The sequence below is a fragment of the Uloborus diversus genome, chromosome 2, assembly GCF_026930045.1.
Source record: "Uloborus diversus isolate 005 chromosome 2, Udiv.v.3.1, whole genome shotgun sequence".
Classification (NCBI taxonomy): domain Eukaryota; kingdom Metazoa; phylum Arthropoda; class Arachnida; order Araneae; family Uloboridae; genus Uloborus; species Uloborus diversus.
Window position 1 is genome coordinate 112286922 of NC_072732.1, and position 121998 is coordinate 112408919.

General features: G+C 34.4%; 1 long non-coding RNA gene and 2 other non-coding genes across 3 annotated transcripts; 2 read left to right on the plus strand and 1 right to left on the minus strand.

Moving 5' to 3' along the window:
• Positions 1-37138: 37138 nt before the first annotated feature.
• On the minus strand, positions 37139-93357 carry LOC129217251 (uncharacterized). The gene is made up of 3 exons (XR_008580205.1): positions 93308-93357; positions 43439-43560; positions 37139-37957 (listed from the first exon to the last, which is right to left on the minus strand). It is a non-coding gene; the product is annotated as an uncharacterized LOC129217251 (long non-coding RNA).
• Trnae-uuc (transfer RNA glutamic acid (anticodon UUC)) lies at positions 79406-79478 on the plus strand. Its single transcript has one exon. It is a non-coding gene; the product is annotated as a tRNA-Glu (tRNA).
• On the plus strand, positions 79481-79552 carry Trnaq-uug (transfer RNA glutamine (anticodon UUG)). Its single transcript has one exon. It is a non-coding gene; the product is annotated as a tRNA-Gln (tRNA).
• Positions 93358-121998: the final 28641 nt, after the last annotated feature.

Consider the following 121998-nt stretch of genomic DNA (forward strand, 5'->3'; position numbering starts at 1 on the left):
ACGAAAAACGAAGGACTGATGAGAAAAAAAATGGCAGGAAAATGTGAGGCTCAATTCAAAAAATTTTGTTTAATTACTTTCAACATTCCAATTTAAAAAAAAAATGATTATTTGTTTGAGTTCTTAATGAAAGTATGAAAAACTATGAAGTCTGATCACAAAGATCTGTGAAATGTAAAACCTCAATTAACTAATAGATTTCTTTTAACTTCTTGAAAATCTTCCTTACTTTGAGCAATCACGAACAACTGATTTAGCGTTAAACGTTAACTTTTTTTCCCCACAAAGCAATTAAATTTATATCTTGTTGACTTTATTCAAGTTTTTAACCTTTACTGGTTTTTATTACTTTCCTTAAATGCTTCATTTCTTTCACTTCTACTCTTCAATCATGTACAAGCTATAGAGTAAGTGCAAATGGGTTTCTCACAAAATAAGAAATCTGTACGACGCTAAAAAATAATAATAATAATAGTAATGATAATAATAATACGCAATTTTTTAAATGTTTCCAAATCATATTCAACAAATTAGAGCGATTAATCAAGCAAATTTCTGGACAAAAAAGCTCAGAAGGGAAAAAAAAGGAACGCTTCTCATTAGATGTCTGTATTTTGCAGCAAAAATAATACTTTTGCTTTCAGACGCTTTTCTGATCACAATGAAGCTAATTAGTACTATAGGAATATTTTTAGGAGCTAGAAGCCTTCGTCTGGCTGAGACAGAATAATAAAAATGCAAAGCAATAATTGAATTGTCTGTAACGAAGCAATCAAGTGAAAAAGCTACGGAAAAGTAAGTTTTAGACGGCACTAGAGAATACTGTCGCTTAAGTTGCTAATAAAACAATAAAATACCATCGCACGATTTGGAAGAATAGTGTTTAAGCAGACGCGACTGTTTCTTTAAAAGATAAACTATATTGATCTCGTATGATTTTCACCCCTACGAAAACATTTCATAACAGAGATTATATGGAGGAGGAGGGGGTGCCATCTTTTCGTTTAAGAAACCAGCTGTATAATTATTTCAAAATCACGTCTGTACTTTAATTGTTCAAAATATGATTTCAAAATAATTTCAGAGTGTTATTTTCTTTTTGATGAACATAAAATTAAAGTCCTAATAGATGAATTTTGAAATGCAGACAATAATGTCTATAAAATATTGCGTGTCAGGGGAGTCATCAGTTTTGCAACAAATTACTTACTTTAAATAAATACTTTTGTAAATAAAAAGGGAAACAAGAAATAACAACGTCCAATAGCACAAATTGCAGGTAACTGTAGACACGTGTTTCGGCGTTAGAAGGGACGACTTTTTCAATGCAAAAGAAATGAACTTATGCATGAAAAGACTTTTCATTGAAAAAGGGCGTTCCTTGTGACGTCGAAACACGTGTTTGCAGTTAGCTGCAGTTTGAGCTATTTGATGTTATTTCTTAAATTACTTACTTATTTCTTCCGAAATGTATTCTTAACTTAAAGACCTAATGTTTAAAACATAGACCATTACGTTGTTCCCATCCAATCTTTCAGCCCTTTCTTCGAAACCAAGGTGATAATATCAGTTTAATGTGATAAGGAATCATATCTAACATAATAATTAATGCATTGAAACAGTAATCATCTTGTTGGCAAAGGTACGGCCAATCTAAGGTTTGGATAAAGCAAGGACACATAGGACAAGAACGCAGGGTACTAAAGTTTGAGGGGTATCAAATCTGTAGCTAGCGTTTTAAGAAATTGGACCAATTTCATCTCACACTATAGCAAGTTGTATGCATTAAAACTAGAAAAATAAAAAAAAAATTAAATTTTAAACTCTTCATAAGTTTTAAACCTACTCCAGGTTTAATACTATGTGTACATTACTATTAAATTTAAAAGTTATGTAACATTTTTTTTAAACATTTATATCCCATTGCTACCAAGCAAAAATTTGGCGATATCTTACATCATAACGTACGTTTGTCTTATACACTCTGACCTCGATATAAGGTCACCCCTCGGGACTTCACGAAACTGACCTTATAAGAGGGGTGACCTTATAACCGATTGAGATATATTTTATAACATGTGTGTAAGGAATAAACATGTAAGAAATAATTATATATATATATATATACATTAATTCTTTTTTAAATTTTAAAACGTTTAAAACTATCAGTAATTAGGTTATAATAGTTTCATAGATTTGAACCAATTAAAACCTTTGTAATCTGGGTACCAAGATTTTGCAATTTTAGTCGGTCTCTGACTATCCCCACTTTTTGCTTCGTCTTGAAAACACAAAATCAATTACTCGTCGGAAAAGCAAAGCGTGTTCTTCCATTTGTCAAAACTGACAAACTAAATAGTACTGAAGCTGCCTAGCTACTGATCCTGATATTAGACGCCAACTGTCAAAATTAAATCCAACATGTTAAAATTGTGCAAGTTTAAACAACTTCACTATAATGTAGTTTTATCACTCTTTTCCGCGCCAAAATATATTTTAAGCTAACTAATGAGCTAAACTTAATTATTGTACATTGACACTCAATTAAACTCATGATAATGTTTATTTTAATTTGTTTAAGAATTCTTTATTTTTGCAAGTTAGTTCTGGAGTAGATGGGGCAATTATGAACAGTTTCCATATCCTCTCCGTAATATTAATCTTTGTGAAAATATTGTAAGTGTTAAAAAGTGTGTAAATGTTTAAAAATATTATTTTTTTACAATTAGTTTCTAAATTTATTGTTAATTGTTATTATTAAATATTTAGTTATTTATTTTTAGTATAATTTGATATCTTAAAAATGTGTTTGTTACTAAATAGTTGGTCAAGAGTTTAGTGTTCAATAATACTTACATTAGATAAAAATGCAAAATCTTTTCATTTAATTAAAAATTTAAGTTTAAATTATTTTAAAATTCATTCTCATATTCTGCATGAAGCTCAAACGCAATTCCCCCCCCCCCCATAGCAATAATCTTTACACAATAAAATATTCTTCGCGTTGTTCAGTCTTGAAAGTTTTTTTTCTTGTCTATCCAGTGATCAAAACGTGCTACGAAACTTTAAATTTTTACAGAGAGCCGAGTTACATAGTTGGGAAAAAATATTTTCATGATGACGTACTTTCTGTACAATAATCTGACACAATATAGGCTACAAAACCTTTAAAGTAATTTGTATTCAGTCGACTCCCGCTACATCGTGATTCGACTTACGCGAAATGGTATAACGGAAGTTTTTCACGAGTATCGAATTTTAGAGCGAATTTTAGTTGAGTACGAATTCCTCGCGAGTAGCATGAAAATGTTTGGGAAGGAATCGTGGTGTTAAGCGCCGGCTTCGTTACCGACAGATAAATAATGGTTTCGTGAATGTTCATCCTTTTAGCATTACTGACTAAGCAAGTTTCCACACACCGCAGTAGTCTAAACATCGCTTTGTTAGTGTGTATAAATAAGCACTCCACATATTTCATATAATTTTTTTAATTCTAAATGATGAAATATTGTGGCACCTAGGTACACTGTTTCTTCTAAAGTCGGATGTAAAGATGGAAAGAAAAAGAAAATTTGTGACAATTTAAGAAAAGGTTAAGATTCTTGATATGCATGAACAACTAAAAAGTTGATTAAAGGTATAGTACAGTGCAATTAGACATAAACCTCAACATCCAAAATAAAAGTTTCCCGCCACTCCAAATTGTTGTATACTGTCCACATATTGTTTGGTAAAAAGTTACACCGTTTTCAGCGTCGGGTTTTTGGGGGAGGGGGGAGAAGTTGATAAATTAGTAGTTTTTATCAGTTTTTTTGATGATATTTATGTTTCTATTTTTCACCCACCGTAACTCTGGAACGTTTCACTTAACAAAATAGTGATTAGGACCATTTTGTTCATAATTTAGTGTAGATTATTTTGTATATTGCACTTTTTGCGCTAAACACCATAGCTTTCTCAATATTCCCGAAAAACTGATAAAAACTACTAATTTTGTAACTTTTTACCCCCCCCCCCTCCCTCCAAAACCCGACGCTGAAAACGGTGTAACTTTTTACCAAACAATATGTGGACTGTATGGAACAATTCGGAGTTGGAGGGAAACTTTTACTTTGGATGTTGAGGTTACACCTTTTTTGGTCTATTTGCGTCATACTATTCGTGTTGAGGACACATTGGCAATTTTATAAATTTTTTATATTCCATTTAGTATGTAAGGCATCAAAGAAGGTGAGTGAGATCCATTTTTTCGTTAATATCTTGTTAATATCTTTAAATAGCGTTAAAAAAAACTTCAAATAAATATTTTTCAATTTTCATTTAATGATGATCATCTTTACTAATAATAAAGCTGAAAGTCTCTCTGTCTGTCAGGATCTCTGTGACGCGCATAGCCTCTAGACCGTTCAGCCGATTTTCATGAAATTTGGCACAAAGTTAGTTTGTAGCATGGGGATGTGCACCTCGAAGCGATTTTTCGAAAATTCGCTGTGGTTCTTTTTCTATTCCAATTTTAAGAACGAAACTATCATAAGATGGACGAGTAAATTGCAAAATTATCATAACGTGGAACCGTAACATGGGCACAAGCCGATTGGCGAGAAAATTCACCATACATTATTTGTAAATATACAGGCGAACCAAGAGACCTTTTAATTTTTCTATTACGAGCAAAGCCGTGCGGGTACCACTAGTATATCATAAATATACAAATATTTCCTGCTTTAAACTGCTTTGAATAGTTCTGAGAGATTCTCTAAAAACCTTAACATTTTCCAAACACAATTTTTTTCAAATAAAAATGCTGAAAAAAAATCTGAAAAAATGTATACTTACTCTTTGTTAAGAACTTATTAAGAGAAAAATTGAGGAAACAATCAATTTTCACTCAATGTCACAATGGCCTGCCTCTTCCGTGGAGAAATATCCAATTCTAACAAAAAGATAAAAAGTGACCGGATTGAGAAAAAACAGCAAAAATGTGTAGAAATTTATAACACTTAAACAAAAAACGATATTTATGACGAAAAAACGTGAGGTTTTAGCGCCTATTCAACTGGTAGGCTAAACAGCTATTACAAAGATTGAACAACCTAAAAAATTCAAAAAATTAAAAATTCCCAACTTGATTCCATTAAATCGCACAGGGGTGTATATTACAAAATCCCGTCAAGAACGACTTTTGTCCACTTCGACCGTAAGAGCGCCGCACTGTGCAGAGGGGCTGCGGTATTGGAGGAAAAATGACAAACACCAACTCCGGGAATTTTAGAGCATTCAACTTCGAGTCCGACTCCTTTACCCCAAAATCAGCCCGACTCCGTGCTGATTCTTTACTTACTACATCCTCATACTTTTTTTCTTTGGAATTTAAGTGCTCGTATACATGATTTCTACAATATTTTTATTGTTCTGCTTTTATTAATAGCACTTTCCTTTGTATCTGTTTGTTTACAAGATTAATTTACTTCTATTTTTTTTTTTTTTTTTGGTAATTAGGGTAACGGCATCAGTAACAAGCATGCTTAAGACTTCGCTCTCAGGTCAACTCATTTTTTGAGCTGAGTATTTAGACTTTTAAACTATTTTTCGCTCATGCGACTACATTTCATCTATTGTCCTTTTTCACGTCAAGGCACTTCCACACGCCTTTTCGAATGCAGAGTTCCATTTTACGCGGAGGTGATCGGTTGTCTGTTGTCATTTTAGTTATTCTTACATTTTAAAAACTGCTGCCTTTACAACAAAATGGTATGCTCCGAATATACACTGCTTGACAATTGCTAAGGAACAATTACGTTTTTTCGGAATAGTTAAGAATAGATAAAAATTAAAGAAACAGAACGAAATATATAGTTAGTAGGGAGGATGTGTCTTTATTATAAGTACAAAATAATACAGATATTACTGCATCAATGAAGTAAAAACTTAAAAATAAAAAAATAATTCTACTTACGACCAAACGGCACGACCTTGAGGGTCACGGATTTTGACAAAATTCTAGCTATAGGTCCATTTCCACTAGGTATGAGTGCAGGTAAAGCGATTTGACTGCATAGGCCCTGGTTTGGCTGCAACGAGGGCCCAAAGTTGCTATTTTGGCCCTAGAAATGCAATGGCGTTTCCATTGGAATTTCAGACTTCGACACTATGTTCGATCTCCCATCACCTTTGGCATCTTTTGTTATTAAATTGAGTATAAGGGAGAACATGTTTTTTTTTTTTTTTTTTTTTTTTTTTTTTTTTTTTTTTTTTTTTTTTTTTTATGGGCACTATCTAAGTTATTTGAAAAGTCGAAACGATCTTGCATTTTTTTGTGTGTGTGTGTGTGCCATGTGCAATAAATCAGAGCTTTTTCTCCTCTCCATTTTTGCTTATCAATGTGGGGTATCTTTGATAGCAGATGATAAATATCCAGTTAAAGTAAATGTTTTTATTAGCAAACGATAAATACTTTTTCCTAGCACACGATTAATATAAAACGAAAATAATTAGTTTCATTTGCAAACGATAAATATCCTGTAACTATGTTACATTGTCATTCAAGGAATTGAAATTAAAAGTAGTAACCAATTTAAATTTGAGAACCGCTTATTAAAAATTAAGATCCAACATAATTAATTTGAAGGTAAGCATGCAAATGGCTCATACTGCAGTACAGTAGCAGAAAATGGATAAAAATGGTAATTTTAAAGGAAACTCTGTTGCATCATGGGTCCAAATCATCAACTTCTGACCCCCATTATGACCAAACTAGGGCCTATGCTGTCAAACCGCTTTACCTGTGCTAATACCTAGTGGGAATTGACCTATATCTAGAATTTTGTCCAAATCCGTGACCCTCAAGTTCGTGCCGTTTGGTAGTTAGATGATTTTCATACAACCACAAAAAAAAACGTCTAGGTCAGAATGATGGAAACATGAGTACCTTAATATGATGTATGATTACCAGGGACACCGATGCACAATTCACATCTGTTTTCCATACTCCCCACTAATTATTGAGGAGTGCTTGGGGGGTGTTTTCTCACTCCTCTCTCAATGCGGATTTGAGTTCTTGTACTGTTCTGGGAGGGACGGTTCTTCGCGCAACACGTCTGCCAAGAGCCTCCCAGGCAAGTTCAATTGGATTTAAGTCGGGAAAGTAAGCAGGCCACTGCATACGGAGAATGTTTTTACTTTTTCATGTGTCTGACAATTCAATGCTCCAGTGTGGCCGTGTATAGTCGCCCGTAAAGAGAAAGTCTGGACCTACAGCCCACTAAAAAGACGAACATGGGCCAGCATAACATATCTGCAATACATTTGCGTCGTATCGCTTTCTTATTCAAAAACGTGAAGCGGTGTTCTGCCATTGTGCATGATGCCTGCCCACACCATGACGCCTGGGCCGTACTGATCACGTTCGAAGACAATTTTTTGTGCATAACGTGTTCCACGCTCTCTTCACAGTAGTTGGTGACCATAATCACTTGTCACACTGAAACGAGAGTCGTCAGAGAACATCACTCTAGACCAATTTTGATGATCCCACCAAATGTTCTTTACACCAGCGTAATATCTCTCGACGATGGCGTGGTTGAACTTGGATACAACGTACGGGCTTTCTTGCATACAAACCGACATTATTTATTCGCCGTGAGATGGTTCTTGCAGAAACATGCGTACCGGTAGCGGTTGTTAGATTTGCAGCTATCTGTCCAAGAGTGAAATTTCTATTCCTTTTTGCCACGAGGACTACATAGCGATCCTCTGAAGGTGTGGTGTTCCTACCACGACCCCGGGCATGCTTTTGCGAAAGATTTCCACCTTCAGCGGCCGTCTTTAATCGGGAGATGGCACTTTTTTATACATCCATTGCAGCAGTCACAGTGGTGACACTTTGACCTGCTTCCAGTCGTCCAACCGCTCGTCCACGATCATAGATACTCAAATGATGTCTTGCTGACAATTTACTTTTAAGTATTTCAAGAACCAAACAGAATTTCAGAGAAAAACCTTTTTTAACATCCAGCACTATTTTTGTTAAAACCAAACAGCGTGAATTTTCGTACGAATCTTGAGTGTGTATGCACTGTCTTTTATACAGATAACGAGTCTTGGCTACCACGCCATCTGAACTTCAATTTATTTCCATTGGCCAGGTGGTTGAGGTACAAATTTGCATAAATCACTTGTTCCTTAGCAATTGTCAAGCAGTGTACTTTCTGCCGAAAACAGCGAAATAGAGTCATCGAATACCACGTGACGAGGAAGGAGTCAAGTGCCTTCTCGTGGAAAACGGACAATAGCGTTTAGCTGCTTCTGGATTCTCTGAAACCGTTAACTCTATGTTTATTTGCTCAATTTCGAAAAGAGGCCCGCCCCCAGTAACAGACACCGACAATTTTGACCATACCCAGTAACAGATAGGATGAGGAAAGGGTGAGTAATAAACAGAATTCCCCTTTTCTCTTCAAAAGGTGCAAAAGTTCTTTATTTTTTGAACTAAAGCCTTATTAAATTCAAATGAACATGAAACACCGGCTGACCACGTGAGGGCAGTTCATACCTTCCACCACTGCCTAGTAAATATCAACTGGCTCATAAAATTCACTCTCATAACACTAGATGGTTGCACCGTATTCATGGATCGCAGCTACAATCAGTTTTACCCAACTAAAATTCTTATTATTTAAACCCAAACTTAGACTGTCTGTTAAATGGACTCTTGTCTGTCACTGGTGCCGTTACCCTACTTTTTGATTTTGTGTGTTAACTAAAGTCTTAGACTAGAGCAGTGGTTCTCAAAGTGGTTCCGCAAGCAATGGCATAGTTACGCACTTTGAGGGAAAATGACCTACTCCGACTCTTTAAATTTTAAACCTTTGACTCCGGACTCCGACTTCTTTGCCCCAATAACCAGTCCGACTCCAACGCCCTGCTTCCCCAGACCCTTACTTTTTTTTTTTAAAGAATTTTCCAGGGGGGGGGGGGCAAGACTGGGGAATAACTCAATGCATTTAAGAGGGGGAAAATCAACAAAATAGTGCATCACTACGTTGCTTTCAAACTACGGGGGAAGGGGGAGGGTTTGAACAAATTGCGTTTTAGAACTCTCTTCTTTCATCTCAAAATTAAAAGAAATGAAATGGGATTTTTTTTTTAAATAGCTGTGGTTAAAATATAGAATTAAAACAAACACACACAGAACTAACATTTTTTTTAATTTTTTTATGGGGAAGTACAGTCATTAGTTTAACTGTCAACGAATTATTTGTTTATTATTGCATTTAGAATTATTTTTGAGCTTTCAATTTGAAAAGTTTAAAGCAAGTAGTAAAATTTACGCAAAACAAAATGTATATTTTAAAAAAATAAAACTCAAAATCTCAAAGTTATTATCGCTATCAAAAAGTTTAATTAAACAAGAAATTAATTTCCTAGAACTGCGTAGTGTAAAAAACATAGCTTTTAAAACGTTTTTAGTGTATTTCCAACTTTGCATAAGTAGAGAGTATAATATAGTTTAAAGAATTCAAACGACAATAACCTTTTACAATTTCTTCTCTTTTTTTTCTTTGAAGCTAAATACATTTGTCAAAAATGAAAAAAATAAAATAAAATTCAAATAAGAATATTTTTAAGCCGATTTTATTTCTTATCCTTAATTATACTCTCCTTTTATAGCTTCATTAAAATAAGATTTGCATTTATATTTTTTCAGTACTTTAGAAAAGTTTCAAGATTCTGCCTAATAATAGTATTTATTTTGAAAAAAGTTGATTTGAAATCAAATTTTATTCTTTGAATATAACTTTATTCCGTTTTTTTTTTCTTACTAAGTCAATAAAAGTAAAAAATTCTTTTAAATAACTCCCTTCCCAGGAACACTAAAACCGAAATTCTAGCAATAGTTTACATTTTTTTAAACGTTTCTTTTGAAGATTTTATTGGTTTTGGCAACGGCCATTTTCAAATGAATATTTTTCCAAAACATATTTCCACTCATTCATATTTTTATGAGAACTTAAAAAGAAACTCACGATCATTTTCGATATAGATGTTCTAAGCAAAAAAAAAAATGGGGATTTTTCGAGGTTACGATTTGCTGTGCTGCTTTAAGAATTGTGATATAAGCACGAACAAGTTTAAGACTTCATTCTCATGCTTACATTCTTTGAAATTTAAATACTCGCGTGTATGCTCTGCATGACATTTTTACTGTTCTCTCTTTTTTAATAGCACCTTTTGTACCTGATATTTTACTTCTAACCTCCTCCTCCTCTTTTTTTTTTTTTTTTTTTTGGTTAATTTACTTTTTGATACTTTGTTAAGTTGAGTCTGTCTAGAGCAGGTTTCTCAAAATGGGTGCCGCGCCTCCCTAGGGGTGCCGTTGAAAGAGACGAGGAGTGCCGCGAAGTGTCCTTGGTATCAATATATATTTAAAATAGGTTTGCAAAACAAGGTCATTTTCCCCAATAAAGTCCTCGTTGATGTAGCATAGTAAAGATTTGCTAGATCGTGACTCCATCGTCATCAGAAACATTAACTGATGATAAAGTGTCATCAACGAGCAGTTTCTAATTACGAGCAACAGAAACAGACAGAGATCTGGAAACAAAAGTTATCACTGAAGGGTGATGTCAAAACTACCTGACCTTATTTTACAGTACGTTCGTTTCTACATGTATCACTGTAGGATTACTAGTATGAAAAAAGTTATTTATTGTTCTTGAAGCCTAATTTAAGGTCCTTACAGGGCTGAACCTTCTTTCTTCTTTACAACTGCTGAAAAACATAGTTAAAACTTAAATTTTCCCATGTTTAATTTTTTGCTTAGTTTTTATGAATCATCTGGTGACCAGCATGCAATAGCTGGCTCCAATTCAATCATAAATGAACGAGATACTAGGTTATGAATCTCAGGGTGATCTTATTTGGTGCACTTACCTTATATAATAGAAATGGACTGGGGTGAGTGAGAAAGTTCTTATTCTTCAAAGGGTGCCGCGAGTCGAAAAAGTTTGAGAATCCCTGGTCTACAGGTATGGATATTTCCCTTTTTAGTTATTTGTAAGTAAAAAAATACCTTTCTAATAAACATTTCAATAATATGGTGATGATCAGAAATAGTATAAGGAAAACAGAAATTTGAGCGGAGAAAAATTATTTCATAGGTAATTTAGCGAAATCCATGTATAAAATGTTTTTTTATGCTTTGAAATCATTGTGGAATGCAGAATACTTGAAAATACAAGATATAAATAGTTTGCTTTGACTAATTTTAAAAATGTCATTGTAAAAACTGGCAAAATTATAAGGACAACGAATATTTTTGCCCTGAAACACGTTAATATTAATAACTCCCTTCTTCTCAATCGCTTTTACTAGTATTGAAGTCACGGAATTTGCAAAACGTTCTTGGAATTTTTTGTCCTGACTTTTTCGATGACGAATTCTTACTTGTTTCGATGTTAAATACCATTTTTATACTTCGTGTGTCAGGGGGCTCCATTTGAATTTAGATCGAGCCTTCGGGACGGTCAGTCAAGCAATTTCACGAAATTAGCTTCAAACGATGATGCTGATGATTGAGAAAACATGTAATTAGTCATTATCCTCCTGGAACATATAGTCTCTACCGATAATTAAATGGGCTTCTGGCTCCAGATTTTGTCCAATACATGAACATAGCTCTCAGAATTTATCTGCCTGTATAAAAAACTTGCAAAGTAATTTCCTTCCGTTGTGAAATCTCCCTAGAAAAGGGGTTCCCAAACTGGGTGCCGCGAAGTGTCCGTGGTAACTCTAACGTGTGTATTGTGCATTCATGAGGAGAAGGCACCTCGGCACGCCTTTTTGTCCTTTGTGTTCTTTCCTTTTGTTTCCCGCTTGTCGTCTGGGGAATCTTTACTTATTAAACTAAAAATTTCAGAACTATATAAATATTGTACATACAAAAAAAAAAAAAAAAAAAGAACCGTAAGGTTTTGTAAAACGAATGAAACATTTCTATTAAGGATGGGCCTTCTGAATTTTGTACGATATCCTTTTATACACTAACGTCTTAGATTCTGAATTGCAAGTGCGCTCATAAAAAAGAGTGGGGGGGGGGGGGGCATGAAAATTTCACTGGCACACATAACTGTGGCATTGAAATTCTTAAGGGTTGCGTTCTATTCGAAAATTTAGTAATCTCTCTCCTTCTCTCTCTCTTTTTCTTGAGGGGGGGGGAGGGGAAACTCCACAGCTCTTAGGGGTTGGATCCTTTGGTACATCTATATGGATTGTACAAAATTTCAGGTCATATAGAGTGGATATACAGTCAGTAGATCTAAAGTAGCAGTCATAATTTTTAAACAATGCTGAAAACATTATTCGAACATAAGCTCCCCCCCCCCCGCAAACTTAGTTGAACCAAAGGCGGGGAATGGGAAATTGTTCAAGAAAGGATTTACATGCGATAAATAAAAGTAAATGAGAAAACAATAAAAAAAATCAATCTGAAATATATCAATGCAATTGATTATTAAAATCAAGATTATTTCTCTAAATATTGCATGAATGTTAATGTTTAGAAATATGTGCTAATTTGCGGTGCATTATAAAAAGTGACTTTGACTTTAATGCTGTTTTAAAATTATAGGTTCATCGGTAGGGCCTGGTTTTTAAACAAGTGAAATTTCATATTTTGGAAATTCTTTAAGAATAATATTTTGTTCCTCATACTTATTGCCATTTTACTTTTGGTGTGTAAGGAAGAAGCTCGATTTTTAATCATGTCAAAGGGGGTGTGTTATGAGTTCTTTCGGTTTAAAACAGAAAATGAATGAAAGCAGCGATTGTTTTCTAACAATAAATTATTACTGACCCAGGCAACGCTGGGTATTTTTGCTAGTTGTTATATAAATGAAACGTTTAAAACATAAGTACAAGCAGTCAAAAAGAGCGGGAAAAAACAAATCAAGAATTGATTAAATGATTCAGGAAATATTGGATAGCAAACTATGGATCATAAAATATGCCTTGCAAATATTTATGGACTTAATTATTATAAAGTAAGATAGAATTGAAGGTATGAAATTCCATTAAGCGTCATTACTTTTGAGGGTTGGTTCAATGAGACTACATTTGAATCCGCAAAATAATTACCAAAAACCATTAAATATAGATTTTGGATTTGTAATTTTAATTTTGCTGGTTGTCTGAAATATAAAACAGGATTTTTTCTTTAGCTTCTTTAAAGAAACAAATACAATAACTTTCAAATTTAGAGTAAACTGTACTTGAAAATCAGAAAAAAGAATTAATTACTATTAAGAGAACTAAGAATATAAGAAACTTCAAATTTTAAAAAAGTTTTTTTCTTTCAGACTGAAATTCTGCTCATTTTAACGTTCCAAGTTTTAAAATTGAACAAAAATTATTAATTTATTCAAAGCAAAATTTTGCTTTCTTGTCTTATCTATTTTTTTCTGATTTTACATAATGAAGCTTGCGGCTTTTTAAAAACAAGTGCAGTTAAATTGCTTTTACCTTCTCTTACCATATAAGGCTGAATTAATTATTCGTCACGACATTTTTCCCCCTTAACTCCGGATAAGAGTATATTCAAAATTTACATATTAGTATTTGATGTGTGTGCATTAATGTTTTTATCTTCTTTCAAAAATGCTCTTTGGATCTTTTTCGCAGTAATATTTCAATTTAATTTATCAAAAAAAGTGCATCAAAAGGAATAATGAGTTAATTAAATAATGCATTAAAAATAAATAGATCGCAAATTTCGATGATATAGTCAATAATGATAATATTTAATGTGATGTATTTTTAATAAACTTTCTAACCAGTGAATATATTAAAATGCAGCTCGTAAAGGACTCCAATCTTGGGGAAAATTTTCATCATGTCTATTTTAAGATAATATTTGCTAAAGGACATGAAAACGTTTTTTTAAAAACAATTATGAGGAAGGTATTTGCATTCATTACTACTCATTATTTTATAATTCATTCCATTTTATCTTGATTTTAAGAGAGCAATTTACGAAGTCCAGAATAATTTTTGAAGCATTCTGTGCTAGTCTAATAACGTTTTTGTGTTCCTGTGAAGTTAATAGCAAGCTAGATATGCTTTGAATATTCTAGGCATCACAATTATAGGTTATTGTGTGGCAAACACACATAAACTTTTTCGAATAACTAGCCAGCAAATAAAATCGTATACTTTGGTAATTTTAAACAAATCGGTTCACTAAATTTCTATGAAATACATGGTGTTTGAATAATCCTTATCATATTAGCATTAAAATAGAATTACTTATACAAATTTAAATCATAACGAATAGAATACTTGAATTGGTGTGTTTCATGCATGCTATTGGTTACGGCTGCTGCCCTTCAAACAGAGAATTGAGACTCTGTATCCGATGTGGTTCATGGAAAGGAACATGACATCTCTCTCGCGTCATATGACAATGCAAAGGCCCAAATTAAAAGGTTGGTGCGTCACCCATTTATTTTTTAATAGAAAGGCCATGGACAGGGCCGATCTTAGCAGGTGTGCAGCGTGTGCACCGCACAAGGGCGGCCAAAGCAAGGGGCGGCCGCAGGTAGCATCATATAGTTCTTTTAATCAAGCAAAATTCCTCAATAATTTCTTCCAAGATAACTTAAAATAAGTCAAATAAATATGCTGAATTTTAAATGTTCAATTATCAAAGTAAGTGTCGATTTCTCGACAGCATAGCATAGTTTAAGAAAAATAGATTGTTAGGGAACATAGTGTTGGTTCACTGTCCATTAATATCTACTCTTTACATACATGCTTCATTTGGTTGCAAAATTTCTGACAGAACCGGTAATCAGGCATGGACACAGGGGAGGGGAGATGAGGGAAATGGCCCCCTTCTGAAGCATGAAAGGGTGCCTTCTAAAAGGAGCACTCAGGGTCCAGGGCGGCCACTAATGTTTACTCCCCAAGCTTTTATAGACCTAAACAATGAAGACATATCTTATGTATTATATTTAAAAAAAGCTATACTGATTAGATACTCTCGCAAGCATTTCAAACAACAAATTCTGTTTTCAACAATCGCGGATGCGTGGAGAGACAGTGGAAAATTGCGACTCCCCTTGTTGGGAATTTCAAATAATATTATCAATAATTCACGTTTTTTTTTTTTTTTAAATATATATATTTGGCATTAATTAAATCCCCATTTTCTTTTATCTTGCAAAGTCACAAATGATAATTTCAATGTATATAACGTATTTCCCGATCTTAGACACGTGCGTGCCTTACGTCATGAAATGACGAAATTCCTTATCTATTTGATTGGCCGCCGTTCTAACATTGGGAAATGCGCATTTCACATGCAAATGACTCTGGCTGACTATATATGTTGCTTCTGTAGTTCAGTTGCTCTCTCTCTCTGTTAAGGCGCCGTATTTTAGTTTCATAGTCAGCCAAGTCGGCTGACTATGAAACTAAATGCTCTCGAATAGTCTCGAGTCATGCTCTCGAATAGGCATTTTATAACTGTAAACTTTATCCGCAAACCTTAAGTATAAATAACTGTAACTTCGATTGCATAAATGATTCTTCATTTGTCATAATGCAAATTTACAAATAATGGTTTTGCCTGTTTTACAAATCTATCTATGCTTCGAGAGAACTTATTTTTGCAATATCATATTTCATATGTAGATATCTCGCCTGGGATACCACTGGATCATATCACCAAGGAGAAAATAAAGACATAATTTCAAATACAGGTATTGATTTCTGAAAAGGACTCCAGTTACACTCTGCAACTAAAAATGTACTAATTAAATTAGTCATCGTTGCGATAACTTCATTGACAAAACCTCATCGCACAATAGGGTTACGGGCATCCAGCGCCCTCCTTGCGTTTTCTATTTGGAGTTGATGAATGAAACTGGCACTTCCTGGTGATTTATAAAATTTCTCTACGGCGGGCCCTGAAAATTCAAAATGGAAATCAGAAAACTGAATCGGGATAACTACGCCATGTGGACCGAAGATATGAAGGCAGTCCTGATGTCTAAGAACTGTTGGAGACTAATTTCTGGAAGCGAAGTAGAGCCAGCAAAAGATTCTGCCTTACTTCAAGATTTCCGTAAAAGAAGCGATAAGGCGTACAGCCTGATTTATTTAAACGTAAGTTCGGAGTACAAACCATTAATCAGTGATGTAGAAATACCGAAAGAAGCTTGGAAGAAATTAGAAATTCATTTTAGACCTGATTCAAGAGCGAGAGTATTCGGCCTCACAGACGAGTTTTTTTCATGCCGAATTGACGAAGGTGAAGAAATCGATATTTACGTTTCAACATTGAGAAAAATAATGAAACAACTTCAAGATGCCGGTAAACCAGTTTCGAGTTACTATGAAGCTTTTCAACTTGTCCGATACTTACCTGCTGAATTCGAAGGAAGAGTTCAATCTATATACCGATGGGAAGACGCTGATTTCACATTCGACAAAATTCTCAAGGAACTTTTAGCCGAAGAATCTTGGTTGCAACAAGTTCAAAGAGACCGCAGTGAATATTCAAGTTCTGCATTAGCCGCCTCCGTAGGACTTTAAATAGTACGAAAGTCAAACGGTGCAAGTACTGCCATAAAATTGGGCACACAGAGTCAAAGTGTTTTAAAAAGAAGAGGTCAAAAGAAAACAACTTCATATGTTTTGCATCAGTAGCTGAAGAGGATCTAAAATTGTGCTGGACCCTGGATTCGGCAGCCTCAAATCACTTTTGCAGCTACAAGAGACTGTTTCGAGATTTCCAGCCCGTGAAACAATATAGTATGGCTACCGCTCTTCAAGGATCCATCTGCAAAATCGAGGGAAAAGGAACAGTGGTCATGATCCTGAAAAACAAAGGTAACACCGAAAGAGTGACTTTGAATAATGTTTTGTATTCTCCCAAATTGCGCAGAAATTTAATTTCAGCTTCATTAATTAACCGTGCTGGTAATTCTTTTTATTGTAGAGGTGGTAAATTTATTGTGAAATCTAAATGTAATAGTCGAATCGTTCATACAGCTAAATTGAAAGAGGGTTTTTATATTGTTAATCCCACGTATCCTCGTTTTGATGCTATAACTAATTATGCACAGAATTCCAAAAATGATAAAAGTAATGAACATGTGACTAAAATTTCAACTTTAAAATACGGTGCTAGCAAATCTAAAGCTTCTGTAACGAAAATTAAAAATAAGACTTTTCCGAAAAATAAAGCAGATTTAAATTCCGACACCAGTAACTTCAACGAGAGTTCAAAATGTAGCCAATCTGGTGAAATTAAAAATACTAATGTTTCTAAAAGTATTTTTACGGATGTTAAATTTAATGAAATTCATGATGAAGCGCAGAGTCTTAATACCATTCCTACACCCGTTCCGGAATTAGGAAAATCGAGTTCTGCAAGTTCGAGCCAGATTCTAGGTCCCGCTAAAATTGTTTGGGTTAGAAAAGCCGTTTTTGGTCCAGATAAATCCCGCACGGACATTTATTATTCTATCGAGGGTTCAAATGCTAGGTCACGCTCACACAATGATGTGGAAAAATTCTGCATTTCACATAATATTGAGTATACAAAAGAAAATTTTAGTTTTTGCGGTAAAAATGACTTTTCTGGAATTGTTGATCAAATTGCGGCAGAATCTTCTCAATTATGACTACAACCTCAGATTCCTAAGAACTTTAATGAAGCACTAAAGACTCCAGAAGCTAATAAATGGCTTGAGTCTATGTCTCAAGAGATGGAAATTATTAAAAAAAGAAATGTTTGAAAGTTAGTGCCGAAACCGGTCAATTCAAAAATAATTGGATGTCGTTGGGTTTTCACTGCAAAACAAAATGATAAAGGAGAGGCAATTAGATATAAAAGTCGCCTCTGTGCCCAGGGAAATCGGCAAACCAGAGGGGTTGATTTTGATCAGGTTTTTAATCCAGTAATTAGTTTTTCATTAATCCGAATGTTCTTTTCAATTTTTGTGTGTAAAATGAAATGGTTGCATAATCAGTTTGACGTAAAATGCGAATATTTAAACGCTCCTTTAAAAGAAACCATTTATATATCGCAACCACAAGGGTTTAAGGATCCTCAAAAACCTGAATATGTTTGCAAATTAAATAGGGCACTATACGGATTACACCAATCAGGAAGGGAATGGTTTACTGAAATTCAGTGTGCTACTAAATTTGGGTTTTCATAAATTATCTTGGGCGAATTGTGTATATACATTTGAAAATAATACTGCGTTAATACTTTATGTTGATGACATTGTTGTGTTTTGTAAAAATGAACAATATTTAAATTCTGTCACTTCAAAACTCCAATCTAAATTTGATATAAAAATGCTAGGAAAAACTCGCAAACTTCTAGGAGTTGAATTTGAAGAAAGCAACGGCAATTTATTCATTCACCAACAGACATACATCAACAAAGTATGATACTTATAAGAATTTCAATTTCCCAATTGGTTTCATTGCCTATAGGAGTTGGCACAGTTCCATCAAAAACCCAATGTCCTGATTCAAAAGAAGAGATTGAAATGTTTTCTAAATTTCCCTATCGTAACATTTTGGGCTGTATTGCTTTTGTTGCAAGTAGAACACGGCCGGATTTAAGTTACGCCGTAAATATCATGTCTCTCAATTTCAATCGAATCCAGGACTTATACATTGGAATGTTCTACTTAAATTACTCGGGTATTTAAGCTATACATGCTCGTTAAAACTGTTTATCGAATGTTTCCGATTTGAAAATTGAATGTTTCAGCGACGCTGACTTCGCTGCAAATCGCGATGACAGAATTTCAATCGGTGGTATGATTCTTTTTATCGACAAATCTCCCATAATTTGGAAAACATTCAAGCAAAAATGCGTCAGTTTATCCACTATGGAAGCGGAGTATGTGTCGTTAACAAAGGCAGCGAAAGAGCTTATCTGGATTGTTCGCATTTTGAATGAAATTGTAAATTTAAAGTTAATCAACTTGAAACCTAAATTCAAATTACTCTGTGACAATCAAGCTGCAATTAACTTTTCAAATTCTTCGATAGAGAACAGTAGAACTAAGCATATTGATATGAAATTGCATTTCTTGAGAAATTTAATTGATGAAAATTTGTTTGATTTAAATTACGTTAATACGAAACAAAATTTTGCGGACCTTTTCACAAAACCTTTAAATAAAGTAAAATTAAATTCTTTTTTGAAAACCTCTTTGGTTTAAAAAAAAAAAATTTCGAAGTCCAACAGCACTTGAGTGTTTTTTGGCTACAATTTTACTACAAACAAAGCTATTCTAGGACAAATGTAATTACTTCGTCTTTGAAAATGAAATTCGGTATATTTGTACTTGTTCATATGTATTTTTGAATAGTATCTTTCATTTTCTTGTATGCCTATCGGACATGACTTTTTAGAGCAAAAAGGACTTTTGAAGCTTCAACCTATTTCTGATGTCATGCCATAGACTTCACATTTTTTTAAAAGTTTAATTGCATTTGTGGAAAAAAATTTTTGTTTGTAATATTTAAATACATTGTGCTTTGAAAGAGGCGGGCCCTGTTGAGAATTCCAAATAATATTATCAATAATTCACGTTTATTTTGATATATTTGGCATTAATTAAATCCCCATTTTCTTTTATCTTGCAAAGTCACAAATGCTAATTTCAATGTACTGTCTGACCACGGATTGTATGGAAAGACAAACATCCGTTTTACAGCTGGAAATGGACGAATCTATTATTTTTTACCGACGTCAGCTTTTACAGAAGCAAAGTTTCATTCAAATGAGCGGAATATGCGCATAAAATTTTTAATTTCCCCCTTATTCGCATAGATTCGTCTTATCTGGACATTTGAAAATTCCATGAAATCCCTGGTTGGACAGTATATAACGTATTTCTCGATCTTAGACACGTGCGTGCCTTACGTCATGAAATGACGAAATTCCTTATCCATTTGATTGGCCGCCGTTCTAACATCGGGAAATGCGCGTTTCACATGCAAATGACTCAGGCTGTCTATATATGTTGCTTCTGTAGCTCAGTTGCTCTCTCTCTCTGTTAAGGCGCCGTATTTTAGTTTCATAGTCAGCCAAGTCGGCTGCTAGCCGTCATGCTCTTGAATAGGCATTTTATAACTGTAAACTTTATCTGCAAAACTTAAGTTTAAATAACTGTAATTTCGATTGCATAAAGATTCTTCATTTGTCATAATGACAATTTACAAATAATGGTTTTGCCTGTTTTACAAATCTATCTATGCTTCGAGAGAACTTATTTTTGCAATATCATATTTCATATGTAAATATCTCGCTTAGGATACCACACTGTATCATATCACCAAGGAGGAAATAAAGACATAATTTCAAATACAGGTATTGATTTCTGAAAAGGACTCCAGTTACACTCTGCAACTAAAAATGTACTAATTAAATTAGTCATCGGTGCGATAACTTCATTGACAAAACCTCATCGCACAATACCCCTGAGAGTCAAACATATATGAATGACGAACTAAAATTTATAATTTTCCCCCTTTACAGTATTTTTTCGAATTAAAATCACGAATGAACTGCCCGGTTACAGATCAGGGCTCTTGCCCCGGGTGTAAATTTAAACGTGGCTCCAAAACGAAGATCCAAAAGAATGCCATGACCTCCTTGACGAGACTAAAGAAGGCTTAAAATTGCGTTTTTAGGACTTTAATTTTGGAAAATTTTGCTGTTTGAACCACCGATCTTAAGGACCTAATTAAATCTCTAATTTACCCCTTCCACCTTAATTTAATCAAACATAGCCTGAAAATGTTGACTTTAAAATCCAAAATGTGTTTTCAGAGGACAGCCTTTCTTAATGTTATTAAAATTTGCCTAATGACATTTTTCGTATTTCTTTTTCGAAATTTTTGAGATGGAGGGCCCCAAAATCCATAGCCAAACATTACTACTAAAGATAGTCTCAATTAGCATCTTTAGAGAGGCCCCTAATCCCACCCCCTCAGTTTGAAATTGACTTCAGTTTTTAAAAAAAGTTCGTGAGGGCACACTGAACCCCGCCCGCTCTTTGTCCCATCGTTATCAAACAATAAGTAAAATACGATTTTCTAAAAAACTCTGGACAAAAACTTCCTGGCTTATGTAACTTTTTACGGCGCTAGGGCATATACCCATCAATCGTCGAAGTGAGATGGACAAAAGTCTATAGTTGTGTTTTTCAGATATTAATATCGAAAAATATCCGAAAGATCCGCCGAAGCTTCCCATTGTTAAAGTCAATAAAGTTAGCATAAAATTGTGCTTTTAGAAATATCCACTTGGGAGCTCCAAAACCCTTCCTTTTCTCAAAAATAGCCTAAAATGAATTTTAGCTCCGAAAAATATTTCGGTTCGGAATATTTTCACGTTTTTCCTATCGTTTTCAAATATAGTCAAAAATGAGTTTTTGGAACAGTGCCAAAAAATTACCGGAGGAAAACCGCCAGATCCCCTACCGTCACCAAAGACAGCCTAAATTTGCGTTTTAAACTTCAATTTCGAAAACTTTCTATAGGAGATGATTGAATCTCCCTCCCTCTAGCAACGTCAACAAAGGTAACCCAAAACTGCTTGTTTAAAACTTCAGTTTCGGAAAATTTTCGGGAAGAGCGCCGATCTTTCCTAAGCTACGGTCACAAAAAATAGCTTCGAATTGATTTCAATTTTGAAAGAATTTTAGAGAACTCCAACATTACTTTTCCCCTGAAATCTCAAAAAAGTTCCTAAAATTGCGATATTTGACGTCAATTTCCAAAATTTCTCCATGCACCTTGAATGTACCCAACTCTTTTCTCCTTGCAACCAAACACAACCAAAGATTACTAAAACTATTTTTCGTACGCCAATTTCGATAATTTTCTGTGAGCAATCCCCCCTTCCCTGAAACCTCCTCCTCCGTCCTTTCTCTGATGTCACCGAAAACAGACTATAAAATGTGTTTTTACGGCTAGTAAATTTTGGTATCTATTACTTTCTTCAAAGATATAAATTGTACCTAAGGAGTTTCTTACTATAAAACTTTTCTTCCTTTTTAGAAGTTCATCTTTCTTGTTTTTTTTTTTTTTTTAATTAGATCTTGATATAGAAATTTGAAGAAATATTTATATGGACGTCAAAGATTAGACAAAATATGCAAAGTACTCTTGAGGGGTGGCACATTAGATCTTTGCACACGGGCGGCCGACACCCTAGGATCGGCCCTGGCCATGGATAACATTGGTCTTGCAAAGGGTCCGATTAAGATATTAGGGGGATTAGGCCAAACGCTTTTTCGGGGTCCTCCTATAGTCAATTGTGCCATGCGCAGAGATAACTTCCTCAGCTATTTGGAAGTAGCGTTTCGAATCAAGATCTTCTTTACGGGAGTCAGTTACTTGCTGCAGTGCAGCCAAATTGGCAAGGCATGAAAAGATGCGATCCGGACTGAGTTCTGTCCCTAAGCAATTTTTGCATGCAGCATAGGTCCTACTTCTGGCAGTCCCTATCTTCATTCCCTTAAAGTGTCGAGTCTTCAGTCTTGCTAATGTTTTGGTGGTTTCCCTCTTGGCACTCAACTCGCAGATTGAGCAACTTGAGCTAGATGGCGATAGGGTGTTATGGATATTGTGAGTCTGCCTAGTGAGACCTTTCTGAATTGCTTGGAGAGCAGCTTCGGAGTCGCTGGAAATGATTCCTCCTGATTTTTTTTTTCTTTTGTTCTAGCTTATGATTAGTCCAGTAAAATTAGCCAAAAAAGAGCCGTACTTGGAAAAAACTAAAATCCAAGCTTTTTCTTCACAAAAAGCTTTCTTACGTCTTCCTCAACGACATCTCAAAAGTCCCGACTTTTTGCTGTAAGCTTCCCCCATTTTGGGGGGGGGGGGTAAAGGGGGAAATTTCAACTTTGCTATCTAGGAACGTGAGGTATCATTTCTAAAGTATTTTTTCACGCCGAGTCGAATAAGATAAGAATTAAGTTTTTAAAATAAGTATTTTAGCAGTTCTAAATGATTTTATACGTGAAATGCCAAAATACTTCACTGTTCAGGAATTTTTCCAGCATCATTAAACGCAGAGCGATCTATTTTTCTTCAGTGGCATTTAAGAAAAGAAAGTCACTGAACTGTCTACTTACTCACCCAAGTCAAATTTCTAGGTTTTCTTCCCTTAGTATTATGTATCAAAAGAGGGGCGCGGGTGGAGGAGGGCCGAGAGAAGCCCAAATAAAAGTTGTGGATGAAAAGTTGAAGAATGAAACATCTGCGTTAGGGATGGTTGAATTATGTGCATGCGTAATGTTCTTGCTTGACCTTGAGGAATAGGGGATGTTACTAATCTGCACCCCAGTCATTATCATCAACTCTATTCGACGTCCTGTTTTTTTCCTTCAGTCAGTTGCATTGTTTTCTCGCATTTAAACTCTTCTTTTTCGTCGGAAATGGATGTTTCATGTGTAATTTGGGAAAAAAGTTTGGTAAATTCAAAAACTTATTGTTAAACGTGAGTTAGACAGCATTATAGCAGCTAGTAAAGCGAGAAAAGATGGAAAAGTTTCATTATTTGAGCACAGAGCTTCGATTAAACTTCACGAGAACTGTAGGAGGGCCTACATTTGTAGCACAAGTGTTGCTGCATCTAAAAGAAAACGTGATGTGTCGGAGGCTTCTTCGTCAGTTTCTCCTATAAAAACAAGAAAACTATCAGAACAGTTTGATTTTAAAAACCGTTGTTTCTTGTGTGGTGACGCAGCTGTACTACAAAAAGAGAAGAGCCAAAAATTAAAAAGCAAATAAAATTAGTTGCTTCTCTTGAATTTAAAGATACAGTTATGAACATTATATCCAAACAAGGAATGATGAATTGGCCAAAACTGTTAAGAAACGCATTATCAATGCAATTGATTTGATTGCAGTTGACCCCCGATATCATAGTGCTTGTTTCACTAAATTTGCAAGCAAATCACCAGCAGGTGAAGCATTAGGTCGCCCTATCGACAAAGGTATAAATGATGCATTGGAAAAAATTTATACATACATTGAACATAATGATGACTGTCAGTTCACCATTTCTGAGCTGAATGAGGTAATCGATGAATTAAACATAACTAAGCCTCATCCAAAAACAATCAAGTCTAAACTAGCTGAACGGTATGGTGACAAGCTTGTGATTACCAACACAGGGTCAACAATCTTCTGTTTTAGAGATATAACTTATGACGCTCTAACCAAATCATGGTATGAAGGTAGAGAATCTGATCCAGAAGGGAAAGATTAAGAGTTGTAAAAAAAGCAGCGGAGATTATTCGTCAAGATGTCCGCTCAGCTGTATGTGGCGTGGCTACTTATCCTCTCAGAACTGAATTATTTTCTGATGTCGACAAGTCTTTAAAAAAGAAGTGCACTGCTATTTGCCATTCTACCATGTCTGCAGTTCGTCCTCGGTCATTCATCTCGCTTTTACTCCAAGGAATATCCGTGTACTTGCATAGATATTTTGCTTCCAGATGTCTGATAGACATTTGATCACACTTGGTTCTGTGCTTCCTATAGAGAAGCATTATTATATCAAGCATCTAATGTACTTTATCACGAGTCGACAATTTCTCCTCAGGACGAAGGTTGTTTTAGTCAATACGTCGGGGACAATGCAGACCATAATGTAGAAACAATCGATGGATTGAATACATTTCATTCAATGGGAATTCAGAGTTGTTGCTCCCTATGAAAATGTTGGGAACTCTCAAATAAATTTACCAAGGTGAGTGATGCCAAGGATTTCGGAGCTAGCGAAAAATACGCAGACACCAATCAAAGTTTATGAAAATCGTGGTGTTCTATGGGCTCGAAAAAATTACTGTGGGAAACCTTTATTGTAACCTGAAAACTATCTCCAGTTTACGAAATTCAGATGTTTTGTGGATTTGCGCCAAATATAAGGAACTACAGCGAATTTCTGGGTGGAATGGATTTATGGAGTTGATAACGCAACATAAAATTTTTTATAAATCACACGTTATGTTTCTACCATTCATAAATCATCCCGCAAGTGACTATTATATACCATTTGCGCTACATTATTGTACGTTCTCAAAGGTTGCTCAAAATGTGACCACTACACTTTCATAATAACATTTGACCAACCTCTGTTTATCAAAGCAAGAAAAATTGTTGCTTCTTTTGATGAAAGTTTCGAAATCTCAAAACTAATTGTGAGACTTTGAGGTTTTCATTTGTGTATGTCTTTCCTTGGATCAATTATCTTCATTATGGCAGGAAGTGGTATCAAAGACGCATTAACTGCCATTTACGCTTCACATTCAATTGACAAAATATTAACCGGTTATGACTATTCTCGAGCTGTTAGAGCTCACACACTTTTGTTAACAGCTTTGTCCAAATTAATTTTAAAGGAAGTTGATTTGAACAATAAGGAAACATAATTTATGAATACATATGTAGAAGACCTTCATGAACTAAGATCTACATTTTCAGAGGTTGAAGAACTGACAATCCTCAGAGATGTAAAGCACAAATTTCAAACTAAATGTTCACACTTAAAAATGAAACGACCAACTTCAAAATTATGGATCCAGTATTTAGACATGATAATAATTCTTAAAAAATTTATAAGAGCAGAAAGAATGGAAGATTGGAATGCCTATTTGACGGCAATTAAGCGAATGATTCCTTATTTTCAAGCATCAGGCCATTTTTTGTACGCGAAAAGTTTTTTTTTTTTTTTTTTTGGCGAAACTTCAACTGACATGGTGATAGAACAGTCACTCATGAAATCATCGAAGGTGCCAGGGGGGTTTGTGCATGGCAGGAGCACAAAAGAGAGTGTTCTAACAAGGTTTGTTGTTGAGTTGCTAATTGCAAGCAACGTTTCCGAAGCCTTGAGAGCTTTTGTGAAATTGCTTTTGATAGAGGAGCACAAAACGTAGATGCACGAGACTCTCGCGGGAAGAGAGACCTAGAGGACGTTAGGAAATTATCTGAATGGTTCAACTCCCACAATCCGTTTTTTAGAGTAGAAATTATTATTTCAATTTCAACAGGAGTTACCGAAGATTCAAAAATAATAAACTGCTTCGATGCTTTAAAAATTGGTGCAACCATAATGGAAAAAAAATCGGGGAAAATTTTCATAATTTGAAATATTCTCGTACTAGCAGAGTTCTTTCTCTCCAAGCTGTAAATAGCCACATAATAATCCAAAATGTTACTGTGCCTATTGATCTATTGTTGTTGTTCCAACGAATTTGTGTATTGTAAAGAACTGATGATGAGCTTTGTGAATGCTTGAATTTTGAGATAGCTCCATATTCCTTGGCTCTTTTTGATGAAATCGGGATGAGAAAAACGAAGATGTCTTCTTTGTTTAATATTTTTAACACCTTGGATACAGAACCTGATTTTGAAAACGCACGTTATATTGTTGATGGAATGTTTCTTCTAGTGATGTACCAGATCGTTAAAAAAGTAGATCCGCGGATCCGGATCATTCGTGTCAAGATCCGCGGATACGGATACGGATCTCATTTTTTTAAATTTTTTTTGCCCAATTCAACTATCCAAGTGTAAAATTTATTACGGAAGGTATTCTCGTCCCTATACACTGTTAAAAAAAACTGAAAATTCAGGTGGTTTTCTGACTGATTTTAACAGAATATTTCTGTAATGCTTCAAAACGTATTTTTTCCTTACAATAACAGAAACATCGAAGAAGTAACGAAAACAGAATTTTTCTATCTCTAGTGTTGCCGCTGTGCTGTACTTCGCTCTGATTAGCCTTCAAGTCATGATAAACATCACTTTTGATAGTGCTTATAATTCGCACTGTTACATTTTGCTAATTAAAAGCATATTTAGAATAACAACTCCGATGCTGTAGACAAAATAGATAGCTTGCTATTTCATGTCTGGAGATTAATAGTACTCGTATGTCAAAATTGTTTATACGCCTTTGAGCTTTGTAGGTTTGGAAAAATGTCGGCGCCATTTTTAGACTGGCAGATGTGTTTTGATCGTCTTGGTGATTTGATGTGGGTTTTACTGAGTCAGTATTAGAATATCCTTGTGGTTTTAATATTTTGCTCACTACTTTGAACAATTCTATTCGTTAGTCATATTGTGTGTTCTCAGCGGTGAGAATAGTTTTAGGATCTCGTGTTATCCATTTCAAATAAAGGCTATTTATTGGATTACTTGTATCCAGATGCAATGGAGATACTTAAATTTAGCACCGCTGGTCACATGTAAGTATTGTTGAATATCTTTGTACATGTTAATGTACAAATGTATTTTTCTTGTTAATATGCATTTGATAGAATTCCGCGATTTTAGCTTATTTAGAATTTATAGAACTATTATAAAGTTATTTTTTATTGCTCTAACGCATTGCATTCTTGAAAGTCATTAACGCTAAATGCCGTATCTACCGGAGAGGTGTGTGCGAGCAAGATAGGAAAAATCACTTAGTTTTTTGTGGGGGTTTTTTTCGCTTCACAGTTTGGAATACTGAAAGTCACTATTTTAAATCTCTAAATAAAGGTATATTAATGATCTTTGAAAATACAATGAAAGTTTTGGCAACAATAAGTACTTAATTCAATTTGTTAGGCTCTTATCCAACAACTTATTTGAGATTATTGCAAGTTTCTTGGAAAAACAGGTCAGGTAAAACGAACTGATTGATATGCTTAAGTATGATGACTATGTACTAAAAATCTATGTTGCGATTCCAATGAGTGAAAAATTGGGATATCGTTGAGGGGGGGGGGGGAGGCATGCAGCATCTGAATCAAAAATTCTTCACGTGCATGTCAATGATTCTGTTTTTAAATACAATAGATATGCGGTACTCTCTATCAGGTATATTATTAAATGATAACGTCAACCTGTTTTTAATAGTATTTTATTTGACATATTCTGCAAATAAAAATACCATATTTTTTATGTATGTTTTTCCATGCCACCCCAGACACTGTACGAGGAAGGGAATATCGAACAGTATCAGCAGGGATAATTGGTGTCATATTCAAATCCATCAATTTTTCTGCTAGTACTATTTGATGAATTTGATTCATCTGAAGTTGATATAAAAAGTTTTGTCACGGATGCTCGGAGTAGAAATTATGTTAGGTAAGTTCTCTGTCCAGTTGTTAATTTAAAAAATCTTTGAGTAACAAATGCAAATAAACAAAAGTAATAATTTTAGAACAGTTAACTATATCTGTATTATATATCATTTTGAAGAACTAAATTTTTGATGAAATGAAAAGTCAATACTTGACATAACTTTTTAAATATTTTTTTCTTTTGAAAATAAAATCTTTTTACTTAAATACGGGAAAGTGAGAAATGGAAAAAATATCACAATGAAAAAGTAAGGAACGTAAATTCTGTTAAAACACAGAAAGATCGTAAATGAACGGAAAAATAAGAAATGGAATTTTCGTTCAGTCACGGGAAATTTATAAACGGAAAACTGCAACTACGGAGAAATAAGAAATGGAACTTCTGTTAAATCACGGAAAATCATTGAACGTAAACGTAATATTTACGGCAACTTTGCTGCCGGTACTTTCTCCGTTATTTTCGAGAAATTTTTTTAACAGTGTAATAACACTGTTTCTTCAAAAAATGTCATCTACGGCGAAAATATAATAAAGACTATGATTTTCTCTTTGAAGAAATCTCCGTTAAAATTGAGGGAGAGTTGGAAGGAACGGGTCAGCGCAGATGTAGGATACAGGAACAAGAATGTAAAGCTGCTACTGGATAGGTTAGAAATAATTTTTCGCATTTTATTTCAGCATAAAAAAGCAGCGCTGACCCATTCCACCCAAATTACTCCGACCGACGGAATAACAGAGCCGGGAGCACCTTTACAAACTGTAAATAGAGAATTTGCTTTCACTTTTTTTTGAAGGTTGCCGGGAAAAATCAAAATGAAGAAAAACGGAAACCCCAAATCAATTACAAAAACTAATATTAAACTAAAAATTAAAAAAAAAAAACATGTCTCAGAGGGCCGTTGGCTTCTGAAATGATACCTTATAATTTAAATAGGGAATAAAACCTAATTTAAACGGAATTTCAGAGTCTTTTATTCAAACATTTAAGAATTTTTAGAATAGAAAAGATAAGTTTAAGATCCGTCAAAAAAGTAACGGATACGGATACAGATTTTTATTTTTCCTCGGATATCTACGGATACGGATATCCGGAACATCACTAGTTTCTTCTTCATCGAGTAATATGGCACCAAAATGATACGTTTCAGTTAATATGTGAGAAATACATAAAATATGCGGTAAAAAGTTTTGGTCAAAACACTGTTGTCGTGTTTGATAGCCATGTTGACTCGCATAAAAATGTCAAAGCCATAGAAAAACTTCGAGGATGCTACAAAGCAGCTTCAACAGATATTCTTTTTGATGAAACAATGACTGCAACCTTGAATCAAGATAAATTTCTCAATAATGCAAACAATAAAAATAGGTTAATTTCTTTTCTCACGAAGTATTTTGAAACAACAAATATACCTGTGAAGCAAACCGAAGGTGATGCTGATCTCATTGTAGAAACAGCTCTCACTATTACACAAACAAATCGTAATACGTACAGTTATTGTGGGTGAGGATATTGATCTCCTCGTAATTCTAACTGCTGGAACTCCTCCCAAAAAGGAGATATTTTTCCTCAAGCCAGGAAAAGGCAAAATGGAACAGAAACTTTACTCTTCAAGCTGTTTAGGAGGCACATTGAGAAAGCCCATTTTATTCCGTCATGATATATTCCAGACAGGAAAATCTACAGCCATGAATTTGCTTGGAAAACGTCCAAAATTGCAAGATGCTGTGCAAGTATTTTATGAAAATAACGTTCCGCATACACAACTAGCAGAAAATGGCATAAAATGCTTTCTAGGACTTTATGATGCGCCTTCATTAAATAACTATCGGTATTTTTGCTTTACTAAATCAGTTACAAAAATAAAAGCAGTATATTTAAATTCACTACCCCCTACTTCGAGTGCAGCTCAACAACATTCATTTCGTATTTATTATCATGTACAGACATGGCTTAGAAACGACATGAACCCTGAGGAATGAGGTTGGATTCTGAAAGATAATATACTAACTCCAGATCGAACAATCCAATGCCACCATCCAGATTCAATTTTAAAAATTATTTTTTGCACATGCAACAAAACTTGTGTAATGCGTGCGGATGTCAAAAGTTGGGACTTCGTTGCTCTCAAGCCTGTGGACACTGACTTGGAAATCGTGCCTCAATGCCGTTCCAATGCAAAGAATCTCTGAAAAAGATCATACACCAGAGACAGAACTAAACGAAGACAAGGATCTGCAAGATATTGAACATTCTTTCTATGATTAGCAACAAACGTAAAGGTACATAGTTACATTTTCTAATTAAAAATCATTACGCTGTGAAATTAATTTTGTACTTAAGGTGATGTTTTTATAAAGTCATAATGATTCTTTCGTAATGTGCAATTTTAGTACTTTTCTTATTTCAATAATAGATTACCTTTGCAATAAAACATGTTGATCATAATATGTTTCAAAATTTTGATCGTTTTAATCATTATAATGTTTGAACTATGTACTAGGTTGAAGTTTTATTCGATGTAGCATAAGAAAATCCATTTTAAACGATGTGCCATTTATTTACATACTTTACTTCAAATCCTCCCCCCGAAGAAAAGAGGGATGCGTGCAACAAAAAACTAATCTTTTTTAAGCTATCATTTAACAAGACAGAACAAACCTTTGAGTGAAAAAAAAATCTAAGCTATTGATGTTTTTAAAGAAAAATTCGACAGTTACAATTAAACAAGTTTTTCCTAATCTGTTTAAAAAAAAAAAAAAAAACTCTTTAAATATTAGTAATGTTGATTCGGTTATGGTTTTATTCGACTCAGCGTAAAAAAAAAAATGCGCTACAAATTATGCCTCTCTTTCCTAGATAGCAAAGTTGAAATTTCGTCCCCTTCACCCCCCCCCTCTAAAAAAGGGGAAACTTACAGAAAAAAAATCGGGGACTTTTGAGATGTCGTTGAAGAAGACGTAACAAAGCTTTATGTGAAGAAAAACCTTGGGTTTTAATTTTTTCCAAGTAAAATGCTAATTTTACTGGGCTATGATGTAGATGTTCAATGTCTCTCCCAATGAATCGCAAAAAGCTCACAAGTGTAGTTGGGGGCAATTTTTCCAGAAACAGTTTTGCAATGTTCAGTGGTGCCGTCCTAAAAGATGAATTTGGTTCCAAATCCACCGTATATTAATGTCTCGTCGGAGGATCCGTCCGTGAAAACGCAGACAAACCCGTTCTGTGCATAGAACTCGATTTTTCTGATTCCTTTATTCTTGATGGCAGTAGTTGGGTCTTTTTTGAAGCTGGATCCATGGAGATCGATAACTATTTTGTGTTGTGAAGAAGCATAGATGTTGAGGTGGGTTCTTGTAAGATGGTGAACGTGTCATGTTCAAGGTTGACTTGCTGTCTAATCTCTCTGTCGAACTGTAAGGTTGATGACCTTTTCGGTCATGAGTAATTGTTCAATGAACGGAAAATTCTATAACTCATTCCTTGAAAAGAATAGTGACACAACACAAAAAATACCGAAAATGAGATTTTTAATTCAAAATACTTTCAAAAAATTGATCTTTTATATGGACCAAAGACTCAAATCGTTGATGCAAAGTTGCCGGTCGATGGCAACTTTGATTAAAACCTCATTTGACCCTTGATTAAAATTTCTTGGAACCCTAAAAGGTTAGGAAAAATACTGCGTGAAATGAACAAAAGGAATGGTATTAACCATTTTTAAGGGGCTAGCATTTCAATAATTAGGAATTGTTACGAGTGAAACAACAAAACAGTGGTGGTAAAAAATATTGCATCACCCGCGATATCCTAATATTTTTAGCATTTATAAGTAATTATGAAATATTTAACGGTTCTTGCATCATATAACACGAATTGTTATCGGTACATGATGCAAGCTCTATTGCGTAAGATTTCACCATCCTTCTAACTGTATAAAAAAAACTAGTTGAACGTTCGACGCATTCATTTACGATCAGGACTTATGAGTTGCAGTTTGTCGAAATACGTTCAACTGACACCACAAAGGAAGAGTGTTGCCGTCGCATTGGACAAAGGAGGATTGTCATCACGTTCTATAGGAAAAAGAATAAACTGTTCGCAATCGACTGTTGTTCGACTACTGAATAAGCTGAAGAGCACCGGAAGCACATTAAGAAAGAGTGGCAGTGGTCGTCCACGAATATCCAATGCAACGCAGGACAGGTATTTGATACGACTCTGTCTTTGGAACAGACGATCATCTTCCACAGACCTTAGAACAGCATAGGAAAACGAATCGGGTGTTCACGCATCCACGTCTACTGTACAAAAACGACTGTGTGGTGCGGGTTTGGTGGTGCGTCGACGACGAAAGAAGCCATTGTTGACCAAAAAAATGAAGAAATAGCGCCTAGACTGGGCAAAAGCTCACCAAGGGTGGACTGCCTATCAATGGAAATCAGTTGTGATTTCGGACGAGTCCAAATTCAATCTGCATGTGTCCGACGGACAGCACACAGATGCCGCAAAGGAGAGGAATATCATCCCGACTGCGCATTCAACACACAGTCAAGCATCCCGTATCCCAGATGATTTAGGGATGTATTTCTGATCAAGGAGTTCGTGGGCTTCACTTAGTGCAAGGAACAGTAAACGCTCAGGTGTATATTGCCATTTTGGAGGTGAAATTGTTTCCTACTATCCGGGATTACTTTACTTCAGTTCCAAACGTCATTTTCCAGGATGATTCTGATCCGTGCCATAGGGTAAAACTGGTAAGTAACAATTTAAAAACCTTTATCCTGCCATTAGACTTAAATTGACATGGGGTAAGTTTTTTTTTCCTCTAAACTCACACGCAGGTTCAGAAATGGAAAAATGAGCATGGGGTCAGCAGTTTGCCTTGGCCCGGAAATAACCCCGATCTAAATCCGATTGAAAATTGTTGGAATAGAATGGGTGTAAAAGTGATGAAACATAAACCAACATCACTTGCAAAACTCGGGGAATGAATAATTCGTGTCTGGCACCATAAACTCAGTAAAGAATACATTCAATCACTCATCCGTTCAATGCCCCGTAGATGTCAAGCTGTCATTAAAGCTAGAGGCGGACCAACAAAATATTAGGTTATATTTTATGATGTTCAAACATTTCCATGTTACTTTTGTTTACTTTTGAACGGAAAGAGTGTTACAATTAAAACCTCTACGTATTTTTTCGTCAACCACTTGGCAACGTGGATGCACTTCACATTGTACTTGTTACAGTTTTGGCCATATATTTCCATAAATAAAGTAAACAATTATCGGATTCCTACTGTTAAATGTATATTTCATAAGTTTTGCAGAATTTCACATACATTCATCGTTAATCGGTCGATCAAAACTTCTCACATATCCCATTTTTGTGAAAATGCGAGGGTGATGCATTTTTTTTTACTAGCACTGTAAATTACAAATCGCAACAATTTAAAAAATGGTCTTCTGAAAAAGGATTTTTTTTTTTTTTTTGAGTTGTAAGGATGTATTATTTTCAAACTGCGAACTGAAGTGGTCTTCGTGATGATTTCTGGTCTTGCTCGTAAATTTAACAACGTTAAATTTTCTTCTATTCTTTAGGGACTCTAAACCGCATTCTTCCTGCGACTTCAGATTGTTCGTTTATGAGACTGTACCGATAAGGATTTTTGCTGCTCTTGCTTGCACATTTTCTAATTTCTTTGACGTCGATTCAGATGTATGGGACCAGACAATGGTGACGTATTCCTTGACGGGTCGGATTAAAGTAGTGTAAGTAGTTTTCAGAGTCTTAGAATGATATAACTTGTGTAACTACTAAAACTTTCGTGTTACTACTAATATCACAAGAACTGCTTCTAAAATTACCAATGGAGCACTATTGTTACTACAGTAAAACCTATACCATCGTCTAAGTTGCCCACATTTGTAAGGAACCGAAATAGTCCGACATTACATAATGAAGGAAAACCTTTAACTTGACTACTTCTCTACCTTGCCTACCTGCCAATATTAATTACTAACATACACTAAATATTTCTGGGAGTGTTGTAAAAAAGACCTTTGTAAGTGGACCACAGAAATAAATTTGTTTTTATTTATTTATTTATTTAAAAAACAAAACAAAATAAATGACTTTTCAAAGATATTTTTCATACTATGACGTTAGACCAGTATTTCACTGAATTGAAGGCAAGATGATTTTTCTCATAAATAACGTGTCAAAGTTGTTATTCTGCAGAACTTTTAGATTATTTATTAACAGATCTTTTAGCAGTGCTAAAACAGCATTTTCGCTCCCGAATTTAGCGCTTGATGTAAAACCTAATGTAAATGATATATATATATATATATATATATATATATATATATATATATATATATATATATATATATATATATATATATATATATATATATGAAATTCTCAAATGTTGGACTCTTTTCTTTTTTTTTTCCTTTGGTGAGCTTGAAAATGACTACTTCTTTTAATTCTATGACGAATGAATTTTACTACTAATTAAATAGAAAAGCAATTTTACAATTTCTTTCAATGTTTTGAGACATTTGATGGTAGATTATTTGTTGTTTTTTCTGTTGAAGGTCCATTGTTTCTAAGTGGTTGTTTAATTATAAAACATCCCTAAATTAAACTACGATTTTTAAAAGTATTTTTCTCATGATTTGAACATAAGTTTAAAGATAAAGAACGTATATTAAAGTGTTTTTAGAAAATCATGCAGTTAAGGGTTAAAAAAGAGCTAAAGTGAATCAAGTCGAAATTGACTTGATTCGCTTTAACTCTAAATGCCTCAAATGAGGGTGGCTGGAGTAGCATTGCATGCTACTTAGTTTAGCATGTAACAACATGCGACGTTGGTCCTTCCAATTTTTCAAATACATATAACAAGAGCTGATAAAGGAAATAACATTTTTTCTTGCGTCATAAAGAAGAAAAAATCTTTTGATAGAAAAGATCAAGAAGATAGTAAAGCGGAAAGAAATGTAAAAACTGGAAGAAAAAACTTAAGTTTTTGTAGAAACATTGGTGAAGTTTCAAATTTATAATTAGTTTTGCGTTTAATAACACTGTGTGATAAAATTTCATTTTTGTTTCATAACATCCAGTTAAATAGCTGTTTCGTGTTAAATTTGGTGTGCTAAACGCGAATATATTAACTAAATTCTTGTAACACGTACCAGTTTAAAGTTGTGATGAATTTAATTTCTTTAAATGAATAAAGGCGGAAAAATTCAAATCAAATCCTAACGCGTTTATTTGCCTTTATTTTTGATTTTAATGAAAATATAGCGATACAATTCTATACTTAAACTAGCGCTATTTCTGTTTACAATATATATTTTAAGTATCTAATAGAAAAATAAGCTGCACTTTATAAAAGAAAATAACGAAAAATTCCATTTTTCTTTTGTGAATTAATAAGTATTTTTAAAATAATCATTTCATGTTTCTTTGTAACAAGTTTTGCACTAACTTCTGCATTCTCAGCGTCAAGATTGTACGAAAATTCTAGAAATCGAGCCCCTAGTTCTTTCTCTGTAAGATTTTCTCTGAATTTAGTTTTCTTTGTAAGTTTTCTTATTTGTGAGCCGAAAAAATTGCCGTCTTTTAGTTTAATATCACTAAGTTTGGGAAAAACACTTTTCAAATAGAAATAGAATGCTTATATATTTGACTAAAATGCGCGTTAGTGAAATGTCAAGCTATCTACGTGATATCGTTTGCGACGTGATTGCACTGCGTTAGCAAGCAACGTTTCAAATCGCTTCGTTGAAATTAACGCTCGTCAGCATATAAACGCTTTCGTAGATCGCTTGGTATTCGACTTACACGAGTTTTTTTTACCACTGATGGTTGTAACACAGCGCAATCGCATCATGTGAACAGGGTCTTGGGCTGCTACATACTTCTGATTATTATAATTGGTGTTTAGAATTTCTTCGTACCGTACTATAACCAAGAGTGCTTGAAAATTATAGAGACTATAACTACTAACATGACATGTTAAACACCAATATCATTAGGTAGTTTTGGTTAAAATGAATAAATAGTTTAATGCACATAACATTATTAATGTTATACTGAATTTTTGGAATTTTAAAAAACATCTAAAGAGGTCTAATTTTAAACTTTGACTCGTCAAATATCTCTTTTCTACACGTTGACAGGAAGATTTACACTATCTTTTTATTTCATTTTAAGCCGAACGGGGTTGTTTCCTTCAGTTAAAAGTAGTATTTTTGTCACTAAAATTGATAGAATAAGCAAAAAAAATAATAACGTGGACATAGAAAATACTTTCATTTTGCCAAGAGTTATTTTTTAATTAATTTTTTAAAATGGCCGATTCTTCAAACAAGGTGTGATCTTTATGACGCCACAAATGATGCACTATGGCGCATCTTTCTACCGCATTTCCACGTTATGATAATTAAGAAGCGAATTATAATTGCGCTCTATGCTTGCTATCAACCATATCGTTACCAATACACGTGAGTAAAGATGAGAATTAAATATTTCGGACCGTGAATGGTAACACTGAATGGCATTTCATCATTTGTGATGTCATCGTCAGAAGCGTTAAACGATGAAAGAGCACCAATTTAAGTAATTTTTTAAAAATATTAAACTTAAAGAAATTATTTAATAAATGGTCAGATTCTATGTTTTTAAGCATGCTCTTTCAGAAAAAAAAATACTTTTAAAATTTTGGAAACGAACCATTGGTCAACATGCGTCACTTGACACAACTTTTATTTTCGGACAGATCACGCAACGCAGCTTTTTTAAACAAATTTGTTTTATAAATTTGTTAAAAATTGTAGTTAGAAAACATGCATTCTCACAACAAATTCCTTCACATTATATTTATTTCATAAAATGAACAGGTGAAAAATTATTTACACACAGGAAAGATCTTTACTGAAAGCATATTTTAAAAAAATCTTTATTTTTCCGATAATTTGTATCATCATTCGTACATACTTATAGCTCTGTTTGCTGAAAAAAGTCCATTAACCCCACATTCTTTGCTTTAAAATACGAAACTGCCACTGAGAATCTGACAAGAGTTGTAAAATGTGTGATAGTACGTAAATATCCACGAATTGAGTTTGAAATATTTCTGAATAAATTAACATTACAGAACATACGTTGCCAGTCTACTTACGAGACTGAGCTGCAAGTAAGGTTCAAAGGAATTATGTGACTTTTCCTTCTGGTAAACCAAAAGTTAGGTTCTAAATCACAAAAAACAATCATGAACAACATTGACAACAACAGTTTAATGTAATCCTCAATGTTAGACTCTCAGACTGTGTTTCTTTCATTTTTAATGAAAAAAATTATTTTCCTGGTCCTCCGAGAAATTCGGATCCCTCAGGTTCAGAATAATATGCAGCGGGTCTCTTCTTAGCAGGTGAGAAATGAAATTTCCCGCCCAAAAAGTCCCTTACGAAATTCTGTCGTCCTCTCTGTCCGTTGTTTCGAAGACTTGGTCGAATGAATAACTTTGGTGATCCTACATTCAGCATTTCAGGCCACTTCTTAAATACAGAAGAGTCTACTAGGGGCTGAGGGGCCCGCTTGTGTTGATCGAATTTGCTACTCCCTTCGTCTGATTCTTCTAATAAACTGTTACCATTTGCTGACAATAAGTTTGCCTTCCTTCCAATAGATAATCCTGGCGGCCTCTCGTATAATAGTCCGTCACGAAATTCAGGGTAATCTTCTGACCCTATCTCAAAAGCAAAACCTAAAAAGAAAACAAAATGTAAGGATAGAGCTACTTATGACATCTCCCCTCCCCCCCCGCCCCCCTTTTTTACCTGATTTCTTTGCTTAGTATTTAGTCAGTTAAGCTCAGAATGTGAAATCGTTTATACATCAACAGGAAGTCAAAGCTTCCGGCCCTATTCTCGAATACCTAGGATTTATTTAGTGTCGATATAGCTTTCGATCCTGTCGCATATAAACAACATTTACTTTGTTAGAGATCATGTAAATATTTAGAGATTTCCAACTGGCTATCCCGTAAAAACGTCACCCATATTCCGTTCAATTTGTTTTGAGTCAACTTATTGCTACACTATTTTATGAAACACACTGCACTTAGGCAATCCACTTCATGCTTTTTCTTTCTAAATGAGCTAATGTTGACAACTCTATTCTACAACTGGTTTATGCTACATACTTTTATTTAAAAAAAAAACTCTTGCTAGCGTATTTTGTTTCGGTTAAAAAAACTATAATTATAAAAATAATAAAATAACTGATTCAGTATGAGGTATAGCTGTGGCGGACCTAGCATGGGTGACACCAGGGCCGCTAATTTGTGGTGTCACCTCCCCTCCCCTACACACGCAAAAGAAAAAAAATGTATGTAAAAATGAAAACATGAAATTCATGCAATTTAGAAACTACATTTGTGTTGTACCGAAATTTTAAGTCGGCTAATGTACAAAAACACACGGGGGACACCAGATAACAGTGGGAGGTTTAAATGTTCCCCCCCTCCCGGATTTTCTAATGTGTGGTCTTAAAATGCATTTTAGCTGTATATTTTTCAAAAACTTGCCATTTCAGTTTGGGTGTCACTCCCCAAACGGGTGACACCCGGGGCGGACCGCCGCCCCGTACCCCCTGCCACTGTGTATACTGCCGTGTGCGGGTAAACGGCAGTATCTGCAGAAATGAGTTTTCGAGATATTTAAAGAAACGTGTGGTGAATTCAATACTAACAATAGGAAAATGTTGAAAAAGACGTTTTTTTCGCGCCTTTTTTTTCAGCGGAAACCAAATAAGTGAGCTTGTACAGTAAAGATAACATACAATAGATAACAAAAATGCAAAAAAATGAAAAATGAAAAATTTGCAGTTATTGCCCTTTACCCGCACACGGCTGTACAGTATTTACAAATAACTGAACAGTTTCAAGATATTTATAACTCCTAATGGGTGCAAAAGGTTACAAAAAATTAAATCTTTCGAACTTTAACTACATTTCGAATTTTTGAAGGTTGAAAAATGCTCACGTGTGTTGAACGGAAAAAGTCATGGCCAACATGGCTAACCAATCAGGAGTCTCAAAACGATTGCATGGTCTCTAGAAGTGTAGAGGTTGTTTATATGCGATTGGGGGCATTTCCTGACCACTCAGGGTTTAATTTATGATCGTCTAGGGTCGTTATTTGATGCATTTATTTAATTAATTTATTTATTTATTCGAGATAATGCATTTTTTAAATGTTTGTACAAGACAAATTTATAAATAATAAATTAGGGGAAATAAATGAACCCATAAAAGTCTTACATGCAATATACCAGACAGCCCGGTTATCACATCCTGAGACTAGCAGTTTCGTTTTTATTAGAACTCCTCAGTTAGGAATAGGGAATAATCGAGCCGGAGGTATATGTCATCTCATTGAAACTGAGAGTGCCAACAAATTGGCAGATAAAGTGAATTTATGTCACCAGAGAGTGAAGTTCAGCAGAATACAGGATTTTTTTTTTATAAGTAAAACCTTCAACACTACTACTCTATCTACACTTTACTATCTACTAATATCTTTCAATTTTGTTCATTAACCTTTTTCTTCATATTTCTTAACATTTTAGTGCTTTTAAAGTGTTTGCAGTTAATAAATATTAAAGTCATCTAAAAGAACTAAAATTGTCCATTCGTGATCTTTTTCTGATCACATTTACAACAAGAAATGAACATGATCCTATAAAAGGCAACGTTTGATTTTCTTCCCTTAAAAGAATTTTAATATTTACAACTACTAATCGAAAAAAAGCCAACGCTACTTTTAGATAAACTTCAAAAAAAAAAAAAAAAAAAAACGAGCTGATGACGTGTGCCTCACATGACTTCCTTTTCCTCCAATTTAATGTCATTTTCCCATTATTGGTAATTTTAATGTGATTCAATTGTTTACTCTCTAAATATCACCAACAGTGACCAATTGAAACCAGATTTAAAAAAAAAAAAAAGTTTATCACCAAGTTGGTGACAAAACTTGGCGACCAAAAGACTGGCGATATATCGCCAAGTGTCGGCCGAATTGTATCACCACTTGGGTTTACCTCAAAATTAACAATGATTTCCCCCCAAAAAAGGACAAAAGACCCCTTTAAAAACACCTGAATGCAACCAAAAGGTGCACAACTAGATACCACTAGGAGTCTAAGTACCAAATTTAAACTTTCTAGGACAAACCGTTCTTGAGTTATGCGACATACATACGCACATCCGCACATACATATGCATACGTACATACAGACGTCACGAGAAAACTCATTGCAACTTACTCGGGAAACGTCAAAATGGATATTTCGCTTGTCTATACGTTCTTAGGCACTAATCCACGTGTGGTCGAGTCGAAAGAAAATCTCAACATTCATTAGGGGGTGAGCAAAATGGAAACTAAGGTCGATTTTTGAATGAAAATTTTTTCGCGAATACAATACTTCCTTTTTTGTAAAAGGAAGTAAAAAAAGATGTGGTCAAGAAAACTCTGTACCTAAGAGCCAGAGTGACGCAAGTACAAAAATTTCGATTTTCTGTTTAATAGTGCATTGTATGTAGAAGCCTATTCCACATCGAGTCATGTGAACGTAATTCTTAAAAAATAATCCTTTTCAATTTTTACCAGGGTTAAAAGAGCTCTTGTTCCATCCTTTGCATGGCCTAGAAAAAAGTTTTTCCTCTCCCCTGTAAAACTATCTTAATGTGACAAACGTCCTTCTGGCTACGTACAGAAAAGAGATTGGCACAGCAGGAGTTGGTCCCCAAGGGCTGCTACGCCACTGCGTTTGGTTTAGAAGAGAAACAAAGTAACACACAAAATTGAATTTTAAGAGGGGGAGGATTATTTTTGCATGTACAGTGAAATCCCGTTACAACGAATACCAATAGAACGAAATTTCTATTACAACAAAATAAATTTTCAGTCGAAATGTAATTGCTGTTACATTGCTCGAATTCCGTCACAACGAAATTCTCGTTACAGTGATCAAAATTTCGTGGCCCCTTGGAGTTCTTTGTAGCTTGGATTTCACTGTAAATGCGTATCTGGGAACCCATCTTTGAAGTAATAAGTTCAGCAAATAGTTTTAAAAAATGCTTAATTTTATAAACAAAGCAGCCTATTGCAAATGAGTAAATATAGTCCAGTCATAATGCAGTAAAGTTTTCTGGGCAATATTTCATATTCCATTCAAATTTCGTTTAGAAAAAAAAATGGGTGACCAATTTTACCCCAGAAATGCAATTCCCCAGAAATCGGGAATTACCCGCAGTCACTCTACTTTTTGTAATTCTTTGATATCAAATTATTTGACACTGTCTTTAGTGAAAGTTGGGATGACATAGTATTGAAAGACTAAAGTGAGCGTACTAATGCGAGTACGAAGCTTCGCCACGGGATTTTCTCCGACAGATATATGCAATCACATAAACATTTTGATGCATAGAATACTTAAAATCTAACTTTTTTTATGAAGTATGTCTCAGAAGGTCATACTGGCAAGCTCCATTGCAATGACTCACTCTAATGTAGCGTCCACTCAATTAGACTAACTTTGAACATGTGTCAGGTCATTCTTTCATTCCCAAATTCATTATACATTGACCTCTTACTTATACGCGATCAAAGATTACAACGAAATGTAGTGAGATTCGCGCATAAGTGAAAACCCCCCAAAATAAGCTTAAATACAGTAAGTTATCAACAGTTATAGTAATACTAATAGTACACTACTGATACTAATGAATAAATACGCACATAATTTCCATTTATGCATTGTAATTTAATAAAAATGTAAAATTTGAAGTTGCACGTTTTGTCAATTTTTATACACTGTACAGTATGTAAGCGAATTCCACAAAACCTAAAAACTGTCGCGTGATCAGTGTCATAGTCTGTGAGGATACAAAAGATCCTCGATAGGCTATGTCAATGCTTTCCGCTTCACCACGACTTTTAGGAAGGTCAACCTTTTTGCATGTAACCCGTTTTGCCCTCTCGATGTCAATCACAAGACTAACTGCACCCCCAATCGCACACTTGCGCGAAAAAAACGCGTTCTTGGAAACATTTTGAACAATGGAATAAAGGTGTGAAAGCATTCCAAGAGACATCAAGAAGGGTACAAATCTTCCAATAAGCAAAGCGTGAAGAGGCGATTTAACTAAAACTTGAAAAAATTTTATAGCGCATAAGTGAAAGGTGCATTTTAGGTTTCGCGTTTAAATGAACAAGAGTTAACATTGCTTTCCTATATCGCTGGCCGGGCCCGTGAGAAAAACGCGCATAAGTGAAAAACGCGTATAACAGAGGTCGCGTATAAGCGAGAGATCACTGTACCATATTGATTGACATAAATCAACAATTTATGTCGTTATTTATTACATACTTTTGTGTTATTAAATGACCTAAGTTATTGTTTTCTTTTTTATCCCTTTCTTGCTTTCAATTTAGTTTTTTTTCCCCCACTTTCTTTTCCTTGATGTCGAGAAGTTTGAGTCCATTAAATTGCCTTCTACCGACTATGGTTTTCGAATTTTAAAAGTCGCATATCTATTTTTTCTATTGCAAGCTATCAAGGACGGATACAAGGGAGAGGCCATTGCTCCCTCCTTGAGCTGAGGTACAGGAACTTTTTTCGGGTATATTTACGATGTTAAAGTTCTAAAAACGCAATTTTGCGTAATCTTCGATTTCGTAAGGGGAAAAGGATCGCTTTTCCGAAATTTGAGTTTTGAAAACGAAATCGTAGTCCATCTCTTATTACTCTGGTCTAGAGATAGGGACTTTCTACAGAATTATTTTCTAAATTGAATTTCAAAACCTCAATTTTAGAGTCTTAGATGATATTAGAGATAAGCCCGAGTGTTCTCTGTAAATTTTTTCGAAAGAAACACAACTGTAGGACACCTTTGATTACGTAAGAGTAAGCGATGGGGTTTAGTACAATCCTCCGAAAATTTTTAGAAATTGAAGTTCCAAAGAGTAAAAAATAATCGCACCCTATTTGAAAATTTTCTTGTTCCGTCCTTGTAAGCTATTTTTAGTTACTATTAGGTTCACATGAGAGCTTTTGTGCCAGGGAAAAGTAGCACTTTCACTCAATTTCCCAAGTATAAATTGCTTCTTAAAAATTAACAGTCAGATTTGAATCATACAACCTGTCTTTCTCAAGAGCAAACTAAAATGCTATTGTAACGTACCTGGGTGGACTTGATCTCGTAGTTCTCGGATGTTGGCATCAATGCTGAAGAAAACAGCAAATAATACTGCCAAGATTCTATTACAGTGACCCATCTTGATATTTATTCCTATTATACAATACCTGAAAAGAAAAAAAAAACTTTTTTTCAACAAATCAAAAGTATGTGTGAAATATTATCGACATAAATCGATTAATGAAACCTTAAAAAATATTATGTACTATTAGCTTTAACGCAATTGTTCAAAACAACGCTGGGCTTGTTCAACGTGGGATGTGAATGAAGCGGTAACTTGGGCAAAGTTAACTATTTATGTGATTCAGAATTAAAGAATGGGCAATTAGCTCTACTTATCTGTACCTTAGAGCCGGAACAACGTTAGTCACATAATCGCCACTTTAATGGTGTGAGGAAAAACAGTTGCTTGCTGCATGAAAGGATGGGACGCGAGCTCTTTTAACACTGGTAAAAAATTACAAGGTTTTTTTTTTCATTACGTTCATATGGCTCGATGCGGAATATGATTCTTCATACAATGCACTAATAAATAGAAAATTGCAATTTTCGGACTTACGCTAGTCTGGCTCTGAGTTACAGTTATTTTGCGTAACTATTTTTGAAATTTATATAGCATCACCATTTTGCAAACAATTGAAACAAAACGTTTTTAATTAAAAAAAAATACAGTAGAGCTCCAACTATCCGAATATTGATCAACCGAAACCTCGGTTAACCAAAAACTTTCGCGTTGGTGAGTTTGTATTGGCTTGCCATGTAAACTTGCCTACTAGCGGTCTTCTTTAACTGCCCTTTTTACTCAGTTTGAACCATGCTAATCAGTCTTTTCATTATTTCTAACATGTGTGATACAAAATGGATAAAATTATAACTTTGATATTACTATTGCTTCATTTCATACTGCTCCTTATGAAAAAAACGTCGTACACAAGTCAAGTACTACAACTTTTTCTTCATAAATTACTGGTTATTCAAAAAATCAACTATCCGAACACCATCAGTCTTCAATTGTCTAGCATTATAGGTGGTCTACAGCAGTACATGAAACAGAATATTTTTTAAATAATGTAATGAATTTAAAAATAAGAAACACGGTAATTGTATGAAAAAGCCGAACTTTCCAGAACTTAATAAATTCTCCAAAATCTAAAAATGCTGGCATAATCAATCACAAGTTCATTGATTAGTTTTTAGTTGGTACTTTGATTGTAACCAAATGACCAACCACATTGTGCATTTATATTTGGTTTGACTGGTTGCGCAAGAAATGCCTCTGGGACTTCTAATAAATCAACAGTTTAAAGTGGATCCCTGCACCTATCAACAGCTCAGTGTGGATTCTGACACTTTATTTGGCTAAACTGGCTAAACACGAAGTACACCAATGAATTTGAATAGCTAACAGCTCAGTATGACTTCCGACACTTATATTTGTCGAATCAGGCTTCACTCAAAGTACCCCTAAGAATCTAGGGCGCCAACAGCTTAGTGGGAGTTCCATTACTTATGTTTGGCTAAACAGGCTACACTCGAAGTACCCCTAAGAATCTAGGGTACCAATAGTTCAGTGGGAGTTCCAGTAGATTTATATTTGGCTAAAACCTTAGACGTATCGCTAAGTGGTAAGGTGATGTGGAGAAAAGTATTTATATTTGGCTAAACAGGCTGCGCACAAAATACCCCTAAGAATCTGGGGCACCAACAGCTCAGTGGGGCTTCCGGTTCCAACAATTATTTTTGGCTAATCAGGATGCGAAAATGTGCACTTTTGAATCTCTGGGACACCAACGTCTTTAAAATGCCTGCACCTCCTAAAACGCTGCACCTCTGCTTCGTATATATAAGCTTAGTGCTCTACCGCCAAAACTATTGTGCAGCTATTGCAATTAGAAAACTAAGGAGGTGAAACTACTGGAATAAATTTATCTCTTAGCAAACTGCAACATTACTTGTTTACCCTGTAATGTTCACATCAAAGCATAAATTAATAATCTAAGATTTAAAAAAAAAATTTTTTTTTCAGATGTCACTTTCCAAGCGGTGAGAATTTAAATATAGTAATAGTTTCGTACACTCTTTGCGTTTTTATTAGCATTTCGGTACAATACCATCTTTTAAAAATACTTTTCATTCAGCAAAAAACTTTGCAGTTCTCATTAAGAAGCTCAAACAGTTGAAATTTTTCAGGAAAAAGGCAGTTGGAATCATTTAATACCGTAGCAGGGAGCTTTTAGAAGTCAAAACATCAGTTTTGCGAAAACTGAGAAAGAAAAGAAAAGTGCTTTTATTCCAGTTTTATTTTATACGTTTATTGTTAGATTAAATTTTTTTAGTATTTTCACAAGATTTTTGCTTTTTTGTAAAAGGAATACGACAGATATTTTTGTGTAAAAAATATTCAACTTCGCCTAAACTCTTACGTTTTTTTTTTTTTTTCGAAAAAAAAAAATTTTGTTAAAGGTCAAAAACTAAAGCAGAAGTGTTTAAAAAAATAATTAATGCTATTTCCGGATTTTTTTTATTTATTTATTTTTTTAAGTTAAAACTAAATTAAAATTCTTTTAGAACAAATAGTTTTTGATCTATTTTTTGTACATTGGAGCAGAGAAAATGCGAAATTATGACGTTCACACAAGAAATTAGAGCCACTTTCTATGACAAACACGAAACGAAAGCTAAAAATTAAATTATTTAAAATCCTAATATTTTAAAGTTTTTCGTCCTCTTCCAATCTTTTCCGTAATTTATTTACATATTTGATTTAATTCTAATTTTTGCTTAAATTTATAACATGTTACTATATATATATATATATATATATATATATATATATATATATATATATATATATATATATATATATATATATATATATATATATATATATATATGTGTGTGTGTGTGTTATTTAAAGTATCACTCATAGGTAGCACAATGGCAAGTATACTAAACAATAACAAGAAACTCAAAGGAATATTAACAATGTAAATTGAAAACCATGTAAATATGAGAAGTTGAACAATATGAACAACAGAATTGGCAGTAACTGCTACGTTATCAGAGCTGGAGCAGTTAGCATAATATATTAATTTGCAGGTTTTCTATGGAGGTCGGTAACGTACAAGTCAGCGAGTATTTGCATGTTTACCAAATTAAGCAAGAATTTGCTTGCTTATTTAAACAGCGTTGGTTGACATTAAACGAGTATTACAATAATACGACGAGTATTACAATATACAACGAATATTACAATATATACACATCTTTTATTTCAAATAGTTAGATGGCTCTACCCCTGCTCGTAGGCGCTCACCAACCCTCGAAGATTGGAAAATTGCTTCGCATATTGCTCCACATATTTGATAAGCGAAAGTTTAAGGGTAATTTCTTTAAAAGCTAGACATAGTGGATAAGGGCTTGATAGTTTACACCTTTAATTGTTAATTATTTTAACTTTTGTATTATTTATTTGCAAATGTTGATTTGAAAATGTGTTCACTAAAAATTTTTGCCCTTGATATTTCATTTAAATGTATATTTTTTAAAAGATGAGAAGAAAAAATCATTTTTTTAACGAAAATTATAAATTGCTGGTCTCCGGCTAGACGCCTAAATATATTTTAATTTGGATACATATTTTTGTAGCACATGTGAGGCTATAGGTGAAACGTTTCATCAACATGATATTTTGAACTTGCGGATTTTTTTTTTATTCGGCCTAGTACACAGGGCTAGTACACTTTCGCAGGCGCAAGTTGGCACGGGTTGCCGTTGTTCAAATTATGCAAAACTTTTTTTACAGTTTTTTTGACCAAAAAGGAAAAGTATAAGAGGGTGTGCGATTTGAAAAATCGACTTTCGTTTTTCCGGGACACCCTATTGGACACGACTTGACATTAGGTACATACTACCATGAATAACTTTATGGGTCTTAGAAAGAAAAAGTCAAGAAAAAGCTTTTTTTTTTTTCCTGTCTGGATACCCATTAAACGCTATGGGTAACCCCTGAAAATAACTATAGGATTAACTACATACTACGGTATATTACTCAGAAAAACCAAAAACAGCATGGGTTACTCTTTTCTTTAATAGTTACTCGATCTCAAAGGATAATTTTCAGAGAAAAATATAAAATTTCAAGGTCAATAACTTCCGCTATAGTTATAGTCCATATGGTGTAGTTATAGATGTACGTAAGAACAATATGTGGCACCTAATTAATTCTTTTGAAGAAACGGTCTCCAAATTGATATAGTTTTTAAATGTCAAAGTTAAAGGTCAATTACTCTACACACCTGTGTCAACAACTTTGTGTAACAACTGTAATTATACTTCATGTGGTGTAGAGTTTTGATTCAGACAACAACCAACGGGATCTATTTCAGTTGTTTAATTAAACAGTTTCAAAAATCATGGTTTTGAAATGAAAAGTCTACTTTCAGGGTCAGTTACGCTGTACGAGTAAGTAACGACTCAATAACTTTGAAACACAGCTTCAAATTTACTCTGCATGGTGCAGTTTCAGATCCAGGTTAGAAACACATGGGATGCAATCAATTTGCTTATTCACACTCGATTTTATATCTCCGTTTCGAACCTAGGTATTTTGGGTGCAAAATTATCTTCTGAAATTTCTTTACTAATAATAAAGCTGAAAGTCTCTCTGTCTGGATGTCCGGATCTATCTCTGTCTGTCTGGGTCTCTATGACGCGCATAGCGCCTAGACCGTTCGGCCGATTTTCATGAAATTTGGCACAAAGTTAGTTTGTAGCATGGGGGTGTGCACCTCGAAACGATTTTTCGAAAATTAGATGTGGTTCTTTTTCTATTCCAATTTTAAGAACAAAACTATCATAAGATGGACGAGTAAATTATGAAATTTTCATAACGTGGAACCGTAACATGGGCACAAGACAATTGGCGAGATACGAAATTATCATAACGTGGAACCATAACGTGGGTACAAGCCAATTGGCGAGAAAATTCACCATACATTATTTGTAAATATACAGACGTATCAAGAGACCTTTTAATTTTTCTATTACGGGCAAAGCCGTGCGGGCACCACTAGTATGTTATAAAATGTGAAGTATTTAAGCTAGCAAAAATACATTCAGTAAATGGAGGTAGTTTACCAACCCCAAATCATCCATGATCTAAAATATAGACCACAATTAGATATGAGTCGGTAAAAGAAAATGGACTATGACTAAGTAAGTTGATTAGGTGCTATGGGATTGTGATGGGGAACTAAAACTGCATCATTTGGAGTATAATTACTGTATCTCTAAGATTTTCACTCGCGACTAAGAGTAATCCATTTTGAAATTTTTCCTTTTATTTCAAAATTGCCATCAAAATTATTATTTGTGTAATTATTTAATCAATCTTTTGTCCAATTTCAATCCTCTTGTTTAAATATAGAATTGATTTATTTTATTTATAAAGTCAAGAATATATAATAAGATATGCCTAATGCTACATTTTACAAAGCAAAACAATAATAAGCCCGTAGTAACAAGAAGAAAAACAAGTTTCATGAGTATGTAATCTGGGTCTAAAACTACATCATTTGGCGTATAATTACAGCTGTGTCTCAAAGTTTTTGAGTGGTGACTTACAGAGTAGTTAACGACCTTTTATATTGAAATCATCATTTTCGAGTCCGTTTAATTAAGCAAGTGTATTATATCCCCATGGGTTTCTCCCCTAAGCCTAAAACTACACCACGCAGAACATACAGAGGTGTGAAAATTATTAGAATCATTGTGATTTTTTCAGTTTTTCTTGAATAATTTTGTATATACTTGCAATAATTCATGAAGGATAATTTGTTTTGTTATTCTAATCATACTTTTACTCTTTTAGAGTAACTTTGGGGACATTACTTTGTTAAATGTTGGCATTTATAAAATACAGAAATATTTGATCTAAAAGTAATGAAATTGCTCGCATTGCATAAAGCATGTGTTTGATTAACAATCGAATTTTTTTAAAAAGTTAAAAACTTTCAGCTTGCTGTGCTTTTACTTTTATAGGGCTAAAAAACTTTTATAGGGTCTGGTGGGGGAAAGTGGTCAATGGGGTAAAGTGGTCATACGTCAAAGAAATGGCTATAGCTTGGAAATAAATGTTCGAATAAATGTGAAAATTTTATCTTAGAGTAGGGGGGTTAGAAACTACATTTTGAATACAAAATTTTACAACTGGAAAAATGTTATGTGGTTAAAAAAAATATTTTGGGTGAATATGAAAGATTTTAAAATCTAAACACCTCTTTTAACTTCCTCGGGAAATTTTGTTTGTTAGAATTATAAACAGATGAACTGCACAGGAAGCTTCCTACATGTCTCAAGAACTCTTACTCGTTAGCAGTTAGCTCAATGTCTTTTTGATGATTTTGTAGAGCAATTTAAGTAAGATGGGGTAAAGTGGTCATAATATTAGGCTTAACCTTTAGCCAACGGCGGTACATATGCTGTACCGTCAAAAAGTGCTCTCTTCCTACGGCTGTGGTACAACGTCTGTACCAGTCCTTCCCTTCCCCCTCCAGTTACTTCCGGCAGTTGATAATCCTTTCACACACGCCTACGCAGGGAGAAAATGAATGAAACGCACTACACCCCTTTTGGGGGTCTGTCAATCAGAGGCGTTTGGCATAGTTTTGTTCCCAGTGAAGGAATGTGTGGCGAAGTTTCGAAAGGGAGAAAGTTAAGCAGAAGTAAAATACTTGAAGGAAAGAAAAATTTTTGATAGCCTTTTTCTGTTTAATAACCCAATAGTAAGGCTTCCTATAATTAATAACAGCATATTTTACTGAGTACAAAACACCTATTTAGTTTAAGCAGTGTAGATATTTAGGGAGCAGAGCGCAAGAAACATTCTCCAAAATATTTCTTTTGTTATGGTTTTATAAAAATAATTAAACACTTGAAAAGCATATCTGATTTTGCTAACTTTTCGAAAATGAATATCATGCTGAATAAGAAACAACTCATCAATTTGCGATTTGCCACGTTTCATTTATTTCTTTATTTACATTTCAACTGAAAATTATTTGTAATACCGTTTCAACAAAACATGGAAAACATTCTAAGATCAATAAATTTGAAAGAGAGGTTCAATTAAGAATCTGTGTCGTGAATCTTTTGGTTTGAAAATTGAAAGTTAGACTAAATGCTCATTTTTTTTTTTTTTTTTTTTTATAAAAAGAGTCACTAGCACAGCCAGAATTATCTTCTGGAGGGGGTTTTCTGTTCAAAACGAGCCTTTTCATATGTAAAAGTTATTGCACTAGGGATGGCAAGAATGTTAAAATTAAGGGCTCTGAGGGGTGTTTCCCCCCCCCCTTCGCTACGCCTCAAAATCTATCTAATTGATCACTTATTGAGTGAAAAGCATAAAAAATTAATTTTGATATTTTAGAAAATATAAATGTATTTCCTTGATATTTTGTCTATAGCGAATATTATTTCAGTAGAAAGTCAAAAGGACTAAGGATATGCTGAATGAAACGAAATAAGTATGGTACACCGGGGCACGTTTACGAGGATTTTTTTTCGCTGAATTTTTTAATTTTATGGTTCAACTTAGGAATTCTTAAACGTTATGGCCTTATAAAGCAGTTAATAAAGTATAAATTTGTGCATTCAGTTTTCCCCCTGTTTGTATTTAAGGGGCTTAAAATGTTAATTTTTAAGTCAAAGTCGGTTGCTCCTCTTTCTTCCTTGCGCAAAAAAAAAAGAGGTTAAGTGAAAAGATTTATAAGAGCACCTGATTTATCTTACTCAGTTTTCAATGAGAGTCTAATGTCTGTTTATTTTTTTTCTGTTAATTAATTCTTACATTTGGAACTGTTTATGCCAGTAAAAAATGGAAGAAAGAGGTTGGTTTTCTGTTTACTCATGCGTATTTTTTTTTTTTTACTTATATTCTCTTACTCACAAATAACAACGTACTGGGTAGTGAAAATGTATTATAAAGATAGTACATAAATAGGAAATGTTGAAAAGAGGAAAGACTTGGAATCTAAAACAAATTTGCCCAGATATTTTTCTTGTGCATTGTGAAGGGAGCGGAACATAATCCTTCAACAATTACTAGAGGTATTTCAACCACAATTAGAAGAAAGAGTGAATGGGGATATCAGGGGCTTTGTAGGCTGTCTCTCCATATTATCTCACTCGACAGTGATTGACTTTGAAACGCCAGCTTCATATACAAAAAAGGGTGCCTTGCATGCTCTAAAAGATAGATAAGCGCTAACGTTCTTTATGTAAATGAATACGGTGTTCAAGCATATTCCGCTTGCACCTGCTCAGAAAAGCAAAGCAAGGAATTGTTCGCTATTATTGTGGATTCTTTCTTGGACACACGTATTAGTGTCATCATTTTTCTGAATAGTCAAGCTGAAAAGCAAAGTTGCCTCCCTCGAATCTAAGGTATTCTACATTGTATTTACAATGGCTTTGGTCTCAGTTGAACGCTATTTACCTCCGCATTTTAGCGCATAGATAAGGACATCTGGCATTTATTGAATTCAGTGGTCTACCTCACAAATAGAGTTTGATATTTATTATTTTGTTGTCGTTAGCCTTAGGTTAGATGAGAAGCGTTATTTCAGTGATTTCAATTTTAAAACTGAACCAAATATACTTACAGAAAATCTAAACCTAGAGAACCTCATAAAGAACAAGGAGGGAAAAAAATTATTTTCAAACCATTGAATAAGTGATGACTAGCCAAGTATAGTGTCCCACTATAGTAACCCTGTATTGTGGAGAACTCAGCGGTCGAAGTGGACATCGCCCCCTTTATGCTGTCCTGTTCGGGGGGGAAGGAACTAAGAAAGCTTTGAGCCGTAGGGAGAGGGAAAAGATAATTGTATAGTTGCCGTAGCCTAAAGGTTAAACGAATACTGTTCTTCTAAAGTCCCTTAATATTTAAGTATAAGGCAGATATAAATTAAATATTAATTTCACTTAACACGTATTGTTTTTACAGTAAACGGGGTTAAATTTATGAGTATATGCGTATGCATACGAATATACTCGTGTAGACACGTATATATACGTATTCACTTAAATGCATCAATAACTATGTATATGAGTGTCTGCGAGTATTTTTTATTTATATACAGATATACATTCGGCTATACATGTTTATACTGGCTTAAACTCGTATATATACGAACAGCTATATACTCAGGTAGACACGTATATACGCATTCGTACTCGAGTAGACCCTTACATACAAGCTTATGATATACATGTATACAGGGTGACTTTAAACTCTCGGGCAAATTATTAATAGGTGTTAGAGGGGAGGATAAGAAGCAAGAATCATAGGGAAAATATGGTCACTAACACAACGTTGACGAACTACATGCACGCAAAGCCAGAAACTGATGGATGCGAAAAAAGATCACAAATTTATTTCACAAAGACAATTTTACACAACATTTAAGGTCTTAAGAAAGTTTTAAAGGGATTTATGAAATTTGCGGAATACAGCTGTAATACACCCGTCGCAATCACAACACACGCTCTGTTGCAATAACGAGACTTACAACAATCTTTCATCAGTCGCTGTGCCTTTGTTGCGATGCTCGTATTAGAGCTACTACAGGTTATAACTTTTTAACAATTCCTCTAAATATTTCCTAAAATAAAATGTTGGGTAAAATACTTTTCGTGCAACTTGGCTTTGTGTGCATGTAGCGCGTCAGCAACCATAAGTTTCTCATAATTCTTTGAATCTTATCCTGCCCTTTCACACCCCTTAGATTTTCGATCAAGAGTTTGGATTCACTCTGTAGGCATGCACTTATATAAGCGTTCATACTCGTGTATGCATACATGTACTGGTGTATTCAAGTAAATGTACGTATATGCGTCTTATAATCGCGTTTACGCGTATACATGCGTATATAATCGTGCTTCCATATATATACGAGTATATACGTGAGTAGTCATGTACAGACACGCACTGGATGTATCCACGAGTTAACTCGTGTATATGTGTTCATGTATGTATGTACACTTATATATGCGTATATAGTCTACTATACACGTATATACGCAGGTATGCACGCATATACTCGAGATACAAGTGCATACACTCATATGATGTTCGTTTACACGTGTATATACTCGTATATGCACGTGACACATGTATACACGTCACACGTACATACTCGTGAAGACACGTATACACTCCTGTAGGTTATACCGTAAAAATTCTTATATACTCGTGTATACACGTATATGCTTGAGTAGGCACGTGCATGCATGTATCTGGTGTATACATGTATCTACTCATATATAGGAACGTGTTTACTCATGTTCACAAAACACGTATATACTCGTGTATGCACGCATATACTTGTAACTATAAAAACAACCGAACTGTACAAATATTAGGGTTATTTATAACGGTTTTGCAGCTATTTTTAACTACGACCACTTTACCCCATGCTATGACCACTTTCCCCCACCCCATGGGGTAAAGTGGTCATAAATACATGAAGAAAAGAAAGTGTTATAAAACTACTTAAATCAATTTTTTTTTTCATAAAATTCAATGTGCCGTGTTCTTTAATAACGCAATGTAAAATAACGACAAAAAAAGTTGAAGTTTTTAAAGAAATTATAGCATTTTTTGTTCACCTAATTTGAAAACCTACGATTTTATGACCACTTTACCCCACCAGACCCTATTCTTTCCATGGGTAGGCATCAGTAATTTTTTTATTCTTGATGCAATTTTTTTCGCAGCTTTAATTAGCTTATAAGCTGCAGTTTTCTTTTTTTTTCTTTTGTTAAAGAACTATTGCGTGATCATGAGCAAAAAAAGTGATAGTGTTTCCGGAAAACGAGCTGCAATAAAGTATCACATCCAAGAAAATCACTATAGACAACAAGATATCGCTAAAAACTAAACATTTTGAAAGCATCTGTGTGTAGAATAAAAATATCTTTGAATTTCAAATGTAAATATATAAATTCCAGAGTAGGGAAACGCAGTAGAAAAGTAAATTGATTGCAGAAACGTAAATGAAATTAATTTATATTGCCAAAACTAACAGAAAAATAACTGTTCGTGAACTGAAAATATTTCTATAAGTGTATGGATGAAATGCATGTGATTCTTCTACTCGTAGAAAACTCCTCAGTTGAACTCGGTGCTCGTTATCATCGTAAAGAGAGTTAAAATCAAATTTGCTGTGACAAAAAGATTTGCTTGGGCAAACATTGTGCATAAACTATTTACTAGTAATTGGACCAAGGTGAGAAATATTAATTTTCTTTCAAATGTTTAGTTAAATTCAAGTTATTCAGTTTTTTTTTCTAAAACTAAATTTATTGCATACTCACTAAAGATTCAGAACTGTTTATAAATGCGGCTAAAACTTTCTTTATGGGAATATTTCCCAACAAATTACTTGCACTAAAGTACTTTTTACCTTTTAGGTATAGTTTTCTGATAAATCAATGCTTAAAATACCGAAAGATAGCAGTCAGTATGTCAGGAGAAGTACCAATCAAGTATTTTCCCGAGTCTCATTATAAAAACGGTTAAACACACCACCCAAGTTATGGATTGGAGGCGTAATTTCTGCTAAGGATGCTGGATGTTTAAACATTTTAGAACGTCGAATATCAGCATGAAAAAGTGCTTGAACATAGGTTTTATAATTAAAAGTTTGGTTTCCAATTGGGGACTTCATATTCATGCATGATGGAGTTCTGTGTCTTGAAGTCTTATCTGTGACCAAAATTTTGAATGCAAAACAAAATGTAAAACCACTTCCTCGGCTTGGAAACGTCCAAACATGAATCCAATAGAGAATATATGAACTACTAGCCGCCTGCGGCGACCAGCTTGTTCGCCTTCTTACGCCATTCGCCTTTCTGTGCAAGCAGCCACCTACGGCGGCTATTTGGCTAACTTGTCATTTACCTTTTTACTTCAAGTTTGACGCCTTCGGCGGCTGTTTAAATAAATTTGGCAGCAGTATTAATCAATCTATCTCTATCTTTTTTTTTTTTTTTTTTTTTTGTGCCATTCACATTTTTAAGCCAAGATTGCCGCCTTCGGCGGCTATCTACAGTTACGATCTATCTCTAAATTTTCTTATCATCTCTATTTATTTTAACCTCCCTGTCCATTTCCTAATAAAAATAAAGATCACTCAAAAAACCACTTTTTTATTTAAGTAGAGCAAAAAAAAAAGCTCAAATTCCCCGTAGTGTGCAAAAAGTAGCGTTTGACAAAGATAAAAAAAAAAAAATCTCGCTGTTTTTATTGAATTAAATGCGCACAATTACGAAATGTAACAAGATATAGGTACAGCAAAAGGTCCAGCTTCGGGGGGGGGGGGGAATGGAAAAAGAAATAAATGCAATCCCAAAATAAAACAAAAAAAGGAAAGAAAAAAAGCAAGCGCGGCCGGAAAAACACGTGTGTCATCACGCCGTAAAATGTAGAAGTAAGCTAAATAGTAAAAAAAAAAGATTAACATTGCTTGCGATTAAGATTCCATCGCAAATATCTAATCGAAATCCCAGTAGTGACGTCACAGGCATAAAAGATTGAAGAACGCTTTTTTCGACCGATGCGTGATTAAGACATGAAGTGTTCAGCATTAAAAAAAATTGTTAAAATAAACTATTGCGTATTTTTAAGAACTTTTTTTTTCTGAAGAGGGCGCAATGTTTTTACTATTACCAACTTAAATTTTAGAAATGAGGCTTTGATACTTCTCGCAGGAGGATATTAGAAAAATGTAAAACCCAGAAAAAAATGCAAATTGAAAATTTTTTCAAAAATTCATAAAAAATACAAAAATTGCTCTATCTTCAAAATTTTTTCGTTCATCATATTTGAAATTAAACTTCCTACACTATAATACAAAAAATATTCGTGTGGTGCAATTGGTTCGGGGTCTGTGAGGTAAAAAGTGCAAAAAAACACATAAAACATTAAATAACTTTTTTTCTAATTAAAATATCAAAAATCGAAGCCCGAGGTGCACATCTTCGGCAAAAACAGCACCTGTATACCAAATTTCATCTTTCTAGGCCTTACCGTTTTCCCGGGAAGCGCGCCACACACACACACACACACACAAACATCTTATTTTATAATATGTATAGATTTTTTTCTAATTAAAATATCAAAAATCGAAGCCCGAGGTGCACATCTTCGGCAAAAACAGCACCTGTATACCAAATTTCATCTTTCTAGGCCTTACCGTTTTCCCGGGAAGCGCGCCACACACACACACACACACACAAACATCTTATTTTATAATATGTATAGATATATAGATTGTAAAGAAAAAATTAAAGAAGTAGAACTTCACAAATAAGAATTGTCTCACAGAAGGACTCATTCAAATTTGGCACCATGACGAGGAAATACAAATTAATTGCCAAAAACTCATAAAAAAAATAATGCGAAAACAAATCGTATCTTTGTGAAAAAATAAGAGGATTCCCCATCAATATTAAATGTATCAACATTTTTAAGATCAAGTAATATTTCTTTGATATAACAAGGATTTACTATAAATTTCACAATTATTCTAATAATTTTCACACCTCTGTAATTAGTACGGTTAGCAGAAAGATTCTAATAAACTGAGAAAATTGGAACATGCTCAATCTGATACAGACAAAAAGCTCTTTCGAATGACGTGATCATAAGGGGTGCCGGAATTTTTCGTCCCTTCAATGGGCAATTTATGGAAAATTTCAGCCTAAAAATTAATTTAAAAAAAAAAACTGTTAAGAAATTTTAAAAAAGGGAAAAAAAACAAGGGTGAACAACTACCGGGTAACTCGATGTAATTTTACACAAAATTTCAAGGCTGTTGGTGCTATGGGGTCTTCCGGACATAAAACCACCACAGACAGAATTTCACAATTTCGTTGACGTTACTTTTTTAAAAAAAGAATAGGGATTATAACTAATTTAAAGAAGAGTCAAGTTGTCATCATAGAACTTTTTTTAATTGTTTCAATTGTGCACTTCAAATAGATACTCAAAAAAACTTCGTTAATGAAAAAGTTAAACAGAAAAAAAATGGACATTAAAACTGAAAGATTCTAAATTGCTCTGAAGCACATTTCACTCTTTCCCTTTCCTCCTTTTTTTTTTTTTTTTTGAAATTAAGAATGAAATCAAAAAGTAATTAATAGGTAAATTAAACTAAGCAATAAATAAACAGCCATGCGTTCTACCGAGACGACGAGACATATGAGGAGAGGGCCGGATTTAGCTTTTGAACTGCTCCGTGCTAAGGTGAAAAACTGCGCCCCTATTGACCTTTGTCCCCCCCCCCAAAAAAAATACATGGAGATAGTATTTTTACATTTTTTAACAACTGTGCAAAAAATGGTATGCGGTAACTGAATAATTAAATGTAAATATATATCATAATTTTGACTGAAAATGTTTCGTTTCGAAAAACGATTAACAGAAGTTAGGTAAAGAGGATTTAAAAAAAAATATTTAGAAAAATTTTTTTTGTGAATATTTCAACTATTCAAAAACAGTTAAAACGTTACCAAGTTAATATTCATCATATAGCTTAATCTGATAAAGGACAAAAATCAAGTGAATTGCTTAATATATACAGAAAAAAAAAACTAGCAATATCACTCATAAGAGCAATTATTCTTACGGAAATAGGGAGTTCGGAGATTCTTTCCCGGAAATTTTTTTAATTCGTTCCATAAACGCAATTTTAGCCGATCTTTGGGGTGCAAGGGATTAGGAAACTCCCCCGGAAATGTTTAGAAATTGAAGCATTAAAATGCGGTTGTATGCCATATCATTTATGATTGTCTGAGAAATGGAGTCAGGTACTTTCCCACAAAACTCTTAGAAATTTGAAGTTTCAAAAATGTAATTTTTGACTAGCATAGATGATGTTAGGAAGAGGGGCTCGGAAACTGTTCCCTGGAACTTTTTGTAGTTGAAGTCCTGAACGCAAAATTTTAGACGATTCGAAATTTCAGTTCGAAAAACGAAATTTTTATTGAGAGGGCTATCCCGGAAAAATTCAAAATTGAAGGTCTAAAAACGCGTTTGTGGGCCATCTTTGACAACGTTAGGTAAAGGGATGAGATTTGGGGATCCTCTCCCAGGAAATTTCAGCTCGAAAAACCCAATTTTAGACGGGTTTTGTTTATGCCAGTATGATGGGGCTAGAGGAGCTTCCCTAAGACTTTTTTGAAATTGAAATTATATTTGAAAAAAATTTAGACGTTCTTGAATGACTCCAAGGGCGCATAGAATAGAGAGGAACCCTGGGCCCTCTCAAATTCCTTTTTAAAAATTTAAATAAGGGTAGTTATTGTCATTCGGTTTAAGTTTACACACAAAAAATTTCCATGTTTGTATCTTCAAAAAATAAATAAATGATGATAATAATACTTTAGACGGCACCAGGCAGTGGTACAACCTGACGGGTCAGGGGTCCGCGCCTCTTACTCAAGAGAAGAAAAGAACGTGTATTTGGAAAACGAAGTTACTAAGAAAAAACAAATAATGTTGTGGGGAAAATCTTCCTTATTTCAAAAAGAAATCTTTGAACTAAAAACTTTCAACAGGCACAATTTATTGGGCAGCAAACAACGCTCCCCTCTCGTTCTTTTGTTTCTTTTTCTTTTATTTTTCTTTTTTTTTTTTTTTTTTCTAGTCTGCCTGAAAATAAGTCTTCAAATCGCTGCGCCCTGTAGCTCTCCTCCCCAGCAAGAAATTAAAAAGGTTTAATTATTCGTTGGAGTAACAATGGGATATTGATATCATATAAAAACGTCTAAGGAAATGCGTTTTTAGGAAATCGATTTTGAAACAATTCTCGATGAAAGTCCCTGAACCACCCCTCTTTCCCTAGCGTTACTACCAAAGATAGTCTGAATTCTGAAATCGTGAATTTTAGATTTTAATTTCGAAAATTTTTGGAGAGAGATCCCTAACCGCCCCTTATTGCTTAATGCCTCTTAAGATAAATTGAAATTGCGCTTTTGAATTTCGAAAATCCTTCAAGCGAGGATCCGATTGACTGATTATTATTCGACTGAGTTTAGAATAAACGATCGGGAGGCTTTACGGTGCGCCCTCTTCATCTGTGAATGAAAGGCGCCTTTCTGTTACTCTTTTTTGCATTAAAAAAAAAAAAAAATGTTGTAGAAACATTTTTTATAAAAACAAATGAGCAGTTTTACACATGGATTTTTTTATGGATGTTTTCCCACTATCGCTTTATGAAGCGTTTTTCAACCCTTTTTTAACGCTGCTCCCCCCTTCACTTTGTGGAGAAACTTTGAAAACTGTTTAGTCATCTATGAATTATATAATTTTCATTTTTAGGATTTTGTTTGCTGAATTTTTTTTTCTCTTCCCCCCCCCCCTTCCTAAATTTTATTTTTACAGAAACTCAGTTGCGATACTTGCTTACTTTGATTAGGTAATTTTGCGCCCCTCAAATTTTTTGCTCCATGCCGGGGCACGGACTGACGGAGTGTTAGTCCGGCCCTGATGAGGCAGTGAGAAGCAAAGGGATGTAAGTGGCAAAATTAAAAATCTAGAGGTAATCAGTATAAATGGTAGGTGAACCTCTACTCTGTTTTGGGGTAAGAGATAGTAATAGTAGCCCTGGTAGGTGCTGACAGCATGATTTGGAAAAACTAAAGCCTACCTGGGACCATACCTTTAAACGCGTTTACTCAAGACCTGAAAATATCTACTTACATCTCTTTGCTTCTCACTGCCACCGCCTCCCCCTTCCCCCCCCCCGTGCTATTCTTACGTAAGATTCCATTTCGTTTTCCAAAATAATAAAATAACGAATCCACGAATCTTGTAGGGGAGACTGTTGTACCTTGATTATGGTGTATTTTGCGCCGTGCACTCTAATCAACTAGCGCTTTTACCTAGTGAGGAATCACGGTACTATGTCAGCCATGACAGTCTCTCCACCTGCCAGACAAAGCCCGACTAACTAAAAGTGAGGCCCAAGGCCCACAATAATTTTGAGGCCCCCTAAAGGCTATTATTTTAAAAATGTGTGTGTTTTTTGTTTAGTTGTAATACTATGCATAATTCTTCAAGTAATTTGGGGTCCCTTAGGAAGAGGGGGCCCCAGGACCAGGCCTAGTAGGAATGTGCGGTAATCAGGCCCTGCTGCCAGAGTGAGTTGTAGGTTGAATCTCCAGCTTTTATGTGGACTGTGATTGTTTTGTGATTTGTGCAAACAAAAGTAAATAATCCCAGTGTTACTTAAATGAAATTGGACTTTTAAAGAATAGTGTTACCCAACTGATTGACCATTATATCTATTGCCTATCTCTCGGTAAGTGTATTCAACATTTAGTGTTTACTTTTTACGTAGCTGTTAGGGTAGCCACTTTTGTATAAACATGCACCCTCGTGTACCTTGAAACCAAGCTCCATCTTGTACTTTGAACCACTGGATCAAAGTACAATAAGTTGTAGAGATTTTTTTTTTTTTTTAAATCATGCCTTGTAGTAAAACTGGAATCAAGAGGGATCCCATAGATGCTAAGGCATTGCAAAATACTATTAAAGCAGTAAGAAGTAAAGCTCCTGAGAAAAAAAAATGATTTTTAAAGAGGCCGAAAAAGTATTCAAAGTGAGCTGGTCAACCATTACTAGGAATTAAAGAAAGTTGAATGAAATTGGGTCCAATAAACTTAAATAAAACGTAAGTTATGCAGTTGAGCAAGTACAGGAGGTCTGTCTCAAGGTACACGAGCATCATGTGCCATGGACCAAATTACATAAAATTTGAAAAATATACAAAAATAAAAAAAATATTTTTTTATAATCCGAATTATTTTTTTGACCTGACTTATGCAAAAAGACTTGAAGTTAAGTTTTAATAACTAAAAACCATAAAAATCACACATTCGTTTTTTGAAAACCAAAAAGTTTTAGAAGTGGTCCAAGGTACAATAGTCTCCCATATCACTGGAATCATTATTAAAATCACTATTATTAAATTAAACATTATTGTATCAAGAAGTATTTACTAAAAAGTTGGAATCTAAACTAAATATTTTTTTCAATATTTTTTTTTTTTTTTTTTTTGCATATGATGCGGTACTAATTAAAAATAAAACATGCCATACATGGTACGATTTTTTTATTTTATTTTACACCATTCATTCTTTGCAAAACAAATAAAAACAGCCTATCCTAATAAGTTTTTTGTCTTCCAGACGCAAATGAAAAATGATCCCTGCCAAACCACTTGACTGCGCGATTTCTAATGTAAAATATCGACTTGAAAAATATTACGGGGGGGTTGGACCCCCCCAGGTAAGGGTATGCAGAGATTTTTCCACCCCCCCCCCCCCTCGGGACTCTTATGTAATTAATGAATGGTCCCTTTGCCCTGGAAGCATTTGACGCGGGATGCGGAATATGGTCTAAGCATGGCTCTGAAACTTAGTTTTTTTTCCCTTAGACAGTTGTAAAAAGCGTCATCCAAAAGACACATGTTTGTTTCTCATGATATAGGTATGGTGCCTAGAAAGAGTAGTGTGCCGATCGGCGCTTTTTCCCCCGCGATTCTTGAAGACAAATTGTATGAAAACCTCTAGAGGGCAGTGCGGTCGAGGTGCACGTTCAATTTCGCGGTGTTTACATTAGTAGATGCGGGATTTTGTTACAATTTAGTTCCGCGTTTCTCTTTTTTACCTTTATTTCGTGAATATTTCATGAAACAGCGTTTAAGGCTTTTAATGGAGGCATCAAAAATAAACATTAGAAGAAGTAAAGCTTTATCTTGTTTCGTACTAGGGTGCAAAAGTGGGTACAAAATATGCAAAGATAAAGTTTCGTTTTTTAAAACTCCAGCAGATGAAAAAAAAAACTAAAGAAGTGGAACTCGTTAATTCCCAGGTTAGATAAAGTTTTTGATAAATATAGCTCAATTTGTGCTCTGCATTTCTAAAAATATTTTATTGAAATGCAGTATAAGCATATTATGAATGGAGAGGAAGTTTTGATTCCTCGGGGAAAACCTTTTTTGAAAGATGAGGCAATTCCGACAATTTCCCCAAATCTGCCAACATACTTTACTAAAAAATTACCAAAGCAAAGGTCCATCAGGAATTATGCAGTTAAGAAAAATGTTCCCTGTTTGAAAAAAATATAACTTGATCTTTCCGCAGATGAAACTGAAATAACCACGTATAAATCTATTATAAATGAAATTGTTCATATTAATTTGCCTAACGAATATTGGGTTTATATGAAATTTAAAAAGTCTCCAAATATTGTAGTTTTTGTATATAATGAAAATTATGTTGAAAATAATATTGACGATAAAAAGATCATTATTGAAGTAGAAGAAAATTTACAAATCAATGCTACTATTTTAGTCAAAGGTGTAAAAGTCGATTATCCTGTCCTTAAATCAGAATCGGATGTCAGAAAACTTTTTATTGACGTCGTTGAAGCTAGAGTCGTGTGCAATGGGATGGGTACATCAGAGGAGGTTCCCCATTTGTTGTTAGTTTTTAAGGATATATTTCTTTTTCTATTTCACGTATGAGATAAAAGGTAAAAATACATTAATACTTTTTTTTGACAGTGATAACGTCAGATTCAAAAACTACTTCTATTTCGATAATTATCGACAACAAAACCGTTTGCTGACAGGTTCTAAAGAACGTTATAAAAATAAGCAAACTAGCAGTTCGACGTTTATTAATTAGTATTACCGAAAATTCAACAAATAATTAAGCCAGCTGTTTGCCAATTGCAGTTACTTGAAAATTAGTATGTAGTTATATATGTGATCGGAGCAAGTGATCCTATTATTTTTTTAATGTAAAGAAAGTCTTTGAAAATTAAAAAAAAAAAAAAAAAACAGGTCGGAATCGGTACGTTTTCAAGCAAGTCGGTACGCTTCATGAGAAGCCCTGATAATTTTAATTAGCTTCAAGAATTTAAAAGCAGTTTCATTTTGAAACTAGCGGTACCCGCACGGCTTTGCCCGTAGTAGAAAATTAAAAAGTCATTTGATTAGCCTGTATATTTACAAATAATGGATGATGAATTTCTCGCCAATTGGCTATGTTCATTCGCTCTTCCCATGTTACGGTTCCACGTCATGATAATTTTGTAATTTACTCGTCCATCTTTTGATAATTTTGTTCCGGAAAATGTTCTTAGCAACCCATGCTACAACCTAACTTTATACCAAATTTCATGAAAATCGGCCGAACGGTCTAGGCGCTATGCGCGTCACAGAGATCCAGACAGAAATCCGGACAGAAATCCAGACAGATATCCAAACAGAAATCAAGACAGAAATCCAGACAGAGAGACTTTCAGCTTTATTATTAGTAGAGAAATAATAGACGCGCAGTTATTGAATACTTAGGGTAGGTGGGGGTAAAGCCCTGCGTGGGGTAAAAACCCGCACCGACATTTTAACTTGATCACCTTGGAGTAAGAAATTTACCTCTAGGTGGTGGGTTTGTCCTATGGAAACCTATTGATCAATGAAATTTTGTCCTGACTAGGCACACCAGAGACGAGAAAGGGGGATAAGTATGTTTTTCACTACTTTGATCTAACTTTTCTAATACAGTGGCTCCCAAAAGTGTTCGTACACCTTGAAATTTTGTAGTAAAACCAAAATAACTCGAAACTGAATTTGAATATGAAGTTCAATTTTTTTTCACACCATTCTTATGCCATTCTGAATTAAACCCAGTAGTTTTTTTTTTTTTTTCAAAATATTGCCAGATTTTATTTTTTAAAATTTGTCAAAAAATGAAGAGACGGAGAAAAAAATACGCCACAAAAGTCATCGTATACTCAAATTTTTTCGAATAAATTCATGACTAAAACTATCATATGTCATTTTTTTATTATTTTTGCATTCTTTTGACCCTTTAAAGTCATTTGGCTTTAATTTTTTGTTTATTTATTCATTAATATTGTGCTTATTAGTTTAAAATGACTAGTATTTGAAAAACATCACAAACTCCATTCGAAATTTGAATTGTTTCCTCACAGTAGCGGTAAATTGGTTTGAAATGTCTCTAAATTAGGTAATTTATACCATTCTATAGTGAAGTGCTTGATAAAATGCTTTAAAGACAAGAATCGGATCGAAAACACGGTAAGAAAAGGTCAACTGGCAAAGTTAACAATGCGTGATCGGAGGTTTGCAGTTAAAAAAATTATGAAAAATACACATTTGAGTGCTGAAAAAATTTCTGCAGAATTGAGTGAAACATTTTACGTTTAATTTTCACCTAAAATTGTTCGCCAAGTTCTCTGATTAGCTGGATTAAATGGGATTTCTTCCCGCAGAAATTTTCTTGTTCGTGCGAATAACAGTAAGCTCACGCTTTCCGTCGCAAAATCAATGATAAATAAGCTCAAAACGTTTTGGAACAACGTCTTACTTATAGATGAAAATAAATTCAACATTTTGGGTTAAATTGTTGTATAATTGTAAATAGAAGAAAAAATGAGGAATTTAATCTGAAGAACTTAGTTGGATCAGTTAATCAGGACGGTAAAGGTGTTTTAGTGTGAGGGTGCATTACAGCATCAGGACTTGGAAATTTGGAATTTTTTGATTAAATAATGAATCATGCTGTTCATTTAAATATTTTAAAAAGCAATTTTAAACTATTAGCCCAAAATTTGGTAATTGGAAACAACTTTGTTTTTTATCGAGATAACGATAAGAAGCACACGTTTGCGTTTGGTGCCTCAAAAATTGTCCTTAAGTTTAGAAATACCCCCTTAATCTCCAGATTTGAACTTAATGTAACATATATAGAGATATCTGGGGTCTAGATTACGAAAATACAGCTTTGAAATGAAAATAGAGCTAGAAACAGTAGGACTCAAACTGTGGTTGAACACTTAATCAGAAATTACGCAAAAAAAGAAAGAAAAAACAATGAAATCTATTCCTAGAAGTTTAAAATCTCTTGTTGATACTGCATGATGTTCTACTAAATAATAACTTTGTAAAAAGTTAGATTATTTACTAATTTTTTGACATTTTTTCAAAGTGTACGAAGACTTTTGTGAGATAAAATTTCCGGCAATTTTTGGTTTTTGATTTTTTAAAAATTATGTTTTAATGTTTTATTAAAAATTTTCATGTAGTTTTGTTAAATATAGATCATAGATCTTATAATAAAATACCTATTCCGAAATATTAATTCTAACCAATGGATAATGGCCTATTTCATTGAAAATCGTAGGTGTACGAACACTTTTGGGAGCCACTGTATATTATTTGAACATTGTAAAATGTAGAATTTGAAAAGAAGAATCAATGAATTACATGTTAATGCTGATACATTAAAGCTTCACCTTCGCGTGAAAACAGTTATTCTAATGGCTGCTTAAAAGCAACATGGGGCGTTTTTCAGAAAGTGACAAAATGGGGAAAATCCCCGCAGTTGTTTTGGGGTAAAACCCCGCATCTCCAAAAGGTCAAGGATTCTCTCCACTCGGCTTAAAATTGTCTCTTTTTTGAAAATTATTAGTATCTTTGTTTAGCATGTGTTTTGTACAGCTTATTCATCTTAAAAAATTAATTGTTGGTGAACATTTACTCATGAGGTTTTAATTTGGATAAGATTTTTTAGGTAAAATCTTACATTCATTTCAATTCAAATGTGCTTTCATTAATGTAATAATTTCTTCTTTTTTTTTTTTTTTTTTTTTTTTTGAACGTTTACGTTCGTTTAATTTTTTGTTCTAGTACCATCAGAAGCAAAAAAAATTCAGAACCATGATAAATGTCGAGCTTAATGAAACACGTAACCTAATTGCAGGCATCTCTTCGTTTTGTATGGTAGACATTAAAGTTAGGTTCAAAAATATTGATTGAAAACATCTCTGAAAAATGGAACAAAAGCTTGGAACTTCGAAGAAGAAACAAATTTCCCTATAATTTCGAGTGAAACTGTAGAGAATAACTCGAAGCTTATCCCAGCACAATGTGGCCAAGATAACTTCAATATGACAAGAAGGAGGAGGTTATGTAGAGTTTTTTTTTTTTTTTTTTTTTTTTTTTTTTACATAAAACACCTAGAAGCCTGCAAATGTACTGAGACCCAGGAAGAGTCATTGGAAATGAAGACGTTATAAATAAATTGTCGTATCCTCAGCAGGACACGATTCCCATCCACGACGCAATAACATTTTTAGAAAACTCAACCTAGTGTACTGTTAACTTAAAGCACTGGGTACTAGATATTCAATTAAATTATAGGTTTAGGCATTTAAATTATTTTTTACAATGCGGCTGTCGTTTTTTCCCGGGTAATTAATCCTCTTTTGGTGGAGAAGAAAATATTTTCGTGACAAAGTTAAAAAAAAAGAAAAAAAAAGTTAAACGTGTGAGGTATTTAAGTTCGGTACTGCTGAATAACAATAAACCAATGATTCAAGGACGTTTCTCAAGTGTTTTTATCAAGCAGTCACCCTTTTTATTCACATTCATCTTGAGTGGGGTAAAGATCCGCATTGCGGGGTTTTGCCCCATTTTGTGGGGCAAAACCCCGCAATTTTGTTTTCCCGCTAAATTGTAATTTTCTCAATTATTAATAATCAGACGTAGCTAAAATTTGGAAGGATTATATGTAACAGCCCACGCAATGACTGTAATTTGAAAAAATCGGTAAATATGCCCTTCATTGACCGTGGTGGTATAAAAACTGAAAATCGCGGGGCTTTACCCTCACCTACCCTATAGTCTACTATTTTCATTGAAGATAAATTTGCATTAGGTAATTTTATATGCTTCAATATTTTTTTCTTAAGAAGACACTTCCTTTTTAAATGTTAAGTACCCTTATTTTTTTAGTTCTGATGTAAATTTGCTTTTACTTATGTTTTAATGGATAGTGTAACATTACGTTTCAATTAAAAAATAAACTCCTTCTAAGACTCAATTATTTTTAGCGGGGTGGCCGACCATTGGGTACTGAATTCTTATGCATTTCCAATAGTCGGCCATGGCAGATTGACCACTGGTTCTATACTGTTTTGTTGATCGACCCAGTAGTCAACTGCGTACCTAATATGGATTTTCTAATATTCATCAAATACTAATTGAAATAAAGTATTGACACAGCAGCAATTTAGCTGTTTTGAGAAAAAATTCCCTTTCTAACGTTATTTCTTTTAAAAAAAATGTTTAAACTTTCTGCCTAAACTTTTTTTTGAAAAAAGGGGGTTATTTCGTCATTTTATTGCCTCTATTGTTGATTTTAATTTAGAATTCTTGAAAACTGGTGTTGTAAATTTAGTTCATCGTTGCGTTTAGAATAAATGTTGTATTGCTTTTAACATATGTTATTACCAAATGCGATTTATCGTCTTTCTTATTAAACCATCTTACGTTTACGGTTTGATTTTACTAAGGCTAATTATTTTAAACGTTGGTAACACTTTTTATTACTGCTAAATATTTATTTCCTTGGGTTTTCTTCTTTAGGAAATCAAAATTTATTTCTTGTTTAAAATATTGCTGACTTAGCTACAGAATTGCATTACGTAGCTACTAATTCCATTTCAGTTTATTCATCGTTCACTAATATTCTTGTTGAAGGATGCATGATTATCTTCATCACACCCCAAATGTCTGAATTTTCAATTTACCTACATACAGGCCAGTCACTTGGGCAATCAATGGGGGGGGGCAATTGACCCCTCTGGATTTTCACAACATAATGCAATTATGCATTTTTGCTTGTATTTTGTTGCTTTTTTCCTTTAAAATGAACAGAATTCATATCCTTTGCCCCCGCTCCCCCCCCCCCCCTCGCCAAAAAACTTTGAAAGCACGGACGGGCCTGTAATTCATCTTACTGCAGTTCGTTCACAACGAAGTACCATTGTTTTTTATGATAAATTTTGCTTTAGACGTGACCTTGATTGCTAATCTTTTAAGTAAAAGGATTTTTACTTTTTATTGTTTTGAGGTGAAATTATTTCCAAAACTAAAATTTTAATTTTGTGTTCCATATGTTGAAGTTGAAGTTTCGTTGTAATGAACATAGACTAGTCAAATGTCCATCATATTGATCAATAATTCGCTCTTTATCGGTCATGAATTCTATCCTCTTTCATTCAGTCTTAATGTTAACATAAAGAGTTAACACTGAAACCTTTTCGTGCCAGGGTGGGGGGAGTCTAAATTCTCATGTTTTGAAAGTTTTCAAAATGCCTTCCCTCCCCCCGCCTCGTCCCCCTCAAAAAAAAATCCGACTTACAAGGAGAGGTTACAGTCTCGGAAATTCAGATCGGGATGAGATTTGGCAGATTAGTGGTATCCTTCAAGGGTACTCTCAGGGTAATGTAATAAAGCGCACCAGCCATAAAATTCCGAGAAAACAGCCTTTAAAGATTTACGCGCAACTTATAAACTAGTAGAGATTGTTCGTAAACGAGTGCCCGATGGTCATGTGGGCAGCGCTCTGGGGTTCCATGCGGCGATCCGGGTTCAAATCCACTGCAAGTTTCTTTTTTGTTCATTTATAAAGTAACTGTTACAGCTTTGTGCAATTTGAATTGAAGATAATGAGAAAATTTTTAAACACGTAAAGCACTTAAATAGAGAAAATGGAGATAAATTAAATCGATACAAGTTAAAATTTGAATTACAACGGCTACAAAATTACTGTAGAGCTTAATTTATAGATGATTTTTAACAATATAGTTGTTATTTATGTACATACACCAGAATGATATTTATAATAAAAGCATGGAAAACAAAAACTGTTATGACATCTCGCACAATTTATAAATGAAGATTGCTTACAGGAGCAGCTTTTCTGTGAAAGAGTCGTTGGAAAACATACTTCATTTACATTCAGGAAAATTTCTCTTTTGTCAGAAAGTTTAGAAGTATACCAGGCATATCGAATCATTTTATCAAAAAATTGCGATGACAGTTGATGATGAACAATTGATTGTATTTTTATGCAGTCTTTACAGGTATTTATTTCTCTATTATTTTCAACGAGATACGCGCAATTTTATACACGTTTTATTAAATTCTTTACCTGTCTATAAAAATAGACGTCGCAAGGTTGAACAAGTGGAGTACATTTTGGTGGAATTACTTTAACTGTACAAGTTGGGGATTTTTCATCATCCTGGAAAATATGGTCGTATAGTTCAGGTTTTGTTTGTCCTCCCTAAGAGTCGATAATCAACAGAAATTCTTCTTTTCCCACATATAACTTCAAGCAACGGTTCAAAAACTCGATGTATAGTCCTGTTGTTAGCTTTCCTGATTTCGAAGATGTTATTATGACATTTTTATATTTTTGCGAGTATTCATCAATTGCTTTTTGAATTCGGGGGCCAAAAATACCAGTTGCTTCTTGTAAACAAACAAATACAAGGGGCAGAACTTTTCCAGACAGGGTAAGAGAGTATTGAGCGGTGTATGAATGTGTTACTCTATTCATGTCGTGCCTTTTGAGGAAAATAGTTTTACTTCCCTTTTGAGCCAAAGTCCTGTTGTACACCGACTGATACTGACATCCTGGAAAAAGGAAATGGGAATTAAAATATTTTGTCAAAAGCAGGTGCCGATCCAGAGAGAGGGTCTTGGGGGGGGGGTCCATGACCCATCTTTTAAATGACCAAATATAGAATAAAATTGCATTTTTGGGACATATTTCGAAAAAAAATTGCCCATTTCGCACAAAAATTACCCTTTTACCCCTCCCTTTCCGAAAATGACCTCCTCCTAAACCACAAGCTGGATCCGCCCTTGGTCTGAAGATCGTAAAATAAGTTTTGAATTACTTACCTGTTTGGTCAGTATTGATAACATAATCGTTTTTGAAATTCGGTATCAACTTTAACGTCTGGATTACAAAAGTGTCTGCAGAAGCCAAAGTTTCTTCGATCGTCGCAGTTTCTCTTTTTGATACAAATTTTGTGACTTTTCGTTGACGAATGGCATGCTTCCTTTTGAACTTTTTTACCCAACTGTCAGATGCTTTAAATTCAAAATCTATAAACTGTCGTGCTGCTGCTAAAGCCCACGAATACTCGGAACTTGCAACAGCAAGTTCCGAGTAGTAACTTGTTGATAATTCTCTCGAGCTTCTAGAAAACGATCATATGTCCAAGAGTTGATTACATCGCATTTATCGAATAGATTTCCTCCATTTTTTATTTCTTTCTCCCATTGCGATAAATATTCTTTTTTTTAACCGACTGCATCCTTTCTTTTGTAATGTTTGTAGATTCCATGTGGGGTGAGCCGTTGCTATGTTCACAACTTTAATTTTGTAATCCAAAGGAAGATGCTCTACCTCTCTTCTTTTTTCTTCTCTTCTGGTTCGTATTCAGCTTTGAATTTCGACTTGCTCAAAAGGTTCCTCCTCACAGTTTTCATTTTCATGAGCAAGTTCGTCATCAGTTACAAATATTTTTTCAAGCAGCATATCCATAGTACGTTCATAAATTTCTTTGCCCATTAACATTGCTTCACGAGAAATTGAATTGATGATTCTGATGCAATCAAATGATTTTCAGTAAGCAAGCTCTCGTAATAAACGACCGCATCTTTTAATCTCTGCTTCAACATTTCACTGTGCAATGAATTTTGATCCATTTTGCCAACAGATTTTATTTGTTTCAGGGTTACTTCAATAATTGACCATTTCGGTTCACAATATTTTAAAAACTGAAATCCTTTATCACGGTATAGAATGTTCCAGTCTAATATACAGCACAGAGGATAAATACATTTAATGATGAAAACAAATATGAACATTGCAGACGATAATAGATAGGAAATAAAAAGTTGAATATTCAATGTAAAATACAGCAGACGATAAATTTACAAATAACAGAATCAAGGAGCAAAACCATTGCTCAATAAGTACGGTTACGGTTTTTAAAATTTTACTACCTGCTTATATGCAATAAAACAACATTCTTACTCATCCACAAAGAAACTGATTATGTATTTATTGCAAAAATCATTTACTTCGTCAAAGTTTATAATATCTAAAAATGTGTAATCACTTCTTTGTGAGAATAGTAAATAGAGTTTTAATGTACTATCACACATTAAAAATACATCATATTTTTAAAATTAAGAATTACCTTCAATTCAAGCTGCAAAAAGCGGTAATAGTCACTTTATAGATGAACAAAAAAGAAACTTGCAGTGGATTTGAACCCGGATCGGCCGCATGGAACCCCAGAGCGCTGCCCACATGACCGCCGGCCACTTGTTTACGAATGATCTCTACTAGTTTATAAGTTGCGCGTAAATCTTTTAGCTAATATCTAGCCATAAAAGAATTTTATGGCTAGTGCGCTTTATTACTTTACCCTGAGAGTACCCTTAAGGGATACTACTAATCTGCCAAATCTCATCCCGATCTGAATTTCCGAGACCGTAACCTCTCCTTGTTAACCCAGGTCTGTTTCATCAAATTTCTTCTTTCGCAGCATATGATATCATTTTAGTGAATGACGTAGAACAGGGGTTCTCAAACTTTCACGCTCTGCAGCTCCTTTAAAGACTGACATCAGGTCATCCCCCCTCTCCCTCCCATAGGCGGATTTACGACGGCGCCATGCGGTGCGCCATACCCCCAACAATTTTGGTTGGATTTTCAAAGAAAATTTAAATGAAATATATTTTTATCAGGAGAAAATATATATTTCTTTCAGGAATTTTGTAAAAGAACTTATATTTTTCTACAGCTAAATGCAAGTTAATTTACTTGAAAGCAAACCCAAAATTACAATAATAGGCAACTTATTGTGTGACCTGGTCACTACACATCGCCAGTGCGAGAGAAATTGTGCTACACGAATTAAAAAGAAGTATTTCTCCATTAAAAAAAGGAAGACGATAAATAATTACATAAATCAAATAAAAACATTCCTTTAATTATTTTTCAGTACTGTATTATATAATAATTTTATATTCTGCAATTAGGTATTTATTAGTATAACATCACAATTTTCTGTTTCTTTGAAACAACCATGACTAATAAAGTCAAAAAATATAGCTATTGTGATGTACTTCCTCAAAAACGATATAAAGTCCTTGCAAATCATTCCAGTAAACAGTACAATAAAATCACTCTGAAATCAACTAAAAACCAACATTTCCACTGTAAAATTTCAAAATTTTCTGAAGGGGGCGGGGCAGTGCTATCCCTGAGTTCCGCTACTAAAATTAGTTGCTTTTGTTGCCTTTAATATGAATTATAGTCTCCAAAATAGTTACCAGATACAGAAAATAATTTCTAAAATAGTCACCTATTTAGAAAAAAAAAATAGCATTTATATCATTTTAATACCATGAAGTGGGACAGACCTACGTGGGGTAAATTTTCTCCAAACAACCTTTAAAAAAGAAAACTTCAAAAAATATTTTCCAAATTTTAGCCCAACTCTGAATAAACACAAAGAGAAACCAGCACTGACTCATTCTAGTTCATTTTTCTCACTATCTGACTGTTAACATTAAAGACAACAGTAAAAGTCTGACTGTATAAAAAAAAGCTCGAAAAAAGAAATTAAGAACCAAAAAAAAAAAAAAAAAACTAAAAAAAAAAAGTAGTTGAGAAACAGAAATTGCGATTGCAAAAACTAATCCTTTACGAAAATGGCACTTACAAAAACGATACCGTTACGAAAATTGCGATCTTTTACGATCGCGACGAAACTTTACGAAACTTTTTTTTTTATACAAAAATATAAATTTCACATTTTTTTCTGGTCGTGAATGTTTTATTGCATTTCATTTTCCCACGTTTTAAAACGATTGTTTTCAAAAATTAAACGCGGTAAAACTTTTCCTTTTTTTCCGTGGTAACTAGGGGGTAAACTTAAAAGCGATTTTTTATTATTATTTTTTTTTTTTACAAATTTTTTCTCCTAGGAGAAAAAAGAAACTAGTTTTTTTACGAATTTTAATTACACTTACTAAAATAGTCGCTGTATTTTACAACTGATTGCAAAATACTCGCTTTTGTCATCAAAATAGTCGCCTTTGCCGTCAAAATAGCAGTTTAGTCGCCATTTACAGTGCTGTATCCCCTCCATCCCCTATATTGGAATGGCGTAGCTACAGTTCCTGTCGCCCGGGGCGGTTTCTATATTTGCAACCTTTTCATTAAAATATATCTAATACATTAAAGCATTGAAAATTGTCGCTCAAAATATAAAACTTCATTTAAGGTAGCAAAGGGAAACTACGTGAAATACACCGCCAGCTCAGTCATTTCCAGCCGAGGACTGCAGTTTCGTGCTTATTATCACTCATCAGTCCGGCACAGGAAAGTGACTGATCTGGAGATGGAAAACCAGGTTTTCCATCTCCAACAAGGTCAACCATGGAAAACCATGGTCAACCATGGTTTTCCATCTCCAGATCAGTCACTTTCCTATGCCGGGCTGATGTGTGCTAATAAGCACGAAACTGCAGTCCTCGGCTGGAAATGACTGAGCTGGCTGTGTATTTCACGTATTTCTGCTTTAGCCCTGGCTAATGGGCGGTAATTTACTGAATAAAGGGAAACTAATTTAATCCGTATTCTTCCTACAAAAATAAAGGGGGCGGGGTCAGGCACCTATCTCGGAGAAATACTCTGAATTTGCATCAAAAATTGCAGTTAAAACTAACTTTTGGGGAATGGGGTTCTCTACCGAATCTTCATCAAAACTAAAGTCAGTTTAACCCTTTGGGGACGATAGAGAGTCAGCTTCTATTCCGTGACAAAGTTCCAATAATTTGTTTTCCTTGCATTAATTCAGCACTGGCAAAGAAACAACTTTTAAAGAAATATATTTGATATTTATATACATAAACATATGTTATATTTCACAAATATATTTGATATTACATTTTCGAATATTTTCCGAAATTTAAACGTTAAAAATTCAATTTAAGTGTTGAATCACAATTTAAGGACATTAAGTGAATGAGGAAGGTTCAAGGGCTCACTACGGAAATATTTCAACTTTGAACACTGAAATGACCGTTCAGTCATACCAAAACCTTACATTTCAAAGGTTTTTTTTCTTCCCCCCTTTGACTCCAGTATTAGATTTAAAGTATGATTCCCTTATTTGATTTTTTTTCCGCACAAAAAGTGGTGAATCGCCGCCCCGGGCGGACCACCCTCTCCACACCTCCCTAGCTACGCCACTGCTATATTGTTGCACCCCCAGAATTCACAGCCTAAATCCGCCTATGCTCCCTCCGTACGTGCTTAATACAAGCAATCTAATTGGAAACTGGAGCTGATATGGATACTTGAAAACAAGTAAATAAGGAAAAATCTAGATAGTTTCGCACACAAAATTTAACTCAACTGTTCAAAGCTTTATTTTGAACAGCTCATTACTAGAACATATGAAATCCAAGATGAGAAGAAGTAAATACAGTTTTTTAAGGTAATTTAGGATTCCAGTCAGGTTGGCGTACACATTAGTCACTTTCACAACATTAATAAGAGGGTGGATTTTATTTTATCTGACATACCCTAACGCCCTCCCCCCGCCTTGAGATTCTTTTGCAACCCCCCCCCCCCCCACCCCCCCGGAGGTTGAGAACCGCTGATGTAGAAGATAAATAATAATAAAAAAATTGCATGAGATGCATATTCAAACTGATTGCAGTTTAGAAGATAATATAGATAAATATTATGAAGAAGACATACAGAATACAAAATTATTTCGTAATCACTGGAATAATTATTTTTTTAAGTACACTGCTGTGCTGTAAGATTCGCATTCGAGATTTTGATCAAATTTATTCACTTACACCTCATAAGAGTAACGAAAATGAAACGGCCGACTACTGGCTCATGCATGGCCGAGCCCTGGGTTTCTATGGCCGACTTCTGGAGCATTTTCTCGTATTAACAACAGCTTGATTTTTAAAATTAAAAAAAATTATTCCAGAAACAAGTTAGTGGATCATTATCCGAAAGGTACAGCCTAAAGGTTTACATTGTTTTTGTTGTTGTATTAATAGCTGAAATTTATAGATTAACAAAACTCAATAACTGATCTCTTAAATAGCCGACTACTGGAGCATTTACCCTCCCTACTAGCAAAATTTCTTGCATCAATCTTGACAGATCTTGATATTATACTGACGGCGTCAATATTGACGTGTTTCATACTGCATAAAATTTGCATAAAGATTAAAAAGCAATATTACAATAACAACACGTATGCAACATTGCATCATCTTAAAATATCAATATTGATATTACCTTACAATAACAACATTGTATACATGTTGACGCCGTCAAGATGTATTGATTTCATGCTGTCGCCGTCAAGGTAATTAGTACACAATAGAACAGGTGGACCTTCGTTGATACTTGCGCATGTGCACAGTTCTTTCTACCCAGCGTCCCTCGCATTGCTAGCACATTCTTCCTGCTTCGACCTCAATGGACAGTATTCACCTGACGTCACTGCGGGTAAAAACCCCTCACTGCAGTGCATTGTGGGAACTGTAGCAGACGAAAATCCGGCACTACAGCGTATAATAACACTTCCTTTTGTGTGGCTTATAAACTCTTCTTTCTATTTAAAAATGGCAGGTTTTTTACGTTTTTAACTAAGGAACGTTTGTAAAAGAATGATGAACGATTCATTTGATACTAAATACTCTCTTTATTATCGTATTTTCATGGGTTTAAGCCTCTTTGGTTCCTTATCAGAAACATGGTGAAAACTCGAATTCTCTTTTTATTTTCCGCGTTTCTCGCCATTTTCCATGCATTCGTAAGTCTTTTTAAGCCCTAAACATGTTCATTATGCGCATGAAGTCCAGTAATCCTTAAATAAAACGAGTTTCTTTAGCACTACTGACACTACGTAATTGGTCAAAATACCCGCAGACGGACAGCTGATGGGAGCGTTGCCAAACCGTGAATAAGGTCCATCGGTTCAGAGGTGCTGCACGTGGCGTTGCATTCTTTTAAGCTTCGTTAAGTTGGTTGCTTAGTTATTAGTGTGGGATAGTATTGTTTTAGGAATAACTTATGAATGACTCATAACTGCATTTGTTTATTAACATAGTACTAAACAAGTCATATCGCAGACGATGTGCGATCAATGTTAGAAATGGCCGAAAATAACTTTTTTCGTCCCTAGACTTTGAAAAAAAGGACATGAAGCCCAGAATTTCGTATTATCACTTCAATCTCATGAGTAAGATTAATTTTATTCAATGGTTATTTATGTCATTCTTTAAGATAAATTCATGTTTTGTCCATGGGATATTTTCAATGCTGACATCCATTTGCAAATGTACTTTATCGTATTTATTTACTTATTTAATATTTTGCTTTCTTTACTCTTAAATGTGTCATAAAAACTTCCGCAATTATTCCTAACTAGGCATTTTATGTCTTTATAATACAATTAGAAGCATGAATTTAAAAAATAAGTAAAGTATTACGCAAAACGAAGAAACTTTCATTTTTTAAATTAAATTGCGAGTACTATTAATACCTTTATATGAATTTCCGATCAGATGTCAGCTTTAAGAAAATATTCTTAGGCTAGAAAACTATCTTGAAGAATAACAGAAATAATTAAAGAATGAAATTTAATTCTAGAGTTTAAAGTGAAAATAATACAAATAAATAAATAGATAAAACACCTTGCAAACGTGCTGATTTCATACTGTCATGTCAATGTATCCTGACATTTTCCTGTCATATCAATACGTATGCAATATTGCAAAAGCAAGATCATCTTGCCTAGACCTTGATTTCATGCTGTCATGACAACATCTTGATATTATCCTGTCATATCAATACGTATGCAATATTACAAAAGCAGCCTACCTTGATATTTTCCTGATATTATGCTGCATACATCTTGTCAGTCAATATTGTGGCAGCCTGCTGACAGCATAAATGGAGTTACATAACAACATTGAGGCAGCATTAATGCAAGATGATTTTTCTTGCATGTCAACCTTTATGCAATACTGAGGCAAGATATTTTGCTTACTGGGCTATTACATATCGCCGAAACAAAACATTTTGTTCATAAAACTGTTCTGAAAGACGACGCCGAGAAAACGCGTTATCATGAACAAAACAAAAGAATGTCTTCAATTTGTGAGACGACTGGTCTTTTTCAAAGTTAAAAAAAATAAATAACATAGTTTTAACACGCTCTCAGTTGTTTATCTTTCGTCTGGGCAGGGAAATCAATGAAATGATTTTTCAAAACTTTTTTGCTCATAAAAAAACCCATTTTTTTTAAAAAAAATCCATAACTAAAACATAAACAGCGCGTAGCTCATTATAGCTTCATAATAAATTGTGTAAGTAGTAACATACAGACAGCTTTGAACTTATTTATTTATTTTGAGAAAACTCCCATTTTGTTCTACAAAATAAACGCTGCAAAATAAGTTTACATTCTTAAAAATAAAGTTCTGTGTTTCTTACCTTAAAATCTGTAATCTGAAGCAAAAATGATTGTAATTCATTAATATTTCAAGTACGAAATACAGGAAGTGGTAATAAATTTTAAGTTCAGACGCATCATTATTTTCGCCTTTTTGCAATAAGCTTGCTTAACTATGTTTTAACATCAATTTAAATGAGTTTCGGAGTTTCGTAAAATTAAAAATCAAACTAAATGAAACTTGAATCTTAAAAGTATGCAGAATTTATGTTTTGCAATATTATTCAACAAAAATGTTGTGAAACAATTGTCATTCTGCAAGAGCTAACATGGATTTTAGATTTATTTATTTATTTTTTTATTTATATTTATTTTTATTTATTTATTTATTTATTATTATTATTATTATTATTGTTATTATTTTGAAGAAGAAGAAGAAAAACCTAGGAATTATAATTACAACATTTGTATAATGTTATTGTTAATATACTGCAGTAGTAAGTAATTACTCTGAGTGCAATATTGCGTGCGTCGCGATTTAATTTTTTTAACTACTACTATGCAATTTATGATCTCTTTCAACTTTAATTGTACTTTTACAAATTTAATTGCATTTTTAAGAGGGCACTGATCCATTAAATACATTAATCTTCATATCGGATTAACCCTTGACTTCCTCCATGGTTTCAATTTTCGATAATTCGTGAATTAGTTTTTTCACAATGAGAAGAAAAGCATTAAATTTCCAAAATCAATTTTTTTTTTTTTTAATTTTGTCTAAAGTCGAAATTATAAATAAGAAGCCGAAGTATTGACAAACTTCAAACCCATTGGATTGGAGTGCGTCAAAAAAAAAAAAAAAAAAAAAATCCGCTCTCCTTCTGGAATCGAAAAAAAAAAGAAAGAAAGGGGGGAAAAATGTAAATATAAAATTTGCAGAGATGCCAAGAACATTATAAATTTAAAATTTCAATGAAAAAGAATTGACATTAATTCATTGGTTCAAAAAATATTCTAAAGTGACAGAAGGTTTTAAGTTAATTCCGTAAACAGAGAACCACCGTTCACTTTCTTTCATAATATAAATAACGATTTATAAATTGCCAAACATAACTGATTCATTCATTATAAATTACTGAGTTATTCATCGGAATTTCATTATGCACATCTCAAGTTTTTGAGACTAAAACGAATGTTTTGAGTTTTGAATAAAATTGGATTTGAAATTTTAACTCATTACAGCGAGGGCGAAATTCAGTATCCTCTCTGATTCCCCAGCAGATGGCGCCAGAAGTGATCTTGTTAATCATTGCTCAAGAGCTAAATGCCAGAGAAGTTCCAAAAAATAACGGTGAACTAAAAACGTGTACAAAAACTTTATGCAAATGCTATTTTATTTTTAGAGGCATAATAAATGTTTTGAAAACTGTTATATAATACGTAAACAGAAAATAATATTTTACTCCTCAACCACTGTGTCCCATGTGGTCTAGTGGTTAGGATTCACTGGCTTTCACCCAGGCGGCCCGGGTTCGATTCCCGGCATGGGAAGGGGTTCCATGGTGTAATGGTTAGCACTCTGGACTTTGAATCCAGCGATCCGAGTTCAAATCTCGGTGGAACCTGCTTTTTCATTCTGAAAAAAAAAACTTTTTTTTTTTTTAGAACCAAACTTTACAAGGAATTACACCATTTTTGATTTTGATGAAATTACCAGGGTGCCCCCAAAGGACAAGGACGCACCTCCGCCCCACAATGAGAAAAATACCCAGCAAAAAACACACGCCATAGAAAAATTTCAATTCTCTGCGCCCTAACCCCCCCTCCCTCCCCCTTGCATAAAAAGGAACGATTTAGGTTATAGGTTAATTTTCGGGGTTAAATCATGTTTCAGGAATTGCCTTTCGTCTTTTCAAAATTAAAAACGTCGATAAAGGACCTATGGTAGGAGGCCTTTTTTTTCTGTTGCAGTTAGTTATGGATGTTAGAATTACAGAAAAAAAGAAAAAAAAAAAAAAAAAAAAAACAGGCCGATATTAGTAGTCTTTTACGACGAAAACAAAATCTTCATCTTAAGGAAAATGTGACTTTTCACTTCCCCAAAAAGGTCTGTGGGACAGGTAATAAAAATTTGAAAACAGCATTGTTATTCCAAGACGTAGAGGAGATGCAACGCTTCAAAAATTACAAATACACTGAAAACATTTATTTATATTCTAGCTGGGTCACCTGGCTTTGCACGGTCTAAATCGAAAATAAAAGTTTTGCCAAGTGATACGTGTTCAACAAATCCCTCTTGGACAAATAAAAAAAAATGAAGAAATCTGTAAAATTTCCCAACAGATCGCGGAAAAATAACCAAAAAGGATAATTTTTACGTCCCCCGATTACAGGAAAGGCCAGAAAATTAAAGTCGGGGTTTTATTCGTTCACATTCGAGGAAAAAAACTATGGCATTAGATCTTTCTTCTCAATGATTTTCTTCACGCTATTAATTTTAATGAAAGATTTGTTCAACAATGACCGTGATCAACAGTGGATTTATAATTGAAGGATTACCTGCATTTTAGCATGAAATTAGTAAATAAAGTACGTCACTAATTACTTTAAGGAATAATTCACGATCTAATTAGGGTAGACAGACCAGTGACTGAACACTTAAGCACAATTTCACTTTTGAAAAATCCTAGTATTTTTTAAAATTATAATACAGTCGATTCCGGGGACATGCAGGGAAAGGTTTTATTGTGACAAGGCTGAACTGGATCCTGTAACTTATCTGTTTTACTGGTGAGACTAATTTCAGGAGAATGAAGAAACGAAAAAGTGATCAAGAGTTAACGCTACCTACTAGAATTTAGAGTTAATCCACTGGAGTTAGGGATAAAATTTCAACAACCAAAATACAGTAAAACCTGTCTACAACGATACTGTTGGGACCTAAAAAAATATTGTTACAAATAGGTTTTCGTTATAGGCAGATTGATTATTTATGCCGACGTTTTGCTGGGACCAAGGAAAATATCGTTACAGACCGGTTTATTGTTATAGACAGTATTCTGCCGTGTGCAGGTAAACGGCACTATCTGCAGAAATGAGTTTTCGAGATATTTGAAGAAATGTGTGGTGTATTCAATACTAACAATAGGGAAATGTTGGAATAAGATGTCTTTTTCGCGCCTTTTTTCAACGGAAACCAAATAATCGAGCTTGTACAGTAAAGATAACGTACAATAGATGACAAAAATGCAAAAAAAAAAAATGGAAAATAAAAAATTTGCAGTTATTGCCCTTTACCTGCACACGGCAGTATTGTTATACACAGGTTTCGCCGTATCACCGAACAGGCAGTTGCTTTGTTTAAATGTAGAAGCAATTTTCACAAAAATCTATTTTCTTTCCTCTGTTTTTCTTTCTGACGTTCAATTTTTCTCGCATAACTCGATCAGCCACAAGTTAAGCAATGCATCTGTATTACACAGCAACGTAGTCAGAATTTTATTCCACGATGAGGGAGGGAGGGTAGTAACAAGAAAGATATTTTTTATAGGAGGTATATTGAGGTGGTTCGAAAAAATAGAATTTTTTTTTTTTTTTTTTCGGAATCGCGTTACCTCTCAAAAGTTGTAACTTGGTATCCTCAAATGGGGAAAATTAAAAAATATATACATTAAAAATTGAAATTTTCAGAAAATAATGAAATTAGTTTTTCTGTATTTTTCATAACGCAACAGCTATAAATTGTATCTTGCGTAGTATGAACCTAAAAAATATTTTATAGCTTTTACATAAGATCTTTAGTTCGTTCATACGCCTTAAATTGGGCTTCAAATTTTGGGAGATTTTAGCTCAATTTTTAGGCGTATGAGGAAACTTTAAATCTTAAGTAAAAGCTATTAAATATTTTTTTAGGTTAAAACTACGCTATATGCTGACAATTTTTGGTTGTTGCCGTATTATAATATAAAAAAAACTAATTTTATTATTTTCTGAAAAATTTAATTTTTAGCATATTTTTTTCAAACTTTCAGCCTTATGCGCGAACTGAAGATGTTTTCAGCTTAGATTCTTCCCCTCCCCCCCCCCCCCAATTGAAGATACCAAACTACAACTTTTGAGAGGTAACGCGATTCCGAAATAAAAAAAAAAAATCAATTTTTCGAACCCCCCTGTTGATTTTATACGCATGCGTGTTAAGATTGACAATATATCTTAAAACCAAGGGTTCTGGTAGGAGGACTTAACGTCCCCCTTCTCGCCCTCACTGTGCCCTTGGTAGCACATAAATTCAACTGAATTAACAAATTAGCGCTTTAAATGTGTCAAACTGCCATACATTATAAAATTCTTCCCGGAATATTTACTCAATCCCCATTTATATCTGAAACCTTTTACAAATTTACCATACTTTGCAATTCTCTCTATTCTTCTATAGCCCCGAGAGAGAAATAATTCAAAAACTTCTACTGCAGTTACCAAAAAAAAAAAAAAACTTAGATATTAATGGTTAATGTTCTAAGCGGTAATTATAACAAGTGCCTTTTAGCATTTAAATAGCAAGTTAAAAATTACTATTCGAAGTTTCTCCATGAAAATTTATACAGTGCATTCAGCCTCGGGAAAACATTTTTCTCCATTTATTTCTTGCAATAAATCTGGCTAAAGGTTGTTTCTGAGATTCCAAATAATTCTTTGAGATTATTGCATTAGTCAATAAACTGGTAGTTAGTTTAAATTCAGTGAAACAAGATTTTTAACCACTCGCTTAAGCTATTTACGTTTTTAAATAGTTGTAGCTACATACATAATGGGGTTCTTTCCTTCAGACAAAAGTATTACTTTTAGTCACTGAAATTGATAGAATAAGCAAAATAAAATAAAATAAAATAACACGGAGAGAGAAAATACTTCCACTTACTCAACAGATATTTTTTAATTATTTTTTTTAATTGACCGATTTTCCAAACAAGGTGTATTCTTTATGACGTCAAAAATCTCCACTGACGCTTTGAATGCTTACTCTTGCTGTATAGCTCGTTTCCACGTTATAATAATCAAGAAGCGAATCAAATATTTCGCTCTACGCTTGCTATAAACCATGTCGTTGCCAGTACAAATGAGTAAAGATGCGAATTAAATATTGCGCTCCGTGCTAAAGGCATCGATGAATGGCATATCATCATTTGTGATTTCATATGCAGAAGCGTAAACAATGAAATTGCACCGGTTAAAATAATTGTTAAAAAATATTAAACTTTGTCAAACTATTTAAAAAAATGGTTAAAGCCAATAGTTTTAAGCATGCTCTCTCAGAAAAAAAATACTTTTAAAATTTCGGAAAGGACCCACCCCATTCCGAAATAATATTTATTGCAGCTCATTTCTCTACTTTTTTACTCAACCATACATTCAAGATGCATGGAATCCTTCTAAAATAATTTCAAACAATAATTCGATTTGTTATACTTGACCACCGATGAGGTGGAAAAAAGAACTTCCGGTTACCAGGCGGAAAGGGACGCATCTATTAGCTCGAAGGGGTACCAGTTTGACGTATCAGATGTGTGTTAGTCTCTGAATTAAGCAGAGTCCCATCGAAATGAGTGAAACGCGCGAATTATTTTTTTTCCTTTTTCCCTCATTTAAACAGAATCGTCTTAAATGGCTGTTTGCCAATTCCACGGCAAACGGGATCAGGCAATATATCAATAAATTTTTTTAAATATTTAAATGCGGATAGTCGTCAGACTCCGCGCAGGGGCTGATTTAGGAATTTCCGAACAGAATGGCCTGACGCACGGCCCCTTGTACAATAGAGGAAAGTGCTGTAGAGTATGCAATCGCGCACCTTTTTTGTTATTTTATGCGATACAAGGGTACACTGAGGGTGTAAATACCTTAGCAAAGTAGGGGAATGTGGGGCAAAGTGAAATGGTTAAATATTTACTCCGCTTTTTGTGCCACTTACCTAGTAATAATTAAAACTATTCAGTAACATATGTAGTCTATTCCAGTCAAGAAAAAATTACCTCTGAAAATCAAAAGATATAATAATACGGGTAATTTTCAAAAATTGATACTCAAATTGCAATATTTTGTTGTAAGTCAAAAATTATTTTCCTCAATAAAAGGTTAAAATGTCTTTCCTCTATAAAATTAGAATAAACGATTAACATTTATGAAAGAATATGACCCCAATTATTTATGAAAATACAATTATATTATACGGAAAATGTTTTCGAAAAACAAGAAAATTATTTGATTTTTTACAATACATATTAATTTTTCGTTTTATTGAGAAATACATGTTATGTGTATATGAGATTTTAAATGTAACCCCACAAAAATTTATTAATTTTATTTCTTTTGGAGCATTTGAAATTTGTTTCTACTTCTGTTTGCGCCGTTGATTGAGAACACTAACAATTGACGCATGCGCGATGACTTTAAAAACTCGTATCCAGCCAGTATCCAGCTCAATCACGAAAGCAGAGGGGGGGGGGGCAGCCGTAGGGGAGCCCTGATGGAAGGTCATTGTGACCTCCTCAAAATTTTCTCATTCGGAAAATTTTGTTTGACAATATGGCAAAAATATCATCATTCGGAAAGTTTTGTTTGACGATATGATAAAAATGTCATTCGGCAAAAAGTGGAGTTCCGATGGGCGAATTATCATCATTCGGGGAAATTTGGAGTTCCATTCGGCTCATTGAGAGTTTCCACCCTGATAACATTTGAAGTTCGGGGCGCACCTGAGAAGGCCCGTCATTTGGGCAGTTAGGAGACTAGTTTTTAGCGTCCCCCGCCCCCTTTTTATTCCAAGATTTTGGAAGCAATGAAATTCTAAAAGGAGTACGGTATTAACCCAACTAAACACCAACTTTCCCTTTTCAATGAGCTCCCAAATCAGATGTAGCCACTTTCAAACTCAGGGACAAGTTACTCATCTGAACTCTTCTTTAAATTTAGAAATTGAATCATCCGTCAATTTAAAGTTGTTTTTTAATTCTAAATATTTTTATTTTCGAAGGGGAAGAGGAAGCTACCCTACTTTGCCCCCCTCTGGATCTGGATACGCCCATGCGTAGAGCTGGCTATCGTCATCCCTGTCGAACGAATATTGCAAAGCGCTAACTCCTTCATTTTAAGCAATCTTTAACAGCAGGGAACACCCATTTGCGGCCATTTTTGCATAGGCAACCTTAGTTTATCACGTTCAAAAAAAAAAAAAAAAAAAAATAGCTTTAATTTGATATATAAATGATGACTATACTTTATGAGTGCATCAATGTGACCAATAGTATCCGTTTACATGTGACTGCGAATAGGTAGCGGCCAGTTGCGCAATGGCAACCATAACTTTTCAAGTTCATTAGGTATATTTCTTTGAAGTAGGTTATAGTTTATTTTAATAACAAATGCGTCATTTTTACTCCCAAAATGTCAAACAATATTAATTTGATAAAAAAAAATACTTGTGGGCACTTCTTGCTAGGCAACCTAGCCAAAACACATTGCCCCTTTCATAATGTAATATAAAAATTTGATTTTGACTTTATACTCGATGAGTGCAGTAATTCTGCAGCCGGATCTCTTACTATTTAGTACAGTAAAAATAGGTGTTAGACCGAAACATCCAAAAAAAAAAAAAAATTAAACCAGTTGCAAATTGTTTATTACCCTCCCAATAAGAATAGGCAAAAAAAGTCCCACCCAATTGCGCGTCGGGTTTCGGAATATGGGGCATCTAAAAATTGATATTTTGGGTATTTTTTGGAAATTTTTCAAGTGAATTTCAAGTGTGAATATTATGTGATACTAAATTTAAAAGCATTAAATTAAAGGTATTTACCCCCCCCCCCCCCAAGAGGGATGACACAACCCACCAATGCTACAGAGCCCCACTCTCTCTGTAAAACAAAGCAGTACTCCCAAATCCCCTCCATACATTTCAAGTGGAAATATTGCAATTTCATGCAAATAAAAAATTGGAAATCAATCAAGTGTGTCCATCCTTAAGAGCAATGACGCACCTCCTCCCTAAGCTACAGCACCCCCCCCCCAAATAAAATAATATCCCATTTCCCTACCCCCCCCCCCCTCCATTTCAAGTCGAAGTATTAGTTAATGCAAATTTAAAATGCATTAAATCAGGACTGCTCATCCCACAAGAAGTTTCTCACCTGACGAAACGAAATAATATATTTAAAGATTCCCCCCCCCTCCCCTCTGGTGGCACGTTAGATTAAATAGTCAGAAAAATTACGCTGAACTGTTTTTCCCCTCACTGTTTTTTGCTTTTTTGCAGTATTTTAAATCAAAATTTTTAGTTTACGTTATATATACAATCATGCCTCAAATACGTCATCAGATTTAGATTAACCGTCCGTCAGAACTGGAGTTTTCAAATGATTTCTCCTAAGCTTGTAACAAAAAGTCTTCGTTATAAGATCTTTTTTGGTATCTAGGTCCTCGGCAAAATCGTTATTGTGGAAGCTGTGACTAACACAATGCATATAATTGAGCACTTCAGTCCACTTTCAGACTTTTCAAACATTCACTATATCCAATGAAACATCCAGAGCACACACAAGATATGAGGAACAGAAAGCCTTCTTTTTCGCAAACCTAACGCGTTCCCCGGAAATAGCACCCATTCTTTCATGTAGCAACAGTATGAGCGGATGCTTTTACCACCAAAATTTTGACGCCCAGTTTCCTTACCTGGGATTTATTTGACGCGAAATCGCTCTAGGAATTTAATTTTGCCAAGAATACTCTAAGCCAAAAAAGTGCTTGTGGGATCTTTTACATGCCGCATAATCATACGACATGGACACTATCAATTTTCTGCATCTTGAAAATCAACCGACTGGAGTCACGTCCGAACCTGCGCCTGTGGGCGTAAGAAACCAGAGTCTATAACCACTGCACCACTCTGTCGGCTAAAAATAAAACTCATCTAATTACAATGCTACCCTCTAATCCTTACATCTCTTTTTAGAAAATTTATTTTCGGGCTCACGAAATATGAAGCATTTAATTTTAACTTACGGTTCACGCAACTTTTTTTTCTTCTGTTCATCCCAGACATTTTGCAGAAAAAGTTAAAAAAAAAAAAAAATCCGAAAATACATAGCATTTGCATAACAGCGCACGGGAGCCGAGCTCCTGCACTTTTCAAATTTGTACGCAAATTTCAATATTTCAGGCGAAATCCAAGCTTTTTACGAGTGAAAAAAAGGGGATCATGGTCGTATTTAATTGGTAAGTTTATAAGGCTCAAATCCCCTCCGCAAATTTTCAAAACTGTTTCAAAATATGCTTTTCATTATACTTTTTGTTGCTTTAAAACTTATTTTTACTGTTTCATTCTTTCTGTACTTATTTTCTTCAATTTCATTTAAAAAATGAAATTATTAGAATTGATGAATTGTACAAACTCGGCAACAGTTTTATCTGTTAGTATTGGTTTTTACTATTGTTGTTGCGAACATATTTTCTTACAAAACAATGTAGCGTTTCCTTCAGGTTTTGAATGCCTGACGCTAACAAAAATTTAAAAGTGCCAAACTCTATATTTTACATATTTTCTAAGCGTCAAAAATATGAATGCAAGAAGTATTATTTCGAATGTACACATGAGTACACGCATCTATTTTTTTTCTTTCAAATACATCAATTATTTAACATGGGTGACGTTATGTACAGGATGCGGGGGGAAAAACCCGGACAAGCAATTTTCCATGTAACTTCATTAAAAATAAAGAAATTAACAAAACACGAAAAATAATAATATGGGAAGACCTTTAGCAATTAATAAATTAATTGGTTTCAAACTAGCCGCCTTTTAAAGTAATACAGAGGTGCAACTGCTCATTGAAATTTTTATTCAAGGGCCACAAGTCCTTTAATCAATCCTATTTCGTATAAAGCAATTGGTTTAGAGAGTCTAAACTTTTGTATGGTTTAAGGTAGAGCTTTGACTCTAAAATAGGCCATACAGTGTAATAAATGGGATTGAGGTCTATCGAGTAGAGCGTCCACTCTGCAAAGGATATCATGTCAAAAACAATGCACCTTATACCACTCTTGTCCTTTTGGCCATATGAATTGGTGTGGAGTTTAATTAAAATGTCCAGCCTACATTGCTGAAGTGCTCTTAGGCTCCCAGAAGTACAGCAACTTCTGAAGTGTCCTCCTGGTACACTTTTTGATTCATTTTATGGCACTCATCCTCAAAAAAGCAGAGATTTTTTTGTTGCTTGTGCTGATTCCATCACAAACCAAGCCTGACTTCGGATTTTGGCGATGTTCAACATTTTCTAAGGTGAAAGATATCTATCTCTTCCAGTGCGGACTTGCGGCCCGTCTCAAACGTTTCTGGCATCCTTGGAGTCCTTGGAGATACCAACTGAATTTACCTCAAAGGTTATAACTTCAATTCATGTTACTAAATGATAGCAGTGCATAGGAAAGAGAAACAATTTTAGCTCGTGTAAAATCAGATATTTTTGTTGCAAAAACTTCTTTTCTGGCTTAAGGGAAGCATGCACATCAATTCATTAAAATCTGACTTAATATATGTTTTAAATTTTGGTTGTCAAAAGTTTTGCTTAGTTGAAAGGTGCTACTTTATGTGGGAAGAAGTATATTTTTGTTCCTTTTTGGATTTTTGAAGTAATGACGGATGGCATTTAGTGGTGCTTTAGTTTTGCTTCTCCCCAGTAATTGGCACATGTACCAATAGTAGTCACTAATGTGTTGTGCTTAATTTCTGATACTTTTGCATCAACAATATTATATAGGTTGTACTATTGATTTGAATCCTACAGATTCTACCGTTAACTATATTTTAAAGAGAAACAAAACAAAAAAAAAAAAAAAAACAATATGTGCGGACATCAGAGTAACATTACGACTGCAGAGAATCGTTTCATTTTTTTATGGTCCCTTAGAATCAACAGGTAATGTTCTTTTTTATGTGGAAACAGGCTATAATTCGTGAAATCAAAACTACATACCAACTGATGGAACAGCATTAATCTCAATATTTTTTTTTCCATGTAATTCTCCAATTTTATTCTTATTTCTCTAAAACACTTTTTCAAATTCAAGATGTGTGATTTACCATTAACTTATGTAAAATTACTTTCTTTAAATTAACATCAATTATATTTTTGATGATGATATAAATTGAATGTAATCTAAAACTAAAAAATAAAGTTATTTTCCAGTTCTATTAATATGTGCCAATCACTGGATCACAAGGTGTCATACACTGGGGTATCAGGTGCCAATTACTGGTGATTTCAGTAACTTTTTATACATATATTTTTATAAAAATATCTATTCAAAATTTTTTACCTTTAGTTAACTAAATAAATGCATAGATGTGCATTCTTTGATTAAAAAAAAATTTTTTTTGCAAGCAAATATTTGTTTTCTAAGTAATGAAAACAGAGGTAAGTGGAAGGACAAACTCTTAAAGTGACAATTACTGGGGTCGTTACCCTACTAAGAGTAAATTAAAATCAAACGGCATTAAAGAAATGTCTTTAAATAATATTAACAACACAACTACGTTCGCTTTATATTTGTCTTAATGAGCCCTTATTATGCAGGCTTTCCAAAATAATTAAAAAAAAATTTTGAAACGAAATTTTTTGGTACAATGTGATTCAGGATTTTTAAAATTAGGTCTACGGAGCAGAAAAAGACTGTCGATCGTCCTTAATTCAATTAACTTTGCATTCGCACACTTTAGACGACGCATTTATTTAGGATATAATTCGCTCACTTGAAAGGCGCAAATGTACTTCTTTACGCTATCACGTTGTTACATAATGTACTTTCACTGAATAATATCTTGTATGGCTCAAATATACGAAAAGAATGACACGAGATATTTTTATGCATTTCAAGCTTATTTTCAACACTTATATTTGAACTCGTTTTTGAAACAAGTGTAGTTAAGAAAAAACTAGTACACCGAAGTACTCATTTCAAAATACTTCATTTTTAAAAGTGTAAAACAATCTGCTCTTCATTTCTTTCTTCGTACTTTGGCCGATCGTCCATAGCCACTTCGCGAATTGACCGGCCAAAGCCCGAAGTGAAGAAAATTTCGGGCTTTGGCCGGTAAGTTTTCAGCAATGTGGACCAGTTCGCGAATTGGCTGGCCAATTCGCGAACTGGCCGATTTCGGACTTTGGCCGTAACATATACAACCTAGTGGGATATTTTACTTTTGTAATCAAGATAAATATGCAGTTTCGAACACTTTATGCTTGATTTCAAGTTTTAAGCATTCCACATTTCAACATGAAGTCCATGATTTTGATGAAACTACTTACAATTTCAGAAAAACAATTAAATTTTGTAAATAAAATGTTTAAAACAATTCTAGATTTTTTCTTCAAATTTTCTAACGAAGGAACCTTTAATTAACTACGAAATAAAATTTAACTTTAATTGTAAAATAATTACAGAAGAGTACATAAAACGAAATCTTGTTTCAAGGACACACCTGCTTTTATTTTATTTATTTATTTATTTAAGTAGTAGTGCCAGTACTTAATTGAAGCGTCAAGAAAGCTACGACTAGTAAGAACACAAAATTAAAAGAAATACTTCAGGATTTTAAACAAAATTCAATAGAAAAGGAAAGGAAGCACCACTGCGTCATCCAAAAACTGTTTCAATGAGCGAGAATTACAGGAATAGACTTCACACTAGCATTTACACACAAAGTATAAAAAGTTCAATAAACAATATGAAATCAGACTCAATGACAAACTGAAAATTTTTTCTCAAAATATGAAAAACTTCCTAAAATTATGATCATTTTTGTCTTAATTTAGTGGAATGCAGTCCAGAACATTGAGGTCGTGGTGACCTGATCAGTAGAGCGTCGGACTCGTAACCGAAGGGTTCGATCCCAACTGGTTGAAAATCCTCCGCGTTCGTTAATGGTACCTGGGGAACGTTAAATGTGTCGTGTTCACTAAGTCCTTCAAGTGAATCTGTCTTCAAGATCCCATCTAACCAGTTAAACCAGACAGCAGGGGCGGCATTTCAGCATTTCGCTAAGGGGTCGAGTTTCTTGAACATGAATTTCATCAGTACGGTATAAAATACATATTGGTTAACAGGAAGTGATAATAAAATGGCAATGTTGAGAATAACTAGGTTTGTTAAGAACTATTAAAATTTCTGTGACCGAAGCTTTAAATTTATTTTGTAATAAGTTATTTCACAAAATATCTCGGTACTAGCTTTAGTACAGTTATTTTTAGTACAGTTTTAATCTGATATTTTTGGAATTAGGAAGAACAGAAAATTTTGTAACTATACTTAATCAATATCCAGTGTTTTGCTTTATTGTCAGCATGCTAAAGATGGAGATGTTGCTTGCCTCATTGCGCTTCGAAAGTAATTCTCTAACCTCCTGAGACACAAAAGTCATCTTTCTAATGACAGACCTGATTGAAATAGTCGAAAAGCAATGGAAGCAAGAAAAATATGTTGAAAAACAAATTTCTTTCAGATTCCTCTCTTTAAAATAACGAAGAAAGCTTTTTTAATTGGGCTAGTATTTTTTTTTTTTTTTTTTTTTTTTTGCGTCATTAAAAAGTATAGTCGCAATTCACAAAACAATGCCTTTTTTCGCTTTCCATAACCAACCTACATAATATTGAACTAAGACCAATGATAAATACATCTCATCAAATCCTGTCTCTATTTCTTGAGAAACTGAATCGATCATTTTATTCAAAATATTGATTTAATATTTTGGCTACAACTTCATGTGGGTTTTGTCACCTTTTCTATATTGGCATATAGTAAAAACTGTAATGGAAAGCTGTGTCAAAGCACTTGGTTCAAGTATGCATTAGTGCGAAAATCACTAAGAATTTCAATTGTCAATCATAAAGATTATCGGATTGAAATTTTTATGATAATAGAGTGTAGCATTGTTCAAAAAACGCTCCGTAGTATAAATAAAGTAAACAAAAATTCAAACAAAGTCATACTTATTGAAATGACACCATATTTTCTATCGTTTTAAAAGGTCTATTTCCACTAATTCTTCCAGGGGGCTTTTATAGATTTACTCTTGAATACCATCTTGTGTCACTCCGAGAGTGTCAAGTAATAGCTTAAAGATATATTTGTTGATGTGAAAGTATTTTCGGTTGTGGGATGATTTCCAAAATATCATATTTTTACAAAAAGTTTCTATAAAAGCATATAATACATCGAGTTGCTAAAATGTGTTTCTAGTGCAAGGAATCAATGAAAACTTAAAAGCTAAACATTAAGTTATAATATGAGCATAAGAATTTATGTAAAACGACATGGACTTTACGCATAAAAATTGCGCAGTCTCAACACTGTGTGGGCATCTCATACAAGATGCACCATCATAACATAGAGTACACAATTTTGAAATATTTAACCTGCATGAAAAGATTACTTCTTTTGTTGTGGCAAACAATTATCCTCCATCAGTTTTTTCTATTCTGAAAATGCAGGCAAATGATTTTCTAAGTTACATAAATTGAATTTACTCATTTTTTTCTTATTCTTTGTGAAAAATTTGAGGGTACAACCGACCCCTCTTGCCCCCTATTTGCCGCTCCTGACAGGCAGTGGTAGGCTAGGGGGACACTAGAGTGTGAAGTGTGAAGTCCAGAACATTGACTTGACTTCGAAAAATGTAGTATAATGCATGGCTTCATTATATTAATTCGTGTTTTTCAACCTGCCATCATATTCGATAAAAAATTACTAGGCAAGTTTTTCGTAAGCCATGCAAGAAAACCAACACTGACACGCTATAAATTCCTCCAGTTGTACATTACATTTAAATAATAATTTTTGTAAGTTTCATAACAATTTTTGGACAGATCCAGTGGCGGCTGTACCATGCCACAATTGCAGCGAGCCCCCACGACCTTTGAGGCACCGAAGGGAAATGAGAAATACAGTTTATAATCTTGTTACATATTTCTATGATATACAAAAGGGCTCCCAAATCTCTAAATCCGCCACTGAGTATATCAAACATCAAATCAAAAATTGGTGAAATAATGTGTGCTTGCAAAGTTTTCGTAAGCTTACGATAAAATTTTAGAAGTCGTACTTTTTATTTACAAGCCCCATGCTGCATTAATGGAAACGTCTATGCTTAGATTTAGTTTGTTAAGAAACATCAAATCTATAAATTTTTTTAAGTAACGCATTTTACAATAACCCTTTCGAAAAAATTTCATCATTTTGAAGTTCAAATTTTAACACAATATAATGAAATATTATATACATATTAAAATTAACTTATGATTTTCTAGACATGCATTTTTAAAGATAAGCTTTACCTTGATATCTGCTTTCCCTGTATATCTGGCAAAGCGCTTTAGAAAGCGAAAACTCCGTTCGCGAAATTCCAAACACGGATCTTATACTCCTCGTCGGACTTCTGTGACGTAGAAATTCTAGGGCGTGGCAAAGGGATCATTTATCCAATAAAATCCAGGTGAATCCCTAAGATGAGAGCGGTTCGATATCCTTCAAAATGCTCCACCTTGTTACCTGTGATGGCAGTCGAAAAGACATAACTAGCGCCCATGCCCACGCGATTTTTTTCTCTTTTTTAATTGAAGGCTAAAGCAAAGGGATTACCACTGCACTTTGTTTCGGACGAAAAACTTTTTTTTTACAAGTTTTGAACTCTATATATAAGTTAAACTTTTTAGCTAACAAAAATTTCACTGATGTTTAATCCTATTAATCCATCATGCTCGTTATGGGATTTACGGGCAAAGAATGGTTTTTCGCTTTCAGGAGCCCGCAAAAACTGGGCCTATATGAATTGTTGTTGTAAAAACCAAGACTGAAGTTTTTTGAGAAAAGTTTTCTGTAGAGACTGAAGATTGTTTTTTAAAGTATCTATAAGCATATTTGCAAAAAAAAAAAAAAAAGAGTTGACCTCAGCCGTTTATGAAGTTTAAGAAAATTCCTAACTTCCTTGGGTTTCCGAAAAACTCTAAATCGCTCTGAGCTCTCTGAAATTTAAGTTGAATAAATTGAGATTAAAAGAGGAATTAGAATTTTCGATCAAACGGAAGAGGACCGTCATGAGTAACGTTGCGAATGCTAGTTGCTACTTATGCATTAAATTAGCGATGAAATTATAATTCAGGTAAAATATTTTTCCCCCCTAAAGAGGCAAAAAAAAAAAAAAAAAAATTAATAATAATAATCTATTTCACACACACACAAAAAAAAAAAGATTTTAGGGGAATGGGGTTGTTTCCTTCAGTCAAAAGTACAGTGGAACCTGTGTAAGTTGACCCTTGCAGTGCAGTACTTTGGTGGTCAACTTATAAATCCCGGGGGATTGGCTCCTTGCAATCCCGAAATCCCGCGGAACTGAGATTGACGCGGGATTGGAAACCGTACAAGTCACCTCAAGTGTCTGGGTTCACTTGTCCATCGTCGGACTTAGTGTTCCATCGTTCTTTTATGCACTGTTGAAGGGGTTTGGTTTTATAACCTCGAAACAGCTGTTTGCAGAGTTTTTTTTAACTCTTTTTAATTGCTTTAATTTGTACATGTATACACGTTATCATACTTTTACTCATTTCATTGTACAAAAGTTTTCGACTGCTTCTTTTACATAATTCTGCTGTGTTGATGATAACAGAAAAATCACATCAATTTTTCACTTTCAAACTTTTTTTTCCAGTGACTGGCAGCAAGAAAAAGTCACAGAGAACAAAATAACAAAAACGAACACAATACACAGAACAAGGAACAATACAGGAACAATGAAGTGAAATATTTAGCTGCCGATACGCTGTCTTGCTTCCCGGTCGCGCAGGCTACGTCTGGAGAGCTGGGTGCAAGTGTGCAGGTGGCGAATGTCCATTTCTTGGTTTGAATTACAAAGAGGACAATTGGGACTCTCGACAATCTTCAAACGGTGAAGATGCTTTGATAAACAGTCATGGCCAACTAAAAGTCGAAGCGTGGCTACTGAATCTTGGTGATAATGGGACATAATCACGGTTTATAAACCAAACTTTGTGGTTGCTTCTATCTTTTAGGTCTTGCCCAAAAACATTCCTTTATTTTTTCCTGATATATAATTTTATTGCATTGAATGAGACTTGCTCATTTGATAGTTGAACAAGAGCAGAACCCCTCTTTGCTAGAGCATCAGCAGGCTCGTTTCCCCTAATCCCACAGTGTGCTGGGGGATCTACACTTTTATATTCCGCTTCAGCAGATCGTTAATGAAACTGCGACAATCAGAAATTTCCTGTGACTTGCAGCTCTTTATCGATGCTATATCGCCTCAATAGCCACTTGAGAATCCGATAGGACGACACATCCCTTAAGTTTAAAATCACGGTATCTCAATTAATGTAGAGCCAGGTATATAGCTTTTACCTCTCCATCGAATGCAGAGGCATATTTACCAACAGGAATATAAAAAGAAAAGAGCCCATTGTAGACGCTCGCACTTGCATTTATGTGGTCTGTTACTCTTGACCCATCGAGGGGCACGGCAGTGCCCCAGCCAAGTCGAGCGCGAAGCAAACACTGCCGTACCATCTTTACTGGAACCATTTCGTCGCATTTTCAGGCCCCTATTTGAGAACCTTCTGATGAGACCAGAACGCCGAAATTTTCGCCATCCAGTAAGCTATAATCACACACTACAAATCCGAAATTTCAAGTCTGTAGGTCATTTAGTTCTGAAGTTAAGTGAAAGCAAAGTTTCGCATTTATGACACTCACTCACTCATGATCATCAAAATAGAACTAGTACTTGCCATAAACTCAGAGAGGTGAAATTTGGTACAGAGTTAAGGTTTGATGACTACATAAAGGGAAAACTATAAAAACTAGGCTAACCGCCTTTACAAAAAATATTCAACTTGGTGGGCCGCTTCATTTGATGTCAAAAACCGAAAGTCTGAAGTATCTAATGAAGAACCCTCAGCTGGTCTCAGCTGTATTAGATACGGTAATGCCCCCTTCTACTCTTGGTACATCAAAAAATCGACTGTCATTGCGGAAGTCCAGCGTAGTGGGACACATCTTCTAATTTAATCTAGCCTAACTTTAGTCTACTCGAACATCACACAAATTAAATGTTTCTACAAAAAGAAGTGAAATCCCACCAAAAACATTCTGTAAAAAACTAGCCAAGTCTCGATGGAGCTGTTTGTTTATCTCTAAAAAGTAATGAAATCTAAACAAAGTCATGACAAGTCGAAGGTTCCTTACTGCGATTTCTTTATTGTTATAGTTAATGTTGTGTGACTTAGCCGTTAAAGAGTATACACAAGGGTACAAAAACAGGTGCTCCATGACACGATTGCACCAATCTGTCGCCAGAACCGCTACCCATTGACGATGGAAAATTGCCACTTGGAAAACGTGTAAACAAAATTGACTTGTACCCACTAACGTATAAAGAATGTTTAACGGCCAAGTCACACAACATTAACTATAACAATAAAGAAATCGCAGTATGGAACCTTCGACTTGTCATGACTTTGTTTAGATTTCATTACTTTTTAGAGATAAACAAACAGCTCCATCGAGACTTGGCTAGTTTTTTACAGAATGTTTTTGGTGGGATCGGTATATACATGTAACCATTCACTTTCGGGGTATTTAGTTTAGATCATCTCCAGAGCAATGACCCAGAGAACTACTTGATCAGTCTCCCTCTTTAAAACAGGGTGTATCAAATTCAAATGATAATGCATTGGATCATATTCAGATGGGTTTGTTGGTAAAGGGAGCGACACCGTTGTCTAGAATTGATGTCATACGTTCGTTTTGTCTCAAGCGCAAACTGCACAAACCCCTTTTGCGTTTTGAGAGATCTCGGGTGCAACTCCGGTTTCGATTCGTTTCCAAGTGGTATTCTTTGCATTTTTTCAAATAAAAGTAGTTTTCTTCTCTATGTATGATTTTATTGATGTGAAATTAGTAAATAAAAACAATGCATCTAGTGGTGCTGATTTTACGGCTCCTGTTATTAGGCGGAGTGCTTGGTTATGTATAGTTTCAACTCTGTTCAGCACCTCACAGCAATAGCTCATTAAAGGGAGAACAAAGTCATATAGGTAATTTCAAGCGTATTACGACTACAGCCCTATTTGCAGTTCCCCAGGCGCTTCAATACGTTTAGACGTCTGCATACCTTTTCAACAGTCTTCTCAACGTGCGATTTCCAATTAAGCTTGCTGTCAAAAGTTACACCTAAATAATCATATTCATCAGTATGGGATAGAATATCCTGTTTAAATTTTATTTCAGGTTTTATTTTCTTGTGTGCAAGCGAAAACGTCTGAACAGTTGACTTTGAAGCATTTAAAAGCATGTTATTATTGTAGCACCAATTGGACAATGCCTCCATAGATCGATTAAAGTACCTCCTCCATGTTCTTGACTCTACTGCGTTTTTTAGTTTCAGTTCATATGACCAAATCAACAGCAAAAAGAAGGCATTTTATACCTGGAATACATTTAATCGACTGGATCAAATCATTGATGTAAATGTTGAACAAAATACAAAACTCAAAATTGCTCCCTGAGGCAATCCAGTATGAAGTAATTTGCATTTAGAAAAGTTAGTTCCACATCTTACCCTATACAAACGTTGGTTAATAGAGGTGAATAACCAATTAAACACATTCGAATGGATGTTCAAATTTTTTAACTTAAGAAATAGCTTTTCCTTCCAAACCAAACCATATGCAGATCTAAAATCAACAAAAACTGCAGTTAAATAGTTACTTCAATCTAGTGCATCTTTTACATCTTGACTCAATAGAGACACCTGCTGATTCGTATTAGATCTATGTACTCTAAAACCTGCTTGTTCATCAGCAAGTAATCTCTTACTTTCAAGGTACCAATTTAGTCTATTAAAAACCATTCTCACTTCACTTTCAAACTGTCTTTTCTTTTTTCTATTACTTTTTTCCTTTCTCTTCTCCTTTCTTTTCTGAGAAGATGCAAGGGCCTTGATCTACGGGCTCGGCCCCATAGCCCCTGTACACCCGCCCATATGCTCTGGCCCTTGGTAATCTACTCACTTGAGCTCTCACCATAAAATCAGGGCTTGTTTCTTCTATTTTCGCTGGTGGGTGCGTGTAGTGCAGAGAAAGAGCAATAAATGAATTCGTATGGGAGTACGCAATACAGTAGTTACTAAAAACTAAAATTTGAAAAAACCCCGACTGAGTCGCAAATGTAGAAACAAGAAGGAAAGTTGAAAATCCTTTTAAAAGCCATGTACATTATTAAAAATCAATTACAAGTATTTTATTTGTTATCAAATAGAAACTGGCAACAAATTAAAATTTTAAATCATTGCGTTTAATTTCCTTGTCGGCCAACGATGAATTCGGTCACCGATCGCGTGAATAAAGGCTTACTTTAGCCGTATTAAAAATCTGCTTTAAAAAAAAACGTTATAATTCGAATTCTATACAAATGGAAGTTCCAAACTCATTCTAACTGACGCAAAAAAATTACTCTTTATTTTGGTACTAAATTTTTAGCTATGTTTTCACTGCAAAAATCGCGAAAAGCTTTTGTCGGATGTTTTTTCATCCATAAGCTCATTATTTTATGCATTGAAAAAGGCGTTCCTTGTAACGCCGAAACACGTTGTCTGTAGTAATCTGCAATTTGTGCTTTTTAACGTTGTTATTTCTTACTTTATGCTTTTAGAGGTTTTTAATTAATTTCTTCGTTAATTAATGTCATCCGAAGACGCAACCTATCTAAGAACACTCTTTATCACAACTCTCCTTCGAACTTTTTTTTTTATACATCAAACTTATAACCCCCTTCCATTGTGCGTCGAGGGTTAAAAACGCGTCTGATATGTGGTATTTGTTTTGAAAATGTGGGGCGTGCAAAAAGATTGAAGTATGTATCACTGGTTTAGTATTTAAAACTTTGCTGATATATTTTAACGAATTTTTGAGTTTTATAAGTATTTATCATCGTTTTATGCTTTACTGATTAAATAAACAAGAAGTTCCGTCTAGAACTAGACGAGCCTACTTTCCCGTATACCCATACTACTTTCTAGTACCTGATCAATATTCTCAAAAATAGCTAAAATCGCAAATTTTTTCAAACATATTTTTTTTAATATTTTAAGCTGATTTCTAGGAATAAAATATTCCTTACTTTTCTTCAAAAAAAAACGAACAAATAAACTAGCAACACCTTTTAAACAAAGCAGCTAATACACTTCTTTCCATTAAAAAAATTTTTTAACAGCTTTCAAAACGAAAAAATAATAATAATAAGTTCATTAAAATAAATACATCGTATAAAAAAAAATCGTTTCTTTTTCCCCTGTTGCCAAAAATAATTTTTTAAACGAATTAATGCACTTACCAAAATAAAAAAAAAAACAATAAAATGTCAACTTAAAGAAATAATTTTTATTGTCAAAAAAAAAAAAAAAAAATCGTCTGCGCATATTTTTCGAGTTTATTAACCGAAAACTAAATTCGGAACTCCAGCGCTCGAATACGCTACCTTGCGGTGATTTATAAAACTGCGTCTGCACCTAAAACATTGCCACGTTGCGCATCACGTGTGTCTGTTGACGTAAACACAGGCAGTTTGTTCTGAGTATTTATTAACGCAATCGATGTGTCTTAGTTTGCTTTCAGCTACAGAAATTAATTCGTCCCTTAGTAGTATTCTCGAGCTTCTCAAAATAATGTTAGTTTTTCTTATTTCTTTCAAAAAAGTATTAAATGGTGGAAGCGTAAACAAGAAAAGTCTGGATTAACAAAATTGGATAACGTAATACCAGGTAAAATTTTTTATTGTTTTGTATGAATTTGTAAGAATATGAGTTTTTTTTAATCTTAAATTAATTTAACTAATCATATTTTACAGCAGCATTTAGTTGGAATGGACAGTATGCAAAATATTTTCTTGAATTTATTATCGTAGAACAAAATGAAAAATGTTTAACCGAGAAAGAATTTACTTTATTCCTTTTATTCTCAGCTGAAAGGTTTCGCCAAATTTGTTTAGGGTTATAGTAGTTTTAGTATTGTGCAAGCAAAGTAGCCTTGGCGAGTTTTCGCATTTTTAGTTAAACCATTTTTAATATTTATCATGAGTGGAATAAAATGATAGTAAGATTACAGAATTCGATAAGCAAAAAGAAATAATGGTCAATCAACTGAAAAGAAAACTACCACCATATATAAACTGTGAGTACACATTTTATTTATTTTGTTCTGAGTGAATTTGAATCAGTTTTTCAATTCGATGGAGAAAAAAAACGAACTTAACAACATTGACTGGACACTTTTCCTTAACCTAATTCCACATAAATGATTTAAATAACCTTTGTTACTACAGTATCCTACTGAAATAGACAGTATGCAAATAAATTTTCTTGAAAATATTTATCGCAGAACAGATTGAAAAATCCAGAAAGAACGTTAAGAATTTGAACAATAAAAAATAAAAGTTCGCCAAAAATCTGTTTATAGGCTTATGGTTTTAAAATTATGTGAAAGAATAATGTATCTTGACAAGATTTCGCATATCAGGTAAATCATTTCCATGACGAATGAATTAAATGCATGATTTCTTTGGATATCCAATCATATAGTCATAGAAATAAATTATCTAGTGTTAAACGTTACTCTTGACAGTCTGCCACGTATGTGCACTATGTGACAAAAATGTCAACAAATGCTGGAAATGTCACGAAACTGAACTTAATATGTACTAATGTATAGAAAAAACGGTACAAAATGAAAATGCCGTTCGAAGCGAACCAAAAATTTATGAATTCCGAATTCAACATCGTGAAAATGGCTGCTTCAGAACAACTTACTGTGTGTTCTGCATTAATTGTTTACTTTCGTAATACTTTTTGGTTTCTAATCTCTTTCTATATGGGTCAGAATAACCAAAAGACTTTGAAAAATCTTTTCAAATGAATAAAGCGAAAAAATCATACATACGAACAAAAATCACAACACTTTTAGCATTTTCTTCGTTACCACATGCGTTTGTTTTAGTTTTCAATTCCGCCATTAGACAGTGACTGCAGTGCCCCCTATAGTTCGTTGGAGTTGCGAATACCTAAATTAAAACTTTAGCGTGAAAATAAAGACAAATCATATCAACAATAATTATTTCACAGTTAAAACCACAGCAGCGGAGTCGGAGTCGGAGTCAATCTCATTTTGGGATAAAAGAGTCGGAGTCGAATATCCAAGAATAGGAGTCAGTCATTTGTCCTCCGTGTATAAATGTTTGCCAAAGCTACGAAGTCAGAGTCGAAGTCGGGGAGTCAGAGTCCGGTTAATTGTCGGGAACAGGAGTCAGAGTCGGTGTCAGGTGCCCCTAAATTCTCGGAGTCGGAGTCGGGAGTAGGTCGTCAAGAGCTATTTCCAACAAAGTTTGTTTGAAGTAAATCCGCCTTTAAGTTCAGAATCTATATTGACTTTCAGTTTCCCCTTAGGCGCTAATGTTAAGAGATTTGAACTGTTCAAAATTGAACGAAAAATTGTTCAAATCAAAAAATGAATTATGGGAATGAGATGTCCTCGCCGAGATCTTTCTAACAAAAAAAAATTTGTTCGAATCGGACTATTCATTCAAAAGTTATTAGGGGGGGACAGACAGACAGACCGACAGACAGACCGACAGACAGACAGACCGACAGACAGACCGACAGACAGACAGACCGACAGACAGACCGACAGACATTTTTCCCCATCTCAATACCCTACTTTCCAATTTTTAATTTTTCAATATTTATCTAACTATTTTATTTATTTTTGACTTTTTTTTGTTTTTCGGGATATTTTTAAGATGTATTAAGCCTTCTTTCATGCTTTTTTCTTCTTTCTCTGATTTTTACAGGGAAAGTAGGCTAAAAAGATGAAACATATAAGTCCGTAAAAAAATGTTTAGCGAAAACAACTAGTGTTAAAATTTGCGATGTTGTAAAACATTTATGAACAATGAAAATATTTGCCTTGAAAAACTTTGGTAATTATTTACACAAAAGGGGAAAATATAGCTTTTTCTACTCGTGTTATGGCAACAGCTAATATTTCTTTTTATTTTGATTCATTTTGACACATTAGGGTCCATTTTGAAATCAATTTTATGTACTCATCAGTTCATTACAATACAAAATTTTTAAATGCCGCGAAAAAGCAAATCAGTGGGACTTCGAAAGAAAAACATCATTATTTCTGAAATTAATCAATTTATTTCAACCAATTATCATCTACATTTAACGCCGAATCAGTGCAGGACAATAATAGATTTATATGACGAACTTCGTTCAGTTACTGCTTCTACAACTGATAAGCAGCTTCATCGAGACATTTTATATTACATGATCCAACGAGTGTACTGGTCACAGTTTAACCACAAAGACTACATTTCGAAACTTTTGACAAGGACGTATGAAGTTGATGGTCATTTTGGATGCATATTTAGCCCAACCTTACAAAACTGTTCCACATTCGTTGAACAAGAAAGACATTTAGTTTCTGAATTCTTCTTAAAACCTGCTTATGAAAAGAAAATGCTTTTTTCCGGTTATAGAATGGCGAATGCCTGGGCTTCTGCGAATGGTGTTTGTTGGAGAAGTCCAATACAAATGGCAATTGAAACGGGAAATCCATTTTTGCTTTATCAATTTATGCGCTATGGTGGCCTCTTCAGTCTCATCTGGGACGGTGTCATTGTAACTCGAACAACATTTCCAGGGACAGTTGGCATTGAAGCTTTGCTTGTAATTCTCAGCGAAATTGTGCAAATTAATCCTCAATTGTCTCAGGACATCCATGAAGAATTAATGTCCCGTCGGATAAATGGTTATTGGAATTTTGTGGAGTGTGCAAGATTACTACTCCGCGATTCAAATAACTGGACAACCAGTTACTTATTAAAGTTCAGATGCAATAATCAAAGGGTGACAAAGACTACGGTCAACAGATTTATTACTGTCATTGATAAATGCATCTTGCCATCATTTGCGAATCACTTCATTAAGCCATTGTCTCTACAACATTTGTGCAGAATATCAGTCAGGGAAGCGATAAACAAAAACTGGTTGTTGCCTAAAGGCATAGAAACGTTACCCATTCCATCCTCTTTGAAGCACTACTTAGATACAAATAACGAATAAATTATCAAAAAACTTTGAGGGAATTATTAAAACGTGGAGCACTTGGCGCGTTTTCAAACATTTTCACCAAACTTGTTGAAACATAGCGCTTATCTGCTTGTCAAGTGTTGGCAAAATCAGTATAATTTAAAATTCATTGTTTAATTTTAAAACGAAATAATCCATTAAGATATTAAATTATTCGCCAAATAAATGAAAACAAGTTACTAACTAACATGATGTTTCTATTAATATAAAAGTAAAGTATGAGAAGCAAAAATGGCAAAAGCTGTTTGAGCAATGAGAAATTTTTTGCGCCAATTCGGCATGTTCTTTGTCATATGATAGTTCCCCTGAAGCTTTGTGAATAAACAAAAACGTTTCTCAGGTTCAGTAACAATTTCACTTAATTTCACTGGTTTGTAGCGGTTGAGCTGTGATACTTTTTTCATTCTGAGAACAAAACATTGCAAAAAATGTATCAATTTCAGCAACCATTTATTTTATGGAAACTTGAATGCTGAAATATTTTTTCTATCACGGATATTTAAAATGTACTATAGCCTGAAGTGAAATAAACCGACTTTTTTTTTCCGGTGCTTTTATCTTCTATGAAAAAATCTGACGTCAAAGAAATTATAAAGGGATGTCGGTGGCACATCTGCGTCTAGAAGACCCCCATAGCACCTCCACCTACAACTTTTAAATTTGGTGCAAAATTATTTCGAGCACCGGAGGTTTCTTGCATCTCGGAGCTTTTTTTTTTCTTTTTCTTTTTCTTTTATCCGGGATTAATTTTTTTGTAATTCATTTTTTAAGCTAAAGTTTCAAATAAATTCCCTATTAAAGGGATGAAGAATTTCCCACACTTTTTAGCATTCTACGTCATTCGAAAGAGCTTTTTTTCTACATCAGGTTAAACTTGTTCCAATTTTTCCAATTGATTAGAACAGCAGAATGAGTTTCGATTTAAGTGAAAGTTCTAAACTAAACTCAATGGGGTCGTCTCCAAAATTTTAAAAGTTTTTTTTTTTTTTTTTTTTTTTTTTCTGAAAGAGCATGTTTAAAAACATAGGATCTGACCATTTTTTAAATAATTTGTTTAAGTTTTTAAGTTTAATACTTTAAAAAAAAATACTTAAATCGGCTCGTTTTCAATGTTTATGCCTCTGTCCGATGACATCACAAATGATGAAATGCAATTCACTGTTGCTATTCACAGAGCGAAATATTTAATTCGCATCTCTACTCACGTGTATTGGCAACTATATGGTTGATAGCAAGCGTATAGCGCAATATTTAATTCGCATTTTGATTATCATAACGTGGAAACACGGTAGAAAGATACGGCAAAGTGAACCATTTGTGACGTCATAAAGACCACGTCTTGTTTGAAAAATCGGACATTTTAAAAAATGAATTAAAAAATAACTGTTGGGAAAATGAAAGTATTTTCTGGATCCATGTTTTCTTTTTGAACAATCACGATTGCTTATTGTTCTCACTTGACCGTTTGTGGCGTCCGTGCTTTTTTCAGCTTGGACCAGGCCTGCAGCACCACCGTCCACCGGCGGCGGCACGGCTGGTCCTGAGCACTGTCCCCCGAAATCCACTTTTGCTGGGCGGTGGCGTCCATGTCCCACACACACGAACGCCTACACACACACACACACGAACGCCTACACACACACACGAACGCCTGCACAGACACACACACGAACGCCTACACACACACACGAACACCTACACGCACACGCACGTACACAACACTCACTCACACACATGCATACATACACTTACGCACCCACGCACCCACACACATGCGCCTACACAAACACACGCTCGTGATTGCGAAAAACATAATTTGAATTCAAGATGCCAAAAATTCAAATTAATTTTTTTTTTGCTTATTCTATCAATTTTAGTGACTAAAAGTAGTACTTTTGATTGAAGTAAGGCCCCTATATATACGAGCCGGCGCATCAGCTATAGATTAGCCATTTTGGAGCGGAGCGCGTGTTTGAGTGGTTGTTTTTTCTGGCGAGTTATCGCGTTTGATGATTGTTCACTGTGAGCAATTATTAGCGTCACATGAATTGTTTATAAAATAAAATATTATTTTCTGCAAATTTGGCGAAATCCGAAACTTTGCTGTGGTATAACCCAAGCAGTGCAGCAATGAAAAATCCGATCCAAAATGGCTAAACTTAAGCAGATGCGTCGGCCAGTGGTGTAGCGTAGGGGGGGGGGAGGCAAAGGGGACACTCGCTCCGGGCGGCATTTTGCTAAGGGCGGCAAATTCTGTAACACTACATTAACATCGGAAAGGCTTTTTTTTTAAATTAAGACTGCTCTTTTCTAGGGATGTATCACTAAATCAACACGCACATCAAAATGTTTTTTTTTTTTTTTTTAAATATAACTCTTCAGTTCTAACTTGTCTCAGGAAATTTTTCTCGTTGAAGCACGAGCACGAAATATTGGATACTGACATGCATGCGGACCATTGTCACTGGCGCTGACATAGAAAGACGAGAAGAGAGAGAGGACAATCTCGTTGAAGAGGATTTTAAGTTAAAACGTTCGACAAGCAGGCAGGGGCGGACTGGGTTCTCCAAAGGGGCGCCAACCTTAACTACCAAAGGGCACGAAAGAACTGAAATGCAAGAGTCCAAAGGTTTTAAAGGTGCAAAAATAAACGAAAGCGCACAGGTTTGAGGGCATGAAAAAACGAAGACGCACAGGTTCAAGGGCGCCAAATATAAAGTTAACGAAGTCGCTCAGGTTTGAGGGAGCAAAAAAAAAAAAAAAGGCATACAGAGGAACGTTCCAGGGCGTATCAGCCGTGACCATCGCTAGGCCGTCTCCTAGCGACGGCCACGTATCGGCCCGCAAGTCAGTCCGCCTCAGCAAGCAGTCACTGCCTTAACTAGCGCGATTGCGCCTCCACGTGTTTCCCTTGACGAATAACCTTATGCAAACTTTTTTTTTTTTTTTTTTTGTGCTCTCAAACCTGAGCGCCCCCCCCCCCTTTTTTTTTGCGCCTTCGAACCTTTTTTTTTAATTTTATTTTATTTGTGCCATCAAACGTGTGCGCCTTCGTTTTTTTTTCCTTTTTTTTTTGGCACCCTCTCCTCGAACCTGTGCGCCTGTTTCTTTTTGCGCCCTCAAACCTGTACGCCTTCGAGTTTTTCTCTCCCCCCCCCTTTTTTTGCGCCCTGGAACCTTTTTTTAAAAATATTTTATTTGTTCCCTAAAACGTGCGCGCCTCCGTTTTCGTTTATTTGTGCCCTCCCCTCGAACCTGTGCGCATGTTTCTTTTTGCTTCCTCAAACCTGTGCGACTTTTTTATATTTTTATTTGGCTCTTTGAACTTATGTGCCTTTGTGCCTTTTTTTTTTTGCGCCTTTGAGAGTCAAGGCTGGCACCCTTTTAGGGGACCTAGTTCGGCCCAGGTAGAAATATTCATTTTTGGGTTCAAAACGTAAATTTCGAAGGAAAAAGGAACGATTCATCGAAATATTTTCGAAAATGTCTATAAACCTTCACAGCACTAACTTAGGTAAACTGAAAATTGTAACGAAATCGGTCCGGTAGTTTCTGAGTTCACACCGTACATATACATTTGGATTTTGTGTTTTATTTGTATAAAGAAGATATAAATGCTAAATTATAGGCACACTTAATTTCATTCGTAATCTTCAGTGTGATCGTAACTTCAATAAATATACATAATCCGGGAATAGAAGGTTTGTGACTCAAAGATCTGTGATGCGACTTATATGCAACATACGGTGCTTCAAGATTTATTATTTTTTTAAATTTATATTTATTTCATTTTAGTTATTTATTTATATTTATTTTTAGTATTGTTTTTTTTTTTTTTTCCTCAACCTGAACTTCTTTTCGGACATGGGACTCATAGAAGTGAAGCCGATACTTGGATTTTACATCTAAAGGTAAATGATTGTACATCAAAAAGTACAATCGAAAACAAACTGCGGAAAAAAGAAAAAATAGTTCGTTTTGATGATTTTTTAAATGTTTTAGAGGAGTTCCACTTTGAGGGTTCCTCCTTGCTACAAATGCTCATCTTTCTAAACATTTCTTTTCTCTAGTCCCCCACAAGATTATTAACAATTAATATAATGCTCCCTCCCACTCCAAAAAAAAATATTGACTTAGAAACAATGGGAGGGGGAGGAGGTTGATCTTCAGAACTCCAAAACGGGGTGGGTAATAGGGGAAAATAGTGGTCATATTTACAGGTCCGGATCTATAAAATTTGGATCCCCTACAACTGAATCTGCAGGGCCACTCCCCAGAGGCCAGCAGTGTGTATTTGCAAGGCTAAAAAGTCTTAGTGCTAGTTTTTCTCTTTTTTTTTCAGTTTCTTGGGCCGTCAGGCCCCTTAATGCCGTACCCCCCCCCCCCCTCGATCTGCGGATACGCAGATCCGGGCCTGCACATTTGGATTCCAGTGAGTCATTTTATACAACGTTGTACAGAAACGACTGATACAATCGATATTGATAGTGTTGGTTAAAGAATTTCCATTGATGAAAAGTAGAAAATTAAAATTTTAGGTTAAGAAGAAATTTTTTTTTTCAGGAATGAAAAAATATCGATCAGGTTATTTATAATCATATTTCTTCTTCTTTTCAATAAAAGGTTTAAGAAATACTACCAGTATACACAGTTTTAGATCATGTTTAAATGTTTTTATCTAGGGAAAACTCCTATCTTATCTCTCATAATGCAATAATTTTTGAAAAGTATTTAATAGAATTTTTCGATCAGCAGTATTTCCTGTTGAAGTAAGATTAGATCAAAATTTAAAACATGTTTCATATAGTAAAATCTTGTTAGCGTTCTGTAAAATATTAAGCATGTCATTTTTTTGCTGTGTGTGTGTGTATAGGAGGGGGGGGGGCATACAGCACGACAATGTAAGAATGGCGGCAAATTTGGTGCCTGCCCCGGGCGGCAGAAAACTACGCTACGCCGCTGGCGTCGGCATATCTATATAGCTGCTCTAGATTGAAGGAAACAACCCCATGTTAGCGAACACATTTTCAAATCAACATTTACAGATGAATAATAAAAAAATAATGTATTGAAAATGCAAAATTTAACTTAACTTTGAAAAAATAAATATCTGAGTATTTTGTGGGCGACTTAAATATTGCAGGAGAGTAAAAATTTATATTCAATGATAATTACCTACTTTACTGCTTTTATTTTTCAGCTTGATAATTTCGTAACATTTTCCCTACATTTGTAAAAATAAGTATAAAAAAATCAATTTTTTGAAGAAAATTATAAATTTTAGGCCAAGTGTGGGATACCTAAATGTTTTTTTTTTTTTTTTTAATTTGAATTAATGTTTTCGTGGTGCATGTGGGGTTTAGGGGCAACGTTTTATCAACAGAAATTGCGAGTTTCTAAAAAAGTTTTTTTTTTTTCTTATTTGGCCTAGCATTACAAATGCTGATTCGTACTTTCAGACGGAAGTCGACACTGGTAGCCGTTGTTCAAAATTGTATGAAACTTTTTTTTTTTTGCAATTGTTTTGACGTAAAAGGAAAAATACAAAAGGGTATGTGACATGAAAAATCAGCTTTCGATTTTTTTTGGAACACCCCCTAATGCACAAATACACATCGAAAGAGAAGGCCTGATTACCGCACAGGCCCACTAGGCTTGGGGCTGTTGCCTCTCTTCTTGAGGGACCCTAAATTACTTAAAGAATTATGCAAAACATTACAACTATACGAAAAATACATGCATTTTTAAAATAATAGTTGAAAAATAATGACTTGTTAATTGGAAAAAAAATTCTTAAAGGAGAATTTATGTTCATTCTGCCAGTAGCGAATACCATGTCACAATAGGGAAGTTTTCTATTTTTCAATTTTATTTTTATATGATAGAGTAACATGTATGAACATCATAGGTGAAAAACATTTTGCGATACGATAAGTAGTTATTTTTTAAATTAATTTTTAAAGTCCAAGCGATTGTGACGTCAAATGGCACAGGAAGTGACGTCATGTGCTCTTCCGCCGCGGGAGAAGCCGAAGGACGTGCAGTTGACTTTGAAGACGAAACATAAGGATTTCTTCCTCGCATTTCTGGAATATTAAACCTCTCATCCTCTCGGAAATATTCGAATGCCATCATTGATGTTACTTGAGGAAGATTATTAGATTGTGCTTTAACGAATCCGGCATCCATAGTGTGTTCAAAAGGATTATTGAATTTCTAAAAAATAAAAATATCAGCGCGCTCAAAACGTCCGTAGCGAAAACAAAGGATCTTCGGCGGAAGGCTGCCAATTAGTGCCCCGTGACGTAAGCTTGTGACGTTTCAGAAGAGCGCACTTTTGCGCGTGGATTTTTAAAAATTCATTAAAAATCAATCACGGTGTTTTAAAATTCGGCGATGGTGAATTTTTTAGTTTTGAGGGTCAATTAACAATATCCAATAGTCAAAATATGAACATTTAAAAGTTGCAACTTCCCTATTCATAAATATACATGGGTCATTCCGGTGAACATGGTACATTTCAGTTTCCAAAACTTTATTATTATTTTTTTTTTTTCAAAGTCATCTAATCCAACAAAAATTAATAACAAATAATTGCAAAAGAGTTTAATTTATCTGAACTATAAAAATTAATTAGCTCAACTTGGTATTAATATCCAATTTTCTCAGTTCTTTTATCAGAAATGAAAGATTTTTTCCACTCTGTTACACATTTAAAAACAACAACAAATTCAAAATTTGCAATTATTTTTCGAATTTTTTTGTTTAATATAAACAAATGGAACATATCTTTCATACAAATGCTTAAAATGTCATTGAAAAATGCACATTTAAGTTTTATTGCTAATTATCTTACTCAAAAATACAAAAATTTAAAAAATCATTTGCAAAAGTTAGATTATTATATGAAACAGATTTGAAAAAAGATTGAAGTTGGATTATTCTAGTTAGTAATTGTGTAGTTATAAGCAAATTAACCTTTAAATTAAATATTTAAAAAATTGCAATCAAATCAGTTAAAATATTCCTGTAACAGAGTAGACATACTTGTAACAGAGTGAACACTCATATTGAAGATAGAAGTAATCTCTATGTTTAAGCAGAGAAAATAGACAATGTTTCATTTTTTTAAATTTTGTATTTAATTCAATTTTTCTATAAATTTGTTAAGCTGCGCTTTTTGAAAAACATCAATAGCAAATGGGACTTGTTTACTATTTCTATAAATATTGTCTACTCTGTTACACAAGACGTGTAACAGAGTGGACATGTAACAGAGTGGACAAATAAGTAGTTTTAAAAAAAATTCTAAATCTAAACATAAAGTAACAGTTAAAATAGTAATACAAAAGCAAAGAGTAACTCTAAAATTACTACTTTATATGTAATTTAGATTTTATTTTTAAATTTTAATTAGCAAAATTAATGTAACATAGTGGACATTTTGTTACTCAAATTTACTATCAGAGATAAAGAATGAGTCTTACCTTGCTTGTTGATTGTTAAATCTACTAGGGTTTGCTAAACTTGGAGTTTTTACCCTCTGGTCATCTCAAAAGTATTGCTAGTTTTTTTGTAAAATTATTTTTTTTATTCTTTAATGACTGTAACAGAGTGGACATTTCAAAATTTGTAAACTGTAGGGACAGTTGTAAATTCCTTTCATTTTCATTAAAAAAATATTTTTCTAAAAAAAATTGTTTAAATTGTTACAATAAAGGTGTTGCAGTATAATTGGAAATTTTTTTTGTTATTGCATCTAAGCAATTACTTAAATCACTTTTTAACTGTCACTGTTGAGAAGCTGGGACATCAAGATTTTGCCTTTTTGACTAACATATTTTTTTTTTAAATTCCTAAATCAAAATATTAAAAACAAAAAATACCTCATGATACAAAAATGCATGAAGAATAAAGAAAAAAATATGATTAATTCATATTAACTATCAAATTTTCTGTAAAAAATCCAAAAGTGCCGGACATGAAATGTACCATCTTCGTCGGAATGACCCACATGGAAAATGATTTACATAGTTCTTTGATGAACAAAGAGGCCCCCCAAAAATGTAAATCAACCACTATATTCGGCTATAGAGCCTTCAGGGGGTCTTCAAATAATTATGAGCCTTGGGCCTCACTTTTAGTTAGTCGGGCTCTGCGAAAGAGGATAGAACGATAAAAGGTTTCGATGGGATAAATTAGCTCATTTGAACATAGAATATTACTAAAAATTATCTATTAGTTCTTTTTTTTTTCTCCAGAAAATTGTCCAAACACTGTAATGTTCGTATTTATTGTAAGCCGGCACACACACACAAGAGCATTTCAATCATCCTCTTCTATAACATTTACAGTAGCCTCTTTATTTGGCGAATATTGTAAAAGCACTTATTTTCGCGAGAGTTTAATTTTCGGTGATTTCCGCGTGCCCGTTGTAATCACAAAAGTTTAAGCCTCGCGAAATGTTTTTGTTCTTCGACTTTTGATCTGTTCATATAAAATTCATGAAATTTTCAACTCTTGAAATCACTGATGTCTTCATTTTTCGCGAACAGTATCGGAACAGTTAGTGCTTTTACAGCATTGGAACAATAATCACTTTGAAATCTAAAACGTTCAACTATAGGACATTCTCAGCAGCCAGAAAAAAAAAACAAAGGAGTTAATAAATTGACAGTTATCGCTAATTCATAGCTCTAAAAACTTACGATGACAAACACACTAATGGCGTCGAAAAGATAGAACGTATGGCGTCAAAATGGTTAACCTGAGGTCATCTCGTATTTTTATAAGTCTTATTTTTTATTGCATCCTCTGATGTACTTGTGTAAAATTTCCCCAGTCAAATTCGTTCGAGCCTTAATTTTTTTTCTTTAAAGTTTATTAAAAAGTAGTTTCCAGAAATCGCTACTAACTACTATTTTTTTGTATCAAACTTCTCACTACACTATTTTTTTAAAAGTAGTGTGCTACACTACAAACTACTAAAAAATGTAGTACTACCGGGCATGGGCGTCGTGGCCGGGGGGGTCCGAGGGGTCCGGACCCCCTCAATAATTGAGGGTCGGACCCCCCACAAAAGTTGGAATTTGCAAAGATACAATCCATTACTTTGAGGGAACTTACTACTGTTTTAATTCCAAAACGAACTAAACTGCACAGTTACATAACATAATTTATTATATGAAATGCAGTTGCGAAATGTTTAACTATTACGTAATTAATACAAAATGAAATTCACTAGCACAAAGCTTAGAAGCAAAGAATTGCTGCAGAAGCGCTGCTAATAATAATCAGAAATCTAAACTACCTCGCAAGTAGGTCCGTAATTTCGATTTTTTATGGAGAGGGGTGGGGCGAAGGGCATATACTAAATACAAAATAGATAAAAAAGAAACATAATGCAAGCCTAAAGCTTGGGCTTCAAATAGACAGAAAATGTACTGAACAGGAATTCAAGACGAGATAGTACAAATGTTAAGGTATATATTATTGAGAAGCAATCAATAGAAATCATTTTATTTTCTCCATAATTTGCGATAGAAAAACAGAAATTTCAGGGTTATACATTATGATCAGGTTATTAGACGCTTAAGATCCCCAAGAAATTATTCTGGGTTTCTACAAAACTCCTGCAACAGCAGAAGAAGTCTTCTCATAACTGCTGATTTGTCGCCTCTTCTCTTTTTTTAGAAGTTGCTCTTCCAATTTCATTTAAATGGTTTAAAAATTAAAAAAAATAAATAAATAAATAACATAAAATAAAAAAACGAAGAAAAACCTTCACAGTCTTAAAAGTGAACAAATAGATGATAAATAAGCAAATACAATTAACGTGAGAAAAAAAGTATTAATTTTCTTTTTCTTATTATTTTTTTTTTAATGCAATCTTAAAATATTATTTAGGAACGCCGAGATTCTGTATTATAAAATTACCTTACCTGGACAACCGAGATATGTTTTAAATAGAAAAATGCTGAAATACGCCTACAGCGATTCTAAACATTGTAATGAATAATCACAGCAGAAGTTCTAAGCGCTTGAATGTAAGAAGAAAAAAAGTAAAACAAAAATTTATTAAGAGTTACAGGAGGCGTGATTTTTGAAATGAAGTGAAAAAATAGACCTAAAGTATCAGTGTAAAGTATTACATTAGTCCAAAATATTAAGTTTTTTACTGAAGCCGCAGATCTATTTCAAGCAAATAAACTATCCGGCTGGAAATTGAAAATGTCTGTTTAGAAAACCAAAGCAGTCAAATGGTTTTGGAAAAGAAAAAGACTCTCCTGAAACCTTATCCCTTTAGTTTACTTTATCAGAGGTAGCCAAAAATTGTGTTTTTTAAACTTTGATTTTGAAAGCAAGTTAAATCTCATTCCTTCTATAACGTCAGCAACGATAGCCTACAATTACGTATTTAGAGTTTCAATGTCGAAAAACTTCCAGGAAAGTCCCTCCCCCTCCATTATCCTGGCGAAACACCCACTCCACACAATCAAAGATTGTCTTAACTTTCGTTTTGAGGGCTTCAACTGTGAAAATATTCCAGAGATCCGCTAAACCCTCCCTCCCACTACAGGAGGCGCACCAAAGAGCGTTTGAAACTTCGTGTTTAGACCTCCACTTTCGAAAAAGTTTTGGGAAAGAAGTCTTTAAACTTCTTTATCCAACACCATCGAAAGTCCTCTAAATTCAACTTTTCCGGAGCTTCAATTTCAAAAAATTGTTTGGTCCCATAACATGGTCCACAATCGTGTATTTACAGCTTCCGATTTCGAAAAAATTCTGAAGAATGTCCCCGAATCTTTCGTTTCCCAAACATCACCAAAAATCATCTGAAACTACGTTTATGGAACAATAATTTCGAAAAATTTAAGGGGAAAATAACCCTATGCTTCCTATTTCTGGGTCAATATTATGCTTTAATGGGATAACTAAGTTCAAAATACACAGAAAACGATTAAAAATCATCTTGTCTTGCAACGCTTCATTAAAGTATTTTACAAAAAATTCGCAATGAGAAAATAAGCAGTTATTTTTATCACACGTACTGGCAAAAAATATATATATATATATATTTGGTGGAATTTAGTTTATTTAGTGCGAATATGCTCACAAAGATTTTTCAGTTTTCAAGATGATGAATTAAATGATAATGTTAATCCATTTTTACATACGTTTATATACACATACTAGCAGTACATGTACGGCGATGCCCGTGCTAAGAAGTTAAAGGAAGTCCGTTGAATAAAAAAATCCACGATCCCTTCCATCCTTTCTGATGTGAAATGATCATTTTTCTTCAACTAAAATGCATACACACATTTTCAAAAATCTATTAGAGTCTCTTTGGAAATAAAACAATTCACAAAAACATATAAAAATATTAACAGTAGCTTTAAAACTCAAAACAATCCTTCAACTACTTTGTTCATCGCTTAAAGCGCTAAGCAACCACAATACCGTAACCCTTCCCATTAGCGAGAGAAGTGTTTTTTCCCCTGCAATTTAAAGTGTTACGCCAAATAAACAATGCTATAATAAAAACGTTATGATGAACAATAACAATTGAATAATACGGCAAATCAATTTACTTAGATAAGGAACTATCTTCAACTATAAGAGCAAAAACAAGCGTTATAGAAATAAGGGAACCAAAACATGATAGAAAAATCCTACAGAATCAAATTATGTACTTGAATATCGAAAAGAAAAAAGAAAAAACCGCATTCAAAAATCAGTTCGCTGACCACAATAGTCCCACAATAGCGTAGCTATGAACACTGTCGGTCAGCGTCTTCTCGAGTTAACTTACCCCGCCATCTATTAGGAGTTCATAGAACTACACTTACCCCTCCATCTATTAGGAATTCATAGAACAAAACAATTAATTAAACATTCAATTTACAATTACAAATATTTCGGGAAGGCGGTCGAATGGGATAAAAAGTATCCTATGTCCATCTCCTGATTCTAAGCTACATCCGCACCAGTTTTCAGCCAAATCTATTCAGCCGTTCTTGAGTTATAAATAGTGTAACTAACACGACTTTCTTTTCTATATATACACTGGTGTGCAAAAATTAAAGACGAAACGGTTTTTTTCAATATAACTTTGTACAAAAGCTTTCCAAATCAACACATTTAATACCGTAAGATCCCCAATACGTAAGGACATGTGTAATGTAAGCAACACTTACTAAAAGAGAATTCAGAGGGATAAAAAGAAGCTGTATTGAAAAAGTAGCATGGAGCGCAATGCGACTGAAGGCCGATATGATGGGTGTCCAGCAAGAAACATCCGGTCTTTAGTAGGGGATATGATCTCCTCCGGCTGCTAGGCAGGTTTCACAGCGTCTACCCATGCTGAGAATGAGGGTGTCAATGAGTTGTTGAGGCATTGCTGCCCATTCGTCTTGCAGCGCCAATCGAAGCTCCCGAATCGTTACTGGTGGTAAGGTACGAGCTGCCAAGCGTCTGCCTAGAAAATCCCATACATGCTCGATGGGATTGAGATCCGGAGATCGTGCCGGCCAATCCATACGTTCAATATCCTCACTCTCTAAGAGCTGTTCGGCAGCTACTGTGCGATGACATGGTGCATTGTCGTCCATGAAAAGGAACTGCGGACCCATAGCGCCTCTAAAAAGACGCACATATGGAAAAAGAATCTCGTTACAATAACGGGTCCCGTTGACTGAATCAGCGTCGAAGATGTGAAGGTCTGTACGACTACCAAGCATGATGCCTCCCCAAACGAGAACACCGCGACCTCCATACCTGTCCCTTTCCATGATGTTCGAGGGATGATTGCGGCTTCCCCGCTCTCTCCAGATGAGTATGCGATGAGAATCGCTACTCAGACTGAATCTGCTCTCATCTGTAAACAGTACTCGGCCCCATTCATTGTCTCTCCAATTCCGGTGTTCCCGGCACCACAGAGAACGCCTTCTCCGATGGGCAGGCGTTAGAGATACACACCGTATAGGGCGTCGTGAAAACAGACCACCACCGTGCAGTCTTCTGGCCACGGTAAAACGCGATATCGGTCGTCCAGTCGCCTGTGTCGTGTGTCTAGCGATTTCTCCCGCTATCTGCCGCCTGTTTCTTCTGGCCTGTAAGACAATATACCGGTCATCTGCGGGTGTGGTTCCTCGTGGAGGACCACTACTGAACCCCCGGATAGCTGTTCTTGTAGTTTGAAATTGTCTCCAAAGGTCGTGAAACGATGCTGTGAGCAATTCCGAATTCTGCAGCCACACTTGTCACACTGCGGCCTTCCTCCAACTTCCCAATGATTCGACCTCGGGTAAAAGCATCCAGATGTCGTCTAACAGATTGATTATTCGACATTTCTCGCTGAGGTAGCAACTCGGTGTGATTTTAACTGCTATACGGCGTGCAATCTTTTTGCCAGAAATACTGATCTTACACCGACAGCATGCTTTATACTACTCAGTCACTCCCCTATTACGTCTGCCTGCATATCTGCGCATATGCTACCGTACATCACCTTACTTAATCTCCTGATTGGTCTTTCTGTCCGCTCTGCCTCTTCTTTCAGCTGATATGCTAATTTTTCGACTTCGTCCTTAATTTTTGTACACCAGTGTAGATGTATATACTTATTTTTTGAAGCAACTTCAAATTGCAATGTTAAAGTTGGTCCCCCCCCCCAAATAAATTTCATCTGACGACGCCAATGCTACCGGGGCGAATTTATAGTCTATTTAAGGAGGTGAGGTGGTGGTTGAAAACTGTAAAAGCCATCCCCCCAGACCTGTCATGTGGGGGGGAGGGATCAGAAAGTCAATTGCCTTCCCCTTCCCCGGGCTTTGAAAAATTAATGTTTTTATATGTAAGTGAGCTTGGTTTTTGTTGTTTTTCGATGAAATTTGCAATGAGCGCTATGTGGATGGAATTATAGCTATCTAGTTCAAGTTACAATTTTGCATGAAATGGAGAACTTAACGGCACATCAGCAACTTTCCTACAAAAATTACCTTGCAACGCTATTAAAAAAAAGAAAAAGGAAAGGTGCAAAACAAAACAAAAAATAATAATAATAATATTGAATTATTACATCTGCTACATGGTTGGGTTTCATGTCAGAAATTTTAAATGGGTCCACAACACTGATAAGTATTTCAATGTTTGAAGGGGAATACTTAGCTAAGAAAATGACGTACTTCTCAAAAACAGAAATACATTTTTTATGAAGTTATATTTTCTTTTTAATTTAGAGTCAGGGGAGGATTAGAAACACTTGGAAAAAAATAAATAAATAAATTCATAAACTTTCCGATGAATGATGAATTAATATCTTAAAGTTCAATCGTGGTGTGGGGCGGATGCTCCTGAACTTTACTTATTGGTTCTTTTTAACTTGTGATTCTTTGTCTTAACGCTTTATCAATAAATTTCGCATGCGTTTTTAATTTCGATATTAGTTGACTTTTTATTATTATTATCTTGTCTTTTAAGTACTAATCGCCCCACACGAATTTATTGCCCTCTTGAAGTGGCAAATTCCTTTTTGAGCGACCTCCCCCCCCCCTTCCCTCCAAGATTGGTAACCATGATTCTAAAACATTGCAAAGTCTTATCATACTATACTATAGCATAGTGTAGGCCTGGGAGAAAAAGGTGGAAAGACACATATACAAAAGTAAAAAATATTAAAGTTCAAAGAAAGGGGGAGGGGAAGGGAGAGATTAGGTTCAAATAAAAAAGTGGGTAATCCTCGACCACACTAACCGTCTAAAATTAATTTACAGCAAATTTGTGGAATTTACTTGATAAAAAAAAGTAGCCATTGCTACTATACTATTTCTTCAATTCTGTACAATTGATTTCAGAAAGCTGAGACGTTCACGGAGGGGGCGGTCGCCCCCACCGCCCCCCCCCCCCCAGTAAATCCGCCACTGGTTACTTCATTAGCGACGCTACTTCCAACCACTGGATGTAGTTATTCAGTAGTATTTAACAACCTTCAAACTATTGGGCTTAATATTTTCTTTTCATTATTATTATTATTATTTTTTTTTTTTTTTTTTTTTTTTGTTTTTACGCAATCGGTTTTTTTTTAAATTTCTTTTTAAATTTGTAATTTGCAATTTGTTCTTTAACAGGGGCGGCTCTAGCACTGGACAAACTGGACCCCTGTATAGGGCGGCAAATTTTAGGGGCAGCATTTTGGTTCGAATGTCTAAAATACATTTTTCATTAGGAACAAACTTGTGCAAAACTATTTTTCAAACATAATTCCTTTTTTGTAGTTTGGAGTCTCAAAAGTACTTGCAGATTGTGTGGGATCCGATTATCATCAGAATCCTCTGCCTGATTCTGGGTCCTAGGTCATTTGCTTTACAGCCCTATTGTCCATGCCCAGGGTCTGGTCCATGCCACTCTCTTCCAGGACCGGATTAACGTCTATTTACGCCCTAGACCAAACTCAGAGATTACGCCCCAACTCACATGTCCGAATTCTATCAAAATCGTATCCCCCCCCCCAGCCACTCCCATCAGAGGCGTAGTAGCGTCCAGTGACAATTGAAGATTTCGTGCTTTCCCCCTGTTTGACAAAATGAGGGATGGGTTTCCTTTTTTGTTTTCCTTCAACGATGATCGAAAAAGGGGGGTTTGGGGGTGCTCCTCCGGTAATTTTTTTGAAATCGAAGCGTTAGAAATGCAGTTTTAGGCCACCTAAGGCTATTTAACGGGAAGCAATGGCATTCAGAACTCGCCTAGGAAAGTTTTCGCAGCTGAAGTCCTACATACGTAATTATATGTTATCTCTGATGATGTTAAAGATAGGCATGAGTTCGTTAACTCTCCCCCTCCCCCCGCAGAAATTAGTTTTTAAAACGAAATTTTCGACGACCTTTTACAAATGATGCTGCGGAACGGTGGGAGTCGGAAGAGACCTCCTGAAATTTTTTTGAAATTGACGTCTTACAGCAATTTTTAACGATCTTTTTTTTTTCTTTTTTCTTATGCAGGGCGATTGATGAGGAAACTTTTCAAAACTGAAAACTAAAAAATTGGAGAGCATCCTTTATGATGCCCGGACACAGATGGGGTTTAACCGTTTTTCCCCAGAAAGGTTTCGAAGTTGAAAACTTAAATACGCAATTAGGAACCATCTCTGATAATATTACGAGAAGGAATAGGGTTCGGTAACTCTCTTCCGTAGTTGTTTCGAAACTGGAAATTATAAAAACCAAATTTTGGACAATTTTAATAATGCTAGTAAAGGGCTGCAATCGGGGGCGCTCTTAGGAAAGAATTTCAAAACTGAGGTCCTAAAAACAAAATCTTAGGTGATTTTCAACAAGGTAGGAGGAGTGCCGAAATCAGGGTCACTCTCCAGGAAAGTTTTCGAATTTAAGATCTTAAAAACTAAATTTTAGACTAAACAGTTACGATGTGAAGATGGGGCGTTTTAGAGATCTTTCCCCTAAATAAAAAAAAAAATCCATATGAAAACTCTAATATGCATTTATAGGACCTATAATGCTGGCGGATATAGGGGAAATCTCCTCCGGAAAATGTTTGAAATTTTAGACTATCTTCAAAACATTGGAAACGGAGCGAGGGTGACGTAAAAAGATGGGGGTGGACTTAGAAATCTCCTCCCTCCCCCTATTTTGCATGGTCCATAATCTTTTTTTTTTTTTTTTTGTTTTTTAATATATTGTAAAACATCTTGACCTACTTTTTCTTTTCCAAAAACAGTTAACTGTTTCAGTTTTTTCATAATGGAATTTTCAAAATTTTGTGTTTGAAAAACGAACGCTTTTAGACCCCGGGAAAAAATTATTTAGCAGTGATATCTTATAAAATTGTTTCCTTTTTTTTTCTTCATTTAAATATCCGGGCTCTTGAGTTTCTTGATGCACTTTTTTCATTTTTTTTACCTTAGAAAAATTTAAAACTGCTGGTGTCTCTACCTTACAATATTCTGAATCACTCTTTCTCTCTATATTTTAATTTTTCTTCTATTTAAAACATATTTTGGGGCATCCCATGTATTTTTATCCACTTTGTTGTGATCTTCCTGGTGAAATTGTAAGTAAAAATATTAATAAAAATAATATGTTGGAAGCAAATCCCGATAACTTACATCATTATACACTTTTTTTTTTTGGGTTCTCGAACCTGTGTGCCCTTTGGGAGTCAAGGTTGACGCCCTCTTGGAGGACCCAATCCGCCCCTGGGCAAAGCTTGTTCAAATCAAAGATATTGAAAATTATCTGTTTTGACCAGAAAAGGAACTCGATTCAATCATTACACCCCTTTCCTATCCACCAATTGCTTTTTTGTTTATGTCTAACGGGCTGGTTGCAATCTATTCTAGTGGAACTTTGCTTCTTTATATATACTAGCACGCCACATTCCCTCCCCCCCTCAATAAACTGTATATTTTATTTTATTATTTTTTTTTTCACTGTGATGTGCACCCTTTTCGGCTTGCGCCCCTAGGGCCGGGGCCTAGGATGACCTATTGAGTAATCCAGGCCTGCTCTATTCTTGTCAATTGTTTCAACAAAGGGAGCGGAAAGCTTTTTTGAGCAATCTTTTGGCGTTGTTTTGGAAGTGTTGTAATTCTCTTTCCTACCAGTAAAAAAGAAAAAAAGAAACTTGCACCACTGACACAATCATCCCTCCCGTAAAATGGTGTTTTCCCATTCAGTTGATTGTGTTCTTCGACAAATTTACCACACATACGAGCAAGGAATTTTCAAGCAATTAAGTGATTTTTGAAAATCCACTACAGGGGCGTAGCTAAGGGGGGGGGGGGGGGGGTTTGGGGACAAACCCCCCCCCCCCGAAAAGTTAGTCTCAAAAAAAAAAAGAGAAAAAGAAGAGAGAAGAGAAAGAAAAAAAAAGGGAAAAATTCCAAGCGATTATACATATATATATGTATATATATATTATATATATAATATATATATATATATATATATATGTATATATATGTATATATGTATATATATGTATATATATATATATATATATATAAGAAGTAACCCCCCCCCCCGAAAGTCGGGTCTAGCTACGCCACTGATCCACTATATGTATGTTTGTAGTTAAAGAACTGAATATCATTGGTTACTTACTGCAATTTAGCTCAAATATTGTTGCCATTAGTGCCATTAAGCAAAGTAAAAAATTAAAGAATGTAAATACATAATATATATTTCACAGGAAAGGAATTTTTCTGAAGTAAGTTTTATGTTTTTTAATAATTATTCATTTCTTCTTTCTTGTGTTGCATTCATAAAGATGAATAATATTATAATTTGAAAAAAAAAAAAAAACAATCTTACTTTCATGTTAAACTTGTACTTATGAAACAAAATCAATGCTAACGTGGTATAGATTTTAATTTGTTAATGTCTTAGGTATATTTTATAAAACACTGATCTTAAAAATGTAGTACTTATTTTTCCAGATAAATAATCTTTGCTATTAAATGCTGGGGCGTCCCGATAGGAGGTCACCGTGACCTCCAAAAAATCCTCATTCAGCATATTTTGTCTGATGATTCGGAAAATTTGGAAAACAAATCGCGAAAAAAAATTTTAGAGGCTCAAGTCATTTTTCATCAGATGCAGTTTTGTGTATGTATCCACATTTTCTCTTTGGGGAAAAAAATTGAAATTTCATTCAGCATATTGAGAATTTCTGCCCTCTCAAAAATTTTCATTCGGAGTTGCCCCAGATTACAAAGTTAGAATTAATGCTAGTATTAATTGGTTCAGTTAATGTTTATTTAAACTGATATAATTTTGATGTTTTAAT